The sequence below is a fragment of the Xenopus laevis genome, chromosome 9_10S (genome assembly GCF_017654675.1).
Source record: "Xenopus laevis strain J_2021 chromosome 9_10S, Xenopus_laevis_v10.1, whole genome shotgun sequence".
Classification (NCBI taxonomy): domain Eukaryota; kingdom Metazoa; phylum Chordata; class Amphibia; order Anura; family Pipidae; genus Xenopus; species Xenopus laevis.
Window position 1 is genome coordinate 22,901,217 of NC_054388.1, and position 144,179 is coordinate 23,045,395.

General features: G+C 39.5%; 1 protein-coding gene across 4 annotated transcripts; it reads right to left on the minus strand.

The window, feature by feature from the left end:
- Positions 1 to 3,220: 3,220 nt before the first annotated feature.
- On the minus strand, positions 3,221 to 119,756 carry aatk.S (apoptosis-associated tyrosine kinase S homeolog). 4 transcript variants are annotated; one of them, XM_041579202.1, is made up of 14 exons: positions 119,019 to 119,756; positions 66,151 to 66,284; positions 42,827 to 42,968; positions 38,804 to 38,883; positions 35,996 to 36,114; positions 28,009 to 28,096; positions 25,773 to 25,906; positions 23,876 to 23,960; positions 22,085 to 22,206; positions 20,066 to 20,215; positions 8,721 to 11,586; positions 8,076 to 8,208; positions 5,989 to 6,222; positions 3,221 to 5,383 (listed from the first exon to the last, which is right to left on the minus strand). In XM_041579202.1, exons 1-14 carry the CDS (start codon positions 119,092 to 119,094, stop codon positions 5,355 to 5,357), a joined length of 4,392 nt encoding a protein of 1,463 aa, XP_041435136.1. In that variant the 5' UTR covers positions 119,095 to 119,756; the 3' UTR covers positions 3,221 to 5,354. The 4 variants fall into 4 exon arrangements, with proteins under 4 accessions (XP_041435136.1, XP_041435135.1, XP_041435138.1 ...); XM_041579201.1 differs by having other exon boundaries at positions 3,221 to 5,386; XM_041579204.1 differs by having other exon boundaries at positions 3,221 to 5,386; positions 118,590 to 119,756.
- Positions 119,757 to 144,179: the final 24,423 nt, after the last annotated feature.

Here is a 144,179-nt window from a genome sequence, read left to right on the forward strand (position 1 = left end):
GCAGACAGGTGGTGTCGAAGGCCCCCACCTCTGTTCAGGGATGGTTTCTCCACCTTGACATGAATTGCCTCTTTCACGCCTCGTTCAAACCAGCGGTCTTCTTTATCCAAGATTTGGACCTTGCTGTCTTCAAAAGAGTGTCCCTTGTCTTTTAAGTCTAGAAAGACAGCTGAGTTTTGCCCTGTAGAGTTCTCCCTCCTGTGCTGAGCCATTCGCTTGGAGAGCAGTTGTTTTGTCTCCCCAATGTATAGATCTGTGCATTCCTCGCTACACTGGACTCCTTATACCACATTGCTTTGTTTTTCCTTTGGTGTTGGATCCTTTGGGTGTACCAGTTTTTGTCTCAGTGTGTTGCTAGGTTTGAAAAACACAGGGACATGGTGTTTGTTGAAAATCCTCCTGAGTTTCTCTGACACTCCAGCTACATATGGGATGACTATATTTCGCCTACTATGTGTCTCCGGGCGGTTATTTCTATTGGTGTTCCTGTTGGGCTTGGTTGCTGCTGTTTTGACAAAGGCCCAGTCTGGGTAGCCACACGCTTTCAAAGCTCCTCTGAGATGTTTTTGCTCTTTGTCTTTGGACTCTGTATCAGTTGCCACACATTCCGCCCGGTGGTGCAGGGTTCGAATGACACCCAGTTTGTGTTCCAGTGGATGGTGGGAATCAAACAACAGATATTGATCCGTATGAGTGGGTTTCCTGTATACTTCCGTCTTCAAGTTACCCCCCTCTTGGATACAGATCAAACAGTCCAAAAAAGCAAGTTTGTTCTCGTGGACATCTTCCCTTGTGAACTTGATGTTATTGTCCACTGAGTTAATGTGTTCTGTAAAGGCCGCCACTTCATTGGATCTGATTTTAACCCAAGTATCATCCACATACCTGAACCAGTGAGTCGGTGTAGTTCCCTGGAATGTAAGTAAGGCCCTCCTTTCCACTTCCTCCATGTACAAGTTTGCTACAATGGGAGAGACTGGAGAACCCATTGCACAGCCATGTTTCTGTCTATAAAAAAGGTTCTTGTACTTGAAGTATGTGGTGTTAAGGCACAAATCTAGCAACACACAAACTTGGTTGGGACTGAGCTTCGTTCTGCTGCTGAGGGTGTTATCATGTTGCAGTCGACTTCTTACAGTCTCAATTGCCTCTGTAGTAGGTATACATGTGAACAATGAAGTGACATCATATGACACCATTGTTTCTTCTGCCTCTAGTGTAACACCGTGAATCTTGGTTACAAACTCTTTGGCATTCTGGATATGATGCACTGTATTGCCTACCAACAGGGCTAAGATGTTAGCCAAGAATTTTGCAATGCTGTATGTCACTGAATTTATGCTGCTGACAATGGGTCTTAGTGGGGCTCCTTCTTTGTGTATCTTGGGGAGTCCGTATAAGCATGGTGTGGCTTCCCTGGGATACAGACAGTGGTATAAAATTCGATCAATGGCTTTCTCCTTTTCAAGTTGTTGTAGGCAACCTATCACCTTTTTCTTGTAACCACTGGTTGGGTCTTTCCCTAAGGGTTCATATGTATTGCTATCACTGAGCAGAGTGGTTATCTTGCAGTCATAGTCAGTTGTGTTGAGCACAACTGTGCATCGCCCTTTATCTGCTGGCAGGATAGTGATGTTCGGGTCCTTACTCAGAGAGCTGAGTGCTCTCCTCTCTTCTGTAGTAAAGTTAGAGGGAGGTGTTCTGGCACTTGACAAAGCAGCTGACACTTTTAGCCGGAGTTGTTCTGCTTCTTCATTTTTCAAGTTATTATTTTTGATAGCAGACTCTGTGGCTGTGATGAGTTCAACTACTGGTATGTGTTGTGGTGTCACTGCTTAGTTTAACCCCTTGGCTAACACATCCTTTTCAGGCTGGGTTAGTACCCTATCTGATAGGTTCCTAACCCAAGTGTCTTTGGTGTTCTTTGGTGTCTCATCTTTCTGCCTCCAGGTTAGTTCTTCAGTCCTTTTCCAACTGCTGCTTCGTGACAGTAATGTGGTGAATTTGCTTATTTGTCGCTCCTTACTCTTAATGTGTTGGGCAATCTGTGCATGTTCAACGAACACAAACACCCTTTCCAGAGTTCCATCAGGCAGTTCTTTTGCCAGACTCCATTTTAGATGTTCGACTTTCTGCTTAAGGGCATCAATGGTAAAGTTGATCTGTCTGACTCGTTCATTTAGTAGATGTTTTTGGGCTTTTTGTAAAATCTTGTTGGCTCTGTGACTTTTTTCTGTGGAACCCAGGCGCAGGCTACAAGGGGTGAGACCCTGATGTCGGCATCTGAGATTAAAGCGTAGATGGTTTCGATAGTCTGCCACTTTTCTTGCTGTTCTTTCATATTCCCGAACCAGTTTTAGAGTATTCTCTCCAAAATGAATGGCAATATGACTATGAAGATTTTCATTCATCCAGGTCATGGTATATCTAGTATAGGTCAATCTAAAAACAACTGGACTGTCTGCTACATACAATGCTATTCTAACATCTGTACCCCGGCATATTCAGAACACTTCACACATCCATTCATGCAACTCTCACAAGTAACACCTGTATCTAGGAGTTGCATGACACATTGGATAATCCTATCACAGTAACTACACAGAATCAACACCTCTGTGAGTTTCTTCAGATGTCACCTCTTTGAAGAGTTACAATGTGCCATTGTAAATGGATTAGTGGAAGAGTTTATATGCCGAGAATTTCCCACACCAGTCAGTTGAACTGAAGAAGCTGCTCGGATGAGTAGTGAAACGTCTTCATTGATTACTCAGCAAGTCCAGTTGTTTTTAGATTGACCTATACTAGATATACCATGACCTGGATGAATGAAAATCTTCATAGTCATAACTGTGCCTTATTTGATTTATCAATACAGCCATGCGAAATATGCTGGCACTATATAAATAAATATTAATAATAATGTGTGCTTCATTACAGAACATGTTTTTAGTCAAATAACATCACAGCAGATTATTATAGGAAGGCTAATGGCAGGGTTGCATAATATCAAGGGAATCAACCAGTTTATGGAAGCAGAAACCTGCATTAATAAACCTGTTCCCTTATATTATTAGAATAATTTGTGAAAAAAATAGAAGCTTGAATTTTAGCAAATATGCCCCACAATGTACAATGAATAGGAGAGAGCCTAATAACAATCTATTTGTGGTCACCAAAGATACAAATGTAGTGACAAAACAGTATTTTGAGTTCCAGGTTGCAAAAACAGCAGTCTTTTAATTAATATGTTTAAATTCATAGAAGGCATTTATCATTTTGACCCAGTGAGAAATAATAACTAGTTTTAGGCAGATGCAAGTGGCTGCTGCTTATCTCTCTGTACTGCAAAAGATCCTTAAGCTATTAAAAATGAATTATAAGGTTAACAAACCATTTAAATTCCAACACAAATGGCACATTTACAGCATTTGTCAATATGCAATCTTTTCATCAGAAAAATAATGTCCCAATAGTATTCATATTTTTTCTAGGAAGCTGCAATAAATCATACATAAGTCACTATAAGCTAAAGTTGGCAGGTCATCAGAAAAATGCAGGTACTCTTTAAATAAATGCAGGTTGTTTGGCTGCACTAATTGCATTTGAATCATGAGCGAAGAGACAGCTGAAATAAGTAAGAACATAGGTAGAGAGGGAATAATGCATGCTGCCAACATGAACAGTCGTTTTCTCCTCTGTTAAAGAAATAACAATGCATCAGGCCAAATGGGAATGATCTGATCGTTATGTACAAATAAAGTCCACCCTCATCCAAAAGGAATTTCTAACGTGTTCAGCAGATATCTGGCTGATTTTTGGCCAGGTATTGCTCAGCAGGCCTTTAGAGAGGCCCCATACTCCAATTAGCTAATTTATCAACCTTTGGAATAGAAGAAAAGACAAGACATTTCACATAACATCAATGTAGGTGTCTCAAATAGTTGTACAATTCATGTTTTTTTACATAGGAGAGAAAGTCTGGCTTCACACCTTTGTTAACCCACAAACAGTAGGATAAATTGTTAATTTACAATCTGTTACAAAATATAAATAATCTCATCCATCCATCTATGCAATCTATGTACAGACAGATCTAGCAATATATCAGTATTTGCTGATGTATTCTTGCTATGCAATGTACAAGTTAGTGGGGTCCAGCCATTCTGTTCGACCTGTGCTGTGTTGCCCCCCAGACTTTAAACATAAGTATCTGAATGCTCCCATAATGCCCAGCAGCTGAAAGTATCAATCTGTAGTAGCCAGTAATTCTGAAATGATTTACCAAGAATACTTCACTGCTTTGTGTCCATCAGTGATATGGATGGACCCTCAGCAAAGGGCATATTTTCATCCAGATTAGGTGAAAGAATACAATATATATATATATATATATATATATATATATATATATATATATATATATATATATATATAAATTTGCTACTTCAGCATTCAGCGATAAGCCAGTTCATTCATTTATAGCAGTGCCGTGCAAAGCCAAAAATAAAGGAGTCAGTTATACTTCTCCACTTAATACATTTGTGGGCACCCTTCTGTCCATGGAAATATCAGTGGCGGATACACACACGGAAGACATGCCAAGCTGCACAGAGTGGAGCATATCGAAGGCTGATATCAGTGCCACATGAGGATTGCTTTCTTGCAGATATTGGGACTTTATATCTTCCAGGAGTCTATAGAGAGCAAGCTGGGAGACTGGCTAGGCTTCCTGATGGTTGAAAAGCCAGGGAAAAGAGATAAAAGGCTAAAAAAAACCCCACTATGTACAATTAATCAGTCTGTGGTCCCAGAAGCCTTACAAATCTGCCTTCATCATAATAAGGATGCCCTTGCAAAAGTAGTCATGAGGAATGCATATATTAACAGTGCAGTATGTACATACATATGATCACAATTAAAACACATACAAACATATATATATATATATATATATATATATATATATATATCTATATATATCTATATATATATCTATATATATATATATATATATATACACACACATCCAAAAATAAAATTTCTCATACAGCATAGCTCACTGCAATATACAGATAAATGTCTGTGCATACGCCTGAGTGCAAACCATAGCTCAACACCCAAACAACAATCACACACACAAACACACTGGCAGGCATGTACACAAGGCATACACACAACTGAGTGCATGTGTGTGGTAGGTTACGGAAAGATTTCTTGGACAGCAGCAAACAGAACATCAGTTCAAAAAAAAAAAAACAATTCCGATTAACCCACAACTCTGCGGTCTGTGTCATCCAGTCCTGAGCTTCAGATGCCCGGATATGAGCGCTAAAATAAAAATGTGCTCCTTGTTAGACACGTTCTCCAGGGTCCCCATTTCCTGCTGAACAAACAGGCAGTATCAGCAGACATGTATGCAGAATTCATAAATGCAATTCAGTGGCTCAGATTTGTTAGCTGGGCTGCTCCATTCTTACAGGAACACTTTTGTTCTCCCATGATACCAAAGAAAACTTAAGAACCACTATTAAACCCACTGCACTTATGGCGTAACTATAGAGGAAGCAGACCCACAGTCGTACCTGGAAACAGGGGGGCCTGGACTGTGGGGTCTGATTCTTCTATAGCTAATAAGAAAACCACCTCCTCCCCAACCACTCAAGTCGGGGTGGGATGTGGGCTTAGCCTAATTATGATGTATAGAGAAAAAACTTTTGCTGATTTTTTATTCTAATTCTACCCAAAGCTTTCAGATCATGTGTATGATCATGATACTAACTAAAAAATGTTTTATTAAAGGCTATTGTGATACTAAAATGTACAATTAGTATAGCAATTGGTACATATAGTCTATATGTGTTAGGGTATGGATAGGTATGTATAGACATGTGTATAAAAATACACTGCAGTTCATTTGCAGCGTTGAACTTGATGAAGTTTTTGCAACCCAACTTAACTATGTAGGTTAAATGTTCTATATCTTACCTCCTACAGATTTCAAGTCAGAATCAGCCACTTGAGTTATGGAGAAGCGGGAGAGCGAGGTCGGAGACACGCTAAATCTAGAAAACTGAACAGGCAGTGCTGGCTTCTGGATGGGAACAGGGGCAGGGAGGCTGTTGTTCTCTGACTTTACAATAGCTGGTGACAGGGAAGTTACAAACGAGGCTCTCAATTTTGTGAGATGAAAGTCGTCTTGCCACTCAAACCCAACACATTCTGGAAAAAAAGGGAGTTTCTGAGTGTCAAAAATTCTCCTTAAAGTACGTGATACATGTGATCTGAATACTGAAACCTTAAAATTAAATTCAGTTGCAAATTATTTCACAATAATCAACATAGAACTAAAAATAAAGAACAAAACGGCAAGCCAATATATTTGAATGTATTCGTATATCTTGCCCTACATTTGTCCGTGAGGTTGACAAATTCATGGCACCCAGACCAACAATAGCTTCATACTAAGTGTCCTATGTGTTGGGAGAGGAGCAGATCGACAGACCAAAGTGGTCCATGCCCAACAGGGTTTTCAAACCTGCACTATTAGAAATGAAACAGTACTCTGTACTTGATCCAAACCAAGATATGATTAATCCCTATTGGAAGCAATACCAGTTTATTGGGTTTATTTAATGTTTACATGATTTCCTAGTACGGAAAGATCCATTAACCGGAAAACCAGGTCCCAAGCATTCTGGATAATAGGTCCCATACCTGTTCTAAAATCTACAATTAGTATAGATATTGGTATGTGCAGTTTGTGTGAGTGTATGGAAGGTCAGTTTGACTGTGTGTGTGTGTGTATGTATGGAGGATGCTGGGTTTCATGTGGAGGGCTTGAACTTTGATCTTTTCTCAAAGATCTGCCCCTTAATGTGTCCTGAGAATCTCCCCACCCCAAATAAATCATTATAATTAATTTACAAAAGGGAAAAACGTAAAATCAGGGTATGTACAATAGAGGTTATATATATATATATATATATATATATATATATATATATATATATATATATATATATATATATATAGATAGATATATATAGTATACGTTCAGTGTACGCACTCTTACCGGATCAAGAATACGAAGATGGGTGCGTTGGTCAAATCATATCATACAGTTTAGCAAATGGACCCGCACTCCTTTTAACGTGAAATAGTTGTGTTTTATTTACAATGCATATCCAACGTTTTGGCCCACATTAGGGCCTTGGTAAATAAAACACAACTATTTCACATTAAAAGGAGTGCGGGTCCATTTGCTATACTATGTATAAATTATATATATATCTATATATATATATATATATAGATATATATATATATATATATATATATATATATATATATATATATATATATATATATATACAGTCATATGAAAATGTTTGTGAACCCCTCTCAGCCTGCATAATATTTTACTCTTTCAACAAAAAAGATAATGGTATAGGATCTTATATGGTCACTCTTCAGAGGAGAGTCAAACAGAAGCACAACTTGCAATTGGCCATCTTATATACATTTTCTCATGATTGGACACACCTGCCTATGAAGTTCTAGGCTTAACGAGCGAATCCAACCAATTTGGTGTTGCCAGTAATCAGTATTGAACAGTTACATGCATTCAAATTAGCAAAATTACAACGGTACCCAAATTCTTGCACAGCCAGTTTTTCACATTTGATTTAATTTCATACAACCGTATACTGCTTCGCTAAAAATCTTTGCTCAGAAAACACCCCAGTACTCAGATGGTCCTGGGAAATGACATACCACTGTTATATTTTTTGTTGAAAGTGGAGTAAATTATTATGCAGGCTGAGAGGGGTTCCCAAACTTTTTCATATGACTGTGTGTATATATATATATATATATATATATATATATATATATATATATATATATATATACTGTATATATATACTGTATATATATACTATATATGGCCCATCTGATTACTTAAGATCTGTCCTAAGCACAAATGTATTCCTTTAGACCCACTTCTAACCTGCCATGACCCACCCTTGCTTATATATATATTTAGTTTTTTTGCATTTTTTTTTCTCACTCACTTTCTTCTAGAAGGGGTCTGTCCCCAGGCTCCATACATGCTCTCTGTTCCACTTCCTGCTGCACAGTGCTTTGTCCATTACTTGGAGGCATTTCTGGGAAATCCTGGTCTGCTAGCTCACGTGTTGGGCTTTCCTGAAAAAAACATAAAATTATAACAATGTTTTGTGTTATAAAGACAACAACAATGTTCCAACTTCTAGTAGAAAGAAAGCCTTCTCAGAACAGTAGAAAAAAGAAGTGTATAAGTGAATACTGTTTTATCAGCAAAGAGAGAACCACTTTGGTTTTGTAATAAGGTGTTTTACAGGCAGCCAGCCACATACTTGTGGTCACATGGTATACTAGTTAGTTATACACAATCTTTTTTTTACACGTCATGTTACCCAAACATTTTGGGTTCAAAGCTTACATTTAGGGATTACAAATTCAGGGGGTATGGTGTAATAAGACCCCTTCTAGTAACCCATAGCAATGTATAAGAGGTATTAGCATAATGATGGCATCTAATATGTTGCCATGAGTTGCAGTGAAATGGTACATAATTATCTGCAATACTGTGTTGGTCTATTAGTAGTTGAGGGGCATCCAAATATGTGTTAAAAATTAAGTCTTTGCTTATCCCTACTTATTGTACGTTAACATACCTGATCAAACAAATAAACAGTGACATCATCATAAAAGGAAACCACTTTCTTCTTCCTGTCAAACTCAGTGAAATCTGGTTCAGGTAAGAAGCTGGGTATCTTCAGAAGACTTCTAAGTTGTCCAGAGCTGCCATTGTCTGTTATGACGATGGGAACTATACCATGTTCTTCCTCACTCTCCTCGCTGTGCTCTTGTATGTTATAGCAGCGGAGTTCTTCATCAGAGTCATCACTATCTTCACTTTCTTCATCATCCTCTTCATCCAGAGAAGCACCCCCTTTACCATCTTTACGAGGAAAGGGAGGGGAAAGGCATTTTGCAACGTGGCGAGTGCTCAGCGAGTCCTTGCTGCAAGAAATCACACTTTCGTCCATTTGAAGGCCAGTGGTGAGGGTGATACTACCCAGATTCCCTTGCTTAATAGTGCATTCTTTTGGCAGGCACAACTGAACTGGTGACAGTGTGAAGGTCCTGTGTGAAGATGACTCTACAATTGAAGGCAAAGGAGAACGTTTTTCAATAGAGTGTTCTTTCTGACATTCAAGACCTAGCCCTTCATCCACAGATTCTTGCCCCACCATGAGCTGGGGCTGAACTAACACACAATCTTGTGGCACAAGTAGAGTAGGTAGTGATGAACTGTTATCTGGGAGTTCCTGGTCCTGACATGTTACAGAACTCTTTGTATCAGTTTTTTTGTCATCAGAGTATGTATCTAAATTGGAGTTGTGAACCTCCAAAGAATCTTTTTCCTTGGTCACACCCTCCACTTCTTGATCACCATCAACTTCTTCTTCTTCCCGGGTAAAAGAGTCATAATCAGAGAAGTATGCAGAGTCTCTGTATGGATTTTTGGCATCCAAGCCTTGTAGATCACTGCTTACTGATCTAGATATTGTCATTTCTTCTGACCCAAGGTCAGTTTCGTGGGCTTGATTTATCTGGTAATAGGCATCAGTGTCTCTGCTATCTGTAGGTTCTTTCAGTACAAATTCTGGTGACTCATAGTTTTCAGTATCATAGCCACTATCCAGAGCTTTGTGCTGCCCACAGGTGTAGGCTCCAAGGTTGAAGGCCTCACAGGAACTGCCAGTCGATGGCATATCCAGAGAATCCAAAGAATCGGGAGTGCCAACCTGCTTCTGAAGAGATCTAAAGGGTTGAACAATATCACCCCTTTCACTGGAGAGATCTGTGAAGACCCCTGAGGTAATCTCCATTGTGTCTTCATCATCACTCTCATTCTGATATAAATCTGTAGGGAATGATTCCTCAGGGCTTTCCCTTTCTTTGATTGGTGAAATACCTTGACCACTGAATTCATCTGTTAACACAGGTGAACAGATCTCTTGATAGACAGAAAATGATTCCCCCTCTTTGAAAATATCAAAAGAATGCATGGCTTCAGGTTGTGCATGGGCAGTACAGTACCCTATTATACTAGCACCACGTGGATCAGTTTTATGCTCAGAGTCTCTTTCAGCATTAGTTGGACACTCCATAGGAGAAAGAAGGGGTTCTGTATAATCTGTGTGGGTTATTTTTAAATCAATCATTTTTTCTTCTGAAGGAGTTAAAGATATGTTCAGGGTTTTTTCCAACCAGTCTCTGCATTCTTCACCATCAGCCACAGTTTTATTGTGGCATTCTAACTCTGCTAAACTACCTGCAGGTTCTCCTTCTCCTGGTTCCATATTCTGCCATGATTCAGGACCATAGGGTTCTTTATCCACTTTTTGGGAATCACTAGAACGGCGATTGCACCAGGATGCAGAACTAAAGTCAAGGGGAGCAGTGGAGATATTATTGTTTGAGGAGATGTTTGAAGCCCAGTGGGGGGAAAATGCCACTAAGTTAGAGGTCACAGTAGGTAGATCTTCCTTAAATTCATTATACTGTTGGGTTTCTCCTTCATGTTCAAGTTTTAGTGTTGCAGAATCTAGCTGTGTTTTACAAACATTAGATATTTTATCTTCAGATTCTAAATTCTTAAACACTGCTGAGCCTAGACTAGCCTGACAAAGCTGCTTCAAAGTTGGAGAGGCTCCAAGGGGGTCCACAAACACAACTGAGCAAAATTCTTCTTCTTTAGAGGGTTCACACAGAATTTTCTCTTCTGCTGTATCAGCCCCTTTAGAACATTCATAGTCCTGCTCTAGAACCTGTCTGTGCAGCTCCTTGTCCTGTTTATCACTGCAGATTGTTTCAACCATCAAAGGCTCCATAGATAAAGAAATAGAAGTGCTATTGTTACTTAGATTCGCCCTCTCAGTATACTTATTTTCTTGTGTAGGGTGTTCTCCATATTGTGGGCTGCAGTTTCGGTGAATATTGCTGTTTAAAGGTTCTTCAATACAAATATAATAATCTCCTGCAACTGATGGACTGTGAGCACTAAAAACTGGCACTACTTCATGTGGATAAGGACCAGAATTACCCTCCTTATTTTCATAACACGATGGAGATACACCTTGGCTAAGTCTTTTCTCAGTGCTTGAAGTGATGTACATATCTTGATATGGTGGACAACCTGGATTTAGAGGGTACTGTTCATGTTTTCCACGCTCCCATTTATATTCAAAGTTTAGTCCCTGGCTAGTCTGAGTAACAGTGAGCACATCATCTCCATCAGTGTGAAATCCATCAGAGGAGAAGTGCTCAAGCAGTGGGTATGAAGAAAGTTCAGCCTCATGATGACTACAACTGCCTGACCCACCAGTGGGCTTCATAGAATTCCACCGTTTCTCAAACTCCTCCTCCAGCTCGCTGGCTCCCTTCACAGTCAGATAAGAAAGTAGAAGATGTACCTCTTCTGCAGTTGGTCTCTGCTCAGGCTGCAGCCAGCAAAACTGCATTACCTCAAACCTAGAATAAAACAGATTATTAGATTACTTGTATTACATTTGTCCTGTTTCATAAAGGATTGATGAGGCTATACTTAGTTATCTCAAACTTTATCAACACACAGCATAACATTCTTAGAATATATGAATAGTTTGTAATATACTGCGTACAGCAGAAGCTTCCAAATTGTAGTGATAGCCCTCAGGGGGCCCAGCCTTGAATCAAATTAAGATAAAATCTGGGATGAGTGTTTAGTCCCTTTGCATTAAGATACAAATTGTGACTGTTACAATAATGATATATACTGTATCTGCAACTTTATCAGTTACGTACAGATTACCATTACTAGCTACATCTAACTCACCCTTTGTTTTTCAAATGCTTCATCCCTAATTACACTTATTAAATGTGTTCCCTGGATCTGCTGTACATTTCTAAATAGAGTGATCAGGCACCATTCATCCTGAACCAGAAGTAAGCAACTCAACAGCTTTAGAGTGGAGAAGCTTTGTGTCATTCATGCTTGAAGGGTAAATTCATACTACTGTATATTTCCCTCTAGGTGGCAGGACTCCATTTCAGAGCACAACTCACAATATTCTGTCCTGGATACAGTGTTTTCCAGTGTCGGACTGGGCCAGCGGGACACTGGGAAAAAACCCTGGTGGGCCTCCGCCGGCCTAGACCTGTTCCCCCGCTGACCTAAAAAGAAACAATCCTGCGTGCAGTGGGATCACTTGCGTGCCGGGTCTGTGCTCTTGCGAGTAGCGCGTCGCATGCACCAGGCCAGGGAGTTGGAGATCTGGAGGGGCCCCCCAGAGACTGCCAGGAAGGCCCTTCCTTTGCAGTCCCGTTGGGCCCCCAAGGCTCCAATCAGACCCTGGTGTGTTCTAATTCAAGAGCATGGAATCACATTTTGTTCAATGTTTGTTCAGCTCATACGTAGCACTGCATAATATGTTGGCTCTCTAAAAATACATGTTAATAATTTTAAATTATCCCATAGATTTTCAATGATATTCAAGTCAGGGGACTGTGACAGCCATTCCAGAATATTGTACTTCTCCCTCTGCATAAATGCCTTTGTAGATTTCAAAGTGTGTTAAGGGTCATTGTCTTGTTGGAATAGCCAACCCCTGTGTAACTTCAACCTTGTGACTGATGTTTGAACATTATACTGATGAATTTGTTGATATTGGATTGAATTCATCCGACTCTCGACTTAAACAAAGTCCCTAGTCCCTGAACTAGCCACACAGCCCCACAGCATGATGGAACCTCCACCAAATTTGATAGTAGGTAGCAGGTGTTTTTCTTGGAATGCAGTGTTCTTCTTCCACCATGCAAAACGCTTTTTGTTTTTAACAAATAACTAAATTTTGTCTCATCAGTCTAAAGCACTTTGTTCCAAAATGACTGTGGTTTGTCTAAATGAGCTTTTGCATACAACAAGCCAGAGCCGGGCCAACCCGGCCAGGCGCCCTAGGCAACCTGGCCGGCCACGGCGCCGGCTTAGTTATTGCTCAAACGCGCATGCACGAAAGTACGCACCAGTGCGCATGCGCGAAAGTACGCACCAGCGCGCATGCACGAAACTATGCCCAGCGCGCATGCGCGGAATTACGCGCATGTGCGCAAACGCGTTTAAACGCAAATTACCAGCGGCAGTCAGGGAGACACAGGACCGGACATGGGGTAGGCGAAAGAGCAGGTACGTGCCTGGCGCCCCCTCAGCTTTGCGCCCTAGGCACGTGCCTACTCTGCCTACCCCTAGTTCCGGCCCTGCAACAAGCAACACTGTTTGTGGCCTGAGTGCAGAAAGGGCTTCTTTCTCATCACCCTGCCACACAGATGTTCTTTGTGCAAATTGCGATGAATTATAGAACGATGTTGCAGCAAGATGTTCTTGCTGGTCTTTGGAGGTGATCTTTGGGTTGTCTGTAACCATTCTCACAATCCTCCGCATATGCTGCTCCTGTATTTTTCTTGGCCTGCCAACCTGGGTTTTACAGCAACTGTGCCTGTGGCGTTCCATTTCCTGATTACATTCCTTACAGTTGAAACTGACAGTTTAAACCTCTGAGATAGCTTTTTGTAGCCTTCCCCTAAACCATGATACTAAACAATCTTTGTTTTCAGTTTTTTGAGAGTTGCTTTGAGAATCCCATGCTGTCACTCTTCAGAGGAGAGTCAAACAGAAGCACAGCTTGCAATTGGCCATACCTTTTTTCATGATTGGACATACCTGCCTATGAAGTTCAAGGCTTAACAAGCTAATCCAACCAATTTGATGTTGCCAGTAATCATTATTGAGCAGTTACATGCATGCAAAATTACAAGGGCATTGAATTTTTTGCACAGCCAGTTTTTCACACTTGATTTAATACTGTACAACCGAATACTGCCTCACTAGAAATCTTTGTTCAGAAAAGACCCCCGTACTCAGATGTTCCTGGAAAATGAAAGACATACCACTGTAATCTTTTTTGTTGAAAGTGGAGTAAATTATTATGCAGGCTGAGAGGGGTTCCCAAACTTTTTCATATGACTGTATATGGTGTAAATAAAACACAACTGAAGTTTTAACTGTAAATAAGTGTAAATTTGTGCAACTTTGAAACTAGTGGAGACTGAGCATGTGGATGCATGGATCTGACTGCTCATGAGGGCACCCTGAAATAACTTCCACTGAGTGATTTTTTGTTACGGTATGAATGCATGCACACCCATAGGCAGAACATACAAACTCCAACTCTAGTTAGAACTGAACCAAAAGTCCCAGCACTGTAAAGAAGCAGTTTTAAACATAGTGCCGATCATGTCATTAGATATAATTATGGATCCAAATAGTCCCTAAATTTAAAAAAACCAAAGGGCAATATGATGAACCTATTAATATAACACTTTTTAGCAAGTGAGGGAATACAGGGTTATGGAAGATAGCTCAAAGTGCAAGTTGATCCAGGGACTAGTCCAATTGCCATTTTGGCAAGGAAGGAATTTTTTCCCCCTCAAATTGGAGAAGCTTCAAATGGGTTTTTTTGCCTTCCTCTGGATCAACTAGCAGTTAGGCAGGTTGAAATCGAGTTCAAAGGTTGAATTTGATGGACGTGTGTCTTTTTTCAACCTAACTTACTATGTTATGTTACTAAATAGACCCCTACAGCTATATAATTTTACACCATGCCTACAGAATTTAAGCCCTTAAGTGCAGGGCACTCATAACCTCATGTATAAGTTTGATTTTAAATGATGTGCCATTATGTACAGCACTGTGGAAAATATTGGTATTTTATAAATTAATGTAATAATAATATCGAGAAGCATTTGTTCCTGCAGAAATCAAAAGTCGGTGAGAGACCTTAGGGATCATGAGAAATGTGTTCACTCAGTTATACACTGGGAAAATAGCAAACTGGTGGGGAATCCTATAGAGCTCCCCAGTTCAATGTTAGATATAATCAGCCATAGTCCATGGGAGGCAACTGCACCTAAACTGGAGGAAACCTCAGTTTCCATAAACAGTAATATCACATCGGTCCCTCAATGGCAGTGGCATTTCCCTGATGACGGCAAATGAATAATTTCATTTTCCATTATATTTTCTTTAAGACACAGTTATTGTAGTGCTTTATTCCTCTAATGATTGTGATTTACATTTGCAGTTTTATATTTATAGCATATGTTTTCCAGGTGACAAATCCACTATTTCCATGTTTCTCTGGTAATGATTCCACTGGGCCTATGCAGTACTCTGACCTGGCTCCTTAGTATTCAGGCATTTATTGAGTCATTATTCAATAATGAGCACCTTGTGTAAATCTGAAATAGACTTGTCTTTCCATAGTGATCTGCTTCTGGCAAAAATCTGTTTTTCTGATATTCAGTTTAAGGTATTTCTTTTGTGCCAGTATTTATAACAGAATATTTTTCTAGTGATAACATAACTTAGTGCATGTCCAATGGAAAATGTTAATTCATCTCATGTTTACAAGTGTATTCTATATACAGTACTCCTACAATATGTTCATGTTTCTACGGTGATACACACCAAGCATAGGGCTTTTTGATATTCGTCTATTTCTATGGACACCTTATAAGGTATGGATTTCCCCCCTGTATACTTGGTATGCCTCTAAGATGATAATATGGGGTTCCCCTGTAGGTACGTTGCCATCTGTCCAGTTTTCACAAAGTTTTTGGAAGGGGTGTCCATGTGAAAATTGCCTGTCTGGATTTTAGCCGATCTGCTTTTGCTGTGTTTGCACATCCTCGGACCGACATCCACCCCATTCCCTTATGTCATCTACCTGTCCCCAAGCCAGCCCCTGCCTAGTCTACATAGGAGCAAAAGGTGGCAACCCTACCTGTAGGACCTCTATGCATGTGAAAGTTTTTATGGAGATATCATATGGTATGGATGGCATATGTTCCTATGTTGATAATCCACATAGTATGGATTTCCTCATTAGGGCCATAATGTACATGTTTCTCAGAGATAATGTAATCTGGGAATTATTATCCTAAAATATAATTGGAGAATCAGATTAAAGGCTTAACAGAGTCTTAAAGATGTCAGAACTGACTTCATTCATTAGGTCATGTTGTATTTGTGAGCATGCACCCCACTGTGAAGACAATGGGGCTTAAGGGTAGGGACACACTGGGCGATTTGGGGAGTTTTAGTCGCCTGGCGACTAATCGCTGTGACTTTTCTCCCCGAATGCCTCCCCTCGCTCTGCGCCTGGCTAAAATTAAAAATCGCCTGCGCTAATCACACGCGGCGATTCGTTTTCCGAAGTCGCCCGAAGTTTCCTCGTGAGGCAACTTCGGGCGATTTCGGAAAACGAATCGCCGCGTGTGATTAGCGCAGGCGATTTTTCATTTTAGCCAGGCGCAGAGCGAGGGGAGGCATTCGGGGAGAAAAGTCGCGGCGATTAGTCGCCAGGCGACTAAAACTCCCCAAATCGCCCAGTGTGTCCCTACCCTAAATGGTAACAAGGGCAAAGGTCTTCCATAGTCTAGAAGCCCATATTTTAATTTTTCATTTATGTCTGATAAAAACACACATACACTAAATGATAGTTTAAAACAATATTGACAGTTTTCAACAATAAGTGTCCATATTATTATATTGGTAAGCAATTATATTTGTTAGTGTTATAAGTATTGACTGAAGCATATAACCTAACCTGGTTAGGGTGAGACAGGCTAAAAGACTCGTGTAAGGCATTCTGAAAACAGAAGGTATTTACTTGCCTTGTGCCATAAACATAGCACTGCTTTAATACCCAAAATGAGAATTGAACGCTCACATAAGGCACTATGGGCTGAGAAATGCAAATCACTACTTTATGTCCGTGTGGCTAACTATGCACCCAGATCTTGTTAGATCACAACAATCCTAGATATTGGAATGTGGCTTCTGAGTGGGTAGTACTTGTAGAGTAGCAAAGCAGAGAACCTGGTTAGGATGGGACAGGCAAAAAGGACCACACTGGGCATGGCCGCCCTATGGAGTCAGAAATAGAAATCCAGCCCTGCCAAAAAGCCCTTCACATGCAAGACATGCAGCGTAAAGACAGAGTGCTATATACATAGCACTGCCTTAATACCCAAAGCTCAGCACTATTGACTGCTGAGCTTTAGCACATTTGATCTCCACTACTAAGTAATAGCAGTCACAACACAAGGGGTCACTGTTATGTGTCTACCATTCTAAAATGGAAAGTATAGGATGTACAGTAAGATGTCCTAGCAAAAGCATCAGTGCCCCCTTTCAGCCTGTCTGACATAGAACTACTACGAGCCAGGACCAGGTGGTATGTCCTGGGTGCCCCTAGCAGTTTGCAGCCACAACTGAATTGAGCAAACAAACTGTGTCTATCTTTTTCCTCACAATCAAAGAGCCACTTGAGGAACTGAAAAAACATATGTGATTCTTCATGGTGAGGGCAATAAGGTTGTTGAATGCTCTGCTGTATGATATTATGATGGCAGACTTTATTAAAGGGGCTGTTCAGTTTTAAATTTTCGGGCAAAAATCTGCGGGCTGTTCAGGAAAAAGACAGAAAAAAAATAGAGCGATTCCGGAATAAACCCTAAAAAAATCATACGGTTTGGGTTTTCATTCGATTTTATCAACTAAATAAAGCTTTTTTAATAATAAATAAGGTAAAATTGTGGATTGTAGTTTGGTTGGACTTTTTTTATTTCAAAAATCAGAAAAATTCAGATTTTGATAATAAAGAGTGGTCTGGATTTTTTTTTGAACAAGCATAAAACCCAAGGCTATTCGGATCTTAGCACTGAGATTCAATTGAAAGGGTTGGACTTTTTTCTTTTTTTTTAACCTACATCTCAAGGAACAGTTCAGTGTAAAAATAAAAACTGGGTAAATAGATAGGCTGTGCAAAATAAAAAAAAATGTTTTGCATGACATCTATTTACCCAGTTATCATTTTTACACCAAACAATTTCTTCAACAATGAACTATATACTATAAGATAATACCATTATTGACGCTATGGAATTGACCAAACATCTGAAATCTCAAGGTGGTCATACACTGGAAGATTTAAGATGCCAATTCAGGCCCTTTAGACCAATTCTGCATCTTATCTGACCATGTATGGGGCCCTCCAACAGGCCCACCTGACCAATATCTAGCAAAAAATCTACCAGATGTCGAGCTGTCAGGTTTGATATTACCAACGATAGGGCCAGTAGGGCCAATAATTGGATTCAGACTGATTTTGACCACCTTGGCTGGGGCAAGGGAAAAATCTGTTTGTTTGGCGACCTTGCCAATCAATTGGATTTTGTGGTGTATGGCCAGGTTTACTATGAAACTTGTGGTTGAGTGGTTTAGAAAAGCATGTGCCCACAATTAAACTGTAATTTTTTGGGTGCTCAGTAGATAAAAACTGCACTTTGCACATTGGACTGAATTTGTTAAAGAGGTTGTTCACCTTCCAAAAATTTTTTCAGTTTGGTTGTTTCCAGACAGTTTGCCAGAAATAAATATTTTTTGCAATTGTTTTGCTTTTTTTAATTGTTATTGTTTTTCCAATATTGAAGTTTAAAGTTTAATGTTTGTGTCTTTAGTCTGGCAGCTCAGTAATTCAAGAGCATTCTGAACTGTTACGATTGGATACATTTAGTGGCTAAATTAGTTGATACATTTCTTAGCAGTATCTACAAAATATTAGCAATAATTTTATCAATTCTAACAGCTGCCTTTAATGAAACTTAGGGATTCTACTCAGCAAGAACAAAGATAAAAAATGTATCAACTAAATATATCAATTTAGAACAGTTAGAGAGTCAGTGACCCCCCCCTCCCAGAGCTGATTTAGAAGGTGAAAAATTTTACTTTACACTTCAGTATTAAAAAAACGATCACAAAGTTGCAAAAATTCTATTTCTGGTGAACAACTCCTTTAATTAGTCCTTGTATGTTTTATTGCTGTGATCTAATATTTTACTTATAAATCTGCAATAGGGTATACGGGTCTAACAAACAAGTCACTTTTAATTGTAAATGACTGTGAGGGCAATAGTGCATATTTATTCTCAAATGGTTGTATTACCCATGCTTTTTCCTGAACCTAAAATATTGCACTGCTATCTGAGCACATTTGGCATAAATTTTCGCAAATGGCTCGTAAATGAGAAGGGTGTTTGCGTGAGTGCGCCAACTGTTCGAGGCTGTTGTGCATGAAAAAAGTAATTAACAGTAACTTAAAATCGCTATTTGCGAAACTGTTTCACAAATGTTTTTTTTTTACCACAAAAGTTGTGACATAATTCACACAAGTGTGCGCATAAATATTTACAATTTTGCCATATTTAAAAAGCTCTTACGGATATTCGCAGTGCGAAAAAAATTCTGTATGCACGCTCTTATCCAGCTTTATAAATATAACCATGCGCAGGGCAAATATATTCACTGTGCAAACCAATCTGCACTGCGCAAAATTTATAAATGAGTCCCAGTGTGTGTATTTCAATCCCTCCACACACAAAATTTTAATTATACAATTTTGCAAGTGTTGTTTTAAGCAAGCTGGACCACGTATTACTAGATGGACCACATATTGCTAGATGGTGCATTGCTACATTACAGATTTCATGTGTGGACAACTGTATATGCAGAATAAAGCCCAATTACACAATCTCACTCATACACCTGAGGGTAAAGTGTTGCCTATATAAGAGAAACATCCATTTAGCTTCAGGAAATGCATATGATATTTTTTTAAATAAAGCTTCAGTGAATCAACAAAGGTACAGTGTGCATATTCCCTTGCAGGAAACTGGTATGGCTTTACGTTTCTGTGGTGATCAATCCTGTGCATGTGTGTGTATTTCAAGTAAAATTCTGAGCATTTTAGGAGCCTTACAATGTTGTGGGATAATATTCTACATTGCATAATAGATTGTGTTCATTCAGCTGGTTATCAGCTGTGTTTCATGTGTAAGTGGGCAAGATTCTCACCAGCGGTCCGAGTGCAGATGTTTAAGTTGAGGCCTGGGCAGCTTGAGTTGCTGTTCCTTGATGACATAGCAGAGGACCTGGCGATCAGAATACTCCGGGTATGGCTGCTTTCCAAATTCAAATAGCTCCCAAAGAGTAACGCCCAATGACCTTTGGGAAAGAGGGATACAGTCAGAGGAAATAACTAAATGCATGGGAAAACAACTGAACACTGTGAAATGAGCACTTCTAATGTGGACTTATAATGCACCAAATTTATATTAGTATGCCTGTTTAGTAAACCTTTCTAAAGCACCAGTTAGGTATGTTCAAGGTTCCATTTGTAGCTGATGGGGTAAAGGACGGGTCTTTGTTTGTATTTTTGCTGGGAAAGCTTATGTTCCTTGAGCACCAGGCCCCTAACTCACTATTACTAGTAATGTCTCCAACACTAGTGTATCTTTTCTCCATGAACACATATTCCATATCAGCACCCGGCCCCGAACTCACTATTACTAGTAATGTCTCCATCACTTGTGTATCTTCGCTCCATGAATACATATATATATGTGCTTTATCCTTCACCCAGCGTTAAGATACAGCTCACTGTGCCTACCTCTGCTCTCCCTGCCCCTCGTTTACAACATCCATCCATCTCTTTTATTGTTCAGGTGCCATCATAGTTTAATATCAATGTGCTTTACATGCTTTAAATCAGGAAGGGGTATTATGCTTGTCAAAAGGTCAGTAGCTCACCAAATACAGTGTGGTGTGCAGGTTACACATGCACCAGACCTTCATCATGGGGGTGATGACCAAAAACATATACAGGTTGACCAGACACTCATGAAATCCTGCATGAGTGTCTGCTCAGTTGGTTTATTATTCACAGTTCTTCATGACAAACTATCTTAAGAGACTAAAGATCCACACAATACACAGAAAGGATGATAGTAGATTGGACAGTTGAGAGCATGGGTTACATGGGATTTAAGAGGGTATTGCTTGGGACAGGAGAAAATATAAAGGGTCCCTGGGCTGTATCATTTAACATTTTGTGATATATTTGGCTGCCGCACTTGTGACTCCCTATTTTTTCAGAGCAGTCTTTTGGAAAGTCTCTAAATTGCTCTGTATTAATTTCTAACTGTTAAAACTAATAATGTGCAGTGCTGGTGTGTTACTCCTAAAACTCTCAGCAACCCGTAGCCCATCTGCATCCATCCGACACCTTCCTTACCTCCATGTACCTTTTTGACCCCTTGGGTCAACATTAGTTATGTCAATCATACACTTCTCTTTTTGTTTTGATTGTGAATAATCTATGGTTTTTGTTATTTCTTGAGCTAAACAAGGCAAACGTGGACATAGATGCTACTTCTTTTTCCTTGCGACAACCAGCAGCTTATTGTAGCACAGGCTTCAGCAACCTGTGGTCCTTCAGTTGTTAATGAACAAACTAGATGTTTGTCAGAGTTTTCTGGGAGATGTAATTCAACATCTGTAGGTTGTACATGCCTGCTGTAGTATCTTGCAATGCATTGCTGGCTACATTGGTTTTCTAAGATTCCTCCCTTTCTTACCTTGGACTTAAATGTAGAGTGGAACCTTAGTGGGCTACTTTTCACTGTGTGAATTTAAAAGGTATGTCCAATACTCAGTGTTACATGGACACCTTATGTTCAGTTAATTTGGCTTTGTGTTCCTGGCAAGACATTACCTTCCAGGTCATTATACTTTTATGAACTTCTTGTAAGGCCTTGCTGCCATCACTAGGAAAGCGACACACATGATCTGACAAGAACCACACCCGGGTACTAATGATGGGCAGTGCATGTGGTAAACTACCCATGTGTATATAAACAGGATTCTGTGATCCACATTCTCCACTCAACTCAGATAATAAATAAGTGAAAGAGAAAGAAGCAGCAGGTTCCTTTTTTAGTGACAAGCGAGTGACCTGTAGCCAGAGAGCCAAAGATCCAAGGAGTGAATGAGACAGTCAAGAAGGGAGGGTGACAAGACTATTTTATTTCTCACCAGATGTTGCTGGCCTTGGTCTGATCCACCACCAGCAAGTTTCCATGCACCTCGTCGATGAGCTCCGGAGCAATCCAGCGCAGAGGCACCCACAGCTGATCCGACGTCACAAGGTAATCATCCTGCCAGGCAAAAACATAGCTGCCCGCTCAGCCACAGCTTCAAGCTCCCCCGCTGCTGCTTCCTCCTTCCTCCCCCCTCCCCGAGGATCAGCAGACATCTGACTCACCCTGACAGGGAGAGAGAGAGAGGCAGCAGAGAGTCCCCTCCTCCCCCTTGGGGCAGAGACGTGTTCTGAAGTGAGAGAGCGCCTACCTCCCCCTCCCCTTCCTTAATCTGGGCAGCTCGCTGCCTGCACTGGCACAGGCTGGGGACAGCTGGCAACATGCCAGGGTGTTTGGTTACAAACCACAGAATTTGTGTAACATAGTAACAAAAGTGTCTGAGTGTGAGGCAAAGAAACAAGCCGTCCTCCAGCCATTCCCAGTCCTTCCGTGTGCAAGACAGACAGAAGCTGCAGGGACACTTCTTGTTTACAATGAGCACAGCAAGGCTAGCTTACAATTGTTTGTCCAGCCTAGAAAATATGATTAATCAGTCAGATCCAACCTGTTGCCTTCCAGCATCCCACCCACAGTGAAAGACAGACATTCCTGATGTATTCACCACAAATATGTAACAACTGTTAAGGTGGCTGTACACTGGCAGATTTTGTTGTGTGAATCGCTGATCTTATCATGGTTCGTTAAAATCATCTATGTGTCTTTACATTGACGGGGTGCAAATGATCATATAATTCCAACTGCCAATCAGTAAAGGCTTAAAATTTTTTGCTGTAAAACAAGTACAGTCGGTCATTGGATGGGTCAATCAGATAATAATTGTTAAGCGATCGTTCACTGTGCATGCCTTTTGTCAAAGTAAACAAAGGGACAGACCATTGGTTAATATTTGTTATTTCTGCCGTAAGCTAAAACCACAGCTGCTGCTCTTTTTGTGTACCACTCAGGTCTCTCTCCTAGACTTGCTGGAAGGCTGAATACATGAGGTGTCGCCATCATTCACACAGCTATGAAGGCCTCTTATTTTCACTGTGTTATGCATATTCGCCTTTGTCAATAGCTAAATGCCTCTGTACATGCAAGCAAAACCCTACATAAAGCAATGGGATATGTTTAAAAAATATTTCCTTTTTCTCTGTATTAATAAAACAGTACATTGTACTTGATCCCAACTAAGATATAATTAAACCTTATTGGAGGCATGACAATCCTATTGGGATTATTTAATGTTTAAATTAATTTTTAGCAGATATATGGTATGGTGATCCAAATTCTGGAAATATCCCTTATTTGTAAAACCCCAGGTCCCGAGCATTCTGGATAAAAGATCCATACCTGTATCTGTACAGATATGGAACCTGTATCTGCCTGCTTATCTGCCTTCTCACTTACCCCTTCCAGCTACACTTATAATAAGGGGTGTTTTAGTTTTAGTTTTGTGTAATTTGTAGAGTATTACAAAATGCTCCAGCAAACCTATAATTAGATAGCTCACACAACAAGCTAACTGCACGGTACACAACAAATTATTCATTTACTACAACAAAAGCAGCAAACCTATTGCCCTGATATCTTCCTAAAGCAATGTTCCCAGCAATCTCTGCCAGAAACTGGCAGAAAACTCTGGAGACAACAACTGTGAACTACATTTTGGCTATTCTGGAATTAATCCAATAAATAGTTAACGGTAAATACAAAGAGCCATGTTTGAAAAACATGCCATGCTCACCCTATACTTGGAGTGTGCCAATCCGTAGTCCCCGATTTTCACAGACAGGTCAGCGGCCAGGAGACAGTTCCGAAGGGCAAGGTCACTATGCATGCAAAAAAGGAGAGAGACAGGTTAGGGTGAAAGATACTTTTAAGAGTGTCATTGCGCAAGACAGATCCTTGCGACAACCAGCATCTTATTGCAGCACAGGCTTCAGCAACCTGCAGTCCTTCAGTTGTTAAAGGACCAGTAACATCACAAAATAAAATTGTTTTAAAATAATAAAAATATAATGCAGTGTTGCCCTGCACTGGTAAAACTGCTGTGTTTGCTTCAGAAACACTACTATTGTTTATATAAATAAGCTGCTGTGGAGCAATGGGGGCAGTCATTCAAAGGAGGAAAGACTCAGGTTACACAGCAGATAAGCTCTTTAGAACATAATGTTATCTGTTATCCATTATTTATCCTGTGCCATATAGCCGTTTTTCAATTTCTGCCATTGCTACTCAGCAGCTTGTTTATATGAACTATAGTAGTGTTTCTGGAACAAACACATCAGTTTTTCCAGTGCAGGGCCACAGTACATGATATTTTCATTACTTTAAAACACTTTCAGTTTTTGCTGTTACTGTTCCTTAAATGAACTTACTAGATGTTTGTCAGAGTTTTCTGGGAGATGTAATTCAACATCTGTAGGTTGTAGATTCCTGCTGTAGTATCTCACATGCATTGCTGGCTACATTGGTTTTCTTAGATTCATCCATTTCTTACCTTGGACTTTAGTGTAAAGTGGAACCTTAGTGGGCTACTTTGCACTGTGTGAATTTAAAGGTACAACCTTGTCAGGAGCATCAGTGCCTGCATTTAGTTTGTGAATAGAGATGATTGTGTTCTCTAACAGTTTAAGGCTAAATATCCCAGTACAGGCTGTACCTCACCTTCCTCACTGAGCCTTGGGCACTATGCAAACAGCAGTCTCTGAGCTCATCCCATGCCAATGCACAGCTAGCTAATTAAATGAGAAACAATACATTCTGTCTGGCACTGTGTGTATAGTGAAATAAAACCATTCAGCTGCAGAGTGGGCTGTGATCTGTAAGTGTTTCAATGAGTCACTAAGAAGGTGCTACGGCTTGCCAACCCGCAGAAATTCAGCTGTTATAGAACTACAACTTCCAAAGAAACCTCAGTAGGGGCTGAAATAGGCCTGCATATTTCAGCAAGCTGGTTTCGACCCTTGTTTGGCTGGTGGCCCTAGCCTAAGATCATGACAGCAAATAATGGGGGTGACTGGATGACTAAAACAGGCAGATAGTGATCAAATTAGACAAGCTGGTTTTAGGAAAAGGAGGGTTGCTGTAGGAGCAGATGGAGTAAAACAGCATTTCATTTAAGACAGCTAGACAGCAGCCTATAAAAAAAGTCACTTTCGATGCAGCTATAACAGATACGGTATTGACAAAGAGATCAGGTAGATCATACAATATAGGGTCGTGCAGCCTTCCAGGAGCAATGTGTGCCGCCTGCAACAAAATCACTGATGCTGGAGCCTGTATGTCCCACTCATTCAGCATCAGGATATTGTTCCAGGGAACAAACCATAAGAGGCCTCCAGGGGTATGTGAGAGAAACTACTCAGTCTACGAGCAATGGAAGAAAAGCAATGAGATATAATGAGAAAATTAGGGATGGACCATGAAGGAACAGGTTCACTTGAGGGATGCCAGAAACTATGCTCTCTGCATCACTGAGAGAGTCACATGCTAAAGATCACTGTATGATACTTTCAGCTGAGTGCATGAGAAGAAGAATAGAGAAGAAAACTAATATCCAGACACACAGGTACCTCTCCCCTACACAAACCAACAATGAGACCCCTGCCTACAACACTTTCCAATGTACACATCATTACCTGTGAGTATAATTATGCTTGTGTAGATGGAGGAGCCCACAACACACCTCACAACCCATTCTCTGCAGAGTCAAGGGGTCTGGGGCTGTTGATTCAGAGGCAGCACAACTCTGGAGATACCCTTTGAGGTCCCCCTGAAAACACAAAGCATATTACATAGGAACCCAAACCTAGTACATACATAAAAGTGCTTAGAGTGCTTCCACACCCCCTATTTTGTACATTGTATTGTTGCCGGAAGCTGTGTCTGAGCTTCGTGTGGTTTTTTAATAGCACCCCATACCCCCCTTAAACTAATGGGGCCCTATACTTTTAAAAATGGGCGTTGGTTTGGACAATTCCTCTCCCTTAAAAGCCACATACTGACGGAGGAGGATAGATCCTTTACACTGAAACCAAGGTTCAACATACACTGATTACACCGAATACTACTATGCAGTAAGACTTTTTATACTACGGCCAAAAGGCAAAGAAGTTAGGGACCGCCATATGGGGTTTACCTTGACGTGGTATGGTGGCTTTTCAACTTTATGATCATAACTTTGTAACTAAAAACCCCTGTTTTGTAAACTTTTGAGACAGGGGACTAGCACTTCCATTATACTTAAATATACTATTATTTAGCCTTTAGAGTGCTTCCACACCCCCTGTTTTGTACATACATAAAAGTACCATTCAATGCACCACAAACACTACAGTGATTTGCCCTTATAAGATCCAATCTACTCCACAAATCCAGGAACAGTAATATCAAAAATAAAAAGTGTTTTAAAGTTATACAAATATAATGCAGTGTTGTCCTCCACTGGTAAAACTGCTGTGTTTGCTTCAGAAACACTACTATTGTTTACATAATACAAAAAGGAAAAATTGTGAGAGCACTCCATGGCTAAATAAAAATGTACTGAAATACATTGGAAGTGCTACTGATCTGGCCAAATTAACTACAGACATAGAAAAAAAAAAAGAAAAATTGATCAATGCACATTCCCTGGTCCCCTGTCATATCAGTAATCTATGCAGATGCATGTATTTACAAAGACAGGGGGTTTTTTAGTTACAAAATTATGATCATAAGATTGATAAGCCACCATACCACGTCAAGGTAAAACCCATATGGCGGTCCCTAACTATTTACCTCTGGTCATAATTTCAAATGCTAAAGCCTCCCGGCATAAGAGCATTACCTGAAAAATAAGGTCTCCCGACCTGGGCATTGGTTTTCATCATAGGGCTTAGTCCTCCCCCGCCATTAGCTTTCAAAGGGGAGAGATAACCTAGACCCATAAATAGGCTGCTGTGTAGCAATGGGGGCAGCCATTCAAAGGAGAAAAGGCTCAGGTTACATAGCAGATAAAAGATAAGCTCTGTAGATCTGTTATCCACTATTTAACCTGTACCATATAGCCTTTTTGAAATTTCCGCCATTGCTACACAGCAGCTTGTTTATATGAACTATAGTAGTGTTTCTGAAGCACACTAATCCATTTTTACAGTGCAGGGCAACAGTACATGATATTTTTTATTACTTTAAAACACTTTCATTTTTGAGTGTTACTGTTCCTTAAACTTTGGTGTGAATGAACCGAAGTATACAAGTTACATGAAACAGTTAAACTCAGGCTACTGGGGAGGCCACTGACCACTAGCAAGCAAGTGATAATTGGCTGGAGCAGCCTTCTGAATAAACCAGTTATATTATCTATTAAAGCTATGGGCTGTTCTTTTGACTGGAAAGAGAATTCCCATTGTAGCACATGATACTGTGCATGCTAATTATTTGCCCAGGGTGTTTTCTCTCTTACAGTCCTAAATACCTGCTACATCATCTGTACAGTCAGGCGGTGCAGAGTTTTTACAAAACAGCACATGCCATTTGATATGTTTAGGAAGTTGTCACATGAGTGCTTATATTTAAATGTCAGTGTACCTTTAATGATAGCAAGAGGTTACTGAGACATGCCTGGTGTTCCACAGAAGGTGTCAGTGCTTCCATCCAAGCCAGAGTCGCAAAAGGTGCCAGCAGGATATCTCTTCCTATACTATTTAATTTGCTTACTTCAGATTATCAGCCAAGATACAACCCCAACCACAAAACTCTGGTAGAACTGCTACTCTTCTTTCTTTGCTTTCAGATGATCCCCACAAAGCCCTCTTGGGACAAGGTCATCAGTGGGCCTCACTGATATATAGAATATACACCTAAGTGGCTGCCATGGTTTCCCCACAAACTTACCAATGGGCAGAATTCCATAACTAGCAGATAGGGGGTGATCTCCGCACACTGGGCAAGGCACTGCAGCACATTGGCATGCTGAAGCACTCTGTGAAAATAAGGAAAGGGGAACATTATAATGTATTGCTAACATGCTTGTGTTCCAGATGCACAGTACTGTCATTTGGGAGAGAGTTAAGTTTCACATAATCAGCAAAAAGCAGCACAAATATCCCTCTGTTCAAAGCACAGTAGCTGTGATACAGTTGTATCCAATAATCTAGTAGAACCACTGTAGAAGAAAAAGCTGCGTAATAGTTTTCTCTTGGGATCACGCTTGGTAGCACGGATATTTATACTTCCTGCATCCTGTTAAGTATATGATTGTATGTCAGGTTATAAGCACAGACTCATTATTCTTAGGATTTTTTAATAACTTTGCTTTGGGTACAAGCAGTACTGGTTTCTGTTAAGTTCTGTGCTCGGTGTCACTGTACTATTGATTGTTTTTCTCCTTGCCTCCTACACCCTGCTAAATTGCTCAGTTAAATGCTTTACCTTGCTACAATAAAAAAAGAATGTGTGACGTTCCTTTAGGGTGCACTGTTTGTTTGTGTACGACAGGTGCCCATTACCTAATGACTGATCACTAACTCTCTGAAAATACAAAGCATTGTTGTCTGTGTAGGTAAACATATGATCAGGGCACAAATGCTTTCTGGTAGAGGATTAGTGCCAGCCTACAGCAAGCCCCCTGGACTAGAGATAGTGGGGAAGCACTAGCAATGCAGCTTTCTCCTTAAAAAAGGAGTCAGTCCAAAGTCAGGCCCATGGGCCAATTGCGGCCCGTTTTCAAATTTACACCTCAAGAAATTAATAATAATTTGGCCCCCCCAGCACAGTGCAATCAGGAATCACGTAGCCGTAGCAGTAATATTTTGGCACATTAGTGAAATGATCTGCCACTTGGTCTATACTGCTGTCTGTGTGCTGAAGGTGTTAGCAATAGACACGTACTGGAACATAGTGACACGATGCTCTCGCATACTTTTATGGGGCTGAAGGAGCAATAGACGTCCTGACGTGCCAGTACAGTGATCTACAGAAAGTATTCGAGAGTGGTGCATCACTATGTGCCATTACGTGTCTATTGCTAACACCTTCAGCACACAGACAGCAATATAGACCAGGTGGCAGATCATTTCACTAATCATGTGCCCAAATATTACTGCTATGGCTACGCGATTTCTTGAATAAGTCCAAACAGACTCCACTTCTCCACTTCCTAAATGCGGTGTACGCATCCATCTCCAGGAGTGAATGAACCTGATCACAAGCTAGCTACATCGGAATGGATGTCAGGCTGAATGGTCGGCCCTCACACATTAAGGGGCCGATTCATGAAGCTCGAGTGAAGGATTCGAATTAAAAAAACTTCGAATTTCGAAGTATTTTTTGGGTACTTCGACCATCGAATTGGTTAAATTCGATCGAATTCGATCGAATTCGATCGAATTCGAACGATTCGAACGATTCGAAGTAAAAATCGTTCGACTATTCGACCATTCGATAATCGAAGTACTGTCTCTTTAAAAAATACTTCGACCACCTACTTCGGTAGATAAAACCTACCGAAGTCATTGTTAGCCTATGGGGATCGAACGAAAAATCCTTCGATCGATCGATCGCAGGATTTGCGCAAAATCGTTCGACTTCGATATTCGAAGTCGAACGATTTTAGTTCCCAGTCGAATATCGAGGGTTAATTAACCCTCGATATTCGACTCTTGATGAATCGGCCCCTAAATCTGGCCCTCGTTTCAAAATGTTTGGACACCCCTGCCTTAAATCTTCCATGTGGCATTAGCAAAAGATCAACAGTATTTTTTTTCACAGCACACCTCTTACTTGTGCATTCAAATCCCAGAGCACTTCCAGGGAAGTCAATTTCAGTCTATATACAAGGAAGAAGCACACCAACATATGCCTTTGATTTTATAGCAGAAATTGTGACAAATGTTTTTGGGGGCCAACCCCTTTCCTCGGGTGCAAAAAAATTGAACAGGATTAAAGAAAGAATATTCATCTTCAGTTGTCTGTTGCTAAAAGTTTTTTAATATGCTAAACATACTGTAGCTCAAGTGAGATGGGCAAAACTAGAGTAAGTTAATTTACCCAGATTCGACAGTTACTAAAAAGAGAGGCAGTGTGGATTAAAAAACAAGATTCTCTCTCCCCTCTATGATTAAACAAACATTTTAGTTTAAGATAGTTTAATAAAATACTTACTTTGTATTTATTGATGGACACTTTGCATGGGTTGTTTTTAATGTGGTACTTTTAATTTATTGTTACAGTTTTACAAATAAGGAAACTAAAGACTTCCATTAATTTGGACTGTTTGAATACTATATACAAATGTGCTTGAAAGTTTGTGAACCCTTTAAAATGTTCTATATTTTATGAAAGTGACTCAAAATCTCATCTGCTTTTCAAACAGTCTGACTGTTGGTTGGTGGAGTCCAAACTGTTAAGAGATAGTCTTCTAACCTTTCCCAGCTTTATAGACATCAACAACTCTTTCTGAGGTCATCAGTCACCTCCTTTGTTTGAGCCATAATGCACATCCACAAATGTGTGATCAGGCTTTGCTGGATCACCGTTCTTTAGGGTTGAACTCCACGGCTCAATGAGGGCCGATTCGGCGCACGATGATGACAAGCATTAGACATGTCGGACAGGAAGAATATAATGGGACTGATCAAGAAATCTCAGGTACAAGCTATATGTATCTAACTGTCGGATGAAGACGCAACGTGCGCCGTTCACATCCAACAGTCGGCCTGTAGTTTGTTCCTGTGATTTCTCTATCAGTCCCATTATATTCTGCACATCCGACATGTCGCATGCGTGTCATCGCCGTGCAACAAATCGGTCCTCATCGTGCCGTGGAGTTCAGCACTTAAATATAATAGGGTCTCTCACTCACACCTGATCATCCCATTGACTGAAACCACCAGACTCTAATTTCACCTTCAAATTATATGATAATCATAAGGATTCACTTATTTTTGCCACATGCAGATATTTTATTGGATAATTTTTGTCCATACATAACCAGATATAATAATTTTTGTATCATTTGTTTAACTACATTTTCGTCATCTACTTTTAGAACTTATTTGAAAATCAGATGATGTTTTAGATCAAATTCATATATAAATGTAGAAAAGGGTTCACATACTTTCAAGCACCACTGTAATTGATTTTTGTGATGCTGTTAATGGACCTTCACTACTTATGCTGTCGGGATGGGGTTACACAAACTCTGCAATAAAATAAGTTAAAGGCTAACTAGTAACCAATAATGCCAGACATTTTCCAATTACAGTGGAAGGGATAACTATATTTTCCCTCTGCTTTGTTTGAAGTGTTGTAACATTTAAGACAACCCGTGGCTGCACGGTACATTAGAGGACATTATAGACAAATAGCAGGGGAACTTTTACCCATAAAGAGGATCACAGTACCAGAGGCCAGACATTCAGACTAGAAGAAAAGAACTTTGAAGCAAGTTCTTCACAGTGAGGACAGTGAGGTTGTGGAATGCACTGCCGGGTGATATTGAGATGGCTGGTATCTTGGTTTTCTTTTATATGGGGTTTTTTATTAAAGTACAAATGCCAAAAACTCGAAAAAATGATTTCATGATTTATTATACCCGGAGCATGGGAAAAGTCAGAATCTGAAAATCTCAGACCTGCTGAGGTTGTATATCACTTAAAAGGAGAAGTCCTGAAAATATCCTGATCTACTCTGGGTTTCGTGCAAAAATCCAAAGATTTTGTGGTTTTCTGCCAAAAATCCTGTGTGGATTTTTGAGTGCCCATCACCTTTTTGTAGCTGACCAAGCTACATATAAACTAAATTATGTGTTTCTTTATATTTGTATATATATATGTGTTTCTTTACTTATGTATATATAGCCAACATCAGCAGAGGTGCGCCAGGCCGGCTGTGCGCCCTAGGCAGTCCAGCATTCCCCCACTTCCCCCAGCATCTGCGTGCATGCGTGGTAGCGCCTTTCTTGCATGTGCGGTATCGCCGTTCCTGCTCGTGTGAGGTTGAGGGTCGCGCAAGCCTTGTGCCAGGTGAGTCCGGTCTAGGGGTAGGCAGGAGAGGTACCTGCCCAGCACTGCCTAACTGTTGTGCCCTAGGCAGCTGCCTCTTCTGCCTACCCCAAGTTCCGTCCCTGACCATCGGAAACAATGAGCCCCATACTACTTAGTTAGCAGGTCTCTCTCCCTTCACCCACCCTCCTGTCTGAGTTCCATGGTTGGTGGAAATATCCAAATAGATATAATGGAGTCCCAATAAAAAAAAGACAAACAGACTTCCATTTTGGGCTAGGCCCTATTATTCCCAATAAGGCTCAATATTTGACCAAACCCTGTCCACTAATCCTATCACCTTAGTGGTTCAAATGTTTAAGGCATTAATTATTCCTTTCATGGTTTCCAAGTTACACACACAATCTAATTATATTTATTAACAAGGCTGTGCGACCTCGTTAGCTCTTCTTTGCAGTTCCTTTCTTTCTGGTACAAATTCATGTTAATTTTTAAGAGCTGTCTGCACATCTAAGATTAAAGGACTTCTAAACAGTGGTGATGGGTGGTTAGAAGGTGAGGAAAAACCAAAAAACCCAATTTGTCATCTGTCAGGGGATCTTTGCATCTCCCTGGGTCCCTTAGTGGAACCCCCCCCCCTGGGGTTTTCTGGATAAGTGCATGACCATGCCTTATACTATATCTGCTAAAAATCATTAAGGATTAATTATATCACAGTTAGGATCAATACGACGTATTGTTTTATTATTAAAGATAAAAAGAAATTCATGTTTAAAAATGTGAATGTTTGTTTAAAATGGAATCTATGGGAGATGGGCATCCTGTAATTCAGAGCTTTTCTGGAAAACAGGGTTCCAGATAACAGATCCAGGGTTGGTCTAGGCCGACGGGACGCCGGGAAAATAAACTGTCAGGACCCCGGCCCTTGCCCCGCACCCAGTGCTTTTTCCCTGCATACGCACACGTGCGGGGGGGGGCCTTCAGACAGCAGCCTCTATTCTGTACAAAATACTCTTGGTCAATATAAAGATTTTTCTCCCTCCAATATTGTTACTGTGCTCTATTCTGCAGATACTCCCACAACACTCAGTTTACAGACAATACTTCATTATTGTCTGTGCTGATGTAGAAGTCAATGGCAGAGGTCCCTTGAACTATTTGAAGATATTAATAGTAGTGATGAGTGAAATTTTTGCTAAGTTTTGCCGCAAAAAATTACACCCATAGACTCCAATGGGAGGAAGAAAATGTTTTGCATCAAAAAAATTGATGCACAAAATTTGAGTATTTCTTTCCAGTTTAAATTTGATTAAAATTTTTAGTTGGGACTATTTGTCTGAATTTTAGAATAAAATAATAACAATTTTAAATAATTCATATAATTCTATTATTCGACCTTTGATAAATGGGCCTCTAAGTCTACTACAAGATACTTTAAATATTAAATAAAACCATTAGGATTGTTTTGCCCCCAATAAAGATTAATTATATCTTAGTTGGGATCAAATACAACGAACTGTTTTATTATTACAGAAAAAATGGAAATCATTTTTTTAAAAATTTTAGTCTATGGCCGATGGCCTTTCTGTAAATCAAGGTTTATGGATAATGGGTTTCCCGATAACAGATCTCATAACTGGGATCTAACCTACATTAGCCAGGGAGTACTGGTGCAAGCAGAATCAGCACCAGTAGTTAGGCTGTATAAAACCTAAAAACCCTGCCTTTCAACATTGGATCCCAGGATGTTGCAAGACTACAACTCCCATGATTCTTCAACCTAAAATCACGGGCTAAAGTATTTGATAATTCTAGTCCAACAACATCTGGGGGCCCAAACTTAAAATTTTAGGTGGTAAATAGACCCAGGACTATGCATAAGTAGGGTCAGCCTTTTGTCAGCATGTGGAGGCATGAAATACTTGGAAAATTATACTGTTATCATTAGGGTTAAAAAGGTATTTTGTTTAATATTATCATGTCAAAGCAACTTTGGCTTTAGGATAAAAAAACATAAAAGTCAATCTTCCTGAAGTACCTTCCTTTAAAGGAAAACTATACCCCCCAAACAATGTAGGTCTCTATTAAAAGACACTGAGTAAAACAGCTCATGTGTAAAACCCTGCTTCATGTAAATGAACCATTATCATAATAATATACTTTTTTAGTAGTATGTGCCATTGGGTAATCATAAATAGAAAATTGCCATTTTAAAAAATAAGGGCCGTCCCCTGAGATCGTAAGATTCACTGTGCACACATACAAACCACATGTAAGGTCACATGAGCCAATTAACAGACAGAGTTCTGCCTTTTGCTTCATCACTTCTTCCTGTTACAGTTAGTGTTGTAGTATTTCTGGTCAGGTGATCTCTGAGGCAGCCCAGATAGAGTCACGAAATGGTGGTTCAAGGCAAGAGATGTAAAAGGGCAATATTTATGTAAATATATATTCCAGTTTGGTAAGATTCTTTAATATGTCATTCAATTTGATATAAACTATCTGTTGCTTAAGTATTCATTTTGGGGGTATAGTTTTCCTTTAAGTACTTTGTTAGCAAGTGATTAATAAAGGCAAGTGACCTTTTTACCATTTTTCAAGTCAATACTGGACTTATTTATCAAAATTTGATTTTTTTCTGATAATTTTACTAAAAAAGTCAGAGCAAACTAGAATCCATGATTTGACCTTATTTATTATTAAAAAAGGGACGATTTAATTGGATCGGGGAAAAACTCGATAAAATTGATCGAAAATCCAAAATTTTGTTTTCCCAAAAAGCCAGATTTTTTCCGGAGTTTTTATTGTAAAAAAAACTCAAATAGCATCCATGATTATTATTTCCAACACTATAAGGGCAGCTCCTACATGTATGACTAAATTCCATTGAGGAGCAGAGCATATGCTTATATGTTTTACTAAATATTTAACCCTGTGAGTGTCAGTTTCTTGTGAGCAGGATCTTGAGTTGGGCCACCACAAGTGAGATCAAGAGATAAGTACACACATGAATAGACTACCTAGGCAGCAAAGCACTTAAAAAAATAGCTTACTAAACATTTAACCTACTGAATGCAAACTCTACACTAAACAAACAGGAACCCAGAAATATACAGCACTCTGTAATTGCATGTAAGAGGTTAAGGGTAAGCAGTGTGAATCATTACATGTTTCTGTGCTGCATTTTGTTACAATGCATAAAACGCAGAAAATCAATAATGAAAGGAATGGAATTTAGAAATTTTATATTATGTTTATAAAATATATTATTTTTATAAAATAGATTTTTGTTAAGGTGCTCAAAAACAGTGCAATGTATTTAGAAAACCCCTGGTCCTTAGCATTCTGGATGATAGATCCCCATCTGCATTTGTCTTTAAATATCATGCTAACCGATATGACGATATTCAGTTATTTGGGGAGTCATCCAGATATGGTAGAACACTGCCCCCTGCATGGCATAACAAACAATCAATTAAGGTAGTGAGGCACCAAAGAAACGACTGTATGGACTGACTGAGAAATAAAGATATGATATACTAATTCCTAAACTGCCTACAACTGGATATACTGCTCTATGCACTTAAACGATACCTACAGTCACCCTGAACTGATTGCTCTCATGTGAGCAAAGCCTTAACAGTGTGCATTGTCGGATATGTATGGTAGATTACACATGATGGCTCTGAAACACATGGCTGCTTTGAAGTATGGTGCAGAGATTTCATTTTAAAAATACCCCCTATTTTGGATTGCCTTTCTTCGCATGATGTCAAGGTGATTAGAATGTTCCTGGTTCTACATATGCCTGCATGATGCTGGCTGGGGTACTAAGATTTTCCTGTGCTGTGCAGCTATTGTAATCAGTTTATACATACCTGTAGGGCTGTATCTCTTCTAGGAACAGCATCTGCTCTTGCACACTGGCACTAACTTTCAGCTCCTTTACCACCACCTGGGTGCTGCTCAGTCCAGAATTTACCTCCCCGAGTAGGACCTGGAGCAAGACACAAACAAAATTCAATCAACTGACCCATGCTCACTTTCCATCTAAATGAAAGTGCAGTACACCCCCTTTTCCAACATGACTTCAGTGAATAGTGCATATGCTGAATATGCTATTTTGCCTGTTGCTTTAATTAAATGTTTTTTGTTATTTTTGGTTCTTACAACCTCAAAAAAAAATCGCAAATACATTAAGCAGCTCTCTGTTTATTGAGTCCTTATTTCAAAGTCTGGAGCTGGCCAACGAATATGGTAACCAACCAGTTGGCCCATGGTATTGTATGACTGACATTATACATGCTTGGCCTCTTTTCTATTGTTCTGTTGACAAAACTTCAGCTTCTATTCACCTCGTCTGGAAAAGCACCATACACTAAATGATTATTGGCATCAAAAAGCTTTATTTACTTCATCTATCAAAGCACCATGCACTGGCATCAGTAGATCACATTTTTAAACATACCTGATTCAGTAGTTTAAATACCTGTACACTCTATAACAAAGTGATATATTCTATACTACAAATGATACTTTACTCAAATGAACAGTGGACCCTGCAGGTTACCAGGGGTGGCCAAGCTGAAGCCATAATAGCCAAAGTTTTGATTTTTACAGTAAAAAGGAATTTGCTTTTAGGTAGTACATTTGCAGCATAAAGTGTGGTCTTTACACCTGGAAAATTTGTAGAATCTTGTTTGGAGAATATATCTCTTAATACTCATGTCTGTACCAACATTAGATAGTTTTAAAGGGGAAGTAAAGTCTAAAATAGAATAAAGTTAGAAATGCTGTATTTTGTATACTAAACATAAACATGAAGTTATTGCACCACAAGCCTAATCAAACAAATGATTTATGCTTTCAAAATTGGCCACAGGGGGTCACCATCTTGTAACTTTGTTAAACATCTTTGCAAGACCAAGACTGTGCACATGCTCAGTGTGGTCTGCGCTGCAAGAAGTGGATACAGCAGGTCCTGTGTTGTCATGTAATCTAATGTGGATTTATAGTTTTTGTATTGTTTAATACAAACTTACTCTACTCTGCAGAACCATTGGTTGCAGCAAAATAATCATCCAAATAGAATCCCAGTTTATCTGTTTAAATCTAGCTCCATGATCTTTGTCTCTGTAGCTGGAGTTAGAAACAGTAAAGGGGATGTAAATAATCAAATAAAATAATCTAGTAAAATTTAGTAAAATAAAATCTTAATACAAATCTCTACACAGTCGCCGACTGCTCTACAGGGAAACAAACAAAGCTGCTTGAATTCTGCATGGCTGGGAAGTAAGGCTGGGCTCCCCCTGCTGTTCAGAAGTATGATTGTTTCCCTGCCCAGCAGTTAGGGACCGTCTGACAATTCATATCCACAGCAGTAAATTAATTGAGAATGTCACTGCATACAGTCAGGTTTCTTATAAAAACGGTACACATTTTTTAATTAAGTATATTGGAGATTTTTACTGGATTTTTTTGGAGAGGCTTCAGATGGTTTTTTTTTTTGCCTTCTTCTGGATCAACTAGCAGTTAGGCAGGTTATATATAGACTTAAAAGGTTTAACTTGATGGACGTGTGTCTTTTTTTCAATCTAACTTACTATGTTACTTCCTTTCCAGCAATAAACTGCAGTCCTGTCTTACTTTATGGCAGGGATTCTAGACAGATATACAATCTCATCAATAAAGAACAGAAGAAAGGTTACATCTTAAAAGGTTGAATTTGATGGATGTGTGTCTTTTTTTCAACATAATGTACTATGTTACTTCCTTTCCAGCAATAAACTGCAGTCCTGTCTTACTTTTTGGCAGGGATTCTAGATAGATATACATTTTCATTAAGAAAGAACAGAAGAAAGGTTACATCTTATCTGTACGGCATGCTAAAGAATTCCAGGACTGCTGGCTGGATATGTATTAATTGTAATTTAGCCATAAAGGGTATGGCACACCAGGGAGCTCTTTATAAACTTCACACAGTGTAGAATGATTCGCACAGTGAACCTCTATTCCCTGTGTGTGTTTACATTTATTAACCTGTGCAATAATGGTGTAAGAGCATAATTGTAAATATTGCACTTGAGTTACGCCACACCTTTGGTGGTGGGTAAAATATTTGCATATTGAATTCACAGATATGCTGTACACAAAAACACACAGTGTGAACACCTCTCATTTGCGAATATTTGTGCTCATTTGTGTGTATTGTATGTGCACAATGCAGATTTCACTACAATTCAGAAAAAAAGGAAAGATGAGCACAGCAATGCAAAATGTTAGCGTTTAGGGGAAACCATGTGCAAAACAACTACAGTATATGCAAAGGGATATGCCCTGTATAAACTTTATAAATGACCTCCAAGCACTATTGACCATTTACCAAAACACTGCAAATTGCTGCAACTTATATCTTACTGACAGCAAAGGAAGAAGTGTGCGTATAACTTGGCCTCCAAAGGGCCCCTGAAAGCCCAAAAAGCATTCCTTGTTAATTTGTTCACCATCATCAAAATGCCTTGCCCTAGGTGGGAGAGAGAAGAGAGCAAAGCTGCCAAAGATGGCAAAACAATAAAAGACTGAAATTTATGACACCAAAACATCTAACACATATAAAAAACATTTCTGCATTGGAACACTTTTGTTAAACTGGTTGTAGCCTGCAGAGGGCAGCAATTAATGCTCACCTTTCCAAACCAGCCAAAACCAATCTCCTTCAGGTAAAGCAAGCTCTGCCTTCCCAGGTCTGTGGATTTGAGAAGCTGAACTGTAGAGAGTAGATAGATCAGATTGTGAATGTAATATTGTATCCAACACAATATATTAAAAATGCACTGTTATCAGGCACTGGCCCTTACATTTTTAAGTACACTAAGGTGCAATTGTGACTGTCTATGGCAGTGCTGTCCAACTGGCAGCCCCTTCTTGAGTGGCCCCCCACATGAAAGTCTGCCTGCTGTGATTGCTTTCCTTGTTTAAGCTTTAAAAGGTATTAGAACTGAGATTAACTGTAAACTCCTGCATTGTTCACACCTATACAGGGTTGGACTGGGGGTCCCCCGCTGCTCTGACGCACAGCGCCGCATATGCGTGCATGTGTGCAGCGATGCCTGTGTATGCATGTGTACAGTTTTCTAGCGGCGGCCGTACGACAAAGGGAGGTCTTGGCATTAAGAAGGCTCCAAATCGCAGATCTGGGCCGGCGGGGCCCACAAGAGCCGGGGGCCCACGGGGTTTTTTCCCGATGTCCTGCCAGCCCAGTTCGACCCTGCACCTATAATCCCCCCTGCATTGTTCACACCTGTAACACCTCTATTGTTCACACCTCTAAAGCACTGTACTATCCATTCCTCAGACCCAGACTGAAAGTGCCCGCACTGTTCACACCTCATACAAGTACTGAAGTGGAACCAGCATTGTTTCACTGTATTTAGAACAGTATTACTATCCATCTTAGAATGGTCCTGATAGTTTTCCCTGTCTTCTGCTATATTCTGCCTCTCCTATGCTCCCTGTGTGTGCCATACTCTGCCAGCCCTATGCTCCCTGTGTGTGCCATACTCTGCTTGCCCTATGCTCCCTGTGTGTGCTATATTCTGCTTGCCCTATGCTCCCTGTGTGTGCGATACTCTGCCAGCCCTATTCTCCCTGTGTGTCTGCCAAACTCTGCCTGCCCTATGCTCCCTGTGTGCCATACTCTGTCTGCCCTATGCTACCATGGGACGTGAGCCTGGTAGGGTATTAAGCATTTGGAAATTGCTGTTAGAGGCCCTAAGGTATTTAGACATATTCTGGGGGTGCTGTGTTATCCACAGAGGAGGAGGCATATGGATTTAAGGGTATGTTTTAATATGACTTAAATTTTTCACATATGAGTGATATCCCTGCACGGGGTCGGACTGAGGGGCCCTGGGGCCCCCTGCCACAACCCTTGTTAAGCTCTCCACATACTGTGTTTTTGCCACTATTGGCCCTGAGAATGGAGGAATGGAGGTCGGCAGCAGGAAGAGGCTTTGCTCAGGGAGAGGGTCTCAGCTGTCAGGGCCCACAGCGTTTTTTCCCGGTGTCCCGGTGGCCCAGTTCGACCCTGTCCCTGCAATGAGCCCAAACCATTCGATTTTTAGGTGCACTACCACCATTAACTTGGACATGGTCTTAAAGGTTCTTGCTATAAAATGCGTGTAGCTTAAAGTGGGTGTGGTTAAACCAGGGAGTGGTCAACAATGGCTTCCATTATTGGCCCTCCCCTACGTAGGCCATAAAAATTCTGACCCTTGATACCAAAGAAGTTGGACAACATTGGTCTATGGCATCTTATAGCTGCCCCTCTAGCATTTGTCAGAATCTACATGCTAATGCTAGTTCGGGCACTACCGACCCAGACCTGTCTGAAATCATCTACAGTCCCCCCCGACCGCCCCCCCCCCACGAAGAATACAAGGTAAGCATGTGGGAAGAAAGGGGGGTTGTACTGAACAAAATCAGTGCAATTTGTTCGGACAATTGTAGTATGTGGCGGTATTTTAACCTGTTATTAGTCAGGTAGTGTTTCAAAACCCAGTGGACCCTGGTGTTGATGAGATCTTCTCCAGATGGGTGTGTATAGGGTAGTAGCAAGACCCCATCTTTGGCCCATTTCAATAAATATTACACCACTGTATGCCAAATCATTTTAATGTATAGTTCTCTCTCAGCTAGTGGCTCATTTTGTTGCAGATTCAACTGAATATCAAACATATTAATCTAATCTTACATTTGCACAGAGGACAGAGCTCTACATTATGTATGTGGTGTGAATGTGGTGAAAGTGTTTATGCAATAAATACTCATTTGTTGTCATGGTGGTATAAATCCAACTTTTACATTTTTAACATGGAATCACTATGGCAGTATGTGTCCGTATTTCATTAATGTACTTAGGTTTACAATGCCTTTGTTTGCATTACAAAAAAGTTAAATTATATTGCACTATATTTATAGAATAAATAACTGGTGTCATTAGTTCCAAGCTTTTCATCTCATTACATAAAAACATTACTGTGTGCCACTACTGACGGATAAAGGCCAACCATGGCACAGATAAGCTTCTGGTTGGCCTCTTGTCCCTTACCTTCAAACCTTAAACCTATAAAAAATAACATGTTTCCTTTCAGCCTATAATAAAAAATAGGGCTAGCTAGATATTAGATTGCATTAGGAAACACTAGATAAAATATCTTACATCTAATATTTAGCAAGCTTTTTTTCGTTGGCAGTAGAATTAAATAAGACAATTTTGTGCCAGTTTCATGTCATACTCCCAATGAAGTGAGAATGTTTGCAACCTCACATTGTGACATTCTGACTTCTACAAAGCTCCCACGCCTGACAGCCCACCACCCTGCCCTTGAATTCCAGGGGTGCATAACTGTCCCCAGCAACAAACAGAAGCATTGTAATTAGCCTGGCACTGCCAGTCACGCCTTCTGGAGACACAAGACACTGGGGCCATTCTGCCTTTCATCAGCCCAAACTTGAGCATGTTATTTCCTATGAAAAGATGCCCTTGTTCTCTGAGATATCTATTCTTTGAGGGTTTGTCTTACACTCTCTGTGTCTGCACTCGCCCCCTTGATCTGAGGCTTCTGAAAAATTATTCATTCTTAGTCCACATTCCAATCCTACTCATATTTGATCATGTAGAGCATAGAGTTCCACCGCTTGGTATGTGATAAACCCACCTCATGCAGAACAATTATTGGGTTCTCATACACACAATGTGTGTCTCACCCAACCAGTACAAACCTAGCACAGTCACATTAACACATTAGTAAATGTACAGGTCCTCCTGGTTTGATCTCTGGACCTGTCAAAAAGCACCTCACAAGAGAACTAGGTGAAATTATATTTTAGCCCTTTTAAACATGGGCCCTTAAAGGGAACTCCACAAAAACATAACTTAAGCTTTTTGAAAAGTAAGCATACTTTCAAGCAACTTTACAATATACATCAATTAAAAATGTGCAGACTTTTCATGATTTTTAAAGGCTTCTGACAGTTCCCTAAGTCTAGCCCCCTGCTCTTCTGCTGATCTCTCTGACTACTTTGCTGAGCTGGCTGGCTATTGTTACTTTGTTTCAGCAGCCAGCTTTCCTTAGCCTGCATCCTCCAAACCTCACAATTCCCTGCACACATGATTTCAATAAGAAACATAATATCATAGTGCAAAGCATTGTGGGTTATGTAGTTCCTGCATGCTAACTGTGGAGAAGTTGTTACAATTTGTAACATCAGTGTTTAGTCCCTCCTTCCCTGCCAGGATTTCGAATGATGCAAAAAAAGAGAAGAACTGTTAACCAGCTGGATTGCAGCATAGAAAATGGCATTTATTCATACTTTTTGAAGAAACAGGTAACTGTGATGGCTATATTAGGGGTTTATGTGGGCCTCTTGATCAAATTTTGGTTTGGAAGCCGGAGTTCCCCTTTAATATTTTCTTGGCACCAGTGTGCCTGCAAATGTTCTTCTCCAATAATTATTCTAACACAAACTTCTGCAATCTCTGGCCAGATATTGTTACAGCATCCTAACAGCAAATTGTAGAGGTTCTACATCAACAACATATTGATGCACACAGGTGCCCTACCCCATGTTAGACTATATTAGAAGGTACACAGTGAACAAGTCAATGGTGTTGCAATTTTAGGTCATACCAGTTGACCTGCTCTTACCTGATCTCCCTGGCTGTTTGGACATTGGCACTGAAATTTCTGTAAGCGGAAGGACATAAACCTCAGGTCCATTCTGTGCAGCTGGAGAGCTCTGGATAGAGAGTTCAGTGTTGTTATCTTCTCCTTCCACATTGTCAAGCTCCTAAAGGGAAACAACAGCCACTATTAAAGAGAAAGGAGAGGAGGGACAAGGATTTTTTGTTACAGCCCAAAACTATAACACTTTCAATGCCATGGGGCTGTAGGGAGGATGTATTTGCATTTGGGTATGCATACACGGGCCCCCAGCCTTGAGAAAGAAAGACCTTAAATGAAATTCCTTGTTTTGTCTTCAGGACTCTACATGGCAATGGAATGCTGTAGACTGGCCACTGCTGCTAGCTGCACCCCATTTGTCAGGATAGTCCATCCTGTCATACGCCAGCTGTCTTTGAACTACCTGAATTCTTGAAAAATCTTTGGCTTTTTACATCACTTTTTTTATTATACTTTAGTGCCAACATGGTAGTCAGCATTTTATAGAGACCTGTGCTTACCTCGAAGGTAGACAAAATAAATACAAGTACCTTCTAGGTAGTGTCCTGGTACAGGGCCCTAGAGCTGCAAGACTGCAGTGCTAGTCTCTACTGCTGTTGTGAGAGTGTTAAATGCAACATATTACTTTGGTGCCTAATAGAAACCCTTGCGCTCTATTTACATGCTTCAGTTGTGATGATCTCATTACTTATGATTGGCTTTCCATGATACTGCAGCTGGCATTGGATCGCCCTCTCCCATTTTATGAAGAATGGCAGCTGCTATCTTGTTTACCAATCAAGAGTGTCATTTGCAAGCAGCCGTGGGGTATGTGGGATATTTTGCCTCACACACTTCTGCAACTAATTTTGTGCAATATATTTTAATAAAATGTTCAGTGGCTTGCTAATTATTTATAAATATATTTGCAACTGAATGCAGTTATCTGGCTTTCCTTTATGCATTCCTGAAACAATTTAACAGAAGTCAGCTCTCCTCCATCCAAGACAACAATGTTATTTGGCTGGCTTCTGCTACTTTGCTTCAGAATAAAAATTGCATATAATAGCAAGGGCCAGACAGGTAATGTTTGTCAGTGTATCTATCTATGTCTGTCTATTTTAGGGTTACAATCCTCTAGCTGTTTTGTGTATAAACTGTGGGGCTACATGTACAATACAAGACCTATTCTAAGCGATACAATAAATACATATATGCATAGACCAGGCAGTAATTTACAGTACAGACACAGTAAAACAATATAAAGAGTAGCATGTAGAAGTAGTTTAAGTTTAGGATGCAATGTATAAGGAGGTTACCCACCTTGAGGTACAGAGACACACACACACACACACACATATACCATGAGCCATTAATTTAGAGATGCAAGTCAATACTCCTGCATACACGTGTACACACACATACAGTATGTTCATAAAGCCATACACATTCTGCATACAATCAGGAATGCAAGCCCATAAAGACACATACATGAACATACCTGAGTCCTTGGGTATGCATGCTTATTTTCATGCAGCAGAAAACCACAGACTGGCAAGAGGATATTAGTAGAGCAGAAAATCTGCAAATACAGGGCCTCACAGTCCCAGGGGATAAAATCCTTTCTACAAGTGCATACAGGCACAGACTTTGGCACAGCTGCACGCACATCCCTACCTCTCCGCGCCTCCAAGACAAGTCTTTAGTCCCAAAAGTTGCCTCAGCAATTAAATAGGAAAGTGTCAGCATGTCAGTAGTGGGGTGACAGGGAGCAAGGTTTGTTTAACGCTGCCATTACACACCGAGTTTAGCTGGCACAGCCCTGCCCGTCTCTGCCTGGAACATTAGCCATACTCTGCTGAGCTGCAAATCGGAATCCAAAGACTGTGCTGGAAATGGGGGAGGCCAGGCCCTCACGTAACATTTTCTTATATAGAAGTGACATGCCATTTACTGCCCACACTGTGCCATTGTGCCGCACCATAGCACGTGCTATAACAATAGCCACTGTTCTCTGCACATTGAGTCTTATTATCCAGTCTGGCATGGAAAGGTTCATACAGCTTTTGTAACACTAAGGGGCCTATTTATGAAGCCTCAAATTTTTCTGGTAGAGTTTTAAAGGGGAAAAAAATCCAAATTTTTAGAGGAAATTTTTTTCTGAGATTTAAAAATCTGCTGCTAAAGCTGCTAAAAATCTGATTCCAAAAATTCTCCAGCTAAAATCTGTCAAAATCATGTAGATTATGCTAGCAGGTAAAGAGCTAGCATGGCAAGTTGGTGCATCTGGGTTAGAAACTGCAGTGTCTAGGAATAAACTGTTTCATAAATATTACTAAATCTGCCCACGCTTTTTTAATATAAATTATAAAGTGAAATTCTTTTTAGGAAATAAATTGATCAGCGTCAGTATTTAAGGGTTGAACAGACACTAGTGACTACTGACCTAGTAATCCATGAGCAGTTTACCAGTATAAGGAATGTAGAATTGGTTGCAGGGGACGGCTCATAGTACATTTAAGAGCCGAATTTCCATTTTTAAATCAGTAGTTCAACTTTTTAGACTTTACAAGTGCAAGAGAGAACAATTGCACTTGCCGTACTAGCGTTGCAGCCTCCCCCCAGACCCTCAGGCTGGTAAGGTTAAGGAGGAGAGTGGAGAGGTATTGCAGGAGCCGTCTGTGACCTCAGAAACACTCCTGCATCAAAGAGGTGTGGAGTAATTCCACAACACATATACATTATAAATAGTGTGGATGGACACTCCTAAACACATTAAAATGCAGCTCATATCAATCATTAAGGACCTCAATTTGTGATAACAACCATATGTAAATATGTAACTATGGTAAATTAAGTGACAAAATAAGAGACAAATTAATTAATATGAAGTGATAAATTAAGGAATAAACATATATTATTTTTGCCAAAGTGCATAACCTTGCATTTATCAACATTGAAAATGAGGTTCAATGTTGATAAATGCAAGGTTATGCACTTTGGCAAAAATAATATAGGTGCAAGTTATACACTAAATGGCAGTGTGTTGGGAGTTTCCTTAAATGAGAAGGATCTTGGGGTTTTTGTAGATAAATTGTCTAATTCTGGGCAGTGTCATTCTGTGGCTACTAAAGCAAATAAAGTTCTGTTTTGCATAAAAAAGTGCATTAACTCAAGGGATGAAAACATAATTATGCCTCTTTATAGGTCCCTGGTAAGGCCTCATCTGCAGTATGCAGTGCAGTTTTGAATTCCAGTCCTTAAGAGGGATATAAATGAGCTGGAGAGAGTGCTGAGATGTGCAAAAAACTGGTTAAAGGGATGGAAGACTTAAATTATGAGGGTAGATTGTCAAAATTGGGGTTGTTTTCTCTGGAAAAAAGGCGATTGCGAGGGGACATAATTACACTTTACAAGTACATTAGAGGACATTATAGACAAATATCAGGGGACCTTTTCACCCATAAAGTGGATCACCGCACCAGAGGCCACCCCTTCAGACTAGAAGAAAATAACTTTCATTTGAAGCAACGTAGGTGGTTCTTCACAGTGAGAACAATGAGGTTGTGGAATGCCGGGTGATGTTGTGCTGGCTGATTCTGTTAATGCCTTTAAGATGATTTCTTGGACAGACATAATATCAAAGATTATTATGATACTAAACTCTATAGTTAGTATAGATATGGGTATACTATACACACACAAACACATATATAGTTACAATGCTGTGTTACAAATAAACACTTCGTTCACAAGATTTATGATCCTTCATCATTATATATATATATATATATATATATATATATATATATATATATATATATATATATATATATATATATATATATATATATATATATATATATATATATATATATATATATATAATGAATGTAGAGAATGGAGGCACTCACAGGTATTCATGCTTAAAGTGTTTATTGGATCATCACATATTCCCCCACATCAACAAGTTTAGGTTCCTTTAGAACTGTCGTCAGGAGGAACCCAAAAGTGATTAACACATACAAATACTACAATCCCACCAATCAGTGAATGGAAGTAATTACCAAATTTACATATTGTTGTTAACAATTCCACTGCTTGTGTAACAAACCCAGTGCATATAAATAGCTTAAATCTTGCAATATATCATCAAATAGCTGTCCAAAATATATATATATATATATATATATATATATATATATATATAAATGTGTATAAATATCTAAAAATCTAGAAATAGTGTCATAACTCAGTGTTGTAAAAATCACTATAAAAATATAAGTGTAAAAATATACCCACTGTGTATCTGAGATTATTAAAATATCCGAATAGACTTTTTATTGATAGTGTATAATCATGCATTCTCATATTAATATAAAAAATTTATTTATAGATATGTTCAGATAGTTATCATTTTTAAACCAATTTATAGATTCATAGAGAACCTGTTTATTTTAAGCCAAAAGTCCAAATTTCCATTTTGATTGACCATCAAACCTAATATCCAATGCTGAGTCAAACATTGTTTTAACCTAAATTTTACTCAAACTGCAGATTGCTCAAACACATTTTTTATATTACAATGTTAAAATATTTATAGCCACTGGGTTACTATGCATAATCGCTATCAATATACAGAATATTCATAATAATTGTGAATAAATACAAAAATTAGACAATATACAATGAATATTTTCTAAAAACAAGTTGTTTAACTAGAGCTCTCAGTTTCCAATTCACCCTAAGTTAGATATTTTTGAACTGATATATTAGACAAAACAGGCCATAGAATACATCTCATTTAGACCCCTAGGGGCCACCGTATCCAATTTGCCTCTTTTTGCAGCAACATCTTTCCTCTATTCCCACCTCGTTTGGGTTGGGGTACATGATCCATTAGAATACAACGAATCGCCGGGAGTGAGTGTCTAAAATCTACACAATGTCTGGGCAAGGGAGTTTCTGCTTTACCAGTTTTGAGAGCAGTGCGTATAGCACACCTATGATTATTCATGTGTAGCCAAAATGGTGTAATACATTTACCAATATAATACAGACCACATGGGCAGATGATACAATACACCACAAAGTCAGATAAACACGTGAGTCTGTGTCGAATCTCGTATCGCCTGCCACTATGTGGGTGTTTGAAATGTGGTCCAGTTATCAAAAAGCCACGTTATACAACCACTACATTGAAAGCACCCCATTTTATTGGTCGTTAACCACGATTTAGATGAATCCATCTCTCTATCAGGTTGTACATCTGTAAGCATTAGAATATCCAGAAGGGATCTCCCTCTTCGTTATGCACATACAGGGGGGCTACTAGTAGTAAAAGGTAACTCATTATCCATCTGCAAAATTGGCCAATTCCTTTTAATAGTTGCCCCAATTTTTTGACTTAATGGAGAAAACTGGGAAATAAATACTGGAGCACTATTTTCCCTGCAAGAAATTCAGGCTGGTACCCCCGTTGGAGGAATCTATAACGCATATAATATGCTTGACCCATTGCTGTCTCTATATTTGAGTTATTCTGGAAAACCCTTAGAAACTGAGTAAAAGGAATTGATTTAAGAATAGAAGGTGGATGAAAGCTGTGTGCATGTAGCAACATCAGTATTTTTACGGTACAATGTTGTCCCAATATTACCAGCTGAACAAAATATCCGGATATCTAGAAAGTCCACGGTATTTCTATCAAAAGTTAGTGTAAATTTCACCGGTGTGGATAGTGAATTGATGTTATCAACAAACGATTTGAGTCCAATGTGGTCACCCCTCCAGACCAAGAAGACATCATCGATGTATCTTTTATATAAAAAAAGATGTTCCTATTTGCATAGGAGGGGGCCACATTGGACCCCATCTCTGTACCAGTCCCCTGCAAATAACTATTTCAAATCGAAAGTAATTATGAGTCAACGCCATCTCCAACAAAGAACAAAGAAATTATTGGATGGATTATCTCTGTGTTCACCAGAGATAACTGCATGCTGACACACCCTGATCCAATGGTATGATAGTATATAACCTTGATACATCAAGTGTAGCAAACAAAGTATCATCTGGAATTGGACCTAGATCTCCCAAAATTCGTAGCATCGCTGGTGTGTCTGCTATGTAGGAAGGCATCTTAGAACAAAGAGGCTGTAAGAAAGAATCAAGATTACGAGAAATATTAGAAAAAAGAGAACCCCGTGCAGAAATTATTGGTCTTCCTGGTGGTGATGTAATGGACTTGTGGACTTTCGGGAGAGTGTAGATAATTGGGCATATGGGGAATTCACTGGACAAATATTGGCTGCACTTATCACTGATCCAGCAAGCCGACACAGCAGTATTTAATAGTGTATAAATTTCTTTCTTATATCTATCAACTGGATCATCCCTCAATTTCACATAAACCTGGTTATCAGATAATTGTCTCAATAGTTCGCTTCTATAGAAAGAACCGTCAAGCATAACAATCGCACCCCCTTTATCAGCGGGACAATAATCAAGTCTCGACCCTTCCTGAGGGACCCTATGGCTTCTCTTTCTTGTTGATTTAAGTTAGAATAGTATTTGCCTCCCTTTTTCAAAATATCATCACAGTATCGCTGTACAATACTGCAATAAGTTTTAATAGAGGTTGCAGTATTAGTCGGTTCAAAGTAAATTTTCGGGTGAAATTTCTCCACATGATTTATAGGTTTGTCTTTGTAATGATCCATCAATTTAAAGGGATACTGTCATGGGGAATTTTTTTTTTAGTGCTGCTCCAGCTGAATTCTGCACTGAAATCCATTTCTCAACAGAGAAGTCACATGACTTGGGGCAGCTGGGAAATTGACAATATGTCTAGCCCCATGTCAGATTTCAAAATTGAATATAAAAAAATCTGTTTGCTCTTTTGAGAAATGGATTTCAGTGCAGAATTCTGCTGGAGCAGCACTATTAACTGATTAATTTTGGAAAAAAAAATGTTTTCCCATGACAGTATCCCTTTAAGTTTCCTCTGAAATCGATATAGATCGATCTCAAGGTCAAAATCGTCACATTTAGTAACAGGAACAAATGACAAACCTTTAGTTAGTAGAGAGACCTCGTCCTACGTTAATACATGTTTTCTGAGATTAAAAATCAGATGTTCAGTTTCCTTGGGGGCCTGCCCCGGCGATTTATAGCCCCCCCTGGTATGTTTCCTTTTTTTCTTGCATTACCTAAAAAAATCTGTGCGAGTTTGTACTCCACTAGATAAGTTCTCCTGAGCAGTGTCTGTAGTTACACCTTTTGATGTTTCCAAATCAGATACCGGGGAGTCTCTGGAGCTGTCTACAGTAGACATATTCCTTTGAAATGTTTTGCGTTTAAAGCTCCTATCTGCATCATTTTTGCCAATAAGCCATCCATACACCCTACGATCTCTTAAAATCCTGGTCCACTTTAATAACTTTACTTTGTTTGAAGGCAATTAACTCTTGCCAATATTTATCAATGCTTATTTCAAGTTGAGCTTTTCAATTAGTAGATTGGTCAGCCACAAGTATTGGTAATGCAGCGGATTCAAGATCACAAAGTTCGGATCGTAACTTTCTAAGTTCTTTCCCTGATTTCTCAATCACCAAAAGCATAAGATCTAAGGGACACTTGTTTAAAATGCCGCACCAACGGCTACATGTAAATGAAAATCCACATCCCTTTTCTTAAGATCTTGAAGTTGATTATACACATCTCTAGGCAATTTACCACCTCGTTCAGCTGCAATTGATTCAGTAAATAATATAGGGGTCGCATCCTCCTGTGTAAAGGCAAATTCACTACTGGTATCTACATCAAATGAAGAGGTCCCCATCCCTTCTGCCATTATGCGGATAAGAGCTTTACAAGTTGAACAACCTAGTTCAACAGGAAAAATATGCTGAAATTTGCAGCATATACTGCAGATAGATATTAATTAGAGTACCAACCTCTTACAAAGTACCACATAGATTCAGGTAAATGCCAATATACAAATGGTTCTGTTAGAGAGAGCCTTTGATGTTATAGTAATACTGTAATGATGCAAAGATGTTAATATCGCAACAATACAGAAGATAAAAAATAGTTACAATGTCACAGTTGCACTTCATTAATAAGCCTGCTGAGGAAAATGTTAGATGTTAGACAATAATACTGCAATAATACAAAGGGGTTAGTGTCGCAACAATTCAAGAATCAATGAGTGATACACTTCCTCGGACTGCCTCAAGTCCTTGGTGAGGCACTTTATAGATTTGTAATTAACAATAAATTTATACCCCCCAATAAAGGTATACTTGAAGTAGTCGAAGAGTTTCTAGATGATCAATAGACGTGCCTTACTGGGTGACTATTATATTAAATACAGCGCCACTATAGTCACATTTAATTTCCAGGCTAGATGGTGCGTTGTCAGACCGGTTCCACTGATCAGCAGGGACCTCCCAACAGTCTTAAGCACAGCCCCTTTTAAATATTAAAGTTATGTGCAAGATACGTTACCAGACATTAGAGTATAAGTGAAGCTGCGCTAGCTAGCGCATCTGTTCTCGTCCCAGGCAATTAAAGCACAGTGAACACCGATCACAATAGGCACCAATTCCTTGTAGGCGTCTGGCCTTGCATCGGTCGTGACCCGCTATACACACCACACGCTGTCAAGATGCAGGCATCGTTGTACACCTCCTCACGAACTGGTAAAGCAGAAACTCGCCAGACATTGTATAGATTTTAGACACTCACTCCTATCGATTCGTTGTATTCTAATTGATCATGTACCCCAACCCAAACGAGGTGGGAATAGAGGAAAGATGTTGCTGCAAAAAGAGGCAAAATGGATTCGGACATTGGATACGGTGGCCCCTAGGGGTCTAAATGAGATGTATTCTATGGCCTGTTTTGTCTAACACCGACATTGTCCTTCTAATATATCAGTTCAAAAATATGATTCTACCTTAGGGTGAATTGGAAACTGAGAGCTCTAGTTAAACAACTTGTTTTTAGAAAATATTCATTGTATATTGTCTAATTCTTTGTATTTATTCACAATTATTATGAATATTCTGCATATTGATAGCGATTATGCTTAGTAACCCAGTGGCTATAAATATTTTAACATTGCAATATAAAAAATGTGTTTGAGTAAGCTGCAGTTTGAGTAAAATTTAGGTTAAAACGATGTTTGATTCAGCATTGGATATTAGGTTTAATGGTCAATCTAAATGGAAATTTGGACTTTTGGCTTAAAATAAACAGGTTCTCTATGAATCTATAAATTGGTTTAAAAATGATGACTATCTGAACATATCTATAAATAAATGTATATATTAATATGAGAATGCATGATTATATCAATATAAGCAGTCTATTCAGATATTTTAATATTCTCAGATACGCAGTGGGTATATTGTTATACTTATATTTTTATAGTGATTTTTACAACACTGAGTTATGACACTATTTTTAGATTTTTATACAAATTTTTAGATATATATATATATATCTTATGGACAGCTATTTGATGATATATTGTAAGATTTAAGCTATTTATATGCACTGTGTTCGTTACTGTCAGGATCAGCCAGGACTCGATCCCTGGTTTCCTGTGTCCGGGAGTCTGCACTTACTGGGTATGCCACTAGATGATCTTGGGGCTGATCATGAACTCTTGTCCTGATGCTCAAGTATATCTATCTGTTCACAGTATGCCTCCTCCCTGTTTTCCACCCACCTCGTTTACCCTCATGTGTCTCCCATTCCTAATCACCTTCCCTTTATAAACCCCGCCCTGAGCTTTGCTCAGGGCTGAGTCATTGGATGTATTTGCTTGTTCCTGACCTTGAAAACCTTGAAAACCTTGAAAACCTTGAAAACCTTGAAAACCTTGAAAACCTTGAAAACCTTGAAAACCTTGAAAACCTTGAAAACCTTGAAAACCTTGAAAACCTTGAAAACCTTGAAAACCTTTTTATAACCTTGAAAATCTTTTTACTTTGATTCCTGTGTGAGTATCCCAATTCCTCATATCTGGTGGAATCCCTTTTTATGAACTTGGCCTGACCCTGACTTTTGCTTTGCATATTCCTGTCTTTGTTTACGTTATTGGTTGCTATTAAATCTTCAATTCACTTATGTCTGTGTCTCCTATCATCTATTGGTACACACCTGGGCTTCCCCCATACCCACTCCCCATGGCTAACTGCAGTTACAGCAGCTCCCCGCTGTAAACCTTACAGTTACACAAGCAGTGGAATTCTTAACAACAATATGTAAATTTGGTAATTACTTGCATTCACTGATTGGTGGGATTGTAGTATTCGTATGTGTTCTAAAGGAACCGAAACGCATTGATGTGAGGGGAATATGTGATGATCCAATGAACACTTTAAGCACGAATACCTGTGAGTGCTTCCATTCTCTACATTCATTGAATATATTCTGGGAGCTGCACCCGGGATTTGATGGACATTTTGGGTGAGTGCCGATACTTGATATGACTATATATTTCACTACTCCTCATCGTCGCCACTAAACGACCACTCCCCTCCAGGCGTTATACATCCATCAAAGCATACACTCCCCTCATCACACATACATGTTACACCAATAAATAACATCCTAATCTAAACATTTCATCTAAACTACTGATAAGAACAAGATACGATGTAGCCTTATTTTCAATGTTACCATTCCTTATTTTATCTATAGCCACTATTAACTATGTTACAAACTTGCTACGGTATCGAAGGGCTTGAGCTATAGGTATAAATCACCCTGGAGATTTATCCCTCATGGTTTATACATACACCGCCCTAGGCTCGGCAGCCCAGTTGAAGACTGTCCGCGGCCCGTACTGGGCCACGGCCTGACTATTGTGGACCCCTGCATTAAAGAATATTAATATAGTGCATACAGAATGTCAGCGGCATTAGAAATTTCCGAAACGCAAAGGCGTGATGTAAGCACACTAATTATACAGATCAGGGTTCCGTGGGGAAATTTGATACGGCTTTTAGTTTAACAATCTGGGGACACTGTGTCCCTATCAGCCATTAGGTGGCGCATGTGGTAGAGTTCAGTATCAATGATGTAGTTAGGCTGTCAACCCATGGCAACAGAAAAGATGAAAATATTGCATTAAATATTTGGTTGTAGTAGGGAATATGCAGAAATGATTCCTGGTCAAAGATCATTAATAACTAGATGGTGTCGTTTCTGAAGAAACCACAAGATGTTGGCTTTGAAACGCAAGAGGTGTTGGGGCCAGTCGCCCCTGGTGCATAGAGAGTACACAAAGTTGGTAGAATCTGGTTTAAAACTGTGAAAATTGAAGCAGATCAAATTGTACCATTAAAATCAATCAAAAAACCTGATTGGCTGTTTTTGGCTCCACCCACTTTTAAAATTTGAATCCCAGTCCCCCTGTGACCGACTGTGCCAAGTTTGATGTCCCTGCCATTAACTGTGAAAGAATGGCAGCAACTTATATATTGACATTGATTAGCAATAGGTAACATTTGATTGGCTGTTTTAAGCTCCACCCAGTTTTCTGAATTTTAACCCCAGTCACCCAGTCAACTGTGAGAATGGCAGTATTTGAAACTTTTACATTGAAGTCAATAGGTAAAATCTGATTGGCTGTTATTGGCTCCACCCACGTTTCCTAAATTTTGACCATAGTCACCCAGTGAGTAATTGTGCTGAGTTTGGGACACTTGGCATTTACGCCGTAATAATAGCAGCAATTTGGCGTTTTTCATTAAGGTCAATGGCTGAAATCCGATTGGCTGTTGTTGCCCCGCCCCCTTTTTTTCCTTATTCTGAACCAGAGTCACCAAGTAACTAACACTTTAAGGTTTCGGAATCATGACATTTAACATGTAAAAATGGCAGCAATTTTTATGTTTTTCTATTGAAAATCAATGAATGACATTTGATTGGTTGGCTCCACCCACTTTTCCTAACTTTGAAGTGCAAACACCCAGTGACCACATTTGTGATATTCGAGGTCCATGACATCAATAACGTGCAAATGGCAGCAATTTTAATTTTTCCCATTGAAATCATCAAAGAAATCTGGTTGTTTTTGGCTCCACCCACTTTTCCAGATTTTGATCCCAGTCCTCCAGTGACCAACTGTGCCAAGTTTGAGGACCCTCCCATGAACACTCTAAGAGCGGCGACAGGTTTAACTTTTCCCATTTAAACAAATGGCTAATATTTGATCGGCTGTGGTAGACTCCGCCCACTTTTCAAAATTTGAACCCCAGTGACCTATGGTGCCAAGTTTTGGGTCTCTGGCTTTAACACTGTGGGAATGACAGTGTTTGACATTTTCTCTTTGAAGTTAATAGGGAAAATCTGATTGGCTGTGTGTTGCTCCGCCCACTTTTTGGAGTCCCCAAAATGTGACAGAACTTTTCAGGTTGACCCCATGACTAAGTGACCCAAGTTTGGTGAGTAACTTTAATGCTGTACGAGTGGCAAAAGTTTCAAACTTTCCAATGAAAGTCTAGGGGGAAAAATGGGGTCTTTGGGGGGCCGCCACAGAGGGTGGGATTGCTTAACAGAGCACAAGCAACCTATTCGGGTATGAGCCGAACAAGTGTGCAAAGTTTCATAATTGTACTCCTAAAACTCTGGGAGGAGTAGCGTTTAGAAAACGGCTAAAATTTCATTGGCTGTTGGTAGCTCCGCCCACTTTGGGGTCCCCCCAAAAAATACATATTTTTATTCGGGGTGGCATCAACAATATGCGGTCCGAGTTTGGGGAGTGTAGCTTCAAAACTGTACGAGCGGCAGCTATTTGAAAATTCTCCCTGTCAAAGTCAATACGAAAAAAGGCGTCGTCAGTGGTCCGCAGCACGGGCGCAGTGGGTGGGATCGCTTACTAAAGCACAGGCAACGTACTTTGCTATAAGGCGAATAGGTGTGGAAAGTTTGGCGCTTGTACCCCTAAAACTGTAGGAGGAGTAGCGTTTAGAAAATGGGGGGGGGGCGCTAATAATAACTAGAGAGGTACATTTCCTGAAGAAAATGTGAGTGGTGCTTGCCGTGGCAAAACTCAGGCCCCCCATATATGTTGGGTGTCTTGCCCAGTCGCCCCTGGTGCCTAGAGAGTACACAAAGTCAGTAGAATCCGGATTAAACCGGTGAAATTTAAAGCCAACCAAATCTTACCATTGAAATCAATCCAAACAAACTGGCTATTTTTGGCTCCGCCCACTTTTAAAAATTTGCAACCCAGTCACCAAATGGACCAAGTTTGAGCACTCTTACATTAACAGTGTAAGAATGACAGGAATTTAAATATTCCCATTGAATAGCGTTAGGTAAAATTTGATTGGCTGTCTTAAGCTCCGCCCATTTTTCTGAATTTTAACCCCAGTTACCTAGTCATGGTCAGTGCCAAGTTTGGGGCCTCCGGTTTTAAAACTGTGAGAACGGCGGTAATCAAAAATTTTACATTGAAGTCAATAGGTGAAAACGGATTGGCTGTTTATGGCTCCACCCACTTTTCCTAAATTTTGACCGCAGTCACCCAGTGAGTAATTGAGCCAAGTTTGGTACACCTAGCATTTAAACCGTGATAATAGCAGCAGTTTATCATTTTTCATTAAGGTCAAAGGCTGAAATCTGATTGGCTGTTGTTGCCCCGCCCCTTTTTTTCCTAATTGTGAACCACAGTCACTCAGTGACTAACATACCAAAGTTTGTGAATGCTGTCATTTAATGTGTAAAAATGGCAGCATTTCTATTTTTTTCTATTGAAAATCAATGAATGAAATTTGATTGGTTGTTGGTGGCTCCGCCCACTTTTTCTAAACTTGAAGTGGAAACCCCCAGCGACCACATTTGTGATATTCAAGGTCCCTGACATCAATACTGAGAGAATGGCAGCCTTCTTAATTTTTCCCATTAAAACCAATCAAAGAAATCTGATTGGTTGGCTTTGGCTCCACCCACTTTTCTTAATTTTAATCCCAGTCCCCCAGTGACCAACTGTGCCAACTTTGAGGAGGCTGCCATTAACCGTCTAAGAGCGGCAGCAGTTTTAAAATTTTCCTATTTAATTGAATGGCTGAAATTTGATTGGCTGTTGTAGACTCCGCCCACTTTTTGTAAATTTTGGCCGCAGTCACCCAGTGACCCACGGTGCCAAGTTTGGGAGCTCTGGCTTTATTACTGTGAGAATTACAGCTGTTTACATTTTCTCATTGAAGTCAATAGGGAAAATCTGATTGGTTGTTTGCGGCTCCGCTCACTTTTTTGGGTCCCCAAAATAGGACAGAAAAGTCACAACACCCCATTCCCGAATAAGCTGAACGGTTTGACACCTCATTCATGGGTCTGCGACAAACTAATTATTCGATAAATTCCCCATTATAAGTCAATGGGGCAAATTTGGGGACCTCTCCTGCCCCGGGGGTAAAACTTATACCCTCGTGTGGGGTATCATCTGACACAGGTCGCAAACCTCTTCAAATGTGGTAAATTTAACGTTTCTACAAGATTCCCTCTCTGCGCTAGAATCCGTCAAAAGTTGGCCTCAATGTTAATCTATGGGACTTTTCGGGGTAGTTAATTGCCCCCGCAAGGGGCAATTAACCACCCACCCCTTAGAAAAGTCATACCACCCCATTCCCGATTAAGCCGCACGATTTGACACCTCATTCATGGGTCTAGGACAAACGGTGCGGGACTAGTTACGCGCCAAACTTTCATACGGAAGAAGAATAAAAATAAGTTTGCAAGATAACAGTAGTGATGCTTTGCTTCGCAAGCACCACTAAAATAAAAATAAGTTTGCAAGATAACAGTAGTGATGCTTTGCTTCGCAAGCACCACTAAAAAAATAAGTTTGCAAGATAACAGTAGTGATGCTTTGCTTCGCAAGCACCACTAATAAGAAGAAGAATAAGAACGAGCTGAACTAGTAGATCCAGATAATGAGCATAAGAATGAGCTGAACTAGTAGATCATTATGTTGGCTTCTTCAAAGCCAACATAATTATTTCTATTATCTCTATCCAGAAGGCTCCGCACTCACAGGACTTAAGAATGAAAAATATTTATTTTCAGAGCTACAGACTGATGTTTTGGCCTAACCCAAGGCCTTTCTGTCGCATCCGAATAAACACCTGCATTTTTGCACTTTGCGACCGTTCCCTTAAAGTTATCAGGACTGAAAACAGGCATAGGTGCTAAGTACATATGCTGTGTTGGAGGCTTCAGTCTCTTTACAACTTGCAAAACAGCCCATAAATACTTTCTATTGTCAGTGCTTGTGAATGAACACGGCAATCTATGCCCCAAGTCCCTCTGGAATTATTAGGGTGCACAATTATACCTAGGTATACTTATGGTGGATTAGTGTCTATTGCTTTAAAGGGGAACTAAACATTCCAAAATCCAGTTGCTGCCCCTGGTAACCAGTGGAACGCTGCCGCCTGAGGCGAGATTCTCCACTCCACTGGCGCAGTGCCCCTACAAATGGTGGGTTAATGACCCCATTTAAAAAACAAATACTCTTTAGGGCTACATCTATTGTTGTTTTAATTACAAACTTTTCTATCCATGCCTCCGCCTATTTATATTCCAGTCTTTCATTCATATCAGTGCATGCTTCCTAGGGTAATTTGGACCCTAGCAACCAGACTGCTGAAACCGAAGAGTTGCTGAACAAAAAGCTAAATAGCTCAAAAGCACAAATGATTAAAAATTAAAACCAATTGCAAATTGTCCCAGAATATATCACTATCTCTCTACATCATATTAAAAGTAAATTTTAAGATGAACAACCCTTTTTTACGGGCGTTTTGAGCTGTGCTCCCCTGCGTTGCGGTTTCATGCGTTCAGCCACATGAAAGTGCAGAATGCAGGTAAAATGCAACATGCTGAATCTCAACCTGTATTCATTGCTTACATGCGTCTGTGTGAGTACAGCCGCCTTGACAGTAATGGCGCGCGTTTACTCCTGCGCTCAAAACGCCCGCGTGTAAGGGTCCTAAAAGGATCTGCCATCACAATATCGCCCAACAGGGCATTCCCCATCCTCAATGGCGTATCCATGAAGATATACTATGGTTTTGTTCTAGTTTTAACTATACAGTAAATCATTATGCTTTCCTATAGCCTAGATACCGATTCTGTTTGCCCTGGGCTCCTGACTGACCTTAGAATTGCTGCTGTGTAACCCTTGTAAGACTTTACTATGGGACATGACCAAGGGGGTTTAATATATCCAAAAAGGGAACAGGTGGGAATCCTCATGGATGTACCCTGCATTAATCACTAAACATCCTGTGGAACCATCTTCCAGTATGTTACAGCAATGGATGCCCAGTAAATCCAGCCTCCAGCCAATACAGAGCAAAACTATAACACAAACAATTAATATGCATATATGTGTATAGATCTTGCATATACATCATATCTGGATGTATGCAACATTTCATTCATCCCAATCAATGAATTCTGACACTTGCTTCAATTCCCCATCCCTTTTCAGGGCTAGATATAATGGTAACAATACTCTTTGGCACTGAGAGGCAGCCAGAAGATTTCTATAATCTGCCCTATGCCATGTGGATAACATCCTGCCATTATACAAAACCAATCGGGAGTAGTTTTTACTGTGCCCTAGAGGTGGCAGTAAAGCACCATTTAAATCCCTCTGCTTCCCAGTTTGAGTACAGCTTGGTATACACCACTCTAACAAAGTAGCATATGGAATATTCCTTCAGTACAGTAACAATTGCAACTACAACACCATTTTCCTTCCACCTCTGTTTATAATAATCTTCCAAAAAAACAACGTTTGCTGTGTTCCTCAAAACGACAGTATTTTGAGGAAGGGGAATAACAGAGAAAATAGTGTAGTATATTAAACACTTAACATTTTCACCCTTAGTCATATTCACATTTGTGCCTTATTACACAAACCATTCACGTGACACTTTGGGGCCGATTCATGAAGCTCGAGTGAAGGATTCGAAGTAAAAAAACTTCGAATTTCGAAGTGTTTTTTGGGCTACTTCGACCATCGAATGGGCTACTTCGACCTTCGACTACGACTACGACTTCGAATCGAAGGATTCGAAGTAAAAATCGCTCGACTATTCGACCATTCGATAGTCGAAGTACTGCCTCTTTAAAAAAAACTTCGACCCCCTACTTCGGCAGCTAAAAGCTACCGAAGTCAATGTTAGCCTATGGGGAAGGTCCCCATAGGCTTGCCTAAGTTTTTTTGATCGAAGGATATTCCTTCGATCATTGGATCGAACGATTCGAAGGATTTAATCGTTCGATCGAAGGAATAATCCTTCGATCGTTCGATCGTAGGATTTGCGCTAAATCCTTCGACTTCGATATTCGAAGTCGAAGGATTTTAGTTCCTAGTCGAATATCGAGGGTTAATTAACCCTCGATATTCGACCCTTCATACATCTGCCCCTTAGTGTGTACAAATCGCTTCCTGTGAGCAGTGTTAAAAGGAGAAATTTTAAAAAAGGATTCCAAACAGTGTTTCTTTTACCTTTTTGTGTACGGTTAAAAAGCACTCTAAAAATTCTATGTGTAAATATATATATTTAAAATGTTTTTTTCGTGACCCCACTAGATTCTAGCAGTCACACGCAACTTAGTGGTAGAAAGGAAAATCAGAAGGTATAACCACTGGGATCCTAGTGCCTCCAGTGGCACGATACACTCACCAGACGTGAGTCACAACAGGCAGGGTTTAAGAATACTCTATTCCAGGTTCTGGGATCCTCCTCCGTTATTCATATATAGAGAGATCAAAACAAGCAGCATGTGCAGAATTACTTAAACGGTTTAATCTGTTTATAGTTTCAATAATGAGTTGGCAACGAGCACCTGGCTAATGAAACAGTGATTAGTGCAATGCAGAAATGTCCGAGGTGCCTATGTATACTTTAACATCATAACACCACATATGGGTCTTATCATAGCCATTTACCATGTTGGGTTGGTGCTTAGTTTGTAGTTTAGCCTCACTAACACAGGTAGTTCTGCCATAGTTAACCTTCTGCTTTGCAGTGGCGGAACTACCGGGGGAGCAGGGGGTGTGAGCGGGCCAGGGCCCGCACCCCCTCAGGGCCCCCCGGCAGCTCACGCTCCACTGACAAATGCGGCCGTACGAAGGGGGCGGGGCCTGGCTTCGCGTCACACACCAGGGCCCACCCCCTCTAGTGATGCTACTGCTGCTTTGTGACCCCTCCCCTTGTAAAGATGTGTAGTTCCCCTAAAAACATGCACAGACATGACTGAGAACAGGCATAGATAATTGGCTTAAGTTTGTGCTAAGTGCCTATGCTGTGTTTGAGGCTTCAGTCTCGGCTCAACATGCAAAAGCAGTTCATAAATACTTTCTACAGTGTACTTGTCACTGTCTGTGAATGAGCACAGAAATCTATGCCCCAAGTCCCCCTGGAATTAGGGTGAATAATTATACCCAAAACCATCACATTAGGCAGGCACCAATCCGGAACATCCAACGAAAGTAGATTCCAAGAGCCAGAAAATGATATATAAAATATAATACTTTATTTTACATCACATCTATAAAAGAAGAGTAACGCCTATATAGCTATGGTGAGTTAGCTTATATTGCTTTATCCTTAAGTTATTAAAGGTAAACTAAAACATAGTTACATAGTTAAATTGGGTTGAAAAAAAGACAAAGTCCATAAAGTTCAACCCCTCCAAATGAAAACCCAGCATCCATACACACAGCCCTCTACTTTCAATTAAATTCTATATATCCATACCTATACTCATTATAGAGCTTAGTATCACAATAGCCTTTGATATTATGCCTGTCCAAAAAATCATCCAAGCCATCCTTAAAGGCATTAACTGAATCAGCCATCACAACATCACCCGGCAGTGCATTCCACAAAGTCACTGTCCTGACTGTGAAGAACCCCCTACATTGCTTCAAATGAAAGTTCTTTTCTTCTAGTCTAAAGGGGTGGCCTCTGGTACAGTGATCCACTTCATGGGTAAAAAGGTCCCCTGCTATTTGTCTATAGTGTCCTCTAATGTACTTGTAAAATGTAATCATGTCCCCTTGCAAGAGCCTTTTTTCCAGAGAAAACAACTCCAACCTTGACAGTCTACCCTCATAATTTAAGTCTTCCATCCCTCTAACCAATTTAGTTGCACGTCTCTGCACTCTCTCCAGCTCATTTATATCCCTCTTAAGGACTGGAGTCCAAAACTGCACTGCATACTCCAGATGAGGCTTTACCAGGGACCTATAAAGAGTCATAATTATGTTTTCATCCCTTCAGTTAATGCCCTTTTTTTATGCAAGACAGAACTTTATTTGCTTTAGTAGCCACAGAATGACACTGCCCAGTATTAGACAACGTGTTATCTACAAAAACCCCTAGATCCTTCTCATTTAAGGAAACTCCTAACACACTGCCATTTAGCGTATAACGTGCATTTATATTATTTTTGCCAAAGTGCATCACAACAATGTTGCATTTATCAACATTGAACCTCATTTTCCAGTTTGTTGCCCAGTTTTCCAACTTAGATAAATCACTCTGCAAAGTGGAAGCATCCTGCATGGAACCTATAATTCTGCACAATTTAGTATCATCTGCAAAAATATAAACATTACTTTCAATGCCCACCTCCAGATCATTAATAAACAAGTTGACAAGCAAGGGACCTAGTACAGAGCCCTGCGTTACTCCACTAACAACACTGGTCCAATTAGAAAATGTTCCATTTACCACCACACTTTATAGTCTATCTTTTAGCCAGTTCTCTACCCAGGTACAAATACTATGTTCCAGGCCAACATTCCTTAATTTAACCAGTAACCTTTTGTGTGGCACTGTATCAAATGCTTAAGCAAACTCTAAGTAAATCACCTGCCATCCCAGAATCGAGGTCCCTTCTTACCTTCTCATAAAAAGAAATTAAGTTAGTCTGGCAAGATCTATTACGCATAAAACCATGCTGGCACAAACTCATAGTATTATGATTTGCTATGAAGTCCAGTATCTTATCCCTTATTAACCCTTCGAAAAGCTTTCCTACCACTGACGGCAAACTAACTGGCCTATAGTTTTGAGGCTGAGAACGGGATCCTTTTTTGAATAGAGGCACCACATTAGCAATTCGCCAGTCTCTCTGCACTATGCCAGATCTCAATGAATCCTGAAAAATTAAGTAAAGGGGTTTGGCAATCAAAGAGCTAAGCTCGCTAAGTACCCTGGGATGAATACCATCTGGCCCTGGACCTTTGTTAATCTTAACATGTTCTAGTCTCTTTTGAATTTTGAATTTAGTTTTAGTTCCTCCCTTATAGAATTGCTTCTGCAATTATATATATTAGAAATCTAGTTACACCTAAAATATTTGATATACATATCTAAATTATATTACCCAGGTTACCAAGGCAGCAAATCACCAACATGGATAATTCTCAGCCCCTTTGGTCATTGGACAGTAATTGGTTACATTTGTTATTAAAGTCTACTTCAGCCAAGTACTACAGTGTTTGGGACTGTTTGGCACAATTTGCTCTAAAAAAGGGTTGGATCTCATATGCCATACAGTTTCTTTTTTTTCTATATGCAAAATAAAGAGATCTTCCATGGGACCTACCTTTTCTCATTTTGAAACCTTGGCCAAGCCTTAGAATGGCATTCTACTCTCTTTTGTTTAATTATTTCTAGTAGCTGTCCCTTTACAGTCTTAAGTAGGGGAACCTTCTGCAGAAGTTCCAGGCTCAGTAATCTTACCTAAAATTTGTGTAAGGCCAGCATTTGATTGCTTACCTAATGTTTGTTCCCAATGCCATATGTAAATTGAAACTACTCTACCAATAGCATACTATCGATAAGTAATGGGATAAGTCTTTTCCGTGTTGGACTGGGGGGCCCCCCAGCCAAAATCCCCCTCCGGGACCAGGGAGGAACGTCGGAGTGGGTCTGGGCCGGCGGGGCCAATGAGCACCGGGCCTTTTCCTCGTTCCCAAAGGTTCAAGAAATTGCATTATCATTGTGGTGGCTTACCAACTGACAGATTTTGCAAAATGCACTGCCTGTGTCCATATCCTGGGGGACAACAGTCAGGGCTTCAAAAGAACAAACAATACAAGAACAGTAAAACAAAATCATACAGTAAGAGTCAACAAGTGGGAACACTTTATGTAGTTCGTGCAGTATATGTCCATATATTATTAGTATTAAAGAGGTAGTTGATAGGTTTGGCAATAAACGTATCAAACAATGGAATGGTGTTATTTATATGGTTACATGTCCATGCAAGTGGAGGTATATCGGCAAAACAAAAAGGGCTAGAAAAGGGATCTGAACGGATCAACTAGCAGTTAAGCAGGATATATTTACAGACTTGAGGTTAAACTTCATGGACGCGTGTCTTTTTTTCAAACTAACCTACTATGTTACATGCAACAATAAAGAGTCTATGGGGTATATTTATCAAAGAGTGAAGTTAGAGATCACCACAGTCCACTAGCATGAAATACTGTCTCTCTATTCATTTCTATGGGATTTTTAAAGGCGTAATTTATCAAATTGTGAACTTTCACCCTTTGATAAATATGCCTTTAAAAATCCCATGAATGGACAGAAGCGGTATTTAACTCTAGCGGACTATAATGTTCTCAAAATAGCTTGAAATTCTAATTTTTTTCATTTGAAAATTCACCTCGACCTTTGATTAATCTGCCCCAAGGTGTAATTGACATAGCTTCAATAATTGGCTATGATTTCTATAGATGGGGTTGTGACTTATCACAATTTATTTTAAGTTTGCAAACCAGCCCATATGTTGGAAGTGGCATTTAAACAGGGTTTGCATGTGCTGTTAGGCAGAACTCAGAGACAGGGATTAGGCCAAAACTGTCTGTAGGTGCCTCTGAGAGGACAAACTGACAGGGAAAATTTTAGGCACAGCAAATTGAGCTCCTAATACGTCTCTGTTTATCTATGCCTGTTCTTGCACCAATCAATCACATGTACATATTCAGGCCCGGATTTGTGAAAAGGCCACAAATGCCCGGGCCTAGAGCGGCAGAATGTTAGGGGTGTGGCAAGCTGCCCAACCACATCCACATTGGTTTGGAAGCACTGATGATTCGCAGGAGATACAATAGTTTTTAAAATTTCCTGTGCACCAATCCGCAGTACTCCAGACACAGTGCTGAAAAGGGGGGGGGGGGCAATGAACAGCAAAGGGCCTAGGGGCGCTTGCTATGTACCTATTTTGTTTAGCTGATTTAACCACTTAATCTCCATATATATCTCCTTGAATCTATCCCTGATCCTATAGAGAGAGAGTTGATTTGTCAGATGTAAGATCTAGGTGGAATATTGGCAAATTACTACAATAGATCACTAAGATATACAAAAAGTGACTAGTTGTATGTAATCAAATCCAAGATAAACGGTTACTAAATCACTATACATCAGAAATGTTAACTTATCATAATTTTCTTCCTTCTGTTTCTGAATATACAATTTTAGATATGAGCTAAAAAATGTTACGGTTTAATTGGAGTCAGTATAACACTGGTGGAGAAATCACTTATGAGAAGGCCCAGACCGTTTTTCACATGGCACTGTGCTTACATAATGCACTTTAATGTTAAATTTAGAAATGCATGTGGTGATTATTTATTGTATGATTTAATATTCATAGCATTAGATTACAAGTGATTCCCTCTTCCAAATTTATTTATTTATTTTTTTTGCAGTGAATTGATTTCCCTACTCTACTTTTTTCTCCACAAAACTCACTACTTTGTGAATTGTGTGACAAAAAAAGCTCCTTTTGGGGTTCTCTCCTAAAAGATAAACAAATTATTTACGTTATATTTGGAGTTGCCTGCACGTGCTTTACAGATTGTGGCAAACTGCTTTCAGAAGACAATCCATCCACTTACAGTTGCCTTTGAAGGAGCTTTTCTCTACTAACACCTCTTGGAATGCATAAAGGTCTGTCGGGTTTATGCCATGTCTAAATCTACATATAATATGCCATTGATTTTCCTGCACCAGACAAAATGAGTGATCTTGATAAAAAAATTATGGCAAGGTCAAAATGGTTCTATTCACAGGCCCTTCTGGTGCTTATTCTACCCTTCACTTTAAATCGCTGGGAAGTTTAGTTTTTACACTGCGTTGAAGGCAAAAAGGATCCTATCCACTTGATAGCCAAGACAGATCTGGTCTATAGGACCACCAAAACTGTTAGCGTCTATTTCTTATAGCTTAGGACTAAATTCATACCTTGAAGCCAATGTCCCCCTTTTTGCAGCACAAACAGGCCAGCATCAGGAAGATGAAGGTGATGATCCCAGAGAAGGAAACTGCCACTACTGCCAGAGAAGATGGCCAGGACAGCTCACTCAGCTGAGTTCCGTCTGTGGGAGAAAGAACGACATATAAAACTTGCAGCACCTGATTCTTGAAAGCAACACACAGGTACGAGATGTAACAATTCAGCTGATACTAAAGCCACAAATGGATCTTGGTAAGAATAATCAGGATAGAACCTGAACAAAAAATCTTGTTCAAAAGGATGCAAGTGTATCACAAACCAGATAAGTCAAATTTGGACAATTTTTAGTAACATCTTCATCTTTACCTGCCTAAAATCTATTTGATATTTTGAAATTTGATCAGAGCAACATAAAAAAAATTCATATGAAACTCTTTCCAGTTTGCCTCAGAAGGACGATTAATCCTAGTATGAAAATGGACTTGGACCATTACCTGCTTAAAATTTTATTTTCTCCTATGCTTAAAAGCCATCCAACTCTTTCTTGAAGCTATCTTATGTATATGCCAGTACAACTATAGTTCTCACTGTAAAAAATATTTTTGCACCTTAACATGGAACTTCTATTTTATAATCTCAATAAATGAGCTTGGATCAACTGATGACCCACATAACAGAACTGTCAAACAAAGTTTGCATCGATTTTGCATGATGCTATCGAAAAAGGGGTCAGGTGGTACCCAGAATCAGTTTTGCTTCTCCAGGTGCCTTCTGGAGAAACTTGATTGGTCAATTAACTTTATATCTGTAAACCAAAACTTTGTTACTTGGCCAATTGACTGAAAGTTGAAAGGACTGATACATATAACAGCATTGATCTGCCTGGTTTAACCTTCTTTACCAATCTGTCGTGAAGCTGATGTTCCTTAGTTTGTTGAACCAAAAGAAACATCTATTTCCTTTACACAGACCAATGATGGTAAAGCTTCAGTGGAAAATGAAAACTAGATTATGTGAACAATTTGCAAAAAAAAAAAAGGAGAAAGCTACAAAGTTCCGCACACCAGACACCGAACTGTAGTTTAAAAATTGTGGATCTTTATTTAATCCATATTAAAACACGCTGCTGGCTTGACGCGTTTCGGGCACAGCTGCCCTTAAGCATAAGCATAAACAAGAGCACGGTAAGAACATCATTTACATGGTACTGGATTTCTTAATGAATGGATAACTATAGTATACAATGCATCTACCAACTCAGCAGGTTACAAATCAGATACAAAATTATAATAAAAATATACTGAACAAAAAACAAAAGTAAATATAAAACAATGAACAAATAACTAAGCAAATTACTAAGCTTCAATTCATATAAAATAAAAAATATCAAATCTCTTGTTCAAACCATGTGGACTACGTGTATGTAGAGTCAGAATCCAGAAAGCCTCACCGGTGTTTAGAAGGCATAAAGGGTCTCCCCCTCTTAAAAGGGCATATATTTTCTCAACCACCTTAACTCCAAAATCCAAAACACCCCTTCTGCTACAAGATTTAAAGTGTTTGCTAATTGGAGATTTGTTATCACCTTCTATGGCATTTAAATGCTCTCTGTTCCTGTCTTTAAGAGGGCGAGTTGTACGACCATCAAAGTAAAAATAATTATGGGTCAAAAGAAATTCCAAAGCAGAAATAAGAAAGAAAACACGATCCTGGGAATGAGGTCCTGAGTTCAGTAACATATGCTTTACAGCCTCTAGACCCTTTGTATGTGGAATAGATGAATATAATTATTGGACATCCATGGTTACCCAAGTGTAATTACTCGACCATAGTATGTCCTTCAAAATAGATAATAAATGACCCGTATCCTTTAGATAGGATTTTAAAATTTTTACTATTGGTTGAAGACACTGCTCAATCCATAGTGAAAGTCCCTCATTTAGGGAATCAATGTTTGAGACTATTGGTCTACCCTGGGGGTGTGTTGGAGATTTGTGGATTTTTGGTAAGTGATGGAATATCGGGGTAACTGGAAAATACTGAAGTAAGAAGAGCTAATCCTTCACATCCACCACCCCCAAGGATACACCAAATTTAACTAGATTAACAAATTCAGATTGGAATTTCTCAACTGGATTTTTAGTCAATTTAAGATATGTATCATCATCCAATAATTGGCGGGTGGTTTCCGTAATATAATCCCCAGTATTGAACACTACCACTAATCCGCCTTTATCAGTTTGGTGTATGGTGATAATTGGATTATCACATAGTTGTTTCAGTGCCATTTTGTCATTCATGCTAAAATTTGGTGACCAGTTTTGCCCCTATATTTGGACAGTTTCCATAGGTCCTGTTCAATCAGGTCCTGGAAAATGTCCATCGATGGACATCGAGAGTTAATAGGGTAAAAATTGTTTTTCCATCTTAAACCCAATGAAATTTGTTATATGGCATTCTGATTAGGACTATTTCCTTCAAAATGTAAATCTTCTAAATTCTGTAAACATACTTGGTCAGAAAAATCAAATAAATCACTATTCATCTGATCAGACCCCATGACGGAATTATCTACACCCATATTATCAGGGATTGAAATGTCAGGGGAATTTAAACCCATAACTGGATTTTCATAACTTTAATAATAATAAATATCCGCAGATTATATATTAACATGACCATAACCCATGACAATGCTGGAAACCGAGTCATGGTGGCGCTTGACAATGAGAAAGCGTTCGACTCTGTGGAATGGAGTTTTCTCTGGTCCACCATGGAGTCCATGGGTATAGGCCCCAATTTTAGAAGATGGGTTGCTGTACTATACCACAACCCGATAGCTCGCCTTAAAACTAATCACACCATCTCTGACCCTTTCCCACTCGGTAGAGGCACCAGGCAAGGGTGTCCTCTCTCCCCTCTTCTGTTTGTGTTGGCCATGGAACCTTTGGCTTCCCTTTTGAAAAATACCAGAGAGGTGAGGGGACTTAGACTAGGACCGATTACAGAAACAATTGGGATGTATGCGGATGACACCATTTTGTTTTTGGAAAATCCCTATGGAGCCTTAGATTCCGCCCTTACTGTGATCAACACCTATACCTCATACTCCGGCCTGAAGATAAACTGGGCCAAGTCCCAAATTTTTGCGATTGATCCATTTACGGTAGACGACCATCTCTATCGAGCTCCTTCCGCAATGGACTCCTACATTTAAATACCTTGGTGTTCAAATACATAGGGATCTAAACAAGTTCATGGAACTAAATTTGGACCCACTATTGCCCCTGCTAGAAAACAAGACCAAATTGTGGAATTCTCTCCTTTTAACCCTATTGGGCAGAATAAACCTCTTTAAGATGATCCTACTCCCCAAATTCACTTACTTATTTCGCCAGGCCCCTCTTACACTCCCTAGTAGGTATTTCCATAGACTGAAATCTCTGCTCTCCACCCACTACTGGGCAGCTACAGCTCGGACTTCCCTTGCTACCCTCCAACACCCCTCTGACAAGGGGGGGGGCTGGCGGCTCCTAATTTATTTTATTTTTATTTGGCCACTAAACTGGTGACATCTGGATGGTGGGCTGCCCCTACACCCCAAAATGCTGCCACGACTATTGAAGCACAAACAGTGGGATCATATGAAGCTTTAAAAAACTTGCTATATCGAGGTACCAAACGGAAACCGGCCATATCCCCTCTGACAAAAGCTAACGTACAAATTTGGAGGCTGGCCCTCACTCATTTTCCTAGGACAGACCCTTATGCCTCTACATTTACCCCCCTTTGGTATAACCCACACCTCCCACATTTACTCACTGTTCCGGACCCTGGAATTTGGGCCCGGTACGATATCAAATATGTAGACCATGTTACGGAGAATGGTGTTTTATTGTCTTTTGATTCACTGAAGGCTAAATATAACTTACCGAACCAGATGTTTTTTCGTTACATTCAACTCAGGCATGCCTGGAAGGCCCAATTCGGAGATTCGGTCTTAGATTTTTCCCCTCGGAGGTTGGAGGAGATGATATTTACCCCCGCGCTCCCAAAACCAATTTCCCAATACTATTCTTTATTAAACACACCAGCTAATCCAGTGTTACCTAAACTGTATGCCAAATGGGCCCAGGATGTTCCGGACCTCACCCCTGAAGTTTGGGACGATATATTAGACACTCATTGTGCAATGTTGATTAGTGCTAAAGATAAAATGATACAGTTTAGGTACTTGCATAGGTCCTACCTCACACCACACAGATTGCATCTCGTTAATTCTGATATCCCAGACATCTGTCCAAAATGTGGTCATACTCCTGCGGATTACATCCACATGGTATGGAGTTGCCGGCACTTACAGGTATTTTGGGGGAAAGTGGTTGCTGAAATGAGTCTTGTATTTGCTTTCATAATCCCGCTTGATCCATTGATTTTACTACTGAACCAGGTTGCGGAAACCGCCCCTAATCCGTCAGAACGGGCATTAATGTGTTTTCTCCTAATTCAGGCAAAGAGACTTATTGCTCTTCATTGGAAATCGAAACAACCCCCAAAAAGGAAACAATGGGTGGATATGGTTAATGCCTCCGTCCCTATGTATCAGCTTACGTACTTCAGCAGGGGTTGCCCAAAAAAGTTTGATAAAATTTGGTCCTTGTGGATCTCTGAGCATCTACCAGGCCTCTCACCTCCGACTAATTGATGAGAATGTAATTCATCCTCCGCCCTCCCTTGGTCAAGAATGACAGTTGAGCACATAGAGGGAAAATTGTGTCTTTATTGTTTACTGTAGTTATGCACACAGCTTTTTGCAATAGTATACCATGGGGACAGTCATGCTTCTTGGTTATCTATGATTCATGTTTACTGTCTTGGTATCAGGACGGCGTCTCGATGATGCCCGACACCTGAATTCTATGCTGACTGTTGTATACAACTGTGTGAATCTGTATCTGTGTTTTATTTTTTTTGCTTTTCTTTTTGTTTGTTTGTATGTGGGATTGTTAAAACTCAATAAAAACAAATTTGTAAAAAAAAAAAAAGCAACTTTATGTCCCCAACAGTTCTCCTCCTAAGGTGTTTCGTGTGTTTAACACACGTAGTCATAGGCAGTCAAAGATCTTGTCAGACTAACTTAATTTCTTTTTATGAGAAGGTAAGCAGGGACCTCGATTCTGGGATGGCAGTGGATGTGATTTACTTTGCTAAATCATTTGAAAATGAGGTTCAATGTTGATAAATGCAAGGTAAGCACTTTGGCAAAAATAATATAAATGCAAGTTATACACTAAATGGCAGTGTGTTGGGAGTTTCCTTAAATGAGAAGGATCTAGGGTTTTTTGTAGATAAGTTGTTGAATTCTGGGCAGTGTCATTATGTGGCTACTAAAGCAAATAAAGTTCTGTCTTGCATAAAAAGGGGCATTAACTCAACGGATGAAAACATAATTATGCCTCTGGAGTATGCAGTGCAGTTTTGGACTCCAGTCCTTAAGAGGGATATAAATGAGCCGGAGAGAGTGCAGAGACATGCAACTAAACTGTTTAGAGGGATGGAAGGCTTAAATTATGAGGGTAGACTGTCAAGGTTGGGGTTGTTTTCTCTGGAAAAAAGGTGCTTGCAAGGGGACATGATTACACTTTACAAGTACATTAGAGGACATTATAGACAAATAGCAGGGAACCTTTTTACCTATAAAGAAGATCACCGTAACAGAGGCCACCCCTTCAGACTACAAGAAAAGAACTTTCATTTGAAGCAACGTAGGGTGTTCTTCACAGTCAGGACAGTGACTTTGTGGAATGCACTGCCGGATGATGTTGTGATGGCTGATTCAGTTAATAACTTTAAGAATGACTTGGATGATTTTTTGGACAGACAGAATATCAAAGGCTATTGTGATACTAAACTGTATAATTAGTATAAGTATGGGTATATATAATTTATGTGAAAGTATGGAGGGGTGTGTGTGGATGCTGGGTTTTCATTTGGAGGGGTTGAACATGATGGACTTTTTTCAACCCGATTTAACTATGTAACTATCCTGATATGTCTGAATTCACATTGCCTCTAGATGTACTCTGTGCTTCCAAATGGCTGTGTAACTGTGAGAGGAAGGAGGGAAAGCTAGAGCAAAGAGAGGGGTGATAATTTGGGAATATAACCTCCTCTCGCCCCTTTGGAAAACTAAACACTAGAGGCATCCAAGAGATTCTGTAACTGCACTTAACAGATGAATGAAATCAATCAAACCCTCCACCACTTTATGTGTAATCTCTTCACTGCCCAAGGCACAAGTGCACTGGTGACTTGATACTGCCCTCTGTCCTTATGATTTGAAAAGTAATGGGTTATATTAGTCTATAAATACTGTATTGTAAATGTTGATGCCTGACAAGCACCTGCTGTTATAGTTTAAAGTAATAACTCTCATAAGGAGGCAGGGAAAGTGCCGTACCCGAATCCCTATTAAGCTTTCCATATCTATGTCTTGTCGAGTCATTGTACAAAGCTGTTCCACTCTATTAAAGGAGATGTGTTGTAAATACATACATACAATGTAAAAGGAAAGTAAATGTAATGCTAAAATAACAATGTTTCAATGGTTCTAGAGTTATTTGTAAATATAATAGTTAACGGAAGGAATCTGTCTGTACTTTTTCCCCCGGCACCTTTCTCTTTTCTATGTAACATAGAAAGTTAGTTAGGTTGAAAAAATACACACGTCCATCAAGTTCAACCTTTTAAATGTTTTTTACCTGCCTAACTGCCAGTGGATCCAGAGGAAGGCAAATAAACCCCATCTGAAGCCTCTTCTGCTTGCCTCAGAGGGGGAAAAAATTCCTTCCTGACTCCAAAATCACTACAACAATGGTTAACCCCTGAATCCCCATCTATTTTGATAGTCAAACAAAAATTACATCACCTATTTCACATTGATTGGTTGGAAGCAATAACCAAAAAAGAACACAACACAATAACATTTTTTATACATACATACTAGATACCTCACGTTTTATACCTTCAGAGTAACAACTTGGTATGACGAAGAAACCCTTAGAGAACACCCACTTGTAATTGAGGCATCCCAATACCTTGACGTATGGCAACACGAACAAGAAAGACTGGATTTCGCACCCCCCAGGAGTCATCAAATAAACAGGCAATTGGCTACATACCCATTAAGTCCTACATAGGGTCATAAACTTAATTTTGAGCTGTAAATTTCATAACGTTATGGAAAACCATTGTTGAAAACTGTTAAAATCTGTACTGATTATTATGTGATATTAAAAATAAATAAAAACAAGTTGGAGAAAAAATGGCAATCGGACTAGTCCCTGGATCAACATGTACTATGAGCTATCTTCCATAACCCTGTATTCCCTCCCTTGCTTAAAAGCCATCCAATCCCTTCTTAAAGCTATATACTGTATTAGCAAGTACAACTGATTTAGGGAGATTATTCCACATCTTCACAGCTCTCACTGTAAAAAAAAACCCCTTCCGAATATTTAGGCGGAACCTCTTTTCTTCTAAACAGAATGGTTGAACTTGTGTCAGCTGGAAAGACCTACTGGTAAATAAAGCATTAGAGAGATTATAATATGATCCCCTTATATATTTATTCATAGTTATATCACCTCTTAAACTCCTCTTCTCCAGTGTGAACATCCCCAATTTGACCAGTCTTTCCTCATAGCTAAGATTTTCCATACCTTTTACCAGCTTAGTTGCCATTCTCTGCACCCTCTCTAATACAATAATGTCCTGTTTGAGTGATGAAGACCAAAACTGTACGGCATATTCTAGATGGGGCCTCACCAGTGCTCTATAAAGTGGAAGAATGACCGCTTCCTAGCCGGAATCAATGCCCTTTTTATACAGCTCAAGACCTTATTTGCCGTTGATGCTGCTGACTGCCTTTGCTTGCTACAGCTAAGTTTATCATCTACAAGGACTCAAAGGTCCTTTTCCATAATGGATTTGCCTTGTGCAGTCCCATTAAGGGTATAAGTGGCTTGGATATTTTTACATCCCAGGTGCATGACTTTACATTTATCAACATTGAATCTCATTTGCCACTTAGCTGCCCAGATTGCCAGTTTGTCAAGATCCTGTTGCAAGGATGCCACATCCTGGTTCAGGCTGTGGGGTATATTTATCAAAGGGTAAAATTAGAGATCGCCACAGTCTGAGTGAAATGCCGCCTTTCTTCATTCATTTCTATAGAATTTTTTAAGGAACATTTATCAAAGGGTGAACTTTCACCCATTGATAAAAACGCTTTCAAAAATCCCATAGGAGAGTGACAGAATTTCACTATATCGGGCTGTGACGATCTCTAACTTCACTCTCTGAAAAATATGCCTCTATATATGTTTCATGCAGTAGCTAACTCACGACAAGCCCTGACTCCATTAGCCAAAAAGCTTTGCACACTTTTTTTTCTTCTTTAGGGTAACAGCACAGATAGCTATTTTAGCATTTTGAGAGCCCACATATGCTGTGCCAAAACAGCCCCCTACAGACTTACACCTAAATCACTGGCACGTGTAGCACAAATGCATGTGAGACAGTTTCAATGTTCTATAAGGGGCAGTTCCAAGTGCTTTGGGGCTACAGTTTTGTTATAATGAAACAGGATGCTAAAGCCACTTATACATCCTGTGTGCCACTCCCCACAAATGCGGGGGTAATTTTTACCATATAGGCACTAGAGGGCCCATCCCTAGGGTAGCAACTTAAGTGGTAACTATAGGGCAAATAAAACTTTTTCACAAAAAATTCTACTGCTGTTGTCGGATACTTTACTAGTTTCCTTGCATGTCATGACTTCCACCAACCTCATTACACATGCATCAAGGTCTGGTGTCTAGGGTGGCACCAGACTAAAATACAGCTCTGCATAAAGGTCTATAAATCACAGAATATGCAAGGTCTTCACGGAACTGAAGTCTTGTCTGGAGGGTAGCTGACTGCTACTAGATAATTTGCATGTAGTCAGTACCAGCAGTGCAAAGGATAGATATATTTACAAATAACTTTAAAATCATTTGCAATTAATGTATGCTGAGAAGTTGCTTAGCATTGAATTTTCTTTTATTTCTTTTACTATGCTTTTCAACCAACTTTCTCTTTTCTTTTCGATAAATGGAGAGTTTAAGTGTTCATAGCTGTTGTAAACTCATTTAAAGGCATAGAGGTGGGGCAAACAATTACTTTCCATTCAGCACTTCCTAGATGTAGCTGCACTCCCCACAGTTCTCTGAACCATTTAATTGTGTAGCCAGGGCATGGGGGTGGACATCAGGTCCCCCATTCTGGTGCACGAACAAGATTTTAAGATGATGCCTGGCTTGCCTTAATAAGTGTCCAAAAAATTGCTCCTGCCTGCTTTCTATAACTATGTGTTCCCAGACTGATGGAAAAATGATTCAAATAATGTATACAGTTTAATTAAAGTTCATTTTGCTTGACTAACATGATAAAATCGGATTTGAAATATTTTTTTTTTTTTTTTGGTGATGGGTCTCGTTTAGGATTCTTAAAAATTTCAGCCAACTTTCCTAAAAGTGTCATAGTAATACTGAGGTTAATGTTACAGCTCATAAGCAAGACACTGGTATATGCACACACAGATGCAATTCATTGTATGAATAATTCTCACTTGGCATTCTTGTAAATGTCATGAAATAGAACGCGTGGGTTATTTCTACAGTTGATCTCTTTGTGCCCTTAATTTCCATATCTGGTTACAACTCCGCAATGGGTCTGGCATCATCTTCAAAACCCATAGCTCCATGCATTTGCTATACACACATAAGGAATTATATAATGGATAATAACAATTACAAATAAAGGTGTGCTCATTGTTAGGATGCTCTTATTGACATACTCTAAACATCAGATTCTGTTCTTTAGATATTTATTTCAAACACCCTTGTATTGCCTTATTCAGGGCTGATATTGTAACCTAAAAGATCCTGACTCATATTAACATACAAACAAGTAAATGCAAGGATGTTTTGATGAAAGGAACCAGATTAGCAATCTTGAAAGGCCCTACTGAAAACTATCTCTCCATAGACTCTTCTTAGCACAGTAACACTTTACTGTAGGCATAATGTAAATACTATACCCAGTACCAAAAAAATAAAAATACAAAGAATAAAGATTTGAACTAAGAAACAATAAATCTGGACTGTGGGCTGTGCTGAAAAATTCTTATCTGAACTATAGCTCATGCACTCAACTAGCCCGTGCACAGTGTGAAGGGGATGTAGAAGGGGAGAATCAAATATAATATCATATAAAGTTGTAGTTTTTTGGTTATTTTTTACATTTTCTCCTCATTCCTGTGCACAAGGAGTGGTGATATTCAAAAAGGTAACAGACTAAAGTTCATCACATGCATTGGGACACACTAAATTATGCAGACTTTTTTATTGGCTCAGAAAGGAGGTATGGATTTTGAGTACCATTTCTTGGAATTAGAAGTCCACAGTGCAGATTTGCTGTAGCTGATTGCATTATATTGCCTCTGGACATAATAGGAGTGCAACGTATCAGTAGGATTTGAATCCATTGGCGTATAAGTACAACATTATCAGGTAAAAATTGTGAGGATGAAAACAGAGTAAAACAAGTAATATATGACACATCTCTGCATCTATAATTTGCCAACTGACTAGATAGAAAATGAGGAAGAATAAGAGAAACCCATCAGCCAAAATCCTGTGGGTGAAGCCAGCCTATGTCTTTTCTCTCAGTCTCTTAGCATCCTTTATGCTCAACACTGGAAAGCCACCTCTCTGCCACTTATTTGTGCACAAGATGGAGGGGGGAGATGTTATTCCAGGCTGCAGATGTGACATTACAATTCCACCACCAGGAACAAGTGGTGTAATTAGAATGATGTACAGGAAGAACAGAAGCATTGATAGAAGAGAGAACATAATGATGTGGAATGTTACCAAGTCAGCAAGAGAGAGAATAAAAGTGTGCTTGTACAATTGTGTGAGTGCAACAGTAGTGTTTATGTATATTAATCTACGTCAGTATGTATAGTTACTGATTAGTCACGGATCTCTGACGTGCATTATAATGGGTTTTAACATATTTGTATAGGTATTTTATCCAATGTAATTTAAACAATGTTCTGTTATAGGTGCACTGATGAGAAACTGTTACAGCAAAATTGATCATTATAATGTTCTTTAGTTGGGCCCATGCCTAGAGGGGCAGCTTTAGTAGGGTAGCCCTTGGGTGCCTATACATAGTAAAGATTATCCCTCCACTGGATACTTGCAGCTAGATTTGGTGGCAAAGCTTCAGGTAGCAGTTATGCCACTGCTAATCAGTCCCTGTTGTGATTCTCAGTCTCACACATGATTCACTGTATCAAATAAGAAACCTGTTTTTTGTAAAAGAGATTTCAGGCCTGGTTTTATTATGCCATGAATAAGGGGAAGAAGTGATTAAAGCTGAAGGGTCAAAGCTAAAAACATTTGTTAAACAGCACCCAAATTATTTTGCTGTTGGGTGCAACCGGCCATCTGGTGACCTACAAACTGCCTCATGCCATCTGCCTCTGCATTGCACAATATCCTTCCTGACCTCTCAAGTTAATACACCATTCTGAAACTACACACAAAATGAAGGCACATTCTGTATTTGACTAACTTGCAGTTTTATGTTTCTTTATATTCTCTTCATCTTTCAGACCATCAAACATACCACTCCATAGTTGCTATATAAGTTACCCTAGCAATTAGATAGCTGTGAAAATGTAAATAAACACACACAAAAGAAACACTACTTTTAAAGTAAATTTTAAGGTGAACTACCTCTTTAATATAGAACAACACTGTGGGGCACATTTAAATTAGCTCAAGTGAAAGAATAGAATAAAAAATACTTTGAATTTCAAAGTATTTTTTTGGCTACTTCGACCATCGAATTGGCTACTTCGACCTTCGACTACGACTTCAACTTCGAATCGAACGATTCGAACTAAAAATCGTTTGACTATTCGACCATTCGATAGTCAAAGTACTGTCTCTTTAGAAAAAACTTTGATTGCCTACTTCGCCACCTAAAACCTACCGAGCGTCAATGTTAGCCTATGGGGAGGTCCCTATAGGCTTTCCTAGCTTTTTTTGATCGAAGGAAAATCGTTCGATCGATGGTTTAAAATCCTTCGAATAGTTTGATTCGAAGGATTTAATCGTTTGATCGAATTTTTCCTTCGATCGTACGAACGAAGGAAATGCGGTAAATCCTTCGACTTCGATATTCAAAGTCGAAGGATTTTACTTTGATGGTCGAATATCGAGGGTTAAAGAGCCATTTAACCTCAATCCTATTAAAACATTACAGTAACTGTGCCAGGCAGGGCTAATACTAGAAAGAATCCCAGTGCTACATATCAAGAAGATTTGTCCAAGAAGCCAAGTATACGTGGCAGCCTGAGAACCAAATGAAATCTAAAATAAGTAGATTTTCTTACCAGCAATAGTGCTGAGACACTGCTATTTTGGAGTCTGAAGGCTCCGCCTGAATTCAAAACCATGGACAGAGCATCATTGTGCAATGATTCAGCACCCCAACTCTGCAATGCAATGGGTTAACAGACCAATTATACAAAACAATCATTTAAATATAAAGAACTGTTACTCTACTTTGTACAAATTGAAAGTTTGCATCTGAAACACTATTGTACTTTATAATATATCAATATGGACTGTGTAGCTATGGGAGAAGCTACAAAGTTGAGCAATGTAGAATGTAATAGTTTTAGTTCTTATACAGTATAAGAACTACAGAAGGCTTTTATTTCCAAAAATTATTTTTGGAGGTTCTGCATCAGTAGATGCAAACTTATACTAAGTAGACCAAACTCCCAGGTACATTTTTACTGCATGTATTAGTAAATTTACTCTAACAAATCTGGTGCAGGAAAAGACTTGATAAAATCATGAAAAAAACTGAATTGTACGATATTTTTTTGAATTTAACACCAGAAAGCTAAGATTTGTTTGGATTATCGTTCAAAAACCACAAATTATTGGGATTACTGTGAGAAACCCAACTGAGATTATGATATCTTCTAATTATAAATGGAACATCTGCTTCTACGTGACCATAGCAGGTTTGAGACGGAGTACTTTATTCTGAATATTAACAGCCTCTGTGTTTAATAAGTCTAAAGAAATTGGATTTTTTTTCTACGAAAAAATTGTGGTTTTCCCCTTTAAAACTCCAACAAGAAAACATTGGACGATAATAAATAACCCCCTAAATGTTAAAATGGATTTTTCATTTAATGGTAATACTGGAAATTAATCAATCACTGTTAGGCACCCCCATTGTTTGTATATACTGATATTGACAAGACGCCATACCACATCAAGGTACACTCCATATGGTGGTCCTTACTATTTACCAGTGTGGGCAGGGATTAATCCTGCGATACTGTGATACCAGTCCCTTGGTCAGGAGACTGTTATCACAAGAAATGTGCTTTTATTAAATTCCTTTCTTTACTTTGGAGTGCTCCTACAAACCCCCCTTCTCAACCCCACGCACCTTATTGAGTATTTTTGTACTTTAGCAGAGTTACTTTGCAGGAAAAATGAACAAACATCCATGTGGTTGTAGCACCCCACCCACATCCATTTAATGGTGGTCCTATGCCTTTAAAAACAGATGGTGGCGTGAGCAATCTATCTATCTCTCTTAAAAGCTGCAAGCATGTGAGCCTGTGATACCAGTGTAGTCTCTCTCCTTTAAAAGCTAATGGTTAGGAGACACTTATCCCAAGAAAAGCCCTGTGAGAACACTTCCTTGGACAGAATACGCTTATCCCAAGATAATGTTACTAGATGGGGTTTACCTAGACGTGATAAGGTATCTAATCAATTTTATGATCATAACTTTACAACCCCTGTTTTTGAAAGTAAATGCACTAGTTTAGATACAAAACTATTAATGAAACAGAGGACCAGGGAAAGTGCATTGAAAAAAACCCTTTTTTGTATGTTTGGATCTGCAAGCTTTTGATGCAGGACCCTGGACACTTAGTGGGTTATTTACTAATATCTATACAATGTTAACTATTTTCTTAAAACCACTTCAACCAAACTCCCATCAACATTTTTACCGCATTTATCAATAAATTAACTCGAAAAAATCTGGTGCGCAAAAAATCTGAATCATGTTTTTTTCAGATTTGACGTCTGAAAACTCAGTTTTTTTTGATTATCATCCAAACACCACAAATGTCGGATTATTGTACAAAACCCAGCGCAGATCATGATATCTTTCAATTGTAAAAAAAACATCTGCCATTGACTTCTACATGACCTCGACAGGTTTGAGATGGAGTACTTTTTAATTCAGACTTTTAACAGCATTGGGGTTTAATAAATCACAAAAAATTAAAAAAACATTTCTCCAAAAAAAAAATGGTGTTTTCCCTTTCAAATTCAGAACAGAAAAAAAATTTGACTTTAATAACCCCCTTAATGTCGCCCTTGCATACTTAGCGTGCCTATCATGGCTGCCGTGATTGTCCTCAAAGCCAAAATCTGTTGTACAAATGTCCTCCATTTGTTAATATATATTAAAATTAAATCAGTCAGGATATCCTCCAACAGCCACTTGGTCTATGGCCACTAAAATGTCCTAAGGTGAGCAAAGGAGGCAGGGTAGAATTGATCAATCCTTTAGGAATACAGTGGTGCCAAAGAACTTCATAACTACACAAAATATTCGCATACACAAAAAGACAATTTAAAGTTCCCTAATATGATGTTCTATTTTCCAGGTTCTAAAGTGCTACCATATTGTATCATACAGCATCATTTTTTTAGTGATGCTAAACTCACTCTTGCTGTGGCCTGTACCTAATAATATGCACTGAAATACAGAGAGGTGAATCTGCAGCACAGATCTGGTGAGAAGCTGGTTAGTGATGCTGTACAGCAGTGATCCCCAACCAGTAGCTCGTGACCAACATATTGCTCTTCAACCCCTTGGAGTTTGCTCCCAGTGACCTCAAAGTGGGTGCTTATTTTTGAATTTTTTTGAAAAGTTTTGGCTGCATAAAAACCAGGTGCACTGCCAAACATAGCCTCAATGTAGGCCTGACAATCCACATAGGGGCTACTAAATGGGCAATCATACCACTTATTTGGCACCTAAATAACATTCTTCATGCTAGTGTTACTCCCCAACTCCTTTTACTTCTGAATGTTGCTCACAGGTTCTAAAGTTTGGGAATCCCTCAGATTGCAGGGATCATATATCTCCCAGCTACAAAGAGTCTCATGGGGTCTGCGATGTCCAGTAAAGAGGAAACATACTGACCCACTGCAGAATTTCCCTGTGATCACAATCTGTCTGTGCTTCTTTATCTCATACATGCGACCAAGACCTGTACTATAAACAATTTCTAAAAATGTATTCTTGCTATGATAGACTTTCTTAGACTGGGTCCCACTCATGTAGCTGTTCCCCTCAAAATGACAAACAGCTACTACAATAAACCATGCATGCCACATTTCTATAAACAGTGTTTCGCAGAGCATTTATTTGTTATTGTTTTCCTGAAGGATCATGTGTGGGTCCTGCAAATGTCTGCCCTTTACTGAGGTTAATGTTTGAGAAATACACTCCTGGGATTGGTAGGTCAGATCACCAACCAAAGTAACTGCTGGAATTACACTTTTCCATTGAGACTGCCTTGGAAAAGGTGCACAAACCCCTGTGGTTAACAGCACTAACAAACTAAACAAATTAGCACTCTTCAGATGTGGGCCAAAAGGGACAGTGGTGCTCTAACTACACAAGTTGCACATTCTTAATAAGAGAGCTCCCTTTCACTGACTAGGTATCCACCTAAGCATGAGATTGAGAAGATAAGCTGTGTATTTACTTTGGTTGGAGGGGAAGGCATCCTGACTTCCTCCTATCATGGCAGGACTTGTAAAATACAACCCATTATTTTTTTTTAATAATCTAAAAATCTCCATCTATATCTGAGGGACCACTTACAGCATCCCTTTTCAGTCTTTGGCTGTGGGTTCCATTGCAGTCAGCCTTGAAACCACCTTACCTTCCTATACACGCACACTATCCAACAGCTACAGCCTCTTGTCTAAAAATAGATACATCAACATAACACAGTAACATCCGTGGGGCCATTTTCTCTGCACAGATCTGTTATTCTATCACAAATAGCAGAGCCCAGGACAGTAACCCTTCTCACTCCCCAGCTCTGTAACCTTCATTCTAAAATCCAAAATTATTTGACAGTTGCACAAACGCTTTACACCACATGTGAAAGGTAATAAGCTATTTACTGTCAGTTCCTCCCTGACTGTAAATGATCTGTTAAAAACACTCAGACTTGTGCTGCAGTTTCTTATTATGGCTCCTGAAACTGCTACAGCACCAAGAATCCCACAAGCACTGTGATATGTTATCTTGTAACAATGCAATAGCTATCTGTAGAAGTTACAAGCAACTCTGAGTTAATACACATAAGTATAGTCGAGAAATAGCACGGCATGTCTGTCCTTAGAATAAACATAAAAACAATGAAGAGAACAATTCCTTCTTTCCTTGTAAACATGGCACTTCCTTTAAGCTGTCTGAGCTCCCCCCCCTCTCCCACCTGCTACAGCAGAAGGCTGCTTGTGAGAATAACACTGGAGCAACTGGAAACTAAAGCAGCCAGCAGAGAGGGCAATAAACGGAAGCATTCTTCACATCCTGTAGCAGGATAATAATTAGTACAAGGCCAGAGAGTGGCAGTGAACTGCACCAAACCAAAACACTTAGCCAAACAACACACAAGGACACATTGTTCTCACCTGCTAGAACATCTTCTCCCAACAGTAACATTTAAAAGCATATAAAGCAAGCATTTCTGTGTTACTACTTTGTGTCTGAAATGCCCAAAATATGCTAATGAATTAACTAGCCTCCCACAAAGAGCTGATCAGTTAAATAAGCAAAATGGGGTCACATTTCCATAAAATGTGAATTTGTGGTTTATAAAAGTTTTACTGTGCAAATCCATTTAACTATCAACAACAGCCACATACCTCCATAAAATTTCTACTAGATGACCTACACCTTGTGAATGCACATTCCTGCCAGGAGTGCCCTGGGTACCAAAGCTGTTTGGCCCAGCTCTAGAATCTATGATTAAAACATTGCTCTGCTGGGCATTCATACTCACCATCTTCGTGGTTAAGAATCCTTTATGCTGCTTCCTAAAGAAAATCCTCTACTATCTGTTTATAATGTTTTATACCATTTTTGTAAAGAGTATTCATGTCCTCATGCAAGCACCTCTTCTTAAGAGAAAGCACCCCTAACCATGACAGTTTTTCCTCCTAGTTTAAGGCATTTGTTACTTTTACACCGGTTTAGTTTCAAGTCTCTGCACTTTTCTTCTGTGAGGCTGTAATTTTAAAATTATTTCTTTATTCTTTCTAATTGGGACCTTTCCTATAGATATTCCAGTTTAACATTTAAACCACTGCCTGGTTGCCATGGTAATTTTCCAAACTGGAAAGCTGTTGAACTCCTAAACTTCAATCTATATAATAAAAAAATAAGACCAATTGCAAATTCGACTCTGAATATCAATGTCTACATCTTACAAAAATTTTAATCAAAGCTGAAGAACCCCTTTAAGGTGTGGATATTATGTTTTCTTCCCTGAAGTCAATGCCCTTTTTCATACATGATAGTACCTATTTAGCTTTATTAGCCACTGACTGATGCTGATTTAAGTTGCAATGTGTTATCCACAGTAAGCCCCAAATCCTTCTCATTTAAGGGGGTCCCCAACACAATTATGTTTTGTGTATAATTAGAACTTCCAGTAAAGATACACTGGCACACAAGGTACATTGCAGTGCAGGGTGACCCCTTGCTTATTTATTTGTGCGGACGTGCAACGTTTCGGGGCGAGCCCCTTTCTCAAGCATACAAAAGTGACCATGTGCATACAATATAAAATGGAAACAATTAAGATAATTAACATACAAAATAGAGAGCGACACCCTCGAACCTTCCCATCCACTGAGTGATCCAATCCCACCATAATATGGTAATCTTTAAGTAAAAAAAACGATCACAAACTCAAAGTCCAATAGAAAAAAATGTTCATAGAAAAGTGAACTGTAGTAGTCAGTGAATGTGTCCCACTGTGTGAAAAAAATTCCATTCTCCTTCAGGCTTAATACAACCAAACTAGTTTGCTAGAAATGAGATAAAAACAGATACAAACAATATATAGTAACAAAATTCCAGATAAAAAGCTTTACAAAAGTTTAAAATGTAAACAATTCAAGTCACAATCTAACCCTACTAAAAACCAAAAAAGGACTTCGATGAAAATTTATTTATTTTTACCTGTCCCTGGCGTCTACAAGTTTTTCCTCATCTGAAAAGAAGCAGGAAAAATTCAGTAAATCCAGTAGCATTCTCTCTGGAGCAACATACGTTTTTTATCTTGCCCTTGACTGGTAATCATTTTCTCCAAAATCTGCCATCTTAATTGTGCCACACGATGGCCATGTTCAAAAAAATGTTTAGCCATTAAAGTTTAATTTTTTATTTTTACTGTGTCCTTCTCCTTATTTTATATTGTGGGGCCAGCGGTTTATAGTTACGAATCATGCATTTGTGTTCGTTTAACCGAATTTTCATGGGTCTAGATGTTTGTCCAATATATGCAAGGCCACAAGGGCATTTTAAACAATATATTACCGCACAACTGTCACATGAAAAGCAGCCCCTTATCATGTGTTTAGATCCTTTCTGTGGATGTGTAACAAAATTCCCTTGTATTATGCTATTGCAATGCCCGCAATTTCTACATGGAAAAGTGCCATTGAGAGTCAACCTCACAGGAAAATTTCCTCGTTGTACTTCCTGACCTCGTGATTTGATCAAATCCCCAATACTTTTCCCACGTTTATATGAAAACAAAGGAGGTTGTTGGAATAAATGCCCTCATTTATTCCAACAAAATCATGCAGATTTTGGAGAAAGTGATTACCAGTCAAGGGCAAGATAAAAAACGTATGTTGCTCCAGAGAGAATGCTACTGGATTTGGTTACTCCAATCCAGAAGCCCTAAGGTGTTAAATGATGAATATAATCTGTCTTGTTATTTATAACGTTGACTGAGTATAATGCTGGTCTAATCCACCTGGTATTAATAGTAATACTAATGAATTTTTCCTGCTTCTTTTCAGATGAGGAAAAACTTGTAGACGCCAGGGATAGGTAAAAATAAATTAATTTTCATCTAAGTCCTTTTTTGGTGTTTAGTAGGGTTAGATTGTGACTTGAATTGGTTACATTTTAAACTTTTGTAAAGCTTTTTATCTGGAATTTTGTTACTATATATTGTTTGTATCTGTTTTTATCTCATTTCTAGCAAACTAGTTTGGTTGTATTAAGCCTGAAGGAGTGGGACACATTCACTGACTACTACAGATCACTTTTCTATGAACATTTTTTTCTATTGGACTTTGAGTTTGTGATCGGTTTTTTTACTTTTAAAGATTACCATATTATGGTGGGATTGGATCACTCAGTGGATGGGAAGGTTCGAGGGTGTCGCTCTCTATTTTGTATGTTAATTATCTTAATTGTTTCCATTTTATATTGTATGCACATGGTCACTTTTGTATGCTTGAGAAAGGGGCTCGCCCCGAAAAATCGCACGTCCGCACAAATAAATAAGCAAGGGGTCACCCTGCACTGCAATTTACCTTGTGTGCCAGTGTATCTTTACTGGAAGTATCTGTTTGGGGATTGCTGTACCCTTTACTCTGTGCACCGGGTTATCTTCTAACAGAAGTGAGGAGTGTGCTCTGCCTCATCTTTGTTCCAGTGTATAATTAGAAGTCATGCTAATTTTGCCCAAGTGCATAAACTAGCTATGGAAACCTATAGCAGCCCAGACTGTTGCTTCATTCACAAAAGAATTGCCCAACGGCACCTGACCCATCCCTGGTACTTCTATGCTCATTTTATTGTCTCAGTCTACCCAGTGGCTGCAGAATCTTCTTTGTACCACATAATTATTTTAAGAACCAAAGCAAAAATTCAATTTGTGTGCAACCTCAAAATTAACCAAATAAAAATGTCATAGTGTAGTCTTTAAATTGAAAGAAAATTATTGAACAAGTAAAAATATTAAAATATGAGCCAAAACATCACCCCATTTATGGTTTATTTTACTGAACACATATAAAATTATAGTGATGTTACAGTGTCCCTGTAGTATTTCCTGTATGCGGCAGATCGGATTGGACTGATCGGAATCACTGGAGCATTCGCAAGTGGAGGGGAGTGATTGTTTGATCCTGTGGCCTAGGGGCAGCACGAACAGAAATCCTGGCTGAAAAAGGAGAAAAGGCACAGGATAAACAGCATATAACAGATAAATTCTGTAGGATACAATGGGATTCTTCAAAACTTATCTGTAATTTGCTGTGTATCCTGTGCTTGAATGGCTGATCCCATGGCTGCACACAGTGGCAAAACTACCAGGGGCTGCGACTGCACCAGGCACCCGCCGGTGGTTCTCATGCACGTGAAACCATGTGAAAATTGGCTAGGGGGGGAGGCCTGACTGCAAACACCCACCTGTGCAGGGCAACAGTACATTATACTGTCATACCTTTAAAAGGACCTTCATTTTTTGGTGTTACTATTCCTTTAAAAAAGTAATTACCACCCTTTAAAGAAAAACTTGGAAAGTAGTGGTATGAGAGCACTTTCTTATTTGATAATGGTATCATAGGGGGTGGGATACTGTAGGGAAAATGCTACATTATATCCATTTTGTGTGTCTTTTTTCCTGTGCTTTAAGCTCTGGCTCTTTTTGGAAATTCTGATTTATTGAGGAAAAAGGAGAACAAAATGAGAAGCAGAAAGGATAAGAACATCAAAGACCTAGGACATTTGAATTTATAATTGAAGCTTCACTTAGCCCTACCTTATGACCAATTTATGGATATGTTAAAGTTGCCCCTGAAACAGACAAAAAACGTGTAGGTGTTGTGATAGCAGTAAGAAAAGACAACCTGCCAGTCTCATGTAATACAGAAAAACTATTTTACATAAAGCTAGTGTCAATATTTTTTGCTACATGATCCAGTATAAATGAGAGATGAAAACAACAAGGAATATTAAAGGTTTTTGGCTTTCAAACTTGGTTAATATCTGAGGAGCCGCATCTTATAAAACACCCAATACTGGGGCTCATTTATCAAAACTGGGGAAATTTGCCCATGGGCAGTTACCTATAGCAACCAATCAGTGAGTAGCTTTTTAAAGCCAGCTGCAAGTAGAACAATGAATGCAGCCATTTATTGGTTGCCATGGGTTACTGCCCATGGGCAAATTTGCCCAGTGTTGATACATGACCCCCAATGAGTCTGCACTGCTCTCCAATCAGCAGGCGCATAGAACAAGCTAGAACTCCATTTTGCTCTGGTCTGTATTTAGCAAATAATATGCACTGAACTGCAGAGAGGTACTGTACATCTGCATCATTACAGAGCTAAAGAGCACCTGGGTAGTGATGCTGCATTGCACCCTGTAAAAAATAATCTCCCAGCTAAAATTGATTTGTCTCCATGACATGAAAAAGCAACTCATTGACTTCCTTTTGCCTCTAGAGGCAGAATATATATATATATATATATATATATATATATATATATATATATATATATATATATATATATATATATATATATATATATAATGTGTGTGCTGATTCAACAGTATCCATTTTATGATTACTGTCTGCTGCATTTCTTTATATGATACAGTATGTGAGTCAGACCTCTGTAGAACTGCAGTATAAAATCATTTCTACCAATAATGGATAGTTGCTCAGACTGTTGCCTCTATACCTTGTAACTGATCACATCCTTATGACAATAATACTGATATGAAGCTGATTCATGACAGCACATGTCACATTTTGATAAATAAACAATATCTGCCTATTAGAAAAGTTACAATCTGAAAAATAAATGTGAGGAATACAAAGTAACGCCTATATTATGTTAGTACGGGTCCTGGTCTTGACTGATATTTTACCGGCTAGGTGGTAATTCTACATGTATGTGATCCATTACCTTGCAACCCGTTATCTAGAAAGCTCCGAATTACGGGAAGACCATCTCCCATACAGTCAATTTTAATCAAATAATCTTGATTTTTAAAAATGATTTTCTTTTTCTCTGTAAAGTGTACCTTGTACTTGATCCTAACTAAGATATAAATAATCCTTATTGGAGATCTAAAGTACAGAAAGACCCCTTATCTGGAAAACTGCAGATCCTGAGCATTCCTTTAAACTTTTCTCAAAGAAATTGAGCAACCTATGACAGTTCATCAAGATCCCAATTTCCTAAAATATTGGTGCAAAGGAATTTGGAGTACTTCTGCACAGACTGTGTGGTTTTTATGTGCATCCAAAAATGCATGCTGAGGAAGTTAAAACACTAATGGGGGAATGTAATAAAAGTCGGTAACAGAATATTTGTGTTTCAAAAAGTTATGCCTTTGTGGGAACAAGTTTTCTTCTGCGCAAATTTAATATAGCTTTTACAAATCTGGAAACCATTTGATCTCTTCCAATAGTGGAAGAAGGTTTGTGAATTTTATAGTTTGTGATGTAATAAAACTTCTTACTAAAAAGTTATGTTTGCTCCAAAAGATTACAACACCCTTAAGCTCTTCCTAAAAGTATGCAATGTGCAATTAAAATTCAAACCATGCACTTTAAAATCCGAATGCAATAGCAGTTTAATGAAGAATAATACATTGCGAAATGCGAATTTTTATTCTTATTTGTGCAAATTGTTTTGCCCTTTGCGACTTTTATGACATTCCCCCATTAAATTTCTTTGTATGCCTTTTTAAAACCCAGCAAGTTTGTAAGTTCAAATTGCAACTATTATATTGTTTCATTACCATACATCGAACACAAAAAAAAAGCAGCATGTTGCATTAAAAAAAATGACACTGCTGCAATAGAACACAAATTTGAACACACTTGAATACAAACAGGCACAATATAATGGAATTAATTAGCTGATGCATTTTAAAGAAATCTAGAGTCTAAATTGAACTAACTGCACTATTTTACATCACACACTAAGACAAGACAGCTAATTTTCTGAGTTACCCTATAGATACCCAGGGCCGGATTTACATAGTGGGTGCCCCTAGGCCCACTGCCGTCAGTCGCCCCTGTCCCCACCCCTTTATTCTTGCAAATTTTCATAATCTAGACCAGAGCAATGATGATTGGTGCATGGGAAATTAAAAAAATGATTGTATCTCCTGTGCATCCCGTGTTTTTGAACCAATGTGGGTGTGGTTGGGCTGCATGCCGCCCCCCTAAAATCCTGCCGCCCTAGGCCCGGGCCTTGGTGGCCTTTCCACAAATCCGGGCCTGTAGATACCCTGTAAATAGAGCTCTCACTGTTTATGTTTGTTTTCATAATCCAGTCCAAAAAAAAGGTTGCAGGTGTTTTGGACATGGGATATAAGGGGTCCCCGAGGGCACAACGAATATGATCTGTACTGATAAAAGTAAAAACCCAATGTGAAAAAATTAGAATCCTTTGGATGATGCACAATTGTGACAACACATACAAACAGATGCATTCATTTATCCAGTAAAACATTACAAATAGTGAAAAGTTTATATTCTGTGAGGTTGAAAGATAACTGGTATTTTGGTAGCCCCAGAACCAAATCTGATGTTTAGTACTTTCCCAGTAGGAAAGAGCCAGTTACCAATTTCAGATGGATGACATGGTGGCATTATGATGAAACTGGTTGCAATTAGGGGGCACTCACCAAATCTTGCACTGGTTGTTGATTACTGTTGTTGAACATTATGCTAACCTATCAGTTTTAAATATATTCTTATTACTCTAAGAATGGGAGATTCTTATTTTACCCCTATCCCCACCAACAACAAGTTATTCTTGGGAAGAAAAGGCAATGCATCAGACTAGCAAACGTGAAATGAATTCATTTCATTTACATTAACCTGTAGGGAAACAAGAGCAAACTCCACAGAAAAACCTTGTTCAATCCCCAGCAACAAGAGTGCAATAATCCCAAATTGCAATGGGCCATGGACATGGTCATAATTTATGACTCCTCTTCCTTCTCTCTTTCTATATGGTTTTGTATAATGCACAAAAATAAATATAATATTAATATATTATATTTATTAATATTTGCTCAAATATTATTGCAAAGTAAAACTATATGATCATTCAACTGAAATTTGTTAGTCTATTTCAGTCTACAGGTATGGTTTTTTTTTTTCCAGCTTGGAACAAGGAGCCATATAACAACCCAATAACAAATTATTAAAGTATCGGTAAATAAGGTAAGGTCCTGTCAGGAGGCAAAGAAGGTTTCTTACCCTGAAAGACAGAAAATAAAATCCCATTATTACTTTAATGATAAAGAAACCTATCTCCAATATACTTTAATGAAAAAATGTGTACCGTTTTTATAAGAAACCTGACTGTATACAGTGAAATTCTCCCTTCATTTACTGCTGTGGATAGCAATTGCCAGACGGTCCCTAACGGCTCTGCAGGGAAACAATCATACTTATGAACAGCAGCCTTACTTCCCAGCCGTGCAGAACTCAAGCAGCTTTGTTTGTTTCCCTGTAGACAGGGCTGGGCCAGGACCGCTGGGCGCCCCAGGCAACCCGGCCAGCCCTGACGCCCCATCCACCACGTGTGTAGGAAGAGTGCGCGCATGCGCGCTGACCGGCCGCATGAACCCCTTCCGGTACACTCCCTCCCCTCATGTGCGCGCGCTTGCGCACGCGCACAAATAGGCGGAAGTCTGGAACTCACTCAGTCTGACTCTCCCCCCCCCTCCCCTCATGTGCACCCGCTTGCGCACACGAACAAATAGGCACAAGCGTGGAACTCAGTCGGAATAGGGGTAGGCATCAGTGACGGGTACGTGCCTGGCGCCCCCCAAGCTTTGCGCCCTAGACACGTGCCTACTCTGCCTACCCCTAGTTCCGTCCCTGCCTGTAGAGCAGTCGGCGACTGTGTAGAGATTTGTATTGGATTTTATTTTTGCCTTTACATCCCCTTTCCAACTCCAGCAGCAAGGACAAAGATCATGGAGGCAGATTTAAAAAGATAAACTGGGATTCTATTTGGAGGATTATTTTGCTGCAGCCACTGGTTCTGCAGAGTTTGAAAAAGTTTGTATTAAACAATACAAAAACTATAAAATCCACATAAGATTATATCACAACACAGGACCTATTCTGATTATTATTCAGTCTTGCTGTATCGGCTTCTGGCAGATATTATTTGACTTGTGCTGTTTTAATAATTTATGATGATAATTCTGGGCTGCATCCCTAAGCAGCCCAGACCACACTGAGCATGTGCACAGTCTTGGTCTTGCAAAGATGTTTAACAAAGTTACAAGATGGTGACCCCCTGTGGCCAACTTTTGAAAGCATAAATCATTTGTTTTATTAGGGTTCTGGTGCAGAAAGTCCATGCTTATGTTTAGTATACAAAATACAGCATTTCTAGCCTTATTCTATTTTAGACTTTCCTTCCCCTTTAAAATTAAACAGTGGGAATCTTTTAAAGCTAATGTTTTGGGTTCATGTCCAAATGCTCTCAATAGCTGAAACCAGAGCTGCTAGCAACATAAATACATGAGTTCTGCTTCAATATAAAAATATGCTTTCATTTCTTGGGGGCAGATTTAAGGTCGAGGTGAATTTTCAAATAAAAAAAAAAAATCTAATTTCAAGCTATTTTTTGTGTACTTCAACTAGGGAATAGTCCAAATTAGATTTCTTGGGGGCAGATTTGAGGTCGAGGTGAATTTTCAAATAAAAAAAATCTAATTTCAAGCTATTTTTTGTGTACTTCAACTAGGGAATAGTCCAAATTAGATTAGAATTTGAAAAAAATTGAAAATTCGAAGATCGAAATTTATCATGTACCGTCTATTTAAAAATTCGACTTTGACCATTCACAATCTAAAACCTGCTGTTTTAGCCTATGAGGGACCTGCTAGAACTTATTTGGAGTCAATTGGTGGACTGAAAAATCGAAGTTATATTTGGGAAAAACTTTGAATTGAATTCATCGGAGGTGCAGGTGCTGGAAGGAAAATATGATGTGATTGGTGTGGCCGAAACATGGCTGAATGAGTTGCATGACTGGCCAGTTAATATCAGTGGCTATACTTTGTTTCGGAGGGACATAGGCAATAGAAAAGGAGGAGGGGTATATATGTTTGTTAGGCAGGATTTAAAAGCTTATATAAAGTAGGAGGTTATGTTAGAAAATAAGGGGGCTGAAGTCTTATGGATGGAGTTCTTCACCGACCCCCTAATGTAAGTGAGGAGGAGGAGGCGAAGCTCCTGATACAAATAGAATAGGCTGCTAGTTTGGGTAAAGTAATGATAATGGGGGATTTTAATTACCCAGATATTGACTGGAGCAACAGTACTGCCAGATCAGTTAATGGGAACAAGTTTATAAACTTGTTGCATGACAATTTTATGGCACATGTTGTTGAGTAGCCTACCAGAATTTTTTTTTATTCTGGATCTAGTTATCTCAAATGACCCAGAACTTATAGCAAATGTGCAAATCATTGGACCCCTAGGTAATAGTGACCATAGTGTTATATAATTTAATGTCTGGTGCAAAAAACAAATATACACTGGGGCAACAAAAACCATGAATATTGGAAAAGCTAATTTTAGTGCCTTGAGGGCTGCCCTACAGAGTATTGATTGGGGCATTAAGTTTTCAGCTAAAAACACAGAACAGAAATGGTTGTCATTTAAAATGATATTAAAACATTACTGTTCTCAATTTATTCCCTTAAGGAGGAAATGTAGAAGCTCTAAGAATCATCCTATGTGACTTAATACAGAAGTAAAGAAGTTAATAGGAAAGAAGAGAAAGGCATTTAAAAACTACAAATCTGTTGGGACATTTAATGAATATAAACACTGTAATAAATGTTGTAAATCAGCAATCTGGAAGGCAAAGAAAGGAAATGAAGAGTTAATTGCGGTGGAGATAAAAACTAACCCAAATTTTTTTTTAAAATATATTAATAGTAAAAAGATGCAGGTTGAGAGTGTTACTCCATTAAATAATGGTACCAGTATGGTTGTAACAGATACAGAAAAGGCAAATATGTTAAATCAGTTATTTTCTTCAGTGTATACAATAGAGGAGTCTGAGTTCCCAGGCTCACTTTATAGCTGCACTAATGGCTCAGCTCAATCTAGTCAGTGGCTGAATCAGGATATGATTCATAAAGCTTTAATAAAAAATTAATGTAAACAAGGCTCCAGGGCCTGATGGCACACACCCCTGGGTTCTAAGAGAGCTTAGTTCAGTTTTAGACCAGCCACTATTTCTGATTTTCTCAGATTCACTTTCATCTGGTATGGTGCCTATGGATTGGAGAAAAGCTGATGTTATTCCAATATTTAAAAAGGGATTACGATCTCGGCCTGGCAATTATAGGCCAGTAAGCTTGACATCTGTGGTGGGCAAATTATTTCAAGGTTAGTTAAGGGATCACATTCAAAATGTTGTCCTAGTGAATGGCATTATGAGCAGCAATCAGCATGGCTTTATGAAGGATAGGTCATGTCAGACAAATTTTTTTATGATGAGGTAAGTAAGATGCTGGACAGTGGGGGGGGGGGCAGTAGATGTGATCTATTTGGATTTTGCCAAAGCATTTGATACTGTGCCCCACAAACGACTGCTTTCTAAACTAAGGTCTGTTGGGCTTAATGAAGTTGTTTGCATATGGATAGGAAACTGGCTACAGGATCGGGTACAGAGGGTGGTTGTTAATGGTACATTCTCTACTTGGAGTAAGGTTCTTAGTGGCTCGGTATTGGGTCCAATTTTATTTAACTTGTTCATTAATGACTTAGGGGAGGGTGTTGTAAGTAATGTATCAGTGTTTGCAGATGACACAAAACTATCCAGCCCAATTAATTCCATCCAGGATGTGGCATCCTTGCAACACGATCTTGACAAACTGGCAATCTGGGCAGCTAAGTATCAACTGAGATTCAATGTTGATAAATGTAAAGTTATGCACCTGAGATGTAAAAATATCCGAGCCACTTATACCCTTAATGGGACTACACTAGGCAAATCCATTATGGAAAAGGACCTTGGAGTCACTGTAGATGATAAACGTGGCTGTAGCAAGCAATGCCAGTCAGCAGCATCAAGGGCAAATAAGGTCTTGAGCTCTCTTAAAAGGGGCATAGAGTCACGGGAGGAGGGGGGGGGGCATTCTTCCACTGTATAGAGCACTTGTAAGGCCCCATCTAGAATATGCCGTACAGTTTTGGTCTTCAAAACTCAAACAGGACATTATTGTATTAGGGAGGGTACAGAGAAGGGCAACTAAGCTGGTAAAAGGTATGGAAAATCTTAGCTATGAGGAAAGACTGGCCAAATTGGGGATGTTCACACTGGAGAAGAGGCGCTTAAGGGGTGATATGATAACTATGTATAAATATATAAGAGGACCATATAATAATCTCTCTAATGCTTTATTTACCAGTAGGTCTTTCCAGCTGACACGAGGTCACCCATTCCGATTAGAAGAAAAGAGGTTCCGCCTAAATATTCGGAAGGGGTTTTTTACAGTGAGAGCTGTGAAGATGTGGAATTCTCTCCCTGAATCAGTTGTACAGGCTGATACATTGGATAACTTTAAGAAGGGGTTGGATAGCTTTTTAGCAAGTGAGGGAATACAGGGTTATGGGAGATAGCTCATAGAACAAGTTGATCCAGGGACTAGTCCGATTGCCATTTTGGGCAAATTGGAGAGGCTTCAGATGGGGTTTTTTTTTTGCCTTCCTCTGGATCAACTAGCAGTTGGGCAGATTAAAAAAAAAATAAATAAAAGGTTGAACTTGATGGACATGTGTCCTTTTTCAATCTTATTTACTGTGTTACTGTGAATTTGATTGAATGCGCTATTCCTTCGATTCGTACGAATCGGATTCGGCCAAATACGGACCTATTCGATCAAAAACGGACCTATTCGACCAAAAAAAAACTTTGACTTAATTTCGGTTGGTCTTTTTGAAAGTTTTTTTTCAATTCAAAATTCGACTCTTGATAAAGATGCCCCTAGATGTCACTTATTCTTTTAATAGTTGCAGCTAAACTGCTTCCCCAGACAAAAAAAGTTATTAAGGGGGAATGAAAGAATTGCAGGACATGTACTGGCATTTTCATATAAACACAACATGGGCACACTTTGTTTTGATGATCAGTAATGTCATAATAAATTCCCTTTAATGGGTTCATTTTGATTGAAATGTTTTCTGCAAATTTCTCGAATCCAAGCATTCCTTGCTGCCTCCACCAATTTGAGAATATCTAGATTCTATTTTCTTACATTTTGGTATCTAACAAAAAAATCTACGTAGAGATTTTTTTAGCACTTTCTACTTCATGATCTTCAAAAAGGGCTTTCAGATGCATCTACATGAGCAAATAGGAACTTCCCTCAAATCTTATAGTAATTGGTTTTCAGGCTAAGCCCTGTAGCCACTACTCCAAGCCCACTTGGGGGAAGCCCACAGTTAGGGAAGAACTCAGGGGCTTAACTACAGAGGAAGCATGGGCTTCTCCATTACTGGATAGAGACGATCCTCTGGTACATGACTCGACAGCCTTTCTTTCCACTTTTCGTGTCACTGCAAACCTTTCTCCAGAGTGCATATTGATGTTTAATAAACGCACTGAGTTTCTGGCATACATCTGGAAGCCCAAGCACTCTTATTAGTAAGCACTTTTACTGTAAACCTGGTCAATGCTTGAGAGGCTAAGATCTATAGAGGGTCAAACATAGAACTAGGTAAATGTAAAGAACCATTCAGTAGGTGGCTCCAGTAAAGTTCTCCAGCATCGTAATGGGGGCCAAGTCCACCACATACCCCAGGGCCCATCACCTCAGTCCTGGAGTCCTACTTGTGGCATCGCAACCCCCCCCCTCTTCCCCTATGCATACCTGTTTTCTTGCGGCTGCGATTGGGGGAAGAGTTAAAGGAGAGCATCAGAGTGCAATCAGGCAGGTAGAGAGAGATCGGGTTTGGGTCAGCATGTGCAACGAGGGCCAACTGGGTTTTTCCCATTGTCCCATTTGCCCAGTCCGACCCTCTGCTTCTCAGTCTCATTTGGACTCGATATAAACTAAGCCACCAGAGCTGAAAAGTCACATTTTAAGTTGCTGTTAACCAAATCCCAAACTGAATCCTGGACTTGTTGCATGCCAAGTTATGATTTATCTTTAAAATGTGAGGTCACAAACATGTATTAGTTATATACGTATTGTATAAACAATGGTAGCTGCCATGTTGCTTAGTTCATCAGCTAACCCCCTAGATAGAAGCAACAAAATATCTTCTAGGTTTGATCAGTAGTCATCAATAAATATTTTGCTCTAAGTGTCATAGATAAAAACTAACCAGTATGGAAAGCAAGGCAATTCAAATTAAATGGAATGTCAAAACAATCTACATTTTTATTTACTGTTACTATTGGGGTTTGTTTTAATTTTTACATGTACATATAAAAAAAATTAAAAATAGGAAGTGGTTAGAAATCACTTAAGAATGTAAGGCAACAGTTAAAGGACAATAGTCCCCCAGCGGGATCACACTTCTGTGTTATCACTGGCTTTGATTATGCCTTGTATATTTCAATTACTTGAGAATTACATTTGTTTTGACAAGTTGCCGGTAGTTGAGCAGCAGCTGGGGAGGAGCACTACCCTGTTTCAATGGTTCATTTCTGCACTCCAAATCCTTTATGTGGTGCTAAATCTATCAGGCTGCTAACACATGCTCTACACATGTAATAATAATACTATGGGGCAAATTCACTAAAGCGCGAAGTGGCTAACGCTAGCGCATATTCGCCAGCGTGACGTCATTTCGTTACTTCGCCGATTTACTAACGTGCGCTGGCGTAAATTCACTAGCGAAGTGGACCTACTCTAGCGCTACTTCGCACCCTTATGCCAGGCAAAGTTGTCGCTATGGTGAAGGGACGTAACAACGCTAATTCACTAACTTGCGCATTTTACTGAAAGTTACCTCTTGCACCAGACTTGCCTTCGCCACCTCAGACCAGGCAAAGTGCAATAGAGTAGATAGGGATTGGTTCAAAAAAAGTTGAAATTTTTTCAAAGTCCCAAAAAACGCTGGTGTCTTTTCATTTTTTAAGAGTGATAGGCTGAAAAAGATTGTACATTTTTTTGGGGGTACCCTCCTTCCCCCCTACATTTCCTAACATATGGCACCTAAACTATACAGTGGGCACATGTATAGGGCAATATAACAACTCTATTTTATCTTATGAAGCTTTCCCAGGCTTGAGTAGTGTAATGTATTGTTGCTACATATACGTCCATTGTACTTTAACTTGGCGCCGTATGCAAATTAGGCATCGCTAGCGTAACTTTGCTTTGCTTGACAAATAAACGCTAGCACAACTTCGCCACCGTTCGCCTCCCTGAGCGCAACTTCGGATTTTAGTGAATTAGCGGCGCCCTGTTGAAACTTCGCCTGGCGAAATGCGGCAAAGTGTGGCAAAGCCGTCGTTAGCCCATTTTTGCTGCTTAGTGAATTTGCCCCTATGAGTTTGTGCCAGCATGGTTTTATGCGTAAAAGATCTTGCTAGACAAACTTAATTTCTTTTTATGAGAAGGTAAGTAGAGACTTCGATTCTGGGATGGCAGTGGATGTGATTTACTTAGACTTTGCTAAAGCATTTGATACAGTGCCACACAAAAGGTTACTGGTTAAATTAAGGAATGTTAGCCTGGAACATAGTATTTGTACCTGGATAGAGAACTGGCTGAAAGATAGACTATAAAGGCTTTTATGTCCTAATACATGTTTTCATATTTTTTATACATTATTGTTTCTTTATTACTGGAGGTCCTCGCATTTCTTTTGGATTTAGTGTTTTAAAAATAATATAAATGCAAGTTATACACTAAATGGCAGTGTGTTGGGAGTTTCCTTAAAGGGATACTGTCATGGGAAAAAAACTTTTTTTCAAAATGAATCAGTTAATAGTGCTGCTCCAGCAGAATTCTGCACTGAAATCCATTTCTCAAAAGAGCAAACAGATTTTTTTTTATATTCAATTTTGAAATCTGACATGGGGCTAGACATAGTGTCAATTTCCCATCTGCCCCAAGTCATGTTACTTGTGCTCTGATAAACTTTAGTCACTCTTTACTGCTGTACTGCAAGTTGGAGTGATATCACCCCCCTCCCTTTTCCCCCCCCAGCAGCCAAACAAAAGAACAATGGGAAGGTAACCAGATAACAGCTCCCTAACAGAAGATAACAGCTGCCCGGTAGATCTAAGAACAACACTCAATAGTAAAAACCCATGTCCCACTGAGAAACATTCAGTTACATTGAGAAGGAAAAACAGCAAAAATGTCTAGCCCCATGTCAGATTTCAAAATTAAATATAATAAAATCTGTTTGCTCTTTTGAGAAATGGAATTCAGTGCAGAATTCTGCTGGAGCAGCACTATTAACTGATTCATTTTGAAATAATTTTTTTTTTCCATGACAGTATCCCTTTAAATGAGAAGGATCTAGGGGTCTTTGTAGATAACAAGTTGTCTAATTCTGGGCAGTCATTCTGTGGCTACTAACGCAAATAAAGTTCTGTCTTGCATAAAAAAGGGCATTAACTCAAGGGATGAAAACATAATTATACCTCTTTATAGGTCCCTGGTAAGGCCTCATCTAGAGTATGCAGTGCAGTTTTGGACTCCAGTCCTTAAGAGGGATATAAATGAGCTGGAGAGAGTGCAGAGACGTGCACCTAAATTGGTGAGAGGGATGGAAGACTTAAATTATGAGGGTAGACTGTCAAGGTTGGGGTTGTTTTCTCTGGAAAAAAGGCGCTAGCGAGGGGACATGATTACACTTTACAAGTACATTAGAGGACATTATAGACAAATAGCAGGGGACCATTTTACCCATAAAGTGGATCACCGTACGAGAGGCCACCCCTTTAGACTAGAAGAAAAGACCTTTTATTTGAAGCAAAGTAGAGGGTTCTTCACAGTCAGGACAAAGTGAGGTTGTGGAATGCACTGCCGGGTGATGTTGTGATGGCTGATTCAGTTAATGCCTTTAAGAATGGCTTGGATGATTTTTTGGACAGGTATAATATCAAAGGCTATTGTGATACTAAGCTCTATAGTTAGTATGGGTATATAGAATTTAATTAAAAGTAACTATGTAACTATGCAAGAGTAAAGGTGGCCATAGACGGAGACATCCGCTCTTTTGGCGACATTGCCAAACGAGCGGATCTCCCCCCGATATGCCCACCTTATGCCCTAGGGCCCAACGATCGGATCCTAACGATGGCTAATGGGCGGTCGGATCGCGGGACCGCATCAACGAACAGATGCGGCCGTGATCCGGCGGGATTTTTAGTCCCGTCCGATCAACATCTGCTTGACTTTCGGCCAGATATTGATCGGGGAAGCCCGTCAGAGGGCCCTATACACAGGCCAATAAGCTGCCGACTTGGTCTGCAGTGGGGCCCAGGGGGTATAGGGGCACCACGAGGCCCTAATTTGTATACCATTTGTATACCATTTCAATAAATATTGGTAAAACAGGTCAACCTCTAGACATTTTGGGGGCCTGAAAAATAATTTGCTGTGGGGCCCAGTAATATCTAGTTACACCAATGAACAGTGTACAATAAAATAGAAAACTTTTTAACTCTCTAAATGTTCAACTTAAATTTCTTATTATTCTTTATTGATATACTGTAGTGCTGACGTTTCCACAGCACTTTACATTCAGTGCAATCCCAAACAAAGAGCATGCTGAACTAAAATGGTCAATTTACACAAATCTGTATCTATAAAGGGGTATTCAAATAACTTGAGTAATATTATTTGAATCCATAGCAACCAATCAGCTGTTTATCAAATGGTTTTTTAAAGTAATGAATAAATAATGTAATGTGAGTTTTTCCCCCACTTAGTCCAGACCCCTCTTTTCTATTTACAGAACTGCAAAAGGTACAATATCAGTATTAAACCCCCTTAGTTTCTACCCCCACAACTTCCTTGTGCCAAAAATGGTTGCCTAGGGACCACAGGAATTGCAGGCATCTCACCTTTTGCAACGGTTCATGCAGACATGCGTGTGTATAATGCAGGATACATAATCCATGTAGGTATTAAAAGACTAACAGTAGTTAGAAAACAGGAATAACAGAAATGATAGGCTTATATCAGAAATAGAAAATGCCACATCAAGAAAGTCACATCTAGCAAAATGCAGAGGTAATAAATGCCAAACCCTTTTAGCAAGCAATCTTAAGCACCCAAGTAACGATTTCCGAAAGGTTTTGTAGGACTTATATCTGGCAGTAGTGAGTGTCTGCATACCAAGTCTCCATACCTTGCCCTTACACATGCCATTGCTGTGCAATTTGTCCTTAGTTACCGGAAGCATACAGCCATTGTTTAATAGAGTGATACAGGACTTATATCAGGCAGTGGTGGATATTTGCATCCCTGCACACCAAGTCCCCCAACCTCAGCAAAATGCGAGCCGTTCCTAGGCAGCACATCCGGATCTTGTCAAGGCATGACTCCAAAGAGGTATCCTAGTTAACCTCTGTATTAAATTAGTGCATAACTACCACATATAATGGTTACCAACTATGCCAGTTTATAAGCAGTACCTACAAGGCAACAGATAATGGGGACTTATATCCACATGCCTGAAATGCCATTACACTCCTTGTATTAAATGGGATACTTAAACCAAAAGCTAGTACTTCGTCCTATAGCCCACATGCCTAGAATGCCACTCTACTTCTTATATTGTAAAGAATTGGTGGAACCAAAAAGGGTAGGCTGGTATGGGTATATGAATATCTATTGTGGCAAAAAGGAGAGTAAAGGTGGCCATACACGGGCCGATAAAAGCTGCCGACAGACCGTGTCGGCAGCTTATTGGCCCGTGTATGGGGGCCCCCGACGGGCTTCCCCGATCGAGATCTGGCCGAAAGTCGGCCAGATCTCGATCGGATGGGATTAAAAATCCCGTCGGATCGCGGCCGCATCTGTTCGTTGATGCGGTCCCGCGATCCGACCGCCCGTTTGGCGAACGCTAGGATCCGATCGTTGGGCCCTAGGGCCCACGATCGGATCAGCCCGATATTGCCCACCTCAAGGTGGGCATATCGGAGGGAGATCCGCTCGTTTGGCGACATCGCCAAACGAGCGGATCTATCCGTGTATGGCCACCTTAAGATATTAGGGATAGGTGAAGTCATGGGCGGATTTTCATTAAGGCTTGGGGAGGCTTAGCCTGCCTGACACCTCAAAGAAAAGAGAAATAAAAATCTTCCCTACTGAATGCCGCTGTTTAAACATGGGGAAAACTCCTGCCCTGCGTGTCTGCAAACTCTGATGCTGTAGAAAATCAGCTACACTCCGATTGGGGCTTTCCCCTTGAAGCTTTTCCAATCAGAGCACACCTCTCATAACAGACCAAGCTATAGACCAATCAGCACACAGAAGAGGGCGGGCCTGTGGACACTTTAGGAACTGAAGGAACGGCAGAAGAGAAGGCAGATGCAGTGATAAAGACTACTCAACCTGATGATGTTTCGCAAGTAAGGAAATGTTTTGGTTTGGTAGTTTGAGGTTAAGGAATTTACAGTCCAGGGGTAACTATAAACTAATCTGCATTTTCCCTGACTGTGACACCCATGCTTTGGTTTGATGCAAAGAAAGTAGATGAGCAGCCCTAAAATGAGTGTCATTATAAATCCACTTGTGTTGTTACTGATCTTTCTTAACCCTGAACTGGCTTCTATGGTGTTTAATGGAGGGAATAGAATTAATTTTAAACCATGATGACTTCTGTTAAAACAGCACATGCCTGCCAGGAGTTCTAGTTTGAGAACCAGGGCCGGAACTAGGGGTAGGCAGAGTAGGCACGTGCCTAGGGCGCAAAGGTGGAGGGGCGACAGGCACGTACTTACTCCTACCCCTAGTCCGGTCCCTTCTCTGCCGACCGCCCACCTGTGCGAGTACGCAAAAGAATGCGTTGATTCGCGCAGAAGCGTCTATGCACTGAAGCGTCTTTTCGCACATGCGCAGAAGCGCGCAACTAGCCGGCGCAGCAGCCGGGCAGGCTGCCTAGGGCGCCTGCCCGGCTTGGCCCGGCTCTGTTGAGAACCTACAGTATGTTCCCACATCTCTGATAAAATGTTTCTCCTAATGTAATGCCCAAAGATAAAGGCGCTGATTACTATATCAAAGTGAAGGAAGGGATATACAGAGGCCTATATGTTAATTTTTGCGGTTCCTTGCACAGCTTTATCCCATTGTGTAATACAGTGCTACGTCTCAATGACAGGCTTCCTGTGTTTCATTAACTGTTTTTATCTTTATCAACATTTGCAATTTTGACTAAATATATGACTGCTGTCCTGATCCTATGTCTGCTCTGGACTATTTTAGGACAGAGACACACGCTCAGATTTGGGGAGATTAGTTGCCCAGCAACAAATATCTTCTTCTTTGCGCAACTAATCTCCCCAAACTGCCTTCCCCTGCCTTCGTTTTCCGAAGTTGCCTCACGAGGAAACTTTGGGCGACTTCGTGAGATGAAGCGCTCCGAATACCATACCGCCGGTGATGTACATTCTAGAAGGCAGGGGAGGCAGTTTGGGGCGATTAGTTGCCCAAAGAAGAGGATATTTGTTGCTGGGCAACTTAAATCAAACTGCTTCATTAGCTGAAATACTGCTAGTAATCTCAGTCACCCATGTCCCAATCCTAAATTAACCCTTTCACTGATTTTTGCTTGAGGGGCTGTATGCACATGTAGTTTTTATTTATTTTCTTTGTTCTTTTCATTTTGTGTTTGTTCAGGGGAAGCACTTATGACACTATGGCTGGGAAACATATATAGCTAAAATGGTTAACATTGGGCTGAAGGGAAAAAACAGTGCATAACAGAAACAAGTGGAGTGAGAGGAAAAGGCAATCTATAAGGAAACAACATGAAGAAAAATATATGAAAGAAGTGAATGAGATGAGAGTGGAGTGACAGAAATGGAGGAATAACAGAATTCTAAAGAGGCTTAAAAGGAAAGGGAAGTGAAGGGAGTAGGGTCAAAAGACAACAAAAACGAAAGAGGAATATATGTGAACATTTTTGTTGGAAGTTGTAGATTAGTGACCAATTATGTGCATTGGGACTTGTACATGAAACTGGTGTGTGAGGCGACTGTATGTAAAATTAGCATTTAATTTATTCTGCTATATTCTGTGTTTTACTTTTACCCTGTCTTTTTGTTTTTACACCCTTAATATTTTGATGTCACTGACCCCGGCATCTAAAAATTATTCTTCTGTGAGGTTCAGATTCAGGGTCGGAATGGGCTGGCAGGACACCTGGAAAAACTCTGTAAGCCCCAGCTCTTTTGGGCCCCATCAGCCCAGACCCGCTCCCTACACAACCACTTACCTCCATGACCACACGGTGTGTAGAAAACGGTACGCTCGCATGGCGGTAAACGGCAGTGCAGGGAGCGGGTCTGGGCTGATTGGGCCCAAAAGAGCTGGGGCTTACCCTGGTTTGCGGCTGGGATGGGGGTAGAGAGGGTGTATTGTGGCTGGGGGGGGCACAGGGGATGGTTTGGGGGGCCCCTGAAGCTGCAGACCGGTGGGCCCTGGTGCGATTGTTACTTTTTATTTCTATTTAGACCCTCTTTTACTCATATTTCCATCTCTTGTTTAAGCCATTGCCTGGTTGCTGCAAATAAGACTTTAGCAACCCGATTGCCGCTGAAATACCAAATTCAGGAGCTGTTGAGCAAAACTCTAAATAACTAAAAAAAAACACACAAAATAAAAAATGAAGACTAATTGCAAATGATCTTAGAATATTAATGTCTGCATGATACTAAATGTTAATTTAAAAGTGAACAACTATTTGAAGGCCTCCCATGTATGGGCAACTTTAGCCTTCCCAACAAGAAAAATCACCCTCCGCCTCTGGGTGAAGTGTGTACCGGCTGTTACATACAAAACCAGCCTAATTTATACTAAGTATTTAACTGACAGGGGACAAAACATGATTGAAGTTACTACCAAATGTTAATGGTAAGCAGAAATCCCACATAAGACTGGTCATAGTTAGAGAAAGCAATTTAGGGGTAAAGTTTCATTGAGGTCCCTTGGGGCCACAGTGTCCAGTTTCACTATATATATATATATATATATATATATATATATATATATATATATATATATATAAAGAAAAGTGGGCCTGGTGCACACAGAACACTAGTCACTGCCCAGGTGCTAGAACAAGGAATTGTACAGTCAATAAAGAAAAAGTCATGGGTCTTGTGTTGAAAAGCAAAAAACGTGTAAGTGTTTATTCGACGTTTTGGCTCCTAAACGCAAGCTGTCCTCAGGAAGCGTTTAGGAGACTAAACGTCAAATAAACACTAACAAGTTTTTTGCTTTTCAACACAAGACCCATGAGTGTGGACTTTTTCTTTATTGAATATATATATATATATATATATATATATATATATATATATATATATATATATATATATATATACATATATATATAAATATATATATATATATATATATATATATATATATATATATATATATATATATATATAGTGAAACAACTCAGAACTAGATCAAAGTGAAAAACAAGTGGTTTATTCAACGTTTCAGCCCCTGGACTCGGCCGTCTTCAGGAACGTTGAATAAACCACTTGTTTTTTCACTTTGATAAAGTCCTGAGTTGTGCGGTTCTTTTGAAGGAGTTATGATATTTGTATAACCTGCACCCAGGCATTTTTCTTTTGCTGTAACTCGTTGTGCACCAGATGTGACTGTGTGTGTGTGTGTGTGTGTGTGTGTGTATGTATGTATATATATATATATATATATATATATATATATATATATATATATATATATATATATATATATATATATGAGGTAGTCGGTAATCAGGCAAGGGTCAGAATCCAGAAGTCAGAATAGTCAAAATAGCCAGGCAGGGGTCAAAACAGGAATCAAACAGGTTCAGGATATAGCAACGAATAGCACAAGGCTCAGAAGCACCAGGAAACACAATCCTATCACGGGCAAGGACCCACAGCCCTAATGGGCTTTAAATAGTGTCTGAATTTCGCGCCATTGCGCGCTGACGTCATTATGTCAGCGCGCCTGTGCCTTTAAATTACACAAAAGCAAGCCCCGTGCCCTAAGACGCCGGCGCCTGCGGCCTAATCGAAGCCGTTCGTCGCGGCGGGCGTCCCCACCGAGGGGTGGCAGGCATCCCTGCCGTCCCCCCCACTAGACCACCAGGTACGTTCCTTACACTTTTATATTTCAGCTTTTTTATTAAATTTTTTCCACATGAATTTACAAAGTCACAATACAGAAAATTATAATAACAACCAACAAAAAGAAGAAAAAAAAAACAAAAAAAAAAACCCACACCCACCACCTAGCTCTGGGACTTAGACTTTTCCATGTTTGTTTAAGTAGTTACATAAATCTTAGGTTTATAGATCCTAGATATATAAATCATCACATACATGTATGTGTTTCCAGTAGCTTGCTATTTTGGAATTTATTCCTTGAGAGCGAGCAAAAGAACATTCATATGTTGCAGTTTGATTCAGTTCACTAATAATTGCTTGTATTGAAGGAGTATCTTGAGATTTCCATTTCCTTGCAATTGCCATTCTAGTTGCGAATAAAGAGTGATATATCAAATATATTTGAGCTTGATTGCACTGCAACCTCAAATTTGGTTCCATAATGCCCAGTAATGCTAAGGATGGAGTTAACAAAATGTTCATTTTTACGATTTTTTGGATCATGATCTCCACTGATTTCCAAAGGGTTTGTATAACCGGACAAGACCACCAAATATGCAAGAAATTGCCTGAACCACCACAATTTCTCCAACATTTATTAGATGACCCATATATTTTATGTAGTTTATATGGAGTTAAATACCATTGATAGATTATTTTCCTAGCATTCTCAAGATGGTTAACACACTTAGAATAAAGGGATGGCGATTTAAAAGCTTCATTCCATTGTTGCAATGAAAACGATTGTTGTAGATCTGTTTCCCATGTTTGGATAAAGTGAAATTTTGGTGGCTCATTTAATAGTACTAAATGTTTATACAATGCCGAGGTACCTTGCTTCTTAGAAGCTGGATTTTGAAAAAACTCTTCCCAAAGAGTAGGTAACCTATTGATTTGGTCGATCCACTTATATGAATAGTGACGGATCTGTAAATATTTATAAAATTCAGAGTGTGGCAGATGAAATTCTTTTTGTATAGAGGCGAATGGTTTTAACCCATGACCCTCCATGAATTGTCGGAAATAATGTACCCCGCTTTGGAGCCATGTATTAAGTTGTAAGGAGGGTATATCCATAGAAATAGTGCTTAAAGGACCAGTAACATCAAAAAAATTTTTTAAAAAATTCGTTAGAATACAATGAAAAAAAACACCAGGACAAGTTAAACTTTTAAATTGCAAATCCTTTATTAAGGAATAACTTACTGAAACTCGACTTCCTGTCCCCTACAGAAAAGGCGACCATCCATACTGCGATGCTCGATTTCTCCTCCCTGGGTATTGTAGTGACAGCGTGTGAAGGAGGCTGAAGCTGTAGGAGCGTTGTCTGGCGGAGCAGGGTTTGTTCTTCTCCCCAGTCCATGTCTCCTGCACTCAGCCCTCGTGGTTCAACATAGAGTTCGGACAGCAGCAGCCCCCACAGTATCTCATCCAACAGGTCCGTCAATCTGGAGATTGCAGAGTCTCACCACCCGCACCAGTACCACAGCCACGGCTTCAGCGTGAATATGCCTCTTCCTGCAGTGTAGCTTTCCTGTGAAGCACATGCGCTGCTGCGCACCAGTGACCCGTCTAGTCTTACACAGGAGCCCAATACTCGGGAAGATGCACAAAAGTGCAGATAACACCCAGTACTTGAACAACTATACACCGGTGAAATAATAACACTCGCCCCCCATCAACCACCGATACACAGCCGTTATTTAGAGCTCCCCCGCCACTCGGCGCTTCTGTTAGCACTATGTAAGCGCTCCTTACAGGTACCTGGTGACCATGGCGCCTCATTAATAGTATTTTCCTGTAGGGCGCGGGCCCTTCTGGGGCGGAAACGGGGGTGATACGGTATCGGTGGTTGACGGGGGGCGAGTGTTATTATATCACCAATGTATAGTTGTTCAAGTACTTTGGTGCATCTTCCCGAGTATTCGGCTCCTGTGTAAGACTAGACGGGTCACTGGTGCGCAGCAGCGCATGTGCTTCACAGGAAAGCTACACTGCAGGAAGAGGCATATTCACGCTGAAGCCGTGGCTGTGGTGCTGGTGCGGGTGGTGAGTCTCTGCAATCTCCAGATTGACGGACCTGTTAGACGGGATACTGTGGGGGCTGCCGCTCGACATGCTGCTGCTGTCCGAACTCTATGTTGAACCATGAGGGCTGAGTGCAGGAGACATGGACTGGGGAGACGAACAAACCCTGCCAACGCTCCTACAGCTTCAGCCTCCTTCACACGCTGTCACTACAATACCCAGGGAGGAGAAATCGAGCATCGCAGTATGGATGGTCGCCGTGTCGCCTTTTCTGTAGGGGACAGGAAGTCGAGTTTCAGTAAGTTATTCCTTAATAAAGGATTTGCAATTTAAAAGTTTAACTTGTCCTGGTGTTTTTTTTCATTGTATTCTAACAATTTTTTTAGAAAAAAGTTTGATGTTACTGGTCCTTTAAAGGTAAGAATGGAGATGGAAATGGTGAGATGTATTTACAATTACGTATTGTTCGCCAATTCTTAATTATCCACTCTAGATGGGGTGGAATAGTTTGTAAATTACAAACTATTACTGGATTTACAGATGTAAAAATTTGATTTGGAGACCAAGGGTATAAATATGAATTCTCTATCAACCCAATGCTTAATTCCCTTAGGTAAGTTCAGCTCAGCTATCTGATCCAGCAATATAGCTTTATGATATAATGCGATAGCTGGAGATGCTAGACCACCTTTTTTTAATTCTTGTTGTAAGATTTGCTGTGATAAACGGGGTTTTTTGAATTCCAAATAAATGTTGTAAAGATTCTTTGTAGCTTCTGGAGATATGATCGGGGCAGGACTATTGGTACTACCCGCAACAAATATAGCACCTTAGGTAAACATATCATTTTTAGGGCCTGTATCCTGCCTATCCAAGATATTAACTCCGTTTTCCATGAGGCTATTTCGTCTCTTATTTGCTCTAGTAATTGAAAGAAATTGTCTTGCAACAAATTTTTCGTAGTGTTTCGTAGTCGTAAAACGTTCCTTACACTTTTAAATGCTTTTTAAATGATATTTATTTTATTCTTACAGACACTGAGTGGGTGTATTCCAACATATATAGCTTGTGCATGGTGTTGAGACCTATGATTCATTCTATTAATAGGAAGCAGGATGGAAAATGCATTTATTTCACTTCTGGGTTTTTATTCCAGCTGAACCACTCTGCACTTTAATAATTAGCGTCAGCCAATGTATCACTTTGTGGAACTCATTGTCACATTATGTCCAATACAGTTAAAGGTATCAGACTTGGCTGTAACATAGTAAAGCATATTTGTCCTTGCTCTTGATTCACAGAAACACAGAACTGGGAATAAATACCACCTTTACAAAGGCAATCCACATGTGGCATGACATACAAAACATTTAAAAAATGCTACCATATTTAGCCACCTCACATGAACAGTGCATATAAACCTACATTTATAAAATGCAAGTAGGTAGTACTTTTCTACCTATCCCTTAGCCATAAGCCTACTGAAGGATAGAATGTCATATAGCATGCATGAGATTTTTAACTCGGCAGGACTCACTGGGTGAAAGGTTAGGTCTGAGGCTATGTATTGTGGCTAGGGTTGCCACCTTTTCTGGAAAAAAATACCAGCCTTCCTATATTGTTGCCTTTTTTTCTATTAATAACATTGGCATCAAGCATAATTTTTACCAGCCAGGCTGGTAAAATAACGGCCAGGTGGTAACCTTAATTGTGGCCATAAGCCGGTGATAAGTGGGAGGTGTGGTTTTTAGAGAAAGGGAGATGGCTGGCCTCAGGGACAGGGACTCATTTGTTGGATTGGGATTGTTGTTATTTAAAATGTGATGTTAACATATTATGGTTAAAGTTTGTTGTTTAAAATGTTTACAGGTTTGATTAATTGTAAATAAATTAAGATGTGGCCTTTTCAGCTTCAAAATCTGACGAGTGTGTCTGCACCCAACCAACAAACTGAATCCAAGTTGGGTCCGGTGTATTGAATTCCAGTGTAGGGTCTGATTCTCAGCCTGCGTTTGTTGACAGGCTGAGTTTCAGCCACTTTTAACATTAACTTAAGGCCATGGGCACAAAGAGTTAAAGTTCTGATGTTCTCTGCCTGCATATTTTTTACAGGCTGAGAGAAGCAGATAGTTCCATGCCCCATTTCAAATCATTTGAATTAGATCCACCTGTGTGGAGCAGAAGTACAAGTCAGGCCAAATACTCGAGGAGGCATCTGCAGGCCAACCTTATTTCAGCTGCGTGTGGCAGCTCAGATGCATGGAGAAGGGTCTCGGATTGGATCTGCTTCTCTCAGTCTGCAAAAATATGCAGGTTGAGAGCAGCAGAGCCTACAATCCATTTATCCCCGGCCTTAGGTTTAGAGTTTTTAAGAGAACAGGGGGAAAGTTATTGGTATTAAAAGAGGTCTTTCCATTGACACTGCCCTGTCAAGGACTCTCCTTGAATTATAAGTATACCAATGCTTAAAGGGGTTCTTCACCTTCCAAAAACTTTTTTTCAGTTGTTTTCAGATTGTTAATCAAAAATAAAGACTTTTAGCAATTACTTTCCTTAATGTAGCAAATTAGAACAGTTTACAGATCAGGTTACACCCCCTCCACCAACTGCTTCAGAAAGATATAAGAAGCTGAAAAATGAAACTTTAAACTTCAATAATATGAAAAACATTCGCAAATAGAAAAAAAGTCTTAATATCTAGTTTACTATCCACTTTAGATCCACTTTAGATCCAACCTGGATTTACAGTATATAGCCAAAAGAAAATTTTCACCCCAGTAAGGTTCAGATATGCACATTTTTTTTGTTTGCTGCATATACTTTTCAGCAACAGATATTCAACCTTTTCTTTAAGCTAGCCTATATCTGCCTCTTTCTCAAAGTACAAAAAACCAAGTAATGTTACACATTCATATATCAATGCCTTGCTGCACATATCATTTCTCAGGCATAGTTTCTCTTGACCGCAAAGCTTATAATTTGATCTCATTTTGCCAGGATGGAGTGTATAACATGAAATATGCCTTTACGGCACCAAGCAGAACAGGAATCACATTACTGTATGCAAGGCATGGGGGTCATACTCAGATTTATCTACTTGTTGACTGGCCTCTTCCCTGATAAGTTTTATCATGAAGGACATTTCGCAAGTAGACCATGTCTGAATTTTCTCTAAATAAGCACTGTCCTTCTAGAGATATGCTTACAGGGAATTTTCAGACACATACAGATAAATCATTAGAAACAAGTTTCAGACAATTATCTGTGGATGTATGTTAGTTTACTCTTCGTGTACTATTTCCATGTACTATATATATCATCAGTTCAGGGATCATACAATTTTAAATATTGTGAGGCCTACTAACTTCTTTTTGAGGTTAAGCGGAATAAACACATGACCATGTAAAACTGCAATAGAATGCATGCATTTTCCTCCTCAAGCACTATCTTTTTTAAGAGAAAAATATGGCTGAATATTCACAGTACAGTATATCTTGAGCAGTGGTGGATTGATGAGATGTGGGGACCCTAGGCTACATTCATAGGTCCCCCTTCTTGGCAACTGTTGGATCCTAATGTGTGCAGATCCAGAAATGTATGCTACCAAGCCCTCTATGCCAGGTTAGGTGGTGTGCACCACTGACATCACTGGATATGCACTCATCCAGGTGCATCCAGGTGCATCCATCCTGCCTTCTTCTCCCAGTAGGTAGTACCCTAGCAACCAATATTGATTTGAATAAGAAACGAAATATGAGAGGCCCTGAATAAAAAGATGAGTAATAAAAGTAGCTATAACAATACATTTGTAGCTGTACAGACCATTTTTTTAGATGGGGTCAGTGACCCCCCCCCCATCTAAAAGCTGGAAAGAGCCAGAAGAAAAAGGCAAATGAAAAAAAACTATAAAAAATAAATAATTAAGACCAACTGAAAAGTTGGCCATTCTATAACACACTAAGGGACATATTTATTATGCTGTGTAAAAAACAGCGACATAATACACCAAACATCGCCACACTTCAATTTGTAAAAAACAGCGTAAAAGACAATGACAGACAAAGGCAGTGTAAAAAACTATGTTTTTGTTACATGACTTCAGCAAGAAGCAATGTAAAATTTTGGCACCAAATCTGGTGTTCGCATGGCGTAAAAATACACACACCTTGATCAATTGCCCATTTATTTTATACAGCTTTTTACAAAGTTTTTTCAGTGAATTTTGTTTTATACAGCATAATAAATACACCCCTAAAAGTTAACTTAAAGGAGAAAGACATGTTATACTTGGGGTTGCCAAAAGTTACGCACCCCAGGTGATTGTATTTGCTTATATGAAACCCCAAACTGGTGCTCCTCTCAACAGAACTGCCTGGGGTTGTTTCAGTGAGCGCCACAGAGTGGCTTCTTCTTTCTTCTTGTGGCTGTGCATGCGCAATAGAGCGAAAACATGAACTTTAACGAAAAACTTGGCTATTTCGTTCTACTGTGCAAGCATCTGCCCTGCAAAATTTTAATTAGAAGCAATTGCTCTGTGGTGCTCCCTGGAATAACCACGGGCCAGTGCAGTTTTCTCCTGATATGTGCACCGGCCTGGTGTGTCAGGTAAGTAGATACAATCACTTGGGGTGCCTAACTTTTGGCACCCCCAAGTAAAAATGCCTTTCCTTTTCCTTTAAAGTTGAAATGCCCCTTTGATCTGCCCCTTACCTTGAGCACACAATAAAACATGGTTCCAGTTCCAGACAAATGCTACATAGAATAAAAGTGCATGTATTCAGGGCGCCTAAATCTTTGCGACCAGCCACGCTTCTAGTTTTCCTTTCTGACTTCCCTAGCATGTCAGAGCTTAGGAAATGGCCCTTGACCCACCCATTTCCTGTGTCACAAAAGCCTTTAGGGAAGCAAGCACATGTAATTTAACTATGTAACTATCTATGTAATTCCACAGCAGATATCTATATAAAAAATCTGGTCATGGAGAAGCAGCAACCAGAGGTGCAGAAGCTCACAATAAATTACCAAAATATAGAACCAGATGGTACCCAAAAAAATAGGGGCATTTTATTCAGTGGAATAAATAATGCAGGAAGAGTAACACAGTAACAAGCTGGATTTGTCCCAGGATTCCATGGAGTCTGAACAACTCCATCCCAACCCTATAGTCAAGTGTCTTTGAATAGAACTGAATGGAACACAAGTTTCTACAAGAGCGGACATTTGGTTAGCAGTAGCTGAACTAAAATTCTATACTGCATATTAGGATTTAGAATGTGCCTAAATATTGTGTAGGGTTTTTTCAGTCAAAGCCAAAATGTATGGGCTAATTTCGGAAATAACTTCTATACAGCTATAATGATACATGCGTGCATTTAGTGCATTTATGAGGGAAAATGACACAGGCCATGGCAGCTGTACCTATAGTGAGGAATGCCAGACATCTTTTTGTAAAGCTGGCCATACCAGAAAAGATATAGTCATACAAATTGACGTTTCTCTGCATGTATTGCCAATCTGATGATATCAATGGGTGATTGTCACTACAATTTGTCGGACATAATTTCTGTATGATTGCTGCCAAGGCTAGAACATTGTACTGATTTGTTCTTTTACTACTTTATTTAATCTGAATGGATAGTGGCAGGTCGGAAGATTGGGACGTCCTATCGTTCGTCTGATACAATGGTGAAATTTGCACGTCTATGGTCAGCATTACGGACATTTTCAAGCTCTTTTTGACAGGGGCAGCATCAATCTGACAGGCCCCTCCCAACAACACGAAGCCCCTCCCCCTCCTTAAGATAATATACCAGACCGCATGAGATATTATAGGTGAAAAAGACTGCAGCTTGTTTATTAACAAATTTACATTTTTCAAGGTTACTAAAGAATACTAAAGAATGCTTATGTATCGGAACATTCTGAGTGCTGAAATTTACCTTCTGCATAAACCGAGTGCTCACAGAACTGAACCAAGAATGCAGTATGAATAAGGTAATATGTAAGCATCTCAGATCCTCTGATTTTAAAAAAAGATACACACAGTTTCCTTTTTGAGGAAAAAGAGATACTTAGTTTCTTTTTTGAGTACAATTTCACTTGTGTTTTTTGATTTGTTCACATTTGCCACCTTTAAATGAAACACTGTATATAATTAAAATTCTTGGACACATTTCAAGTGTGGTGAAAGGAAACCATGATGTAAACTATTTGGACACAAAAAGATGATTTTTTTGAACACTATTTGGAATCCAGAGGCACTATGCGGATGAAAAATCGATAAAAAAAATTAAATAAAAAAAAAGGTTTGGAGTCATTGGGATTTGTCCAAAGCAAAATGGATTGGAGCGGAATTGGGACATTTATAACACAAATATAACTTATTAATTGATACAGCTGTTTGTTTAGCACTCTCCAAATTCCCCACCCACAAATTTTCCCCACCCACATCTTACCCTATTTAACACAGAACAGCAGTTGATTTCACAGGCTTGATAATGGGTCCTGCGAGGCCCGAAACTTTGCCATTTTTATTGTCTGCTCTAAATTATGAGCCAATAAATTCACTTTCTAAACAATCGTTCATTCTACAGTGTGCTGCAGTGTAGTGGACTATTAAATTAAATTTGTGACCCGTGGCAGGGAGGATTTAACACTGTTCAAGCACCTGGTCCTAAGGGACTCATCACGCAAGGTCAGAGCACTCCATTATTGTGTGGGCTCTTTTTGACAGGGGCAGCATCAATCTGACAGGCCCCTCCCAACAACACCAAGCTCCTCCCCCCTCCTTAAGATACTATACCAGACCGCATGAGATATTATAGGTGAAAAATACTGCAGATTGTTTATTAACAAATTTACATTAATGAAGACCAACACATATCAGCATCAGTTAAGTGAACGGCAATATAAGCAATTACAATTATATAATATTTAACAATTAACTTTCTTGTAATCTCTGAAAGCCGATGAAGGCTGTAAAAAAATTGTAACCAAAAATAAGGGGCCCGCTTGTTGTCACTCCTAGGCATGGCTTTCCTCTGTTACTCACAGGCCTTCCACCGGGCTCCTTCCATCTCTTTGGCCCCCGGGCTAGCGTCTGTTACGCCCTGAACCCTCTACCGCTGCAACTCTACACTAACACCACCGCCCACACTGCTACCTCCCTTGCTTTGGGGAGGGCAGACAGGAGCTGTTCAAAGTAAAAGAGAAAGCACCCTTCATTTCCTTCATCCTTTAAACCCTCCTGTCTCCGCCCCATCATCAAAGGCAACTATTTCAAATGCAGGCAACCACTGACATTATAGCTGTGGCTATGGTTGCCACCTCACAACTTTAAAACTGAACACTGTGGATTACACAGCCTGCATGGCTAATTAGTAATTCATTTAGATGCACAATTCATGGCTGCACATCAGTTCAGTCGGCAGCATGTATCTAAATGTCTTACTAATTAGCCATGCAGGCTGTGTATTCCAAATGTGTTTGGTTTTAAAGGGGTGAGGTGGCAACCCTAGTTGTGATAGAACTACAACTGCCACACTTCCCTAGTGAGAGTGGCAGAAATCATCAGGTATGACTATTTCATTTGTTCTCCTAGAGAAAAATCCTTAATGTGTTCCTACACGAGGAACAACCATCAATGGCAAATACAACCAAATCATCAGTGTGAAAGATGTCTACTTACATTACCTTGAATGAACACAGACTGAGCATTCAATGCTCTTGTCTCCTGGCAGAGTTTGCCTTCTAAGTTGCCAGAAAAAGTAATAATTACAGCAAGAAAATTAGGTGGAATAAGCAGCTGAATTATTTTGTTTAAATGCAATATTGCACTGCTATATGTGCAATATGTTTCAATATCACAGCAGCACCCAGTGTCCGAGTTTTTATTTTGAGGTGTATTTCCCCTTTAAACTTTCCACTCTTATCAGTGACATGTTACCACCACAGTTTAGCCAAATCGCCTACTTACAAACTGGAAGTATGGTATATTGCCTGTAGTGTTAGCAGGTCTCTCCCTTCTTTCAGGTCAGCTTTTCATGTTCCCATAGAGAAATACAGATCCAGAATAGTGTAACACCATTTATTAAAAAAGTATATATAAAAACAAGTTTGCACTCACATTTGATTGAAGATTAGTCACACACAAATATGTATATTTCACAGGCTGTTGCAGCTTCTATGGGAGGACCCTGCCGGCATGTATAGTCCACTCACGGCTCTTCCTGTGATCACTGTGTGACGTCACTTTCATAACTGTCAGTACCTGATGCTTCTGAGAATAAATATGAGCTGCTATGTGACCAGTGGCACCTTGGGTGTTTCCATTGTGCTCCAAACCAGAACTCACATGTATTGTTTAATTGTGAAGTATGGTGACAGCAAATCAGTACTTATGGTAACCACAATGTGCACTCTCAGATGCACTGATCCCCAGAACACTTGTCATATGACTAGCTACACCTTCTGTGCCAAATGGGCTCCATATTTATGTACTGCATAGTCTGTACTAAGGCACAAATTAATGATGATCATTTGGACTATTGTACCAGTGGGGGTAGCCAGCGTATCAGAAGATCAGTCAGATACAGAAGGCTTTTCCACACAGAAGTTAGAGCTAGAGTTAGAGCTGGTGCTAAACAGCATATAAGACCCCCTGCTCAGGGCCAAAACAATTTGCAACAGATTCCAAAGTCGCTGTAGCACACAAATCCGTTTTGGTGAATACACAACGTGATTTTATTGGCTCATTGTAGACTTCAAAACATGGCCATGTTTTGAAGTCTACAATGAGCCAATAAAATCACGTTGTGTATTCACCAAAACAGATTTGTGTGCTACAGCGACTTTGGATTCAGGTACAGAAGGCTTGGAAGGCTCCAGAAGTCTGGGAAACCTCTGAGCTACTTTATTTGTGCAACCATACTACTGCAGCTCATTGACATGGCCACATTTCATCCAGCTAATTTCAGTGTAGACTCCCCCTTTAATCATACTATAGTTTTGTCAAATTGTGCTGTTTTTTTAATGCATTTATAATGTGGTCAAAAAGCTGTAAAAAAACACATACACCCCTGTAAATCAGCCCTAAACTGCATTGTCACTATAACCCAGGCCCACATGCTTTTAAACATCACTATGGCCAAGCTGCCAAACAGTATGTGAGGATGCAGGTTACCCTCAATCAGTATGGAAACCTTTCAGAGAACTGCAACAGAAAACAGATCGACAAGACACAAGTTATATTACAAAAAAGCAATAATCGTATTATTAATATTTTTGATTCATATGACATTAAATGGAAAGTTTGCTTTTGAATAAATCTTAAGTATGTTATAGATGGACTTTTTCTTAGCAACATTTTTTTTTAATTTAATGATTTGCCAGGTCATTCTGCTTTTTGCAGCCTGTGGTTGTCTGATATTCTTATTTATTTCACCCCTTCTACGAACTAATTGCTCCAAAAAACATGAAAGAAAGCATTTCATTTTCTGGTCCATCTCTGCTCCATGTAGCTGCACTCAGGCCAAAGCTGATTGAGTCTACGTCTCTCCACCTGATTACAAAACGCCAGTGGAGAGAAGTGCAGGATACACCAGGTGTGACTATGGCCTAAAAATTCCACAACAAAAATGTAAATAATTTGGAACTAATTCCAAAAAAATTAAAAATGGAAGAGCAACTGCACATTTTCTTACAATACCAGTATTTACATGATTCTAAAAGTTATATTTTAGGTGTACAGTTTACCCCTTTACTGCACTTTTCTTCAGACTTCAACAATGCAACATTTTTACAGATTTTTCAAAAATTATCAATATCAACAAGTCACATGAGGTTGAAAAATTAAGTTCCGTTTTTTAAGGGATGCACCGAATTCAGGATTTGGTTTGGGATTCGGCCAGGTTTCGGCCTTTTTCAGTAGGATTTGGCAGAATCCTTCTGCCTGGCCGAACCGAATCCAAATCCTAATTTGCATATACCAATTAGGATTTCGGGAGGGAACTTCCGTCACTTATTGACATAAAACAAGGAAGTAAAAATGTTACATATGCAAATTAGGATTCCCATTTGGTTCAGCAATTCGGCCGAATCTTTCGCAAAGGATTCGGGGGTTTCGCCCATATCCAAAAATCTGTCCCAGTTTTATATGTCAAATACATGAAAAAGCTAAATCCATACATTTAGAGACTATAACTGTCTCACCAACACATACAGTACAAAGAAAGCATTTAAGAGCAACAGTGAAAAATAAATAACATGTGTCTTCTGTTTGTCACAAATCACAAAGTGCCAAAATTATTTTATTTACCTGCTCTCTGCCATACAAAGTGGGCCATATCTGGTCTCCATGGCAGCCTCCACTGCAACAGCTTACCTTACATATACACATATATACATGACACATAAAATATATAATGGACACTTACATGGTCAGGTAACCCTAGTATGAAGCTGTGCATTTGTTGGTGGTGCTGGTCCTACAGAAGACAGCACTAATTATATATGTTTATTAGAAATCATATGGGCTATATGTCTGTCTGTCTTGTATATCTATCTACTATCTATCTATCTATCTATCTATCTATCTATCTATCTATCTATCTATCTATCTATCATCTATCTATCAAATTAAAACAGTGTAATTTGTAGAAAACAGCCAGTCTATGCTAGTTAGTGTAAGTATAACCTTCAAAGCCAAAACCATGAAATCTAGAGCAAAGCTCTCTATTTACCAACAAGATTCATAAATACATGATTGAAAATGGGGCCACCCAGCACCCCAGTGTGAATGAGGCACAGATGAAAGTGCATGTTACCTGGATTTCCTCCTCTGATGCTTCAGTCCATTCTAAGATAAATTGTGTGTCTGATCCAGTAGCAGCCAATAACATACAGCGCTTAATTCCCAGCACATGTCATTGTGCAGAAGATGCCTTTACAATCCCCAAGCCACAGGGTCCCCTCCCCTGGCTGGAATACAGCATTGGGCTGCGCGGATAGTGCTCACTTGATACAAAGGGCCACAGCAAAACGAGAGTAGAGAGGCAGCAGGTACCAGGGCTCTTCGTCCAGACCTCTGCTCTCCTGCTTCCCCAATCAATCCGCAGAGGGGAGGGATATGCAGAAAGCGGGGGAGGGGAGTCTGGGGTTTGTCACTAGGATCTCAGGAGGGAAGGATTAAAGGCAAATAATAAATTCCATCAATTCTAAAGGAATGAGAAAGGAAGAAGCAGCTTAAAACTTACCGGAGTCGAAATGGGAGCTAAAGGCAAAGCTGAGGTTGAATAAAGAAGACATGATCAGAGCAAGGAGAACTGCCATTGCCAGGCGTCAGGTGCAAATGGGACATCAAAGCACAAATAAATGACAAGTCAGAAATAAGGGATCGACGGGAGACTGAACGGGCAAGGGGGGGTAGGAGGCAGCGGCTGACCCTTCAACATCATCCTCTCGCAGTTCGATCCTCAGGAAGAAGAGAGCCTGATAATATTCGGCTGCTTCTGTGAATGGCTTGGAGTGTAATGCTGGTTGATAGGCTAAAAGGAGAGTCGTGAGCACTGTCAGTGCTGCTGGGTGATTTGTGTTACCCTCTAACTGCCTACTGCCTGCAAACACGCACACACCTCTTTCCTCTATCCACTGCTGTTTCGAGCGCCCACTGCTGCCAAACTGCTGTAAAACACGCTGTTCCTCCTGACACACACAGGCACTGCCAGGCGGCACACACATCCAGGGCACATCCTTCTCAGCAAGCCTCCGGCTGTTTGTTCTTTCTCTACATGCTGCATTTACGTCAACCTTACAGTTGAACAGTATTCGGAATTTCCATGCTGAAATTGAACTACGAAAGTCTCAAATATACTTTATTCTATAAACAATTATATATATTATCAGCCTTCCTTGCCTGAAGCTTTAAGGTCGTGGTTCAGTTTTCATAACGTTTTAACATGTTATAGAATGGCCAGTTCTAAGCAACTTTTCAATTGGTTGTTATTTTTTTTTTTACTTTTTTTAAATTATTTGCAGCCTTCTTCCATTATTTTTTTTACCTTTTTTTTTTAATTATTTGTCGCCTTTTTCTGACTCATTCCAGCTTTCGAATAGGGGTCACTGACCCAAATGAAAAAAAAATGCTTTGTAAGGCTAAAAATGTGTTAACATTTTTTATTAGTTTTCTTTTTATTTAGGCCCTCTCCTTGTTGTATTCCATCCTCTTTTTCAAATCAATGCATGATTGCTAGGTTAATCTGGACTTTAGCTACCAGATTGCAAAAAATTGCTGAAAACTGGGGAGCTGGTGAATAAAACTCAAAAACTACAAATAATAATAAATTAAAACCAATTGCAAATTGTCTCAGAATATCACTCTCTGCATCATGAAATTGGAACAACTCCTGTAATGAGCACAATTCTGCGAGAATGTTGCATGTGCTGTGTGCCACTTTCTTTCCTCTCTGCGTTGTGACTGCTTGATCTCCATATATAAACTCTGTCTTTGAACTCAGCAGGTGCCAGGCAGCATAGAAGTAACATATATGAATGGTAGCAGTGTCCCTGTTGCTCTATTGAAATGCATGTCCTACATTGTGTGGGATTAGTCATTAGTTTGAGCTTTGTGACTCAGCCCTCCTTTTCAATCAGAGGCAGCAGTGATGTTAACACATGAAAGAAACAGAAATACCAAATTTTGCACCCCACAATCCTTAACAGCCCCAAACCCCACACCTGCACCCCATTTACAATGGATTGTAAGATAAAAGCATAGGCTGATATATCATTTGCACGTGTGGTTACTTTATGTATGGGTAAGATAGACAAAAATCCAGCACATATAAATACCTCAAGATATTTTCCTGAAGTGCCCTGCAGCAAGGATGAGGGACTTGCAGGGTTTGCAGCAAGGAAGAGGGACGCTTGCATGGAAGACTATGTTTCAACTGAACGAAATACATAACGGCATTGTTCACCTATGAATTAAATTTTAGTATGATGTAGAGAGTAATATTCTGATACAATTTTCAATTGGTTTCCATTTTTTATTATTTGTGTCTTTTGAGTTATTTAGTGTTTTATTTATCATATCTCCAGTTTGTAATTTCAGAGATCTGACTACTAGGGTCCAAATTACCCTAGTAAGCTTGCACTGATTTGAAGAAAAGACTGGATTATGAATAGAAAGATGAGTACTAAAAAGTTGCAACAACAATAAACTTGTAGTCTTAAAAGGGCTGTTCACCTTTTAATTACACCTTTTAATTACATTTTAATGCAGATACTGAAATTCTAAGACAATTTGCAATCAATTTGTCTTCATATTCTATTTCAAGTGGTGAAAATATGAATAGGAGATAGCATGCATAGAAAGATAAGTAATACAAAGTTAACAATAGCATCGTACTGTTGTGTGTTCTGTTTCAGAACTGTACATTACTGCACCCAAAATAAAAGTACTTATAACAGTCAAAAGAAGTATATTGTAGAGCAGCTTTAGAAATAAAGAACTGAACCTTAAAAGGAAAACATACTCCCTTTTTCATTCAGTTCACCTTATATAAAACAAGTGAACAAGAATACTTTTTTATGCACAGACGTTCCTGATTCTCCAGACTGAAAAGAAACAATGATAGTCTTTTGCTGACTCATAGGAACCATTTCCAAACTGCCCCCTTAGGTACACAGAATCATTTAAACCCACCCTCTTGTTCCATTGCAAAGTGAAGAATTTTGGGACTTGTAGTCATTCTGCACAGATTCTCTGGAAAGCAGAGGAACGTCAAGACGCAGTATATACCACTTCACGATCAAACAATGCTAAGGAGGGGTTGCATGACAGTATGAGCCAAAGGGGTGGGGTACTGGTCCCAGCGAGCACACAGAGTATGATGGTTTCCTATCAATCTGTGGAATAAAGTATGCCTCTGTAAAAAAAAAACAAAAAAAAAACACACACATAAATTTATGTATTTATGGATATTTTCTACATAAGCCCAACTGAAGGAGTGTATTCCAAAAAGGAGGATATTCTTTTCCCTTTTGTGTGCAAAATATGTATAACATTACACACAGAATCTGTATAGATTTCTTCTTATCACTGCATTGCCAATATTTCTCAGTACTAGGGGCAGTTGCAGAGTAAATGTTATCTTTGGGCAAGGCATGAGTGCATTTACATCAGATGTAATGGAAATTGATGTCTTTTGTTGTAGAAAAACTGCCTTCCACTACCTAGATAATGTCTAAGATTCTTAAGCATGAATCATAAATCAAAATAATGAAATAATAAGAAAGCTTGTAAACAATGATTGTTATACACAATGTAGCTAAAGATCCAGATTTGCTTACTACATTTACTTAAAGGATTTTCACTATATTAAAAGCATACCATGTGTTTCTTTACATTGTGTCATTGGGACCTGTTTGTGTGATCAGTCATTGGGGATCAGTCTTTGGGACCTGCTTAACATACTGTCTGACCAATTTGATCTCTGTCAGTCTGTCTGGACTAAATATCCCATCTACTTGCTCCTCATCAAGACACATCCATAAGACATTGGCATATCCAGAAGTGGGTAGAGTGGCAGCTTCTTTCCATTTCAGCTCAGATCCCCTTGTTTAGACTCTTAGTCAAATGAATGGATCAACAAAATCCATCCCTCTAACCAGTTTAGTTGCACGTCTCTGCACTCTGCAGCTCACTAATATCTTTCTTAAAGGAGAACCAAACCCTTTTTATTAAAATCCCGCACCCCTACCCAACATTACATAGTTAGTTAAATTGGGTTGAAAAAAGACAAAGTCCATCAAGTTCAACCCCTCCAAATGAAAACCCAGCATCCATACACATACCCCTCCCAACTTTTAATTAAATTCTATATATCCATACCTATACACTATAGAGCTTAGTATCACAATAGCCTTTGATATTACGTCTGTCCAAAAAATCATCCAAGCCATTCTTAAAGGCATTAACTGAATCAGCCATCACAACATAATCAACATTAACTTACCCCTTGTTGCAGATTCAGGGCATCGGAGTTCACAGGCGCCATCTTCTTCTTTTCTGCAATTTTTGGGTATTCTTCCGGCGCTTCGGCAATTTCGGCACATGCGCAGTTGTTCAGGACTGGCAGATTGTGTCAACTGCGCATGCACTGACACGCCACTCTCTTCCCGAAGATTATAATTTATTACTCTTTTGAGAAGCTTTTGAGAAGCTTTCATACCACGGACATCAAACTAATCGGCCTATAATTTCGAGGCTGTGTGCCATACCACATTAGCAATTTGCGAGTCTCTCTGCACCATGCTAGACTTCAGTGAATCTTAAACAATTAAGTAGAGGTTTGGCAGACCTAAGCTCATTTAGTAACCTAGGATGAAACTCATCTGGCCCCAGACCTTTGTTTATGTTTACATGTTCTAGTCTCTTGAATTTCTTCTTCTGTGAACCATTTATCATTTCTTGTATTAATAGAATTGGGACTATTAAGAAGGAAACCTTCATTAGTTGGTTCCTCATTTGTGACAGATGAAAAATAAAAGTTCAGAATTTCTTCTTTTTCACTGTTTTCATCAACAAACTGACCTGCTCCCAGCTAGGGTTGCCACCTTTTAAAATAAAAAAAATACCGGCCAGTTGTGAGGGCGGATAATAAAGGGGCGGGTGATGCAAATGTGGGCGGAGCTGGCATCAGCACTGTAAAAAGGGGTGGGGCCACAGGGTAGTGCCACAAAAGGGGTGGGGCCACATCGCAGAAGCCAAAGGAAATGTATGTTTTTACTGAATGGCAAGGGCTTTTGTAAAGGGTGTTACAAATAACCGGCAGCTACATTACCGGTAAATTTGTAATACCGGCCCCGGCCCTGGCAGTTGTTTTACCGGCTAGGCTGGTAAAATACCGGCCGGGTGGCAACCCTACTCCCAGCTAAACTGAAAGTCTTAAAAGCATGTCTTTTATTACCAACCTCAACACATACATTTCTGTCAAACCACAAATGTTTTGCTTTGCTATGCCCTCCTAAAAAGGGTATAGCTATTTAAATTCACAGCTCAGTCACATGCTTCATCCCATCAGGTCTCAGTGTTACCAATTATACCATAATTTTGTAAACACGCATTTTACTCCAGCTAGTCCATTTTACCTGACAAAACTTTGTGCATTTGCTAGTGGAGGTTACTACTTTTCCCTCTCATTATTTTAATGGATAATTAGATTTAAGGTTACCATCTGCTAGAAAGGGTAAGTAGGGCTATAGTACATAAGTGTATTTTTAATAATTTTTTATTCATAATTTTATAAATATTGAGGTTCATTTGTTACATGAATGTAAATAAAATCAGTTTCTCAAGATCTCATTAAAAGATGACACACACCCATTTTTCTACAGAATTCTTCAGAGTACATTGCTTTTAGTTCCCACCTCCAATTTATTAGTGAACAGATTAAATCCAATTAACATCATACCAGAAACCCAGTTTAGTCAAAGAATGTACCTGTGACATCCAATCTCTGTACACAATCCTTCAACTACTTCTCTGTCTTTGCACAAACTGCACCAACTAGATCAACAGACCTTAGATTAGAAAACAATCCTTTACGTGGCACTGTAGCAAAAGCCTTGACAAAAGCATGGTTAGTGCAACCCTACTGTCTATTCTACTACATGCTACAGCATAAAAAGTAATTTAATATTTTGCGAAATGATTAGTCCTTCATAAATCCATTTGTATACCTTACACCAGATTACCTATACAGTGGAAATTGAAATCTTGGCACAAGGAAACCCAACATAACGCTGCATGACAATTCCATCGGTGCAAGGTTAAAGTGCAAAAAACAATTCAATGGAACCATACCAGATAAAAAATCTGAATCTGAAAATTATAAATAATGACCAATTTAAAAATATATTACAGTATATTATCAGTATTATTCAATTTGCTTAAATGCTGAAATTCTGGGGAAATGTTACATTTTGGTTAAAAGCATGGTGCATTGCCATTGCAGCATTTTTAACTGAAGCCCTGTACTTAATATAATTATTAAAGGCACTAGGGGGCCCAGGGATGATGTCTCACATTCCAGGACATACAGCTGACCTCTTTCTAAAGAACATACACCAGGAAAGCCCATGTCTCCCTCAGCTCCAGAGGATATATAAATATAGCACTAAAGTGTCTGGATTACTGGTTGACCTGAAGTGACTGTGTTGTATTCTGTCTGAATAGGATAATCCTGCACTTGTTACAAAAGCCAAGCTGTCTGTGCAACACAGTTAGTATAACCCTTCCATGCTGATGATATTAGCAACCAGATTTTTCTATAATCCAGTTAACTAGCAAACTTGTTCTGCAGGCAGGGTGTGCTCTTCCTCTTCCTGTGGAACAAGTGAATAAACTGCTCAGAACTTTCAATGTCACCAGAATGGGTATAGCAGGTATACTGATCGTAATAACAAATGCTGCTTCCTCTCCTATAAAAGATTGTATTGTTTAGGAAGGAAGCAATGGTTGGTGCTGTTGGGTGGGACTTTATTTGATCATCTATTTCTGACTCCTTAGCCTTTATTAAGTAGTAGGAATTCTTGTTCCAATATCCACTCCAATATGCAGGGTGTTATTAAAATAATCACTATGTAGTAGAGTTTAAAGGATAAGTAAACCTTTAAAATAAGCAAATGTGAAATTGATGAGAGTGCTATTCTAAGCACCTGTGCAATTTATATTCATTAGTCTGATGTTCTTCTGGTTGGCAAAAAACATTAGAAAACTCTGATACATTTTCTCATATCTTTAGTATCCAAACGAGCATCAGACCAGTCTCATTTTCAGTTTCATTTTCCTGACAACTTCCTCAACTACTTGGTGGTCACAATGGTTGTAAACTGACCAGGTGGTGCTGTTATGTTAACAGTACATGTATCCTTTAATATCTTGGAATTAAAAAATAAATAATAAATGGAAATTGCAAAAGGGCTTAGAATAGCACTCTCATTAATTATACATTCACTTATTTTAAAGGTTTCCTTATCCTTTATTTTTTCTTAATCAACTGATAAATGGCTGAATCATATGTTAGTATTGCCAAGCAATATCTTTTGAACAGTGTAGGGTCCCTAATTGCACTTAGCCAGTGATGGCCTTAGGCTGGTTTTACTCATCGTGCACAGTTTAGAGCCACAGTGGTATACTGTGGTGAACATTCTAACTTACCTAGCACATATACCTTAAGCTCATGTTGTTGGTTCCCATCCCCTTCTCCCTGTTAAAGGTGCAGTTAATCTTTAAATTAACTTTTATTATGCTATAGAATGACCAATTCTAAGCAATTTTTCAACTGGGCTATATGGTTTATTTTTTTTTTGTTTTTGAGCTGACTATTACTTTCCAGATTTCAAATGGGGTCACTGACCCCAGCAGCCAACAAACTGTTACTTTGTGAAGCTACAATTTTGTTATTCTAGATTTTCAAACTTGAGAGTTGCTGAACAAAAAGTGAAATAAATAAAAAAACACAAATAATAAATAATGAAGACCAATCTCTACATCATACTAGCAGCTAACTCAAAAGAGAACAACCCTTTTAAGCTAAGCTGCTTGTCAATCAACAATGTGGTGATAGCCTGGATGGCAACAGTGAGCTGCGTGCTGGAGCGGGGGAGGGGAGCAACTAAGCTATCCCAGTTTCTAGTTAGTAATTCAACAAATGGTTGGTGTTCAATGCATGGATATCACTTGTCACTCATATGTGAAAAGTTTAAGTCATACCCTTAAATATACCATAAACATACCCTTAAATCCATATGCTACCTCTGCTGTGGATAACACAACACCCACCCCCAGCATGTGATTAAACACCTTAGGGGCCCCTAACAACAATTTCCAAATGCACACACACACAGGTAGTACAGGGCAGGCAGATTATGGCACACACAGGGAGCATGGGGCAGGCAGAGTAAGGCACAAACAGGGAGCAGAGGCAGGCAGAGTATGGCACATACAGTGAACATAGGGCAGGCAGGCTATGGCACACACAGGGAGCATAGGACAGGCCGTGTATAGCACACATAAGAAGCCTAGGGCAGCCAGAGTATGGCACACAGGTAGCATAGGGCAGGCAGAGTATGGCACACATAGAGAGCATAGGGCAGGCAAAGTATGGCACACACAGAGAACAAAGGGCTGGCAGAGTATGGCACACTTAGGGAGCTCAGGGCTAACAGAGTATGGCACACACAGGGAGCATAGGACAGGCAGAGTATGGCACACATTTGGCAGAATAGGGCAGGCAGAGTATGGCACACACAGGAAGCATTGAGAGGCAGAATAGAGCAGGAGGCTAAGATGGACAGATCATACTGTGCTACATACAGTAAGACAATGCTGGTGCCCCTCCAGCAATTTGTATGAGGTGTGAACAGGTGAACAATGTCGGCATTTTCAGTCTGGGTACAAAGTTTATATGTTAATGAAATAGAGCGGCGGCACTCTGATGAGACTACATATAGAAAACTGACTTTCAGCCCCCTCCTTAAGATAAAAAAGCATATAACACTTGTGAAAAATGCTTTTTTTATTACACCTGTTTTCTATATTTTACCAAAAATTCATAAATGATTAGAGAACCCCCAGGGTGTTCTATTGTGTCTTGTGTAGAGTCAATATTGTCCCCGTTTGTAGATAAAGTAATTAACCCTTATGTATTGAAACATTATTCATATATTAAGGATACAGGGGATTTTCTATCCAAAATAAAACAGATTAAAAATTTACCAGATGACATCATCCTGGTCACTCTTGACATGGAAAGCCTGTACACCTCCTTCCCACATGATGGGGGTGTTGAGGCAGTCTGCGTTGAGCTGGATCGGGATGACTCAATAGACAGATCACAAAAGGGCTTATGTCCTTTCCTGTTTGGAATTAATTCTACAAAATAATTTTTTTCTGTTTAAAGACCAATTTTTCCTGCAAATAAGAGGTATGGCAATGGGATCCAATGTGGCCGCGTCATACTCAAATATTTATATGAATTTGTTTGAGGAGATGTTGGTATACACAAATTAATTATATAAAAAATATTTTTTATGTTGATATAGATTTATCATTGATGTCTTTGCAGTATGGACAGGGCCACGCTGGACTCTAGATGGGTTTTATAACCAAATTAATTGTACTACAAACAAATCTCAGATTAACTTTACATTGCATTCCTAGACACCACTATCATCCGGATGAATGATGCAATGACTTTGGTTTCCATTACCACCTCAATGCTAATGATACTCAGATCGACTCTCATCTCCTGATCTCAACCCAGAACTCCTAACTCGCGTCTCCTCCTGCCTGTCCGCTATCTCTACCTGGATGTTGCAACGCTACCTTAAATTAAACCTCTCTAAAACTGAAATGGTTCTCTTTCCTCCAACTAACAGCAGTAACATCCCGGAAGTATCCATCATAGTTAACAATTCCACTATCACCCCCTCTCCCCAGGCCTTGGGGTTATCCTAGATTCTGCCCTGTCATTCACTCCTCATATCCAGTCACTTCCTGAGGAAGTATATGATATACGAAACGCGTTGGGTTTCTTATATTAATGAATAAATTATTTTACAAACCATTCCTTAGTAGAGTTGACTTTACACCCCAAAAACTAAAGATCGGGATACTAAGTAGAAGATCTGACAGAGCATTGAAGAGATCCGGCAGCAGCACACAGAAAGAAATCTCAGCGTTCCAGCGCACGATGCAAGGCCTTTGGAGTGCTCGATCTCCAGACTGTCAGTGCAAGTCCAGGAAGCGGTTCTGCTCGCCGATCGCTGAAAGTGGCAAGTATCGTTCGTAGGAGAGGAAGGCTCTCTCTCCCCCCAGGAAACGCTTTTCCTTACCTGGTACTCGGTAAGTACAATTGCTCTTGGAGCACTTCCTAAGAATTCCGGCAATATTACACTAGTGCAGATGTTTGTTACAGGTGCACTCTGAAGACCGACTCCATTATTCGATCTGGTGCAGAGATTACCCTTGCGATCCTTGCATTTAAACCCTGTGAGTAGATCTGATCAGCATTTACCATCATAAAGCAAACAGTAATGCACTATATACACCTCTTATTTTTTATTTAGATAATGGGGACGTATTATCCACTCACCGCACCAAATCACAAACCAATCACTTATTAAATCATGTCACTTCCACTTAAGGAACATATCCAAAATACGATCATTTCTCACCCAAGATGCTGCCAAAATTCTTATTCACTCTCTCATTATATCATGTCTAGACTACTGTAACTCTCTTTTAATTGGCCTTCCCCTCCAGAGACTGTCACCTCTCCAGTCCATAATGAACACTGCTGCGAGGCTCATACACCTCAGCAACCGCTCCTCCTCTGCCTCGCCATTCTGTCAATCCCTGCACTGGCTTCCGTTACCTTTCAGAATCAAATTCAAATTAATGACCCTGACATTCAAAGCACTTCATGGGATGAAAAATGTGACTGGATTGTGAATTTAAATGGTTACACCCTTTTTAGGAGGGACAGAGGGATTATAAAAGGGTGGAGGAGTGTGTTTGTATGTAAAGCCTGAATTAAAGACATGCGCTAAAGAAATAACAATAGCTGGCACTGGTGAGGGTGTAGAATTACTCTGGGTAGAGATTTTGACTGGGCAAAAGGTAACAAAAAGAATTATCATTGGGGTATGCTATAAACCACCTCGTATAAGTGTCGAGTATGAAGCCCAGCTACTCTTGCAGATACAAGCGGCTTCACAGCTGGGTCAAGTTGTTGCTATGGGTGACTTCAATTATCCAGACATTGACTGGGGTAATGGGGTTGCTAAGACAGAAAAAGCTAGTAGGTTTGTAAATATGCTGAATGACAACTTTTTATTCCAGCTCGTTCAAGAACCTACTAGGAATAACTCTCTTTTGGACCTTGTAATAACTAACAATACTGAACTCATCTCTAACATTTGTGTGGGTGAGCATTTAGGGAATAGTGATCATAACATGGTCTCCTTTGAGATTCTGTTGCAGAAGCAATTCTATAAGGGAGTAACTAAAACACTACATTTCAGACATGCAAACTTTGACAGTATAAGGGCATCTCTGCAACATATTAAGTGGGAAATGCTTTTCACAGGGTTGAACACAGAACAAAAATGGGAAGTCTTTAAAGGAGAAGGATAGCTACAGAGGCATTTTATTGCCAATAGATTAGCTGCAATAGTGCAAGCTAGAATGCTATATTTATTCTGTAGAATGTTTTACCATACCTGAGTAAAAAGCTCTAGAAACTCTGTTTGTTTAGAATAGGAGCTGCAGTATTAATGTGGTGTGACATCACTTCCTGCCTGAGTCTCTCCCTGCTCTGGGCTCAGATTACAGTAGAGAAGGGAGAAGTGGGCGGAGAGGAGCAAACTGAGCATGCTCTTGCCCAGGGCAATGAGGTTTAAGCTGAAGGCAGGAAGTCTGATACAGAAGCCCATGTGTACACAATAGAAGGAAAGAAATGCAGTATTTCTTTTGACAGGGGACTCAGAGCAACATTACTTTGGGGGTTTACTGGTATATTTAGATGGACCTTTCTGATAAGGCTTACTTAGTTTTAACCTTTCCTTCTCCTTTAAAATGCTGCTTAATAAATATACTTGTCAGTATATTCCACTTGTAAGCAAGGAACGTCGTTGCAAAGCAAAACCTTTTTGGTTCAATAGAAGCGTTGGTGTTGAGGTGGGTAAGAAAAGACGTGCATTTAAGGCTTTCAAGTTAGCTGGTACAGCCGAAACATTTATAAGGTACAAGGAGGCCAATAAATCATGCAAGGAAGCTATAAGGCAAGCTAAAATTGCTATAGAAAAGGATATTGCAGCTAGCAGTAAAAAAAATCCAAAATTATTTTTTATGTTTATAGTAAAAAAATGAAGCAGGAAGGGGTGGGACCCTTACTATCAGAGGGGGGTCAGCTGGTTGATGAAAACAAAATAAAAGCGCAGATTCTGAACTCTGTCTACACAAATGAGGAACCAGTAAGTGAAGGTTTCCTTCTTAACAGTCCCAATTCTAGTAATACAACTAATGATGCATGGTTCACACATGAAGAAATTCAAAAGATACTAGAAGATGTTAAGATTAACAAAGGTCCAGGGCCAGATGGTATTCATCCCAGGGTAATTAGCGAGCTTAGCTCTGTGATTGCCAAACCTCTTTACTTAATTTTTCAGGATTCATTGAGATCTGGCATAGTGCCGAGAGACTGGCGAATTGCTAATGTGGTGCCTCTATTCAAAAAAGGATCCCGTTCTCAGCCTCAAAACTATAGGTCAGTTAGTCTGACGTCAGTGGTAGGAAAGCTTTTCGAAGGGTTAATAAAGGATAAGATACTGGACTTCATAGCAAATCATAATACTATGAGTTTGTGCCAGCATGGTTTTATGCGTAATAGATCTTGCCAGACTAACTTAATTTCTTTTTATGAGAATGTAAGTAGAGACCTCGATTCTGGGATGGCAGTGGATATGATTTACTTAGACTTTGCTAAAGCATTTGATACAGTGCCACACAAAAGGTTACTGGTTAAATTAAGGAATGTTGGCCTGGAACATAATATTTGTACCTGGATAGAGAACTGGCTAAAAGATAGACTACAAAGAGTGGTGGTAAATGGAACATTTTCTAATTGGACCAGTGTTGTTAGTGGAGTACCGCAGGGCTCTGTACTAGGTCCCTTGCTTTTCAACTTGTTTATTAATGACCTGGAGGTGGGCATTGAAAGTACTGTTTCTATTTTTGCAGGTGATACTAAATTGTGCAGAACTATAGGTTCCATGCAGGATGCTGCCACTTTGCAGAGTGATTTGTCTAAACTGGAAAACTGGGCAGCAAACTGGAAAATGAGGTTCAATGTTGATAAATGCAAGGTTATGCATTTTGGCAAAAATAATATAAATGCAAGTTATACACTAAATGGCAGTGTGTTGGGAGTTTCCTTAAATGAGAAGGATCTAGGGGTCTTTGTAGATAACACGTTGTCTAATTCTGGGCAGTGCCATTCTGTGGCTACTAAAGCAAATAAAGTTCTGTCTTGCATAAAAAAGGGCATTAACTCAAGGGATGAAAACATAATTATGCCTCTTTATAGGTCCCTGGTAAGGCCTCATCTGGAGTATGCAGTTCAGTTTTGGACTCCAGTCCTTAAGAGGGATATAAATGAGCTGGAGAGAGTGCAGAGACGTGCAACTAAATTGGTTAGAGGGACGGAAGACTTAAATTATGAGGGTAGACTGTCAAGGTTGGGGTTGTTTTCTCTGGAAAAAAGGCACTTGCGAGGGGACATGATTACACTTTACAAGTACATTAGAGGACATTATAGACAAATGGCAGGGGACCTTTTTACCCATAAAGTGGATCACCGTACCAGAGGCCACCCCTTTAGACTAGAAGAAAAGAACTTTCATTTGAAGCAATGTAGGGGATTCTTCACAGTCAGGTCAGTGAGGTTGTGGAATGCACTGCCGGGTAATGTTGTGATGGCTGATTCAGTTAATGCCTTTAAGAATGGCTTGGATGATTTTTTGGACAGACATAATATCAAAGGCTATTCTGATACTAAGCTCTATAGTTAGTATAGGTATGGGTATATAGAATTTAATTAAAAGTAGGGATGGGTGTATGTATGGATGCTGGGTTTTCATTTGGAGGGGTTGAACTTGATGGACTTTGTCTTTTTTCAACCTAATTTAACTATGTAACTATGTAACTATAACTCTGCCCCACCCTACATCTCTGAACTCATCTCTATATACTCAACCAACCACTTACTACGTTCCTCTACTGACTGCTACTCAACTCTTCTCTCATTACCTCCTCACATGCTCGCATTCAAGACTTTGCAAGGGCTGCACCCCTCCTCCCACGGTCTGTCCGACTTTCTCCCAACCTTTCTGCTTTCAAGAAATGTCTTAGAACGCACTTCTTTTGAGAAGCCTACCCTCACTCTGCTTAACTACCAAATGCCACACCACATACAGTACCACATTTCTCACCCACTTAATTCGATCTTGCCCACTCCCACACCTTGTGTATTACTCCCTTCCCTTTGGAGTGTATGCCTATGCATAGGGCCTTCTTCACCTTTTTGTACCTGTATTGATTGTGATGTATGTAACTCCATTTGTTCTATGTATACAATTCATGTGATTTAGTTGTATAATCACATTTACTTTACAGTGCTACGCAATATGTTGGCGCTATATAAATACATGATAATAATAATAATAATATATGTAAAACGAACAGACAAGAATACTTTATTGCATTATAATTTGTTTAATTCTTTACAGATAAAAAGATCAGTACCAAAATCTCAATTCAGTAGGATGAAAAGAATAGTGTCCGACGACAGTGCATTTAAAATCCGGATGGATCAAATGCAAATGAAGTCTGAAGAGAGAGCATATCTGGTTGAATTACTAAAGAAACAACACCTAAGTATAGAAAATAATGAAAGTAACACGAAAAAGCAAAAAGTACAGGAGGACAGAATTGTTTTTGTCTCAAAATATAATACAGTAAGTTCATACTTAGGGAAGGCCATTAAAAAACATTAGCCCTTACTTAGGGAAGGTTTGCCAGAGATAAAAGTTTTTAACAATACCCCGATTATTTCCTATAGGAAACCTAAGACAATTGGATCTATGACTGTACAATCCGATATTGGGGGTGCTTTCTCCCAAGAGCGACAGCTGCATTCTAGAAAGAATGGAACATACCTGTATCATGGATGCAGCTGCTGCTCATACTGTCAAAAAGTTGAAGTGATTTATCACCCAAGGAAGGGGACAGCCATTAAAATTAATGGTTTCTTTTGTAATTTATGTCATCAAATGCCCATGCAGGTTAACCTGTATTGAACAGACCTCAAGAAGTGTTAGAGAACGCACAAGAGAGCATAAGTCAGCAATTAACACCAACAAAAGTGATCAAGCTATTGCTGGTCATTTCCTGACAGTGGGCCATGGGGTACAGCAGTTAAAATTTCAAATTATAGATAGTGTCCCCAAAATTCATCGAAGTGGAGATAGAATAAAAATGTTGTTTAAGAAGGAAGCAAGATGGATTCGAAAATTAGAAACATTAGCTCCCCTTGGCCTAAACAGGCAATATGACATAAGCAAAATATATCGGTAATTGTTTTAAATAATATATTTTTAACTATTGGGTTTTACCTTCAAATTTTATCTTTTATCTATAGGAACTTAAATCTTTTCTACAGTCAATGAATTGCTCTTTTTGGTGATGGAACTCTTTCACTGAGATATATATGAGTGCTTAAATAAGAAATACACTGTTGTTAATTATACGGGAGATTGTTGTGTAATGGGGAAATGCACCATTGGAGGTCACTGTGTTACAATGTATTTAAACCGTGCACATGTGCTGCTGAGTTAGCTTTATAAAAGACTCATGGCAGTCTGAAACGCTGCTGAATTTTCGGGTCAGAACCCATGTCCTAATAAAGGCGTTTTAACCAAAGTATTTTGTGGCTGGTGCTGTCTGTGAATATGCTGATCTGAGAGAACAATGTAAAGTGGACATTTGATGACATGCACCAGATTTAAGCAAATTCCTGGAGTGTCCTGACTAAACAACTGATTGGGTATGAGATGTGAACAGTACAGGGATTTAGGGGGTGTGAACAATAGAGAGGTTACAGGTGTGAACAATGCAGGATCATAATGTATAAATTTGAAGTGTAGAGGTCAGTTAATCTCAGCACTGATAACTTTTAAAATTTACACAATGTAAGAAATCACAGCAGGCAGACTTTCATGTTGGGTGGCCACACAAGGGGACAGCCTTGCTCTATCTAAGGCAAAACTTATTAAAACGTAGACTAAAAGTTGTCAAGGTGCTATAGAATATAAAGACAGGGTTTGTGCTGATGCCACATAAAAAAAAATATATGCAGTACCACTCAAAAAATAATTGATAAATCAAAAATGCAAAACATTTTTCAAATTAATAAATAGAGGATACACTCACAGTTCACCCCAGTCCCAAGGTGCAAGTCCAAAACGCTGTATCCAAAAAAGATGTGAGGACCTCCAATAATAAGGAAACAATTATATTAAAGAATAGAAAAATTTATTAGGACATTAATGCCTAACGCGTTTGGGGCACTTACTCATAGGCTAAATGGCACACCCCCTGTACACATGTTATAAAGGGGCTGTAGCCAATCACAGAACAGCAAACACATGTTACCACTTTGTTACAATTTGTAAGATTCCACCTAGTGGTCAAAGAAACTAATTGTTACATACGTGCAAAAAGCAATAGTACAGAAAATACACCTCAACAAAAAAAAGCTAAGTGCCAAACGAGTAGAGTAATCTAAAAAGCAAATGAAAAAAATAAGACCAAAAGAAAAGAAAAACTAAAAATAATAATACAGTTGCAATTAGATCAGGTTTTCCCAGTATATATTTTTTTATATATAAACATAAGCATCTAGTTTGAATATAATATAATGGGTATATTTGGTACATATCTGACACATAGAATAATAAACCTTTATTGGAGAACAGACCTTTATTAAAGAACATGAAGAAGATATTTAATAAGCTACATATCATTTGAAAGATGGACTGTTCAAAAAGAACAGTGATTGCGCAAAAAAAGCACGTGACATCAAAGTCACTATTTAGGCCAAGAGGTTTCCTACTTTCTAAAAACAATATCCACTTAGTTTCCAAGCGGAGTAATGTAGGCAAAACGTCACCCCCTCGTTTTCCCCCAAACACTCTATCAATACCTAAAACAGATAGTTTCGTAGTATCTCCCCCATTACACTCTTGGAAATGCTTTGCTACTTCGGAATCTTTATGTCCTTTCTTTATATCCAAAATATGCTTTCTAATACGGTTTTTCAATGGGCGAGAGGTTTGACCTACATATTGGATGTTACAGAACTTACATTCTAAAAGGTAAACTACAAATGAGGTATTACAATTGATGTACCATTTGATGGTATATTCGCGTCCAGTTACACTAGACCTGAAAGATTTGGTCTTAGTGACATGCGCACAAGTTAGACTTGACGCACCACATTTATACATGCCCTTGGTGTTTAACCAACTAGTGTTAGTGGTGGGTACTTGGACTAGACTAGGGGCAAGTAAATTGCCTATTGTACGTGTACAACGAGTAACTGTTTTATAGCCTAAATCAAGTACCTGATCTAGGGCTGGATCTGTTCTTAAGATACTCAAATTTCTTTCAAATAATTTCTTTATGTTATTAAACTGCGGACTAAACTCTCATTGGATAACTGTGTTGTGTAATGACTGACATAGCAATGTGTAAGATAGTCTTCTATTTTCATTCCTTCTTCCTAAAAAGCACATACAGCACATATATACCTGTACATAATTGTAACTCTTCACAGTAATTCAGTCTCATGAAGAGCTTTATTACTCCAGCTTTAGGAAGTTGCTGTCGCGAAGAATTAAAGATGTATCAAAGTAGTATCTGGAAAAAAGTCTCATAGTTTGGGGTGAAAAATCCATATGACCTGAGGACAAGTAAAATGATTTTGATAAAAAGAGATGAGTGCAGGCATGTACATGAAATCCACATACAGGAATCCATTTTAACTCGTCACTGTCAAGGATGCATTATTTTTACCACCAACCGTCCAAATGCCCAGCAAGCATGGAGTCAGTGCCGTACTTGCTGCTGCTTGTTGACTAAGCAAAAAGTTATTTGAATGGGTCTGGCGGTCACAGCAAGTGAACCTCTTGCTCATTTGTGGCACCAGGAGCCTTTCCCTGGGTCGGAATTTTTGTTTACCTAAAAAATCATTACAGGTACGGGACCTGTTATCCAGAGTTCTCTGGACCTGGGATTTTCCTGATAAGCGATCTTTCCATAATTTGGATCTCCATACCTACTAAAAAATTATTGAAACATTAGATAATAGGATTGTTTTGCCTCCAATAAGGATTAGTTAAATCTTAGTGTGGATCAAGTACAAGGTACTGTTTTATTAGAGAAAAAGGCAAATCCATTATGTAAAAGAACCTTGGAGTCCTTGTAGATCAGGGCTGTCCAACTGACCCTCCCCCCCCCTTATATGGCCCTCCACATCAAAGTCTGCCTGCTGTGTCTGCTATGTAATATTTAAAAGGTATCACTACAAAGATTGACTGGCCCCTGCATTGTTTAAACCTCAAATTCACACTGCAATCCACTGTATTGTTCACACCTGTGACCCCCCTGTATTGTTCACACTTGTGAAACCTCTATTGTTCGCACCCCTAAAGCCCTGTACTTTTCATTCCTGAGACCCAGACTGAAACTGCCCACATTGTTCACACCTTATTCAAAATGCTAATGGGGCACCAGCACTGTGTCACTGTATATAGTACATTTTAGAGTGGTCCTGATTCCTGTCTTCTGCTCTGTTCTGCCTTCCCTATGCTCCCTGTGTGTGTCATACTTTGGTATTTGTTCTGGGGAGTTTGTAAGCAATTGAAAATTATTGTTAGTGGCCCCTAAGGTGTTTAATCATATGCTGGGGTACTGTATTATACACAGGGGAGGAGGAGGCATATGGATTTATGGGTATGTCTTATATGACTTGGCTTTTTTCACATATGAATGACATCCTTGCCAGGGCAGGCACAAGGTAGTTCGGCACCCTAGGCAAGAGCTTCACTCAGTGCCCCCTGTCCTGCATTACCATTTCCCTCCTTACTATGATGGTTTTTAAATAAAGATAGCAAGAAAGTGTACAACATTTTTTCATTTATATTACTGCTCCCTATACCTGTACCAGCAAGCCCTGCAGCCATCCATAATACACCCCCCCGTACCTGTGCCAGCAAGCTCAGCAGCCATCCATCATACAGCCCTTCTGCAGCCATCATATTGCCCCCAATCTTTACCTGTGCCAGCAGCAGCCAAAAATAAATATGATCACATCATATTGCCCCCAAGTATTTATGTACCTGTGCCAGCAACAGCAAACACATGGCCCCCAAATCTGTACCTGGCTGTGCCAGCAGGAAGCTTCACACTTTACAGTAATAGAAAGAATGTCTTCAGTTCAGTGCAACTGTGCAAGGCTGAGAGCAACGAGAGCCAGCCACACCAAGCTGGCCGCCAGCTCTCTGTCTCTCTGTCATCCAACACATCAGTGACTTCATTGACGCGCTGCACCACACAGAAGGAGCTATTACTTGTCGGCAAGAGGGAGAAGGTGAAGGAGATGGATTCCACCCAACTGGGTGACCATGATTACTGAAACAAATTATTAAATAAACGCTTGAAAAAAATTAAAAAATTAAAAAACTAAAAAAAAATCCACTTAAAAGCGCGCCCCTCAATGATGGTGCACTAGACAGTTGCCTCCTCTGCTTACCCCTAGTTCCGACCCTGATCCCTGCAGTGAGCACCAACCATTTGTTTTTTGGTGTGCTATTAATGTGGACATGGTCTTGCAGTAACATGGGTGTGGTTTAAAGTGGGTGTGGTCTAAAAACTGGCTTCCATTATCGGCCCTCCACCATGTAGATTAGAAAAATTCCGGCCCTCAGTACCATAGAAGTAGGACAGCACTGTTGTAGATGATAAATTTGGCTGTAGCAAGCAATGCATCAAGGGCATATACGGTCTTGAGCTGATTAAAAGGGGAATTGATTCACGGCAGGCAGAGGTCATTCTTCCACTGTATAGAGCACTGGTAAGGCCCAATCTAGAATATGTCGTACAGTTTTGGTCTTCAGTGCTTAAACAGGACATTGTTGTATTAGAGAGGGTACAGAGAAGGGCAACTAAGATGGTAAAAGGAATGGAAAATCTTAGCTATGAGAAAAGACTGATCACATTAGGGATGTTCATGCTGCAGAAGAGGCACTTAAGGGGTGATATGATCACTATGTATAAATATATAAGGGGATCATATAATAATCTCTCTAATGCTTTAGTTACCAGTAGGTATTTCTAGCAGACGCAAGGTCACCCATTCCGATTAGAAGAAAAGAGGTTCCGCCTAAATATTTGGAAGCATTTTTTTTGCAGTGAGAGCTCTGAAGATGTGGAATTCTCTCCCCGAATCAGTTGTAAAGGCTGATACTGTATATTAGATAGCTTTAAAAAGGGTTTGGATGTCTTTTTAGCAAGTGAGGGAATACAGGGTTATGGAAGATAGTTCATAGTATAAATTGATCCAGGGACTAGTCCGATTGCCATCTTGGAGTCAGGAAGGAATTTTTTCAGATGGTTTTTTTTGCCTTCCTCTGGATCAACTAGCAGTTAGGCATCTTAAAATAGAGTTAAAAGGTTAAACTTGATGGACGTGTGTCTTTTTTCAATCTAACTTACTATGTTACTATGAAATCATTTTTAAAAATTTGAGTTATTTGATTAGAATGGAGTCTATGGGAGAAGGCCTTTTTTTCAGTACAACCTATGCTTTTGAAATATGCAGAAAATCTGTGAAAATATATATAACGCAAAAAATGAAAAATTAAATTTCATAGATTTAAAAAGTATATATTTTTCATAATAAAAAGACATTTTGCATATCAAAAATGTACTTTATTAAATACGTTACAAAGGATTTGGAAAGCCCTATGTCCCCTGACCTCCGCAATGCCAAATACTGTAAGTTACTACAGTAGCACTGTATTTACGTCTGGCACTACCCTAGACTCCAGACCTAAGCATGCCGCCAGTTTGTGGAAGTGACATTAATAGCAAGACAGTATTTGACATGACTATGTGTCTGGAAGCTCCAATTCCAGATTTGAATAGCAAGTCTCTTACAGACGCTGGGGAGATTTATTTTATAGAAGAAAAAAAAACATTTGTTTGACAGCTAATACCCAATCAGCATAGGACTGCAAAAATATATGCCATTAAGAGAGACAAAAAATGTCATAATTAACACTTTATTTCCCACACTAGCGTTGTGGAATTAGGCATTTTGCACTAATACACTTGTAGGGGCAGATGTATGAAGGGTCGAATATCGAGGGTTAATTAACCCTCGATATTCGACTAGGAACTAAAATCTTTCGACTTCGAATATCGAAGTCGAACGATTTAGCGCAAATCCTTCGATCGAACGATCGCAGGATTATTCCTTCGATCGACCGATTAAATCCTTCGAATCGAACGATTCGAAGGATTTTAATCCAACGATCGAAGGAATATCCTTCGATCAAAAAATCCCAGGCAAGCCTATGGGGACCTTCCCCATAGGCTAACATTGACTTCGGTAGCTTTTAGCTGCCGAAGTAGGGGGTCGAAGTTTTTCTTAAAGAGACAGTACTTCGACTATCGAATGGTCGAATAGTCGAACGATTTTTAGTTCGAATCGTTCGATTCGAAGTCAAAGTAGTAGTCGAAGGTCGAAGTAGCCCATTCGATGGTCGAAGTAGCCCAAAAACACTTCGAAATTCGAAGTTTTTTTTATTCGAATCCTTCACTCGAGCTTCATGAATCGGCCCCTAAGAGTTGAATTTCATTTTTAACAGCTATTTGGCTCTTAACAGCATAATGCATTTAGCTTTAATGCTTCTCAGTTCTGAGATCTTCTTTATTATGTCAGATAATCGTCAATCTTGCTCGGTGTTTAGTATGGTTAAGGCTTGGGTTCCCACTGGTATGCATTCGTTGAGATATCAGGTTTTCTAAATTTAGATTGAGCAATTCACAATCAGCCTGTAGTGTTTGATTTTGAGAGCACTTAGCATGCAGCATGCATGCATCTTCTCTTCTGAAGGTGTTAGTTCATAAAATTCCTGTATATTTTCAGGTTAGGGTGACAATTAGTAGCAATTGGCTTCCGATTTTTCATTTTCTTGTTTGCAGATTTCCTGCTTTAACCTCTGTTTTATTTTTGCAGGACCCACAACTGCAGCCTTCAGAGATTCTCCTTTCTGGGTAAATAGTTATATAGTTACATAGTTAAATCTGGTTGAAAAAAGACAAAGTCCATCAAGTTCAACCCCTCCGAATGAAAACCCAGCATCCATACACACAACCCTCACATAAATGATATATACCCATATCTATACTAACTATAGAATTTAGTATCACAATAGCCTTTGATATTATGTCTATCCAAGAAATCATCCAAGCCACTCATTAAGGCATTAAGGCTTTAACAGAATCACAACATCACCTGGCAGTGCATTCCACAACCTCACTAACCTCACTGTAAAGAACCACCTACGTTGATTCAAATGAAAGTGCTTTTCTTCTATCTGACACATAGAATAATAAACCTTTATTGGAGAACAGACCTTTATTAAAGAACATGAAGAAGATATTTAATAAGCTACATATCATTTGAAAGATGGACTGTTCAAAAAGAACAGTGATTGCGCAAAAAAAGCACGTGACATCAAAGTCACTATTTAGGCCAAGAGGTTTCCTACTTTCTAAAAACAATATCCACTTAGTTTCCAAGCGGAGTAATGTAGGCAAAACGTCACCCCCTCGTTTTCCCCCAAACACTCTATCAATACCTAAAACAGATAGTTTCGTAGTATCTCCCCCATTACACTCTTGGAAATGCTTTGCTACTTCGGAATCTTTATGTCCTTTCTTTATATCCAAAATATGCTTTCTAATACGGTTTTTCAATGGGCGAGAGGTTTGACCTACATATTGGATGTTACAGAACTTACATTCTAAAAGGTAAACTACAAATGAGGTATTACAATTGATGTACCATTTGATGGTATATTCGCGTCCAGTTACACTAGACCTGAAAGATTTGGTCTTAGTGACTTGCGCACAAGTTAGACTTGACGCACCACATTTATACATGCCCTTGGTGTTTAACCAACTAGTGTTAGTGGTGGGTACTTGGACTAGACTAGGGGCAAGTAAATTGCCTATTGTACGTGTACAACGAGTAACTGTTTTATAGCCTAAATCAAGTACCTGATCTAGGGCTGGATCTGTTCTTAAGATACTCAAATTTCTTTCAAATAATTTCTTTATGTTATTAAACTGCGGACTAAACTCTCATTGGATAACTGTGTTGTGTAATGACTGACATAGCAATGTGTAAGATAGTCTTCTATTTTCATTCCTTCTTCCTAAAAAGCACATACAGCACATATATACCTGTACATAATTGTAACTCTTCACAGTAATTCAGTCTCATGAAGAGCTTTATTACTCCAGCTTTAGGAAGTTGCTGTCGCGAAGAATTAAAGATGTATCAAAGTAGTATCTGGAAAAAAGTCTCATAGTTTGGGGTGAAAAATCCATATGACCTGAGGACAAGTAAAATGATTTTGATAAAAAGAGATGAGTGCAGGCATGTACATGAAATCCACATACAGGAATCCATTTTAACTCGTCACTGTCAAGGATGCATTATTTTTACCACCAACCGTCCAAATGCCCAGCAAGCATGGAGTCAGTGCCGTACTTGCTGCTGCTTGTTGACTAAGCAAAAAGTTATTTGAATGGGTCTGGCGGTCACAGCAAGTGAACCTCTTGCTCATTTGTGGCACCAGGAGCCTTTCCCTGGGTCGGAATTTTTGTTTACCTAGAAAATCATTACAGGTACGGGACCTGTTATCCAGAGTTCTCTGGACCTGGGATTTTCCTGATAAGCGATCTTTCCATAATTTGGATCTCCATACCTACTAAAAAATTATTGAAACATTAGATAATAGGATTGTTTTGCCTCCAATAAGGATTAGTTAAATCTTAGTGTGGATCAAGTACAAGGTACTGTTTTATTAGAGAAAAAGGCAAATCCATTATGTAAAAGAACCTTGGAGTCCTTGTAGATCAGGGCTGTCCAACTGACCCTCCCCCCCCTTATATGGCCCTCCACATCAAAGTCTGCCTGCTGTGTCTGCTATGTAATATTTAAAAGGTATCACTACAAAGATTGACTGGCCCCTGCATTGTTTAAACCTCAAATTCACACTGCAATCCACTGTATTGTTCACACCTGTGACCCCCCTGTATTGTTCACACTTGTGAAACCTCTATTGTTCGCACCCCTAAAGCCCTGTACTTTTCATTCCTGAGACCCAGACTGAAACTGCCCACATTGTTCACACCTTATTCAAAATGCTAATGGGGCACCAGCACTGTGTCACTGTATATAGTACATTTTAGAGTGGTCCTGATTCCTGTCTTCTGCTCTGTTCTGCCTTCCCTATGCTCCCTGTGTGTGTCATACTTTGGTATTTGTTCTGGGGAGTTTGTAAGCAATTGAAAATTATTGTTAGTGGCCCCTAAGGTGTTTAATCATATGCTGGGGTACTGTATTATACACAGGGGAGGAGGAGGCATATGGATTTATGGGTATGTCTTATATGACTTGGCTTTTTTCACATATGAATGACATCCTTGCCAGGGCAGGCACAAGGTAGTTCGGCACCCTAGGCAAGAGCTTCACTCAGTGCCCCCTGTCCTGCATTACCATTTCCCTCCTTACTATGATGGTTTTTAAATAAAGATAGCAAGAAAGTGTACAACATTTTTTCATTTATATTACTGCTCCCTATACCTGTACCAGCAAGCCCTGCAGCCATCCATAATACACCCCCCCGTACCTGTGCCAGCAAGCTCAGCAGCCATCCATCATACAGCCCTTCTGCAGCCATCATATTGCCCCCAATCTTTACCTGTGCCAGCAGCAGCCAAAAATAAATATGATCACATCATATTGCCCCCAAGTATTTATGTACCTGTGCCAGCAACAGCAAACACATGGCCCCCAAATCTGTACCTGGCTGTGCCAGCAGGAAGCTTCACACTTTACAGTAATAGAAAGAATGTCTTCAGTTCAGTGCAACTGTGCAAGGCTGAGAGCAACGAGAGCCAGCCACACCAAGCTGGCCGCCAGCTCTCTGTCTCTCTGTCATCCAACACATCAGTGACTTCATTGACGCGCTGCACCACACAGAAGGAGCTATTACTTGTCGGCAAGAGGGAGAAGGTGAAGGAGATGGATTCCACCCAACTGGGTGACCATGATTACTGAAACAAATTATTAAATAAACGCTTGAAAAAAATTAAATAATTAAAAAACTAAAAAAAAATCCACTTAAAAGCGCGCCCCTCAATGATGGTGCACTAGACAGTTGCCTCCTCTGCTTACCCCTAGTTCCGACCCTGATCCCTGCAGTGAGCACCAACCATTTGTTTTTTGGTGTGCTATTAATGTGGACATGGTCTTGCAGTAACATGGGTGTGGTCTAAAAACTGGCTTCCATTATCGGCCCTCCACCATGTAGATTAGAAAAATTCCGGCCCTCAGTACCATAGAAGTAGGACAGCACTGTTGTAGATGATAAATTTGGCTGTAGCAAGCAATGCATCAAGGGCATATACGGTCTTGAGCTGATTAAAA

What these genes read in the sequence shown, in the direction of transcription:
- aatk.S (XM_041579201.1), bottom strand. Translation starts at nt 119,094, where the DNA reads ATGGCAGTTCTCCTTGCTCTGATCATGTCTTCTTTATTCAACCTCAGC. An exon ending in CAAACAGCCAGGGAGATCAG is followed by an intron (nt 38,884 to 42,826) that starts GTAAGAGCAGGT and finishes TACTCTCTACAG; the next exon opens with TTCAGCTTCTCAAATCCACA. An exon ending in AAGCATAATTATACTCACAG is followed by an intron (nt 23,961 to 25,772) that starts GTAATGATGTGT and finishes TTGCATGCATAG; the next exon opens with TGACCTTGCCCTTCGGAACT.